At 37.5% G+C, this 144,179-nt stretch overlaps 1 non-coding gene across 1 annotated transcript; it reads left to right on the top strand.

The window, feature by feature from the left end:
- Positions 1-141,763: 141,763 nt before the first annotated feature.
- On the top strand, positions 141,764-141,870 carry LOC136234408 (small nucleolar RNA R71). Its single transcript, XR_010691292.1, has one exon. It is a non-coding gene; the product is annotated as a small nucleolar RNA R71 (small nucleolar RNA).
- Positions 141,871-144,179: the final 2,309 nt, after the last annotated feature.

The following is a 144,179-nucleotide window of genomic DNA, read 5'->3' as shown; positions in this document are numbered from 1 at the left end:
AACTGATTGGTTGCATGTATGATTTTGTTGTGGGTGGTGCTGCTGAGATAGGTTTGCAATATATCTTCCACTTGGATTGTTATTTGAATGATTATGTGTATGTATATGAACATAGAACTCATTGATTTAGGAAACTAGCCTGATTTTGAGTATACATATATATATTGTTATGTGGGTTTGAACTGAACGATTACATATATGTATGATGTTGTGGGTGATGATGAAATGATTGGTATGAACTGATTGGTTAGATTGACTGATTAGACATACTCTAAAGCTTTGAATGTTCATTGTGATTGGCAATACTCTTACACCTATGAATTATACTGATAGAAGTGATTGAGTATGTGTATGTGTATGTGTATGAAACATGTTTATGTTTGATGTTCTGTTGATGTTTATGTTTGAGGTTCTGTATGAGTATGTGTACGATTGTTCATTTGGGCATGTAGCTTATTAATAATGCATCAAGTATTAGAGGGACATTGTAAAAGGGTCATTGAACATGTATGAAGCATGTATTAAAGGGTAAATTTACGCTAATTGCATGTACTGATATGGCTTGCAAATGATAAGATATCACCATTCTCTTTTTTATTTGAACATGACCTACGATGATAAGTAAGGAATAAGTTGTATGCTTGTTATAGCATGTTCACTTAAATATACATGTCTGCTTGAATAAGTTGTCTACTTGTTATAGCATGTTAGGCATACTCCTAAATCTCCATTACTATGTATCATGTCACTTGGCTTGTTATGCTTATGGAAAAGTGTTTAAAATGGTGATGAAGTTGTATGATTCTAACAACACAAGTTTATGACTAAGCTTGTGGTGACAGTATCATACACTTCATCACCATGCTAACTTCATCATGAACTGTACAATCCAAGTGGCAGGTACATAGTGGTGGCTTTATGATGCTATGAGAACAAGTTTTAGACATGCATGAATAAGTTGTCTATTTGTTATAACATGTTAGGCATACTCTTAAAGCTGAAAATGTTATGAAACCATTCAGGATGGTGATGAGATAAGTTTACAATATACCTTCCACTTGGCTTGTTATCTGATTGAAACCATTCAAGATGTTGATGGGTTTTCGACGCTATCAGCATAAGTTATGAACGTGATATTATGTTTAGGAAGGTAGTTGATCATGCATACTATTAAAGCTGAAAATGATGAACTTGCCTGATTCTTTTCTATTTTAACATGAGTTATGCTGATGAGACATATGTTTCATGTCAATTTAGCATGTTATGTGTTATGTGTCTATGTATGAAGCATGTTGGCTTGTTTTATGTTCTGTTTATGAAGTAACTGATTCAGGAATAGACATATGTTTCATATCAATTTAGCATGTTATGTGTTAGGAAGTAGAACTGATTCAATTTAATAGACATAAACGAATAAGTTGACTACTTTGTTATAGCATGTTATGATCCACTTGAATATACATATATATGTCTACTTGAATAAGTTGTCTACTTTGTATTGCCTATCAAAAAAGGATAGCGTGCAAGGGGGGCATTATGATATGACGTGCGAATAGCGTACATGGGGGGGGGCGTGATGCGCGAATAGAAAGGAGATTTTGATGCTAAAGAAACACTAGAGCTGGATGGATGGAGTGGAGTACTAGAGGGGCATGGAGCCAACATTGAAGATCAGATTGATTACCAAGTACATTTGTAATCAGTAATCATTATGTTCTTCAAGAATGGCTCTATGCCCATCCAGTAGTCCACACCATCCAGCTCAGTGTTTCTTTGGCATCCAAATCTCCTTTCTTCAAGAATGTGTAGATGGTAAACAAGGATATCGGGATGATGGGGAACCATTAGAGTTAAATGGCGTCGAATACTGGAGCGGCATGGAGCCAACATTGAAGATCAGATTGATTACCAAGTACATTTGTAATCAGTAATCATTCTGTTCTTCAAGATTGACTCTATGCCCATCCAGTAGTCCACACCATCTAACTCAATGGTTTCCCAGCATCCAAATTTCCTTGCTATCCGCACATCACGCCCCCCTTGTACACTATTCGCACGTCACATCATAATACCCCTCTTGCTTGCTATTTGCACATCATATATCCACTGCATGCTCTTCAGTCCATCTCCTGGCAGTTGCTACGTAACCTTCCCTGTTGCTGATGTATCGTTCAGCAATTCGCTCTTGGCCAGGAAATGGCCCCTCAATGAAGAGCTCTACCAGCAGTCCATAAATATTCCACAGCAGTTATAAAATGCATAGATAAATTAAATTAGACCCCAAACATGAGTAGATAAACTAGACCCCAAACATGAATAGATAAATTTACGGGTAAAAAATACATAGATGCACATCTTACCGTGGCAATATTATGGGCAGGGCGATCACGTAGCTGGGGCATAGAAACATGCCCCAAGGGACCGATATTAGGATGGTAAATTTTGGTCCTGAATATGACATGCGAACAATAATAATATCATGAGTGTATTTACAAAGATATAAACTGATTTATGTGTGTTAACAAGTTTATGCATGTTCTTACAACTGGAGGTGTGGAGGGGAAATCGATAGGAAATTCCATGTCGACTATGAATACACCTCCTTCATAAGGGGTGTTTAGAGGGCCATTCATCACGATAGTCCATTGCCGCCGGTCAGGACCATATATATTGACAAGCCACACGGGTGCCTCATATCGGAGTTGGTCAATCTGAAACTCAACATTACGATAGAGGTTCCTTACAAGTCTATCCATGCTCGAAATAACAAACTGTAAGTATAGTGTTAGGTTGCCCTGGGTGACTATTGAGAATTGGTAAACGCTTCATATTTATAATGTGGGTGGGGAAGTGAAGGGTCTCAGAATGGAGAAAAGGTAAAAGGAAATTAATTAGGTCTATTTGTATACGGTATGTAATTAATGAGCATCATCAATTGGTTTTGCAAATATCAAGACTTTGGGGATTCTAGGAGATGATGACTTAGATATGCTTCAGTTCAAGTAGGATTTGGCTTTCCAATCAACACCACCACGCCTCTGACTATATATACAGATTTGGAGATGTACATTAATTGCTTATTTTTTTTACCTTACATTCATTCAGTTATTTGTGTAGTTCAAATATAAACAGATTATGAGCATTAGTCTCCAGTAAAATTAAAATCATTGATATACAGAAATTCTTGTTCATTTGATAATTATTGTTCATTTCCAGAATCATTCGAAGAAGAAGGCAAGGAGTGACATTTACGTTTAAAAAAATATCATCTAAATAATAATAAAAAGACATTAAATTTAAAGAATCTGTCATCTAAAATAAATCTCTTGACATGATTGATTAAGACCTATGCCATCTGATACAAGTTACTACGACATAAATTATTATAAAAACTGTCATCGCGAATACCAATATGCCAATTTCCCATATAGCGACTTGACATTTTTAATTATTAGTATGTCATGTGATGACATTAAAAGTGACGTTAATAAATAAAAAGATGCATCATAACAATGTTCATATGACAGTACAAAACTAGGCTGATGTCATGTATAGTATCTTCAAATGACAGAACCTAACCGTCGTCTGAAGGTGCAATAGACGGCAGCGAGCCCTGTGACAGATTTATATCTCGCGGGACGACGGTTTCTAACCGTCGTTTGAAGGGGTTTTGGCGTAGTGTTTACCTTGAATTACAAAAAAAGAGCTAATCGCTAAGATGCCTAACATTTAAATTATAGCAAACAAGTATAAGGTTTATATACCTTTAGTGATCATCAAAAGGAGCAGGATGAGGATGGTAAGAATTTGAAGACTTTTCATTTTGTTTTCTTTTTTGTATTCAAATTATTTGATGAAATTTAAATAAACATATTTGCAAATACATGCATATTTATATACTCTGTTACTGTTTGCAAACATACCAAATCTGATTTTCAAAATCAATAAAATCCTGAAAAGTAATTTATTTTTGGTTAATAGCATGTATATGATATCCTAAGATATTATTTGTAAAAAGAAAATCTCCAATTGGCATATAAAATCAACAAATATCCTGAAAAGTAACTTTTTTTTTTTTGTTAATATCAATGTATATGATATCCTAAAGATGTTCTTTTTGTAAAAAGAAAGTCTCCATTTGGCACAAAAAATACAGTGTGCTGTACTTTTTTACCACTATTGTAAAAAAATGAAACTATTACCCAATATACTATCATATACTTAGCCAATTTCATTAATTTCTAGTTAAGAATTAGTCTCTCGAAAAGTTAATTAGATATGTTTTGATAAACTCAGTTTGAATATAATCTTTGTTAGGTTTAATAATTGATCAAAACACAATTGAGATGGTTCGAAAAATATCAAATTATTTAAAGTCCAGTGTTTAATTTTATGCATAATTTGAAATTTGGATTATGCCAATTAGTTTAAAAAATTAGTTTACGAAATTACATTCTACTATAATTAAGTTTAATTAAAAAGCAATATATTTGAGCCAAAATTGCATTTAATCTCTAACCGTCCAATTTTAACTTTGAGGAGGAATATTTGCAAACGAGCTCCAAACCTTATAGGGAAAAAATATATAAAGTAATAATAATAGTAGTAGTTATAATAACAATAACAAAAGATAGGTATTTTAGTTAAAATAGTATAACATGTTAATTTTCTAGATGAATTTGAGTTAATGTTTGGAAGTATAGACGTAAACAATGGAGGTAAATCATGACTACTTTCATTGGAGATCTAAAAGAGGAACAAATTTGTAATCGAATTAAAAGAGATGGAAACGAAAAAAAGGGAAGCCTAAAAATAAACAAATTATATTATCGGATTCGAAAGAGTGAATGTCAATTGCATAGATGTTGGCACTTAAGTTGCACATTCGTTGACATTAATTGTGCATAATGAGGGTAATTGAAGCTAGATATTATCATTTGAGACGAACTAATGAAATAAGTTTAAGTACACATATTAATTGAAAATTAAACAAGTATGCATATCATATTTAGTACCTGATAATTTACTTTTGGATCCACCTCAACAAAAAGATGTACTACCACCGATACCCGGTCTTAACCGGATTATTACTTGATACGACGGGGTACACTTTGTTGAAACACCTTTCTACATAATTTTGATTTGACAAAATTGTTTAAGTATAAATTAAAATACATATTCTAAACACACTAAGTTTAAATGCTTTGATTTATTCTACTAATGTGTTTGCTCAATGTTGAGTATAAATGTTATAAGTCATAAGGATTGGAAGGCCCAAGCCCAATACGGAAGCCAAGGCCCAAGTCAAACAACTCAGTACACTCGGCCAGCGTATGTCAAGACGTTGCCGTTTTGAACAAAAACGCAACTCAGCAATCGGAAGGATCTAGAAGACCTTCAGGAACAACTTCACAATGAAGCTGCTGAGTAGTCTCGACAAAGCGTACAAGACAGCAGCTGGCAAAGGAAAACTTCCAGACAAAGTGTTTCCTCTTTTGGCAAAGTTCAGACGACACAATATGCTGTCCAGTTGACTTTACCATAAAAGGAGAGACCATCTGCTGTGCTGACCGAGGAAAGAAGATACACGATTGTGATTGGCCGAGAGCTCTGTGCAAGTCAGGATGACAACGACACATAGCCGTTTCCCTCCAACGGTTATTTCGAAATTCGAAATGACCGAATGACCAGACGTCTCTATAAATAGTGCCATCACAAGCTTCACAACATACAGAACTTGATCAAGCCATTACGCTGACCAAATCTCTACAAGTTCTGCAAGCAAGAAGCAAAGCAAAATTCTTACACTACATTTTCATATCTGTGTAAAAGTCTAGAGTGATTGTAAATTGTCTAAAGTGTCTTAGCACATCTTTGTATTAGGAAAAAAACACTTATCATAGAAAGGAGAGGTTGAGTACTCGGTTTTAAGTACTCAGCGGAGAGATTAGGATTGAGTAGAAGTATAGAGGAAGGTACTCTTGTCATACTCAATTGCTGATATTGTAAAAGGTTTGAGGCTCTACCTTTAAAGAGCTCAGTAGAGGATTTGAAATCTCGGACGTGTTCCGGGGACAGGACGTAGGCTTAGAAGAAGCCGAACCTGGATAAATCTGCTGAGTGAAGTATTTCTAAACCTTTGACTCCTTATTTATATTGCTTGCTTAAACAATCAAAACTGACCAAGTCAAGAGGTCAAGTTGAGTTGTGCGCATTAAAACGTAAGAGCTCATGAATAGACTCTAAGTGCTATCTCCTGACTCAAGCTATGAAGCTGACCTAGTCACCTATTGACTAAGCCAGTATCTTGCTGTTTACTCAGCGCCGCTGTTCAAACCTTTTCTTTAGTAAAAGAAGTCTGCCTAAATTGCGAAAAAGTTTAAATAGTTCTTAACCCCCCCCCCCCCCTTGGAACTATACTTGCAACTAAATAAGGGACCTACAAGTGGTATCAGAGCTCTAAAAGCTCACTGTAAAAGGTCTAACAACCTTGAGCTGATCCCTACCATGGGCAAAAACAGCACTCGGTTTCTCCCTGGAAACCAAACAACTCAAATACTGCCTGAGGGGCTGTCCATTACTAGGCCTCCCCTATTCTTCGGGTCAAACTATACCTTCTGGAAGAATAGGATGAAAAACTTCATTCAGGCTATAAACATGAGTGCCTGGCTATCTATAGTCCAAGGGCCGTTTGTACCTGTTGAGGTTGTGGCTGGCCAAACAGTTATAAAAGCTGAGGCCAAATGGACAGAGGATGATCTTAAGAAGCTTCAAAACCATGCTTCGGCTATCAATATGCTTCACTGTGCGCTCGATGCTGCAGAATATAACAAAATCTCAGGTTGTGAGTCAGCACAAGAGATCTGGAAGAAGCTGGAAGTCACCTACGAGGGAACAAACAAAGTAAAAGAATCCAAGGTGAATCAGTAGATGAGACTGTACGAGCTGTTCGAGATGAACAATGATGAGGGCATTTCAGACATGAACGCAAGGTTCACCAACATTATTAATGAGCTCAAGAGACTTGGGAAAATCTTCACTGAGGAAGAACAAGTCAAAAAGATACTCAGAAGTCTTCCAAAAGACTGGCAAGCAAAAAAGACATCAGTTGAGGAAGCTCAGGATTTAACCACCTACAAATATGACGAACTCATCGGTTCATTGCTGACCCATGAGATATCCATGAAAAACTTTGAGGTGAAGGAAAAATCTGATGACAAGAAGCAGAAGTCACTTGTCATGAAGGCTGACTCCACTGACGGAAGTTCAACTGATGATGAGGAGATGGCCATGTTCACAAGAAAGATGAAGAGGCAAGAACGACAAATATTCTAAAAAGCCTTACAAAAAGTTTGATAAGTATAAGGCTGACTCAAGCGACGGCAAATACAGAAAGGACAGCTCAAAGCCCATTACATGCTTTGAGTGCCATCAAGCTGGCCATATTAAGTCAAACTGCCCCATGCTAAGGAAAGACAAGAAGAGTGGGAAGAAGGAAATGGTGTCTACTTGGAGTGACAGTGATGAATCTTCATCAACAGAAACTGAGGCCACCGAGTCAGCGAAGATATGCTTTATGGCTGACGAACTTGCTGAGCCATGCGTCTCTGAGCATGCTGACCCATCCATCGCATCAGATGATGAAGAGCAATCAAATGAGGTAATTTCTCTTCCCCAGCTCAGAAACGATATGGTTAATGCCCTGAGTGATCTCTATACACTTGTTAAGAAGTGTAATAAAAAGGTTAGAGCACTCAGCAGGCGCTGTGACGAAGTGGAAGAGGTCAAACTGAGTGACCTCAGATACCTTCTTCAGGACAATTCGACTCTGCATGATAACATGAAGATCATGCATGAGTATGTGTCTGAAGTCCAGTCAGTTTCAAAGAAACTGAGGAAGGATGTCACAACCATCCAGAACAAACTAAAGGTTCCTAAGAAAAATAACATTCCTCTGAGAACTCAGTACCAAGGTACTCAGCAGAGATGGAATCCCCAGCGAAAAGTCCAGTGTGACTTTTGTGGGAAATTAGGACACACTACTAAAGTGTGCTGGCACGCTCAGCACTAGGGTGCTGACAAGTTAGTAAAAAATCCTAAACAGAAGGTCAGTTGTGACTTCTGTGGAAAGAATGGCCATACTGTTCATGTATGTCGCCATAAAATAAAATATGATGCTATACCTGTTGCACCTAACAAGTCAGGACCCAAAAAGAATTGGGTACCTAAAAGTAACTAGTTACAATGCAGGTAAGCCTGAGATGTGCCGAGAAGTCAAAGATGTGGTATATTGACAGCGCATGCTCAAGGCATATGACGGGTGATGAAACTCAGTTCATCACGTTTGAACGTAAACGAGGAGGGAGTGTAAGTTTTGGAGACAACAAGAAGGGTAAGATAGTAGGCTCAGGAACCATCGGAGGTAATCCTACTATTGAATCTGTCTCCCTAGTCAGCGGACTCAAATATAACTTACTCAGCGTAGCTCAGCTATGTGACAATGGGAGAAAAGTTATATTTGATGCTACTGGATGTAAAATATACGAGGGTAAAACTAATAAGTTAATTTTAACTGCCCCTCGGATAGATAATGTCTTTATGCTAGACTTAGAGAAAAAGTTTTCAAAAACTGTGTGCTTAGTAACAAAGGAAGAAAATTCCTGGCTATGGCACATGAGACTTGGTCATGTAAGCATGGACCTCCTAACTAGCGAGAAAGCAATTGGTTGAGGGACTGCCTGAACTTAAATTTCAAAAAGATCAATTATGCCACGCTTGCCAAGCTGGAAAACAAACCAAACAATCTTTTCACAGTAAAAACATTGTCTCAACTAAACGTCCGTTAGAATTACTACACTTGGATCTCTTTGGTCCAGTCCAGCCGCTGAGTCTGGGTGGAAGAAGATTTTCCTTGGTCATTGTAGATGATTTCTCTCGGTATACGTGGGTTATCTTGCTGACCAGCAAGGATGAGACCTTTGAGACATTTTCAAATTTGGTTAGGAAAATTGAAAATGAAAAAGACCTAAAATTAGCTCATATCCGTAGTGATAACGGTGGAGAATTCAAAAACCAAAAGTTTGTTGAATTCTGTGAAGCCAGCGGCATTGACCACAATTTTTCTGCTCCTAGAACACCTCAGCAAAATGGGGTTGTAGAAAGGAAGAACAGAACTCTGGTTGAAATAGCCAGGACAATGCTGGATGAGCATAGGCTTCCAAAGTATTTTTAGGGAGAGGCTGTTAACACAACATGCTACATTCTTAATAGGGCTCTAGTTAGACCTATACTCAAGAAAACCCCCTATGAACTTTGGAAAGGACGGAAGCCCAATATTGGATACTTTCGTGCCTTTGGCTGTCGATGTTTTATTTTAAATACCAAAGATAGCTTAGCAAAGTTTGATTCAAAAGCTGATGAAGCTATCTTTCTGGGCTACTCAACAAACAGCAAAGCATACAGAGTTTTTAATAAGCGAACTCAAGTTTTAGAAGAGTCAATACATGTAGAGTTCGATGAAACTGACCCTGCAGGTAGATACCAGCCGCTGACCGAAGATGATCCAAACTCAGTAACCATCGCTGACTCAGAACCAGCTACTGAGTCATTCACGAAAAGGCTGACCAAGAGTAAGAGTGAACCTAAGATTACTTTTACTGACCCATCTACTTCTGCAGAGATTGTTGAAACAGGAACAGCACAAGACATGAATCTACCCAAAGAAATAAGGATTCCAAGAGGGCACTCCGAAAAGTGTAATCCTTGATTCTGCTGGGAATACCCTGATGACGAGAAATCAACTCAGGAAGTACCTCAGCAATGTTGCTTTCGTCTCAGTACAAGAACCGAAGAATTTCGCTGAAGCTGAGTACGATGAATTCTGGATGAACGCAATGCAAGAGGAGCTTGATCAATTTCGAAGAAATGATGTATGGGAGTTAGTGCCTCATCCAAAGAGTCAAAAGACCATCGGAACAAGATGGGTCTTCAGGAACAAGATGGACGAACCAGGAAACGTACTCAGGAACAAAGCAAGGCTTGTAGCTCAGGGCTACAGTCAGCAAGAAGGTATAGACTACGGTGAGACCTTTGCCCTAGTGGCAAGGCTAGAGGCAATTAGAATATTATGTGCATATGCATCTTACATGAATTTTAAATTATTCCAAATGGATGTCAAAAGTGCATTTCTTAATGGAGTTATAAACGAGGAGGTTTATGTAAATCAACCTCCAGGTTTTGAGGACCCTAAGTTCCCAAACCATGTTTACAAACTCAAAAAGGCTCTGTACGGCCTCAAGCAAGCACCACGTGCTTGGTACGAGAGGCTGACCAGTTTCCTGCTGACTAGAAATTACGTCAGGGGGAAAGCTGATACAACCTTATTCATTAAGAAAAAGGGTAAAGATACCCTACTGGCCCAAATTTACGTTGATGATATAATATTTGGTGCAACTAACGAATCAATGTGCAAGGAGTTTAGCAAAAAAATGCATACTGAGTTTGAAATGTCTATGATGGGAGAACTTAACTTCTTCCTCGGTCTTCAAATTAAACAAGGAAAGAATGGCATCTTCATCAGTCAAGCCAAATATGCCAAGGAGATCTTAAAGAAATATGACTTGGAAAATTGCAAGCCAATATCCACTCCTATGGGCACTGACACTGTCCTCTGCGCTGATGAGAATGGTAAGTCAGTAGACAGCAAGTTATATCGAGGTATGATAGGCTCTCTACTTTACTTAACAGCCAGTAGACCGGACATTCAGTTTTCAGTATGCTACTGTGCTAGATATCAATCTAACCCTAAGGAATCTCATTACATTGCTGTAAAAAGAATCCTTAGATATTTGCAAAGCTCAGTGAACGCAGGTTTGTGGTATCCAAATACTCATGATTTTACACTTATCGGATACACTGACGCTGACTATGGACGAGATAAGCTGGAACGTAAAAGCACCTCTGGAGGATGCCACTTCTTAGGAAGCTGTCTTGTATCCTGGTTCAGCAAAAAGCAGGCGTCAGTAGCCTTGTCCACCACTGAAGCTGAGTACATTGCTGCTGGTCATTGTGTTGCTCAAGTCCTATGGATCAAGCAACAACTTGAAGATTATGGTGTTCAAACGAAGACAATTGAGGTCAAATGTGACAACAAAAGTGCAATTGATCTGTCCAAGAACCCAATTCAACACAGCAGAATGAAGCATGTCAGCATCAGACATCACTTCATTAGAGACCATGTACTCAAGGGTGAGATCAAGCTGACCTTTGTCCCAACGGACGAACAGCTTGCGGATATCTTCACGAAGCCACTGGCTCGTGAGCAGTTCAGCATACTGAGAGAAACAATTGGTATGTTTAATCCTCTTTAGTGAATTCCTGTGCTAAATGAATATGAATGCTGAGTGAATTACATACTGAATGATTTATTGTTTGCTGAGTTACTCATCGGAACTGTCTGAATATACAATAACTGAGTAAAACTTGCATACTGAGTAAATTAGTTTAGAACTTGAACTTAAAATCATCCTTAAATACTGCACTGACCACTCAGAATATCAAACGCTTGACATTCTAAATACTGAGTGATTAATCCGTTAGCATAAATGCAAAGCACGCGTATAGCCTAGGATGACGTATTCACCGTAATGTGTCATAAATGCCAGGATCGTTGTCGGTACATGATCCCAAGGCAAAACTGACACATGGATTCGATTAAGATCCACACCGTTCAATTCGTCTATAAATTATGGGTATTTCCCCATCTTTTACTCTTTACGCTTAATCAATTCTTAAGGCAAAGAAATCACTTAGAACTTCTTTTCTCTCAAAATCCTCTAACTCCTCCATCTTCGAAGAATGACTAAGTTATCTTTCAAAGTCTCCGGTGCCGGCCACCAAAAGTCTAGCTCCGATGAACCTTCACAAAACCCTTCTACACCGAGCAAGGGTAAAACTGGCCAAACTTCTGGCAAAGAGAAAGCTGTTAAGATCAGGACCTACTCCAAGGTCTTCGACAATATATCTGAATGGAAGGTAGAACCCTCCAGATGGGTTTCGGAGCACTTTGTACAGAACGAACAGCCATTTGCCGAATGGATAGCAAAGAACGAATGGACTGGGCTGTTCTCGGTCAGGGATGAGACCTATCCTGACCTAGTAAGAGAATTTTACCACAACCTCAAGGTTGCCAGTGACTCCGCCGACTACCTAAGCACTGAAGTAAAAGGAAAAACTATCTTCATCAACCCTCTGTACATAGGAAATCTCCTCCAGCTCAAAACTGAGGGAGTAAGGCTGAGGAAGTCAGGAGATCAGGACAAAACCGACTACGTCCATACCTTCTGCAAACCTGAGGGTCACTCAGGAGAGATCTCAGCATCTTCAATGGGACAGCACCAGAAGATGGCTCACTACCTGCTGAGCTACTTCATTTACCCAAAGATCAACTGCACTACATCAGCAACCAACTTTGAACAGTGCTTCATATGGCACATGCTGACATACACCCCCATCAACATGCCGGTTTTCTTAGTTGCTGGGTTCCTACGCAGCACGGGTACAATGAGGTTGGGATCAATCATCACCAGGATCCTCATCGACCACAAGATTGACCTCGAAGGTGAGGAATCTTTCAGAGGAACCGAAATCACAGCTGCCTCGCTGAGGGCACTTAAATTTGGACAACCCTTGAAGAAGGGAAAAGTTGCTGCTACTGGTCAAACTGACCAAGCTGAGGAATCCACTGATGTGCCTCAGAAAGGGCGACGATCTAAGGCCCCAGCTTCTCGCAAGAGAAAGTCTGCTGAGACTCCTTCACCAAATGTTGAGTCTCCTGCAAAGAGGCAGAGGTCAGCTGGAAAGTCAGCTGAAAAGAGAACCAGGCAAGATGAGCCTGGAACTGAGGAAGCTGCTGAACTACCTCAGAAAAAGCAAAAGACTTCAACACTGGCACCTCTGGACATTATACCAACCGACTTTATTGTACCGAGTGATTCTCATTTCACTCAATGCCAGGATACTGATGCTGAGGAAATTGAGGTCCAGTTAGATGACCACTTCATCTCCCAAGTTGAGGAAGAACTTGATGGAGACAGCACTGCTGAAGAAGAAGCTGAAGCCAGCGGTCAGGATGATGCTGAGGAGTCTGAAGAGTATGACAGCGAAATCGAGGTTGAAAATGCTAACACTGGGTTAGAATGTGGAGCTGTGCAAACTGACACTGAGTTAGCTGCTGGAGTTAAGCAAGTTGAGCAAGTTGAGCATGCTGACCAGACCCATACTGAGCACAAGGAACCTTCTCCTACTCACTCAGAAGAACCTGCTCATCATACCACTCCACCGCGTAGAAGGCGAAAGCTGGTTAAGGCCAGTGAGAAAATGGTCAGTGAACCTCCTGTGCAATCACCATCTATTCCTGAACTTGTCCTCTCCAAGACAACAAAGGATCCTTCTACCATCAAATTAAAATTTTTCAAACGGCCCTCAACTTCCTCTACTACAACGCCGTTGGAAAAACAAGCCTCTGTTTCTTCTCAACAGGAACATGCCGAGCTTACCACTTCCACCACTTCAACAAATCAGGTTAAACCAAGCACTGTCCATGCTGTTTCCTCAAGCATGGTGCTGACTCCTCATCCTTCTGCCGTCAGCACAGACAGTGTTCGGGTTATGACTTCCATCACCAACCTCTCTGCTGATCAATCAACCTTACCTCCAACTCAAGTGCAGATTGAGCTAAGTCATCCAGTCACTGACCAGGGTACTCCTTTCACTCCACTTTCTTCTAGTCATACTGATGTACATCGGGATGCCACTGAGTCCGGCAAAAAGCTCATTGACTCAGTACAAGCACTCATCCACGATCTTCAACACTCCGCTTCGCCTGCTGCTGGATCTTCAATTCCTGAGACAACTCAGCTCTCCCAGGTCACTCTACTTCTCAACGAAGTCAAGGGACTCAAGGATCTGCTGAATGTAGTCTTGTCATTCCAAGCCCAGCAAGCTAAGCAGGATTCACTTGCCAAGTTGGCAGAGATACAGCTGTCAACAATTCAACATCTGAACTCTCTCCATCAGCAAGTTCAGAAGTTATCTGCTGTGAACACTGACTACGCCACTTCCTCAGAACTCAAGATGCTTTTTGCTCAGCTTCATACTGAGCAACTTAAGACAAATGAGCAAATGGTGTCCTATAGTCAGTGCTCAGTCGAGCAAATCGGTGAGGCCATTAGGCTCCTTAACCTCAACAAACAAGAGATGGATACTGACGCGTTGAAACAGAATGAGTTGCTATCTCTCGCACAACAATCCTTCAATCACATCCGTCATAATAATATCCAGCGTCATCATTATGACTCAGCTCTCTTGAAAACTTTCCACCAAGTCTTTGCTGGCCTCTCTGAAGCTCTCATTTGGCAAGCCAAAGCTCAAGCTTTCAGTGTAAATATGCTCAGTGCTGCTGATCTTCATATACCAGTAGAAGTATCAGCTGATGGAGTTGCCATTTTTGATGGCGTAAACGAAAGTGCTGACAAACTAAAAGAGCTTTCACAAGAACTTTCTCGTGCTGTCTTAACCGATGCGTTCAAGCTCCCTGAAGTTGACAAAACGGGGGAGAAAGCGCAAGCTGCCAGAGCTCAGCATGAGCGCCGTCAGTACGAGCGAAGTCAGTCACAGGGCAAGAAAAAGAAATAGATAGGCTAGGTCTTAACATTTGTAATCTATGTGTTATGTTTATTTCTTTTGCTGTGTAACTGCTGACTTCTTTCAATTTATATATCATACTTACTTTTCTTATTCAAATACTGAGTTATGATATATGCTAATAAGTACTGAGTTATTATGTATCTTTATTTATATCATCTTTGTTTAACACTTATAATATTTGACTAAATGATATGCTGATAACATGTTTGACATGAACCTATACACTTATGAAATATTCTGATAAGAACTCATTAAGCAACAAATTACTCAGCGTGCTTTATATGTCTAAAAACTTCCGCCTAACACTGAGTAAATAGAATATGTGATATAGCTGACCTATATCTGAAAACTGACCTTAGACTTACTCATTTAAATCCTTAAATGTCTTAAGAAAAACTAAGTCAGTAGCTCAACCCTTACGGGGGAGTTTGCTTAATTATACTAGGTCAACTATCATGGGGGAGCTCATACTGAGTTCCTTGCTGAACAGTTTTGCCAACATCAAAATGGGGGAGTTTCTTGAAACACCTTTCTACATAATTTTGATTTGACAAAATTGTTTAAGTATAAATTAAAATACATATTCTAAACACACTAAGTTTAAATGCTTTGATTTATTCTACTAATGTGTTTGCTCAATGTTGAGTATAAATGTTATAAGTCATAAGGATTGGAAGGCCCAAGCCCAATACGGAAGCCAAGGCCCAAGTCAAACAACTCAGTACACTCGGCCAGCGTATGTCAAGACGTTTCCGTTTTGAACAAAAACGCAACTCAGCAATCGAAAGGATCTAGAAGACCTTCAGGAACAACTTCACAATGAAGCTGCTGAGTAGTCTCGACAAAGCGTACAAGACAGCAGCTGGCAAAGGAAAACTTCCAGACAAAGTGTTTCCTCTTTTGGCAAAGTTCAGATGACACAGTATGCTGTCCAGTTGACTTTACCATAAAAGGAGAGACCATCTGCTGTGCTGACCGAGGATAGAAGATACACGATTGTGATTGGCCGAGAGCTCTGTGCAAGTCAGGATGACAACGACACATAGCCGTTTCCCTCCAACAGTTATTTCGAAATTCGAAATGACCGAATGACCAGACGTCTCTATAAATAGTGCCATCACAAGCTTCACAACATACAGAACTTGATCAAGCCATTACGCTGACCAAATCTCTACAAGTTCTGCAAGCAAGAAGCAAAGCAAAATTCTTACACTACATTTTCATATCTGTGTAAAAGTCTAGAGTGATTGTAAATCGTCTAAAGTGTCTTAGCACATCTTTGTATTAGGACAAAAACACTTATCATTTCTAGAGATAGAAAGGAGAGGCTGAGTACTCGGTTTTAAGTACTCAGCGGAGAGATTAGGATTGAGTAGAAGTATAGAGGAAGGTACTCTTGTCATACTCAATTGCTGATATTGTAAAAGGTTTGAGGCTCTACCTTTAAAGAGCTCAGTAGAGGATTTCAAATCTCGGACGTGTTCCGGGGACAGGACGTAGGCTTAGAAGAAGCCGAACCTGGATAAATCTGCTGAGTGAAGTATTTCTAAACCTTTGACTTCTTATTTATATTGCTTGCTTAAACAATCAAAACTGACCAAGTCAAGAGGTCAAGTTGAGTTGTGCGCATTAAAACGTAAGAGCTCAGGAATAGACTCTAAGTGCTATCTCCTGACTCAAGCTATGAAGCTGACCTAGTCACTTGTTGACTAAGCCAGTATCTTGCTGTTTACTCAGCGCCGCTGTTCAAACCTTTTCTTTAGTAAAAGAAGTCTGCCTAAATTGCGAAAAAGTTTAAATAGTTCCTAACCCCCCCCCCCTTGGAACTATACTTGCAACTAAATAAGGGACCTACACACTTGCCCCTACGTAGCCGCGTCTAGTAGAGTTTAAGCACACGTACACATATCTTACACTTATAATATTCTCACCCATTCACCACACTCTATCATTTACTACCACACCTCTATTGGACACACATCATCACATCACGTTACGTTACGCCATGTCACATTACGTCACGTTATGTTTCTCTACTTTACGTTATGTTATGTTATTCTAAGTTATGTTACGTTAAGGATTTATAGATTGAGCTTACAATCTGAAGGATTTATAGATTGAACTTACAGTGCTATTGATAACACTGGAGAAACTTCTTGATCGGATCCCGTCCCTGTGAGGCGCCGCTGGGATCGGCCGGGGACACTCCGATGCCAAAGTCAGTAGAATATATGGAGAGTAAATCGTATTGACAAAGCTTAGAGAATGTAAAAGTAAGTGTACCTTGATAGCCTAGAAAGGTAGGCTATATATAGTTGAGGAATTCGTAACCCCTAGGTAACTAGAAAGCCTCCATTAATGCTCATTTAATGGCGGTTACAAGTTACTCTTAATTTGGCGGTTTGAGACTATTAATGATTCATTTAATAATCATTTATGGTCGAGACGGCGGCCAGCCGTTATCTAGGTAAATGGAGAGATTCGCCTAAGAGATCCGCCAGCGGATCTCTTAGAGCTGATCTAGGGTGATCCGCCAGACGGCTTCCTTTGCTACGTGGCATATCTTAAGGTAATTATCTCTTTTGGTCCTCATGATAATATCCTAATGTTATCAGAAGCCCCCCCAAAATGCCTTTAAAGTCCTTTAGGGCTTTTGGACTTCTGCGCGCCGTTTTATGCTTCCGCATTTAATGTGCACTCTGTTCAACGTCCTTTGATGGCCGACACGTGTAATAGCACACTGCCCTAGAAACGTTCAAAAACCATCTTCATCTTTCGGAGTTTCTCTTTCTTTCTCATTTTCCATCTCCTCCCGTTTTCGAAGCCTTTCCTCAGAAACTTCAAAGATCCTACTCAGGCTTCTGCATTTCCATGTAAGTGCTTTTTATTTTACTCTGAATGTTTAGAAGTTCATCTTCATCCTCTGGGTCAACTTTCGAACTCTTTAATTCGACGTCTTCCCCTAAGATTGAAGTAGATTTTAGTTGGACCACATCCTCGTCGGAAAACTCCCAATCTTCTGTTGGCGAGATTAATTCTAGTCCAACTGAGTTCAATAACTCGACGCGTAACCCTTACCAGACTCGTTCCACCGGAAACCCTTCTTTCTTTTCCGGTTTTACTCCGGCCGGTGCCCGTAACCGGTTTCTGGGTTTAATGGCTTCTTCTTCTGTTCCTGTTAGAAAAAAGAATCCTCGAGCGGAGTCTACTTCGTCTCGTATGAGTGCCGCGGATTTGGCGAGTCTATCGGATTGCTTTCCGTGGATCAAAAATTATGAAACCCAACTCCCAGCTTCTCATCAACGCCCCTCCAATCCGCCGAAGGGCTTCTTTACTATATTTTGTAGTCATATTGAGAGAGGGTTTCGCCTTCCTCTTCCCCAGATGTTGGCGGATATCCTCTCGTATTTTGACATCGCCGTCAGCCAGCTACACCCTAACGGCTGGCTTGACATGGCGTTAGATTGTTATCTTGCGTCAAATTTAGGCGTAGCGTATAATGGCCGAATCTTTAGAGCCTTTCACAAACCCTCCAAGAGGAAGTCGGAGTCTTATCTTACATTCGCCAAATTTGGTGTCTATTCGCACTTTTACGACAAAATGTCCAACGTTCATAGCTGGGATGAGAGTTTCTTCTACGTGAAGATAAAGGAGGATGAACCGTTAGGTTTTCCTTCCGTCTGGAACTCTCGTCCGCTATATATGGCGGGTGACATGCGAATCTTAACACACAGTGATGAAGAGGTGGCGGATCTCATGAAGCAGATTAAGGCGGATGCATGGACGTATGCGGATGCCTTAGCCTTCATGATGAGTGACATTCCTCTGATCCGCCGAGTGGAGGATCAATTCATTTATTAAAAAATTACTCAGTTTGATCAAGGTACCTTGCATATTTCAGGAGCTTTAATTATTCTGGTATCTTCTTTGGCAGGGGTGTGTCTAAGGCAAATCGTGCTCTTGCAGAGACGCGCAGGATGTTTCAAGAAGAGGAAGCCCGCAAGAAGAGTCAGGCGGCTAACCCTCAACCTGATACGGGCAAACGCCCTATGGAGATGGCTGTCGATCCGCCGCTGAAGAAGAGGCGGCCCAATACTATTGGGAGTACCAAGATAATGGCGGACGCGATTAAATCCGCCAAACCTACTGAGAAAGTGGTTCAGGTAATTCGTCTCTTGATTTTGTTTCCTGCTCATCTGATTTTAAAGCGGCGTATGGTTTTTCCTGTTTGCGCAGATGGCGAAGCCTGATATCGGTGGATATTGGTCCGCCAAGTTTGGGGTTCAAGGGACTTTTGAGAATGAATCTCTCTTGAATGACCTGGACGAAGCTTTAGGACAGGTGGGAGAAGTACAAAAGGATTACGACCAAATCCCCGGATCGATCCATGTCCATAAGGGAAAGTCGGAGCTTCTTTCGGTGAGTATTAAAAGAATATGATGATTTGTTTCGTTCTTGGACTAAATCCTTTTGTTTTCCTCAGCTGTATGCCCGCTTGCGCACTTTGGAGAATGGAGTCCTTCAGAATGTGGCGGATAGGGCGACTATTGAAAAGTTAGAGAAAGAGATAGCGAATGCCAATTCCACTATTGCCACCGCCAATGCGAACCTAGCTTCCGCCACAGCTGCTTTAGTTCTCCGAGACGGGGAGATACAAAACCTGAAGGCAAAGATAGCTTCTGATACTAAAAGCCATGAAGATGCTCTCGGGGAAGCAGAATACACGGCGGGCGAACATACATTCTTTTATGGAGAGATGCTTATGGCGTACTTCTCTTTAGCCCATCCTAAAATTGATTTCACAGATCCTGAGTTCGCCGTCCCCGAACCGGAATATGTGGCAAGGTTCAAGAAGATGCCCAATGCCAAGGAGTACCTTCGCAACTATGTGCGAAAATGGATGAAGGGAACCTTGCCGGATGTCAAACCTTCTACCACAGTTGTGGTGGATGACCTCCAGGAGATGCCGTCCAAAGCTGATTCTGAACAAAAAGGGGATAAGGAAGTATCTCTTGAAGGCGGATCCCTGACTGTGGAGAAGAAGGACCCTCAAGCGAGCGTCGGGGGCGAAGGAAGCACAAAAGAAGATGCTCCTATTATCATTTAGTTAGCAATTTTTGTAAAAACTTTTCAAGTATAATTCCAAACATTGCTATGTATAAACATTATTTTACTTTTACACTTGCGCAGGACAGTGTTTTAAATGTGAGTATGTTTAGGATTTTTGTTTGAAGTAGGTGGCCAGCCATACTTCATTGTCTGAACCTTTGTGAAGGTTTGAAGCTGTTCTATTCCTTCTTTAGAGGAAGTAAAGCTGCCCAGGGGTTCAATTTGCTACCTATTTTTGAGGTGAAATGACCCGCCCATAGGACTTGTGAATTCCTTTTTGAAAAGGATAAGAGAGTGTAAAGACCTTGCGTCTAAGGATCGTTTTAACTCTTATTGGAGATTGGGATCCGCCCATACGATTGATCCTCTTATGTGCTTTAAGATAGCGATATATTGCGAATGTGGAGGGCGTTGGGTGCCTCCCCTTCTTTTTAAGACTGGAATATTGATATTGCAACAGTAAACCATAAAAAGAACATGAATAATAAAACCAACGATATTTATTAAGGGGATGAACACCTTATTACAGCGGACATGTCTTTATAGATGAGCCTCATCAAAACCTTTAACAAGAAAAACCCCATGGGAAAAAGCTTGTTAAAGGAAAAAGAGTACTCAAGACCATACTTTATTTTCTAACAAAGTATTTGCGGAGATTTTGGAGGTTCCACGTGCGTGGCAGCGTGTTGCCCTCCGTATCTTGTATTTTGAATGTGGCTGGTCCCACCTTTTCCACTATCTGGTATGGACCTATCCAATTGATCCCGAACTTGCCTTTGCCTTCTCGAGATTGGACTTTATCAGCCTTGCGAAGCACAAGATCTCCCATCTTTAGATCCACAATCTTGGCATTTTTATCATGATAGGATGCAATCCGCTGTTTATATGCCGCCATGCGTATATAGGATTGATTCCTGCGATCCTCGACCTGATCCAGACGTTCCCTCAGTCGTTTATCGTTGTCTTCTTCACAATAAAAGGCCACTCGATCATTGGGGACTTGTATTTCCACGGGGATTACGGCTTCCACTCCATGAGAAAGGGCGAACGGCGTTTCTCCCGTAGCGGTTCTTGGGGTTGTGCGATAAGCCCATAAAACACTTGTAAGTTGATCCGCCCATCTTTTGTCATGTTCTCCCAACCTCTTTTTTATCCCCTTTACAATCGTCCGATTGGTTACTTCGGTCATTCCATTGGACTGAGGATAATAAACGGAGGAGAATCTGTTCATGATGCCCAATCCCTCACAAAAAGCCTTGAATTTACCACAGTTAAACTGTGTCCCGTTGTCAGTGATGATGGTGTGTGGAATGCCATATCTTCCCACGATGTTGTCTTTGACAAACTCTACTATCTGCTCTGCTGTAATGGAGGAAACAGCCTCGGCTTCTACCCATTTGGTGAAATGGTCCACCGCTACTATTACATACTTCTTTTGCCGGCGAGTTGGAGGAAATGGTCCAACGATGTCTATTCCCCAAAGGGCGAACGGACGGCCTTCAATGATTGGCCTTTGAATGTGCTTAGTAGTGTGTGACTCATTTGCGTGAATCTGGCAACTGTGACAAGATTCTACTAAACTCTGGGCATCTAACTCAGCTGTGGGCCAGTAGAAACCTGCTATCCTTGATTTCTTCAAGATCGCGGCGGATGCCTCATGTGACCCGCAAGACCCCTCATGTAGCTCTTTGAGGATCTGTTGCCCTTCTTCTGGTAGAATGCATTTCATCCAAGGATGACTAAAAGACCTTCTATAAAGATCATTATTGATCAAGGAGAAGTAAGCCGATCTCCTGACAATCTTCCTCGCTTCTTCCTTGTCTTCAGGTAATGTTCCATTCAGTAGGTACTGGCGAATGACTGTCCTCCAATCATCCTCCATTTTGTGAGTACGGACACTTCTTCAGCAGCAAATGCTGGAGCCATTTTTACTTCGAAGGGACAATCTGGATCCGCCCAGCTTACTTCACTAGAAGCCATTTTGGCCAATTGATCAGCCTCTGTATTGGATTCCCTTGGTATGTGAACCAATTCCCACCTAGTTTCTTTAGCTTCAAGGTTATCCAGAATCTTTTTGACTTCTGCTACATACTTGGCCAGAACCTCGTCCTTCACCTCGTAATTCTTGATTACTTGGTTGACCATTAGTTTAGAATCGCTGTAGATCACGATCTGCTCCGGGGTGATTTCTTGAAGTAGACGTAAGCCCAATATCAGAGCTTCGTACTCAGCAGCATTATTAGTAGCATGGAAATTTAACTTTGCTGCGTATCGCAGTCTTATGTAGTGGGGACCTTTGATCACAACTCCCACACCAGCTCCATCTGCAGAGGAAGCTCCATTTGTATACATTGACCATTCTTCTAACGGAGGCTTGGGATGAGATATCCCCTCGTCAGTGAATTCATTCACGAAGTCCGCCAGGACCTGACTTTTTAAAGATGACCTGCTCTCATATCTTACATCAAATTCACCCAAGCGAATCGCCCATTCCATCAACCTTCCCGAAGTGTCCGGCTTCTGCAATACCTTTCTCATCGGTATATGGGTTCGAACTATCACGGTATGCGCCTGAAAGTATGGCCTAAGGCGGATTGCCGTGGTCACGACAGCCAGTGCCATTTTGTCTAACTTCGAATATCTGGTTTCAGCATCTTTCAAAACTATGCTCACGTAATAAATGGGGAATTGTTGGCCATCTTCTTCTCGCACCATGACTGTGCATACGGCTTTATCCGTAACTGACACATACATGTATAGATCCTCCCCCTTCATAGGTCGACTCATCATGGGTGGCTCTGTAAGGAACCGCTTGATTCCTTCGAATGCATTTTGGCAATCTTCATTCCACTCAAACGCCTTTTGTCCCTTGATAACTTCGAAAAAAGGCTGACATCTACGAGCTGAGCAAGAGATAAACCTGCCCAAGGCTATGATACGCCCATTGAGGCGTTGTACTTCTCTGATATTCCGAGGAGGTTGCATTTCTAGGACTACTTTGACTTTGTCAGGATTTGGGCTAATTCCTCTTTCACTAATCATGAATCCTAGAAATTTGCCATATGTTGCCCCGAAAGTACATTTCTCTGGATTTAGCTTGATGTTGTGATGGCGAAGTATGTCTAGTACCTCCTTTACATCCTCTGCATGCTTTTCCGCAGTTGCGCTTTTAATGATCATATCATCTACATAGACAGAATAATTATCATTCTTACTGTTCGAGAATATCTTGTTCATCATCCTCTGATAGGTAGCACCTGCGTTCTTGAGCCCGAAGGGCATAACTTTAAAACAATAAGTAGCTTGATGTGTCACGAACGAGGTCTTAATTCTATCTGAGGGCTCCATAGGGATTTGATGATAACTTGATTTCACGTCAGTAAAGGAATACATTGCATGACCGGCAGTTCCATCTATAAGCATGTCTATGCATGGCAAAGGATAGTTATCATTGGGGCAAGCTTTATTAAGATCTGTGAAGTCAATGCACATGCGGTAGGATCCGCCAGCTTTCTTGACTAGCACGACGTTTGCCAACCACTGAATGTAAAGTACTTCCTCAATGACATCCGCCTTCTGGAGCTTAACAATTTCCTCCTCTATCACTTTTTGTCTTTCTGGACCATGATTCCTCCGCTTCTGGGCCACAGGAACTGCATCTTTATCAATGTTGAGTTTGTGGGTGATTACGTCCGGACTGATTCCAGGCAGAATTTCATCCTTCCATGCGAAGACATCTTCGGCCTCACAGAGTACCTTGGAGATTGCATCTCTGATATTGCCCTGTAGTCCTTTAGCTATCCGTACCTGCTTTTCTTCTGCCATCAGGTACATTTCGGTTTCGCCTAAGGCCATTGTGACACGCTCTTCTTCGTCTTCCTCCTTAGATTGAGGGCGAATCATTAAGAAAGCCGAATATGTCTCTTGGGCTACTTTTTGACAACCTCTAACCATCACGCCCCCCTTGACCGTGGGGATGTAAAGCGTTAAATGGTGAATAGAGATAAGAGCTGCAGCTTCGGAGATGAAAGGTCGCCCGAGGATAATATTGTAGGCTAATTGTCCATCCAAGACCGAAAACTCCAAATCTCCTCTCCAAACTTGATCATCATCAGTAAGCTCGCAATTCAAAGTAACTTGGCCTTTCGTCTGGATGGTATGACCTGTCACTCCCAAAATGTCCACCACAGTTGGTTCTACCTGGACAGGATCAATCTTGAGTTTGGCGAATGCTCCTCGGGTAATGACATTACATGAACTTCCTGTATCAATCATTACCCTCTTCATCTCCCAACCCTCAACCATCATAGTGACGACCAATGCGTCCGCATGGGGTGGAATTTCAGGACCTACGTCTGAGAAAGGGTGATTTAGTGATGTCTTGTCAAGGGTGGTCGTCTTCGCCTTTTTCAACGTTGGCTGATAGCCAGGCCCACCTGCTATGACGTTGATGGTACCCTTTCCTTTCTTCTTTGGGTCCTCTTTGGATTTGTCATCTTCCTTTCCTTACGTTTGGATGAACTGATCCAATTTTCCTCTCTCAATGAGTCGCTCAATTTCTCGAGCCAACTCCCAGCAAGCATCCGTATCATGACCATTCTTCCTGTGATACTTACAATAATTTTTAGGATTCTTTCCTTTGTTGGTGTACTCCCCCCCTTTTGGCTCGGGGTATGAAATGCTCCGTTTGTGCTGGCTATTCTCGATCCACATAAGAACTTCACTTTTAGAAGCATTGAGAGGTGTGAAGGAGGTGACAAACGTTGATTTGTTCCTAGAATCCCTTCGTTTGTTTCGAGAAGAAGAATCTTGACGTTTGTCTCTGTCCCGGTCCCGAGGGCGGGACTCGCCTCTATCCTTCTTTGGCGATGATGGGGTACCTCGGCGAATATCATCAACCTCTATAAAGTCTTTACAGCGCTCCATCAACTCTGCCATGCTGGTGGGCTTTTTATGAATGAGGTCTTCTTGCAAACTTTTACAAGTAGTGTTTCTTACAAAGCACTCCACAGCTACGGAGATATCTACATCAACGATTTGTATACACAACTGGTTGAAAGTGTCCACATAATCTCGAAGTGGTTCATTCGCCTTCTGTTTTAGCTCAAAAAGCTTTCCAGATTTCAACACTGCAGGGATGCAGCCAACAAAATTTGCACAAAATTCCCTGCTTAATTGATCGAAGCTATTTATAGAGCCTGGAGGTAGAGATTGGAACCATAAATAGGCTGGATCTCCCAAAGTGGTGACAAACATCTTGCAAAGTACAGGTTCGGTGGCTCGATTGAGTCTGGCCAAGATTCTATATTTTCAAACATGAGCCTCCGGATTGTCTTTGCCTGTGTAAATTGCAAGATTAGGGATTTTAAACGCCCTTTCAGTTTCCTCTGCTTCGATCCAGGCCGCAAAAGGCGAATCTCTATTGGCGAATGGATTATGCCTAACATTTTCCTCATTCATTTGGAGCACTAGGGCCCTTACTCTATCATCAAAATTCTTCGGATCCGCCCTGGGATGATCTCTTCGTGGAGATCTGCTTGGAGAGGAAGAAGAACTTGATTCTGACGATGAATCCGATGGCGAATGTCTGCCTCGTCCGCCTCCCCTTTTTCCTCCGTCGCCTCCCCCTCCACTTCCTCTATTTGGAGGAATTGGACCGTTTCCTCCTTACTGGCCTTCTGGCAGAGTGTGTCCAACAGTTCCCGAAGATGGATGGGGTGGTGGTCCACCTATATGAGACGTTTTTTCCGGTCTCTTGCTCCTTCTACGACCAGTAGATGGAGCAGATCTGCCATGGCGTGGAGATTTTGTTCGCTTTGGCGAAGGAGATCTTGCCTGCTTATCCTTGTTCTTTTTACGCTTTTTACGAATGGGCTCTTTAAATCCGCCATGGGATGAATTCGTCCGCGGGCGCCTGGGTACATTCGGCCCATCATGATTAAACCTTGGAACTTCTGATCCGCCAGGAGGGACCGTATTGTTCCCGTGGCTTCCTTCACCAGGAAACAGCTCCCTGATAACTGGTCGCGCTCCACCCGATGCCGTGGTAGTTATCGTAGAGTCAACGTTGTGAGCTTGAAGGAATGAAGAGCTACGAGCGCCAGGTCCCAGACCGAAGTTTAACGGAGGTAGAGATAAGACAACTGATGTAGGTACCGTACTACTATGAGGAGGAATAGTCATGAACGCCCGAAGGCGGTTTCCAATTTCAAGCCCATATCGCGCCTCGATATCCTGAGCACACATATCAAGGAAGGATGTCGTGGGCATATTTCCATCAATATTCATCGTAGGGGCGATTGTGCTTGTGCATCCAACACTAGATGGTGTAATTATTGGCGATTCGATCCCTGAGGAGGGATTTTGTATTTCATCATTCATGATGTTTCAATGTGAACGAAAAATCCTTTATTTGGTCAAGGATTCCACGTTCACCGCACCAATTGATAACACTGGAGAAACTTCTTGATCGGATCCCGTCCCTGTGAGGCACCGCTGGGATCGGCCGGGGACACTCCGATGCCAAAGTCAGTAGAATATATGGAGAGTAAATCGTATTGACAAAGCTTAGAGAATGTAAAAGTAAGTGTACCTTGATAGCCTAGAAAGGTAGGCTATATATAGTTGAGGAATTCGTAACCCCTAGATAACTAGAAAGCCTCCATTAATGCTCATTTAATGGCGGTTACAAGTTACTCTTAATTTGGCGGTTTGAGACTATTAATGATTCATTTAATAATCATTTATGGTCGAGACGGCGGCCAGCCGTTATCTAGGTAAATGGAGAGATTTGCCTAAGAGATCCGCCAGCGGATCTCTTAGAGCTGATCTAGGGTGATCCGCCAGACGGCTTCCTTTGCTACGTGGCATATCTTAAGGTAATTATCTCTTTTGGTCCTCATGATAATATCCTAATGTTATCAGCTATAGATTTACAACTTGAGCTTGTAATCCTAAGGATTTATAGATTGAGCTCAATCCTAAGGATTTTATAAATAAAGATTATACTTAGTGTGTTACATTAAGGATTGTAAGCTCAACAATTGTTTATAAATAAATTAAAGCTTAAAAAACAAAAAAGCTAAGGATTTACAAGTTGAGCTTACAATCCTAAGGATTTATAGATTGAGCTTACAATCATAAGGATTTACAAATTTAGCTTATAATCCTAAGAATTTGTAGACTTAGATTATAATCCTAAAGATTTATAGATTAAGCTTACAATCCTATAAGGATTTATAAATTGATCTTATATTTTTTACGTTACGTTACAAATTTTAAGCTCAGTGATTGTTTATGAATAAATGAAAGCTTAAAGAAATAGAAAAACCTAAGGATTTACAAATTGAGCTTATAATCCTTATTTGCATTATTAGGTTACGTTACGTTACGTTGCGTTACGTTATGTTAGTGTGAGGATATAAATCAATTGCATGGAGGAAGTAGTATTTAATACAACATCTAAATGGATGACACTATATATTTATTATTGTCATTAATGTGACATCAGTATATATGAATTCTAGAGATTGTCTATAAATAAATGAAAGCTTAAGGATTTACAAATTGATCTTCTAATCCTAAGGATTTATAAATTGAGCTTACAATTCTAAAAATTTATAAATTTAGCTTACAATTCTAAGGATTTATAAATTGAGCATATATTTATTACTTTACGTTACGTTAGGGATTGTAAGCTCAATGATTGTTTATAAATAAAGGAAAGCTTAGAGAAATAAAAAAAACCTAAGGATTTACAAATTGAGCTTACAATCTTAAGGATTTATAAATTGATCTTACAATACTAAGGAATTTATTAGTTGAGCTTATATTTATTAACGTCACGTTAAGTTATGTAACATTATTACAACAGGTAACGTTAAGTTATGTTACGTCACATTAAGTTACGTTACGTTATATCACATTAAGTTATGTTACTTACGTCACATTAAGTTACGTAACGTAACATTATCTAAACATATAAGATTTACGTAGAGTTCAAATGTTTTACGTACGACTCGATTTTTCGCAATGTTAATGATTTTTTTTTTTATAAATACAACTTTACGTTAATTAAGTCCAACTTTACATAAATTATCTCTAATGATGTGATTTTGATTTTGTAACATAATAACTTTACGTAAATTGAGCTTATATTATTATGTTACGTTACGTTATGTCACGTTACGTCATGTGAAGTAGTACCTTATGTTATGTTATGTTAGATTACGTTATGTTACGTAAGATTTACGTTACGTCACATTACGTCATGTCGAGTTACGTTACCTTACATTACGTTGCGTTACGTTGCGTTACGTTACGTTACGTTACGTTGCGTTACGTTACGTTGCGTTACGTTACGTTACGTTACGTTACGTTACGTTACGTTACGTTACGTTACGTTACGTTACGTTACGTTACGTTACGTTACGTTACGTTACGTTACGTTACGTCACGTCACTTTATGTTACGTTATGTTATGTTATGTTACTATTAGTACAGACTTTTTTGACCCTCGTGATGAAATTATAGTTGTCTTTGCTCAGCATTTTGCAGGTGGGCCCCACGTCTCGTCGTATGGGACCACGATTTGGAACACGATGAGAAAAGCTAGAAACGACTCCTTATCTCAGTAGTTTGAAAATGTGAAAAAATTGAGCAAAGAAAACATACCGATTTCAGACTCTCGTGAATTCAAAACACAAGCTCTTGATATATATCTTTTTTTATTAGCATGTTCATAATTTACATCATTTTTTTATGTTATTATTATTATTAGTTTTAGTTTACCTAATCTCATTACACTTATTATTACTTAGTTTTAAGTTAAAACAAGAAAATCAGTAAAAGAAAAAAGTATGGAAGAAAGAGAGGAGGGGACTTGAAAAGATAAAAGGCAGAGACAAGAGATGGAGGTAATAAATAGGGGGACAACAACATTCATTAGAAGACCAAAATCTCAAAAAAAAAAAGGTAAGAGATAGGGGTGTGGAAAAAAGAGGGTATGATTTGTGAAGATAATAAACAAAAAAATAGATGAAATTAAAATAGGGGTTGGACTAATAAAAGAAAATAGTTGTAGGACTTAAGGGGGCAGATCTAGAGGAGAAGAAAATGGAAAAGCAGGAGAGAGGCCTGAGAAAGAAAAAAAAGGAGCTGAGGAAGAAAAAAGAAATAAGAGAAAGAGATAGAGTGTTGATGTTTAGGAGAGGAAATTAGGAAAAAAAGAAAAAAGAGTTGAATGAAAAAAGAAAAAGAAAAATGGAGATAGCCCCCTAAATAAATAATATTGTATTTGATTGTTATAAATAATATTGTACATTTTCAATGTCAAGTTTTTCATTTTCCCAATGAATAATCATTTATTAAGAGAAATAAATTTAATGCATATAACATTAATTAACCGGATACAAAATTACTTAAAAGAAAACGTCTTCTTATGCAAAATAAAAACATCCGAAGAAAAAATTTATTTCTTGAAAGTTTTAATAAATCTTGAGGAAAGAGAAAACGTTTTAAAAGCATTATATTCTAAGTTAGAACTGATATATCATCAGGTAACACACATTTTAATATTAAATTACAACTTAAATTGTGGACCATTGGATTTTGATCCAACGGCTATTAAATACTCCCCATAGATGGAGATAATTTAACATACTCCATTAAGAAGGCCTATATATATATATATATATATATATATATATATATATATATATATATATATATATATATATATATAACAACTTAGCCGAATTTCCCTTTCTTCTTCTTCATCCTTAACTTGCAAATTGGAAGGGCTTTACATTTTCAATTTCTGCGAACTCGAAAGAAAATTGAATCTCCCTTCCAAGTGTTTCTATTCGATTTCAATAGTAAAAAATGGCTAAAAGGTATTATCTACTGTGTTTATGCGGTTTTCACTTGGTTTTAAGGTTATCTGTTCACGTTTTTTCTGTTTCTACGAGTTTGGTTTAGGGTTTAGACTTTTGATATGTTTTTTTGTTAGTTTATAGCTACATTTTGCGAAATGAAACATAGAATTTGTTCAAAATGGTAGTTAAGAGTTCATTTTGCAGGGAAAACTACTTCATGGATATGATTTTGTTTCGTGGTTTTTGCAAACTGCGAAGCAAAATCTTCGCAGTTAGCCAAAAAACGCGAAGCCAAATCATATCTGCGAAGTAGTTTTCCCTTTGCAGAAACTCAAAACCGCGAAGCTATAAGTAATTTGCGAATTCGAAGTTTTGTCCTCCTTCGCAGTTTTGAGAATCTGCGAAGGGACACTTGATTTGCTTCGCGATTTTAGCAACTATGAAGCAAACAAGGAACTGCGAAGTGGTTTTATTTCAATATTTGACTAATTTTATGTACTTTTTGTAGAAGGTTGATCAATCTAAGGCTGATTCCAAGAAGAGGAAGAGGGAATCATGTGAGAATAACACCAAAGGCATCACTTTCAAGTATCTCTATAGCTTTAATATAAAAGAATCAATTACAGTGAGGGTGATGCTAAGGTGATGACGAAAGTGAAGTATAGATTATCAACACAACAATTGGACTTCTTAAAGCGGTCATGCTTTGGGTATTTGTTGGACATGGATGTGTACGTTATTTAGTCCTTTATACCATGGGGTCCTTACGAGACATATTGTTCCATAAAATCCAAAACATAGAGAGATGTGGTTCAACTTATGGTCTATGTAAGCAACTTGAGAAACCCGATCAAGTGGAACCCTCAAAGGTAGAACTTTTTGTAGCAACTCGGAAAAGAAAGGAAGGTCATCAATACAAAGATGATGGCAATTCAACCGCGGATAAACTTGTAAGTCAATGATGTAATTAAGACATTTGGTAAATTGAAACAATACTCAAAATATCAAAGATGTGAAATATATACTTTTTCTAACTTTTCCAGAAAAAGGGCTATTGATTTGCTGATAAGAATACTTTTAAGCAATGATAAGAATGATCTTTAACTATATACTTTATTAAATTTGCATTTGGATGATAAATTTATCAATCTGACCATAGTTTATGCCCACTTACATAAACTACACATAATCAATTTTATAGGTTAAATTAACAGCAATAAACATAAGTGAACATTGAGCTTTTCTTGTTAGTCATTTTGTTTAGGAAGTGAAAAGCTCTTTTAAGGGATCTTTCCCTAAAAGCATACTGATTGCTGTATTAAAGATCGAGCTTCCTTACCTAAACAACAACATCAAACTTGTCATGTTTATATTACTTGTCAGCTTTCTGTATTATTTTAATTCAGATTAGTAATTATGATTAGAAATCTGGTGCTAAGTTTAAGATAATTTTTTTATGAGAGAAAACCGACTAAGGTGGTTTGGCCATGTGAGACGTAGAGCGCTTGATGCGCCGGTTAGGAGAACCAAAGAGTGGCAAAGGGATGTAGTGGTGAGCGGTAGGGGAAGACCTAAGCAAACTTGGAGGAGGGTGATCGAGAGTGATATGAGTTTACTGGGAATTGAGGAAAATATGGTAGTGGATAGGACGGAGTGGAGGGAGCGAATTTGTGTCGCTGACACGACTTGATTTCACGGTTTTATAGGATGGTTCATGTTAGCCGATCCCGAATCATTTCGGGACTAAGGCTCTGTTGTTGTTGTTGTTTTATGTTATTTGGAGATCTCAATTTTCTTACTGTGATAGCATAGTTTAGCAAATTTAAGAGCATTTGTAAATAAGTACATGTTCTTAAAGTATAAAATATATGATTGGATACTTTACTTTTAATTTCCATTATAGGTTAATAATGATTTGAGTCATTGAGGTCTATATTATTGATTGATGTTTGAAGATTCGGTTTACTGGTTTGAGTCATTCTTTGAGTTCAGTTTTTTGGATTATTTCATTCAATAATAATTTTTATTGTTTAGGCATGGCTTGAAGAAAAGTTGTTAACTGGAGGAGAAAAAACCGAGGCAATTGAGGAAATACTTGGTGAAGCATCATCTCATGGTCGTTCATGGCTTGTTGGTAGGATAGGCCACATCAAGAAAAGAAAAGAGACCCCTGAATCTTCAGGTTCTATGAGTAAGAAAAACATTTCTGATGAGACAATCGATCAAATAAAAACTGTAGTTAGAGATGAAATGAGGAATGAAGTTAGAGAGGAGATGAGGAATGAAGTGAGAGAGGAGATGAGGAATGAACTAAAGAGTGAAGTTAGAGATGAAATGAAAAAGGTCATGGAAGCTCAAGTTGCCACTATTATACAAAGGTTGGCCCAGATGAATCCAACATTGAACCTAAATTTGGATGGAGTTGTTGATTCTCCCAGTACCATTGACTCTTTTCCTTCAAATGCTTGTTGATGAAGGAAAAATGCTTTATTTATGCTTATGGTTATTAGAAACTTATTTTACTATTGAGTTGTAATGTTAGGTACTTTTAATTGACAGTTTCCTTTTTTTTGTAAACGAATGCTATTTTGACATCTATTTGAATGACTGTTGCCTTTTGGATTATTAAGCGTTGTGCTATAGATTGTAAGTTGTTGCGTTTGATAATAAGATGTATTGCATTAATATCAAACATCGTTGCATTTTTCAATTGAAAATTGTTGCTAAAGAATAAAAAAATGTTACTTTAGGATAAAACATCGTTGCATTTATAAAACTAAAAAGTGTTGCTAAAAGTTATAATGTTGCATATATATAACAACTTAGCCGAATTTCCCTTTCTTCTTCTTCATCGTTAACTTGCAAATTGGAAGGGCTTTACATTTTCAATTTCTACGAACTCGAAAGAAAATTGAATCTCCCTTCCAAGTGTTTCTATTCGATTTCAATAGTAAAAAATGGCTAAAAGGTATTATCTATTGTGTTTATGCGGTTTTCACTTGGTTTTAAGGTTATCTGTTCACGTTTTTTCTGTTTCTACGAGTTTGGTTTAGGGTTTAGACTTTTGATATGTTTTTTTGTTAGTTTATAGCTACATTTTGCGAAATGAAACATAGAATTTGTTCAAAATGGTAGTTAAGAGTTCATTTTCCAGGGAAAACTACTTCATGGATATGATTTTGTTTCGTGGTTTTTGCAAACTGCGAAGCAAAATCTTCGCAGTTAGCCAAAAAACGCGAAGCCAAATCATATCTGCGAAGTAGTTTTCCCTTTGCAGAAACTCAAAACCGCGAAGCTATAAGTAATTTGCGAATTCGTAGTTTTGTCCTCCTTCGCAGTTTTGAGAATCTGCGAACGGACACTTGATTTGCTTCGCGATTTTAGCAACTATGAAGCAAACAAGGAACTGCGAAGTGGTTTTATTTCAATATTTGACTAATTTTATGTACTTTTTGTAGAAGGTTGATCAATCTAAGGCTGATTCCAAGAAGAGGAAGAGGGCATCATGTGAGAATAACACCAAAGGCATCACTTTCAAGTATCTCTATAGCTTTAATATAAAAGAATCAATTACAGTGAGGGTGATGCTAAGGTGATGACGAAAGTGAAGTATAGATTATCAACACAACAATTGGACTTCTTAAAGCGGTCATGCTTTGGGTATTTGTTGGACATGGATGTGTACGTTATTTAGTCCTTTATACCATGGGGTCCTTACGAGACATATTGTTCCATAAAATCCAAAACATAGAGAGATGTGGTTCAACTTAATAGGATTGAACTAAAATTTGACGATCTTGAATTCGGACTCATCATCGGGTCAGATTTAGTGATCTGGCACCAATTGTGAAGTGCTTGAGTGGTTACAAGAAGGAACAGACTGAAAAATCTATACTTCGGAGGTAGCCCGAGCTTAACTCACAAACAAATATGCGAGACCTTCGAAGGCAGAGATTAGAGTAAAGAAGAAAATGGTGATGTGGTCTCCATGGCTATGTTGTACGTTATACATAGGCTTCTATTCACAACCAATCCAAATCATTTGGTTGATTCTAATATCATCGACCTCACCGGTTTTCCCAAGTTATTTGAGGGCCTGTTTTTTATTACTTAATTTCAATAACAATCAGTTCAGTTCAGTCCAGTTCAATTCACTTCAGTAGCAATCAGTTTAGTTCAGTTCAGTTCAATTCAGTCCAGTTCACTTCATCATTCAGTTTCAGCATTCAATTTTAGTATTTAGTAATTTATCATTATTTATTATAATTATAAGTATTTATATATAATTCATTATCATTATTATTATTATTATTATTATTATTATTATTATTATTATTATTATTTATCTATAATTTATCATTATTTTTTTTTGAAGGAATAATTTATCATTATTATTATTATTTATCTATAATTTATCATTATTTTGTTATTATTTATTTATAGTTTATCATTAGCTATAAATTAGATAAAAGTAAAGAAATGATAGTTTATTAAAATATATATCATTTAATAAAATAAAATAAAATAAAATTAGAGTATGCATCCATGTTTGAAAATTAGGAATTGCATCCATATTATGAATTATTTCTCAAATTTCAATTTATCAATGTTAGGGATATAATTGCACCATTTTAGACGTTAGGGGTAAAAATTACTCCAGACCCAAAACGTTATGGGTATTTTTGCACCTTAACTTTTAATTTTAATAAAAAGTTTAGAGTTTGTATTCATATGAAAATTTCTATTTAATTTTCTACCCCTCCTTCTTTTGCTTACATGGCTGAGTTGAGAGCCGCTATATTCGCAATTGAACTTGCTTGGGAGAAAAATTGGCATCAGCTCTGGGTTGAGTCATACTCCATGTACGTAGTTAATCTGCTTCGACTTCGTTCCATGGATGTTCCTTGGAGTATTCGACAAGAATGGTTGCATTGTCTCGACATTTGTTCTAGGATGAACATTATTTTTACACACATCTTTAGGGAATGAAATCGCGTTGCTGATGCTTTGGCAAAATTTGGAGTCTCTTCCTCAGTGATCAATTGGTGGCCTTCAGCTCCTGCTTTTTGTCACAAGTTTATCAATGATGACATCTGTAATTTTTTTCATTTGCGTTTTCTTGACATTTCCTACACTTTTCTATTTCCCCCTTCTTCTTGTTTGTTCTCCTTCCCCTTCTCTTGTTCAAACATTCACCTTTTCTTTTATTAATATATTGCGGGTTTGACAGTTCTTGGACCATGGGTGCTCTCCCTGCTCAAGGTCTGTCTCGTCCCAATTTCAATAAAAAAAATGTAAATTTGTGTTTGTATATATAATTTGTATTTTTAATTTAAATTAGACTCATTTTTATTTAATTTTATAGGTTTTTATCGAGCCAAGATTTTATCAAGCCGAGCTTTTATTTGATATTAAATTTAGTTTTATCTTTAATAATATATTTATTTATTATTAATAGTAATATTATTATTAGAACCATGATTATAATTATTATAAGCTTATTAATGTCCAATATTATCATTAAAATTATTTTAAAATCTAATATATTATCATTATTGTTAAGTTCAGTAGCATTAAGTTAAGTTCACTAGCATTCAGTTAATTCAGTTCAGTTCAGTTTAATATTCAGTAGCATTCAGTTCAGTTTTTTTTCAGTGATAAAGAACAAAGCCTAACATCAACATAACTCATTCTAAGAGAGTTCATAGGAGGAATGCCATTATTATTAATGCACCAAAGTAAGTTTTTAACCTTCGGTGTAACTGTAAGCCTCCACAACATCTTCCACGTACTACTAGAATTAATGGGATAATCTCCATAGAGAAGCCGATAACAACTTTTAACCGAATAATCCCCATGATGTTCAGGGAGCAAAGGACTGCTCAAAATATTAGCTTGGTCCTCTACATTAAAAATATCCCAGATCACCTCTTCATCCCAACGTCTTTCATCAACTTTGAACAATGAAGAAACAACCATATCTGCATTCTCCAAAGGCAAGACAGTCGAAGGTTTGCCAAGATGCCCATTAACAATCCAAGGGTCATGCCCAATTTGAACATAATCACCACACCCCGCCCTTTTCCTACAACCTCTTCCCCGGATATCCTGAGCCCCTAGAATACCACTTAATACAAAACTAGGATTACTTCCAATTGTAGCATGAAGAAACTCAATATTCCTACAGTACTTGTCTTGAAAAATATACGCAACCATAGAAGTTGGGTTCAAAATAAAACAACAGCCTTGTTTTCCAAGCATAGCTAGATTAAAATTTCGAAGACGCTTAAAACCCAACCCACCAGCCTCTCCCAACACATCCAACGAATACCCGATCCATCATTACACCACCAAAAAGTGTTAAACATCCTTTCCAACTCCCGATAAAAACCCACAACAACAATAACAAAGCCTTAGTCCTAAAATGATCTGGGGTCGGCTAACATGAACCATCATACGAAACCGTGAAATCAAGTCGTGTCAGCGACACAAATTCTCTCCCTCCACTCTGTCCTATCCACTACCATATTTTCCTCAATCCCCAATAAACTCATATCACTCTCGATCACCCTCTTCTAAGTTTGCTTAGGTCTTCCCTTACCTCTCACCACTATATCCCTTTGCCACTCTTCAGTCCTCCTAACCGGCGCATCAAACGCTCTTCGTCTTACATGGCCAAACCTCCTTAGTCGGTTTTCCTTTATTTTATTATCAATAGATGTAACCCCTACTTTTGTCCTAATTATTTCATTACTCACCCTATCCTTTCTCGTATGACCACACATCCATTTCAACGCATCTCCACCACCGACATCTTATGAATGTGACAGTATTTCACCGCCCAACACTCTGTACCATATAACAATGTTGGTTTAATTGTCGTGCGGTAGAATTTTTCCTTCAATCTATTAGGCATGCCGATGTCATAAAGGAAACCCATAGCACTCTTCCACTTCGACCAACCAGATTTAATCCTATGAGCAACATCTCTATCTACTTCTCCATCCGTTTGGATAATAGACCCTAAATACAAGAAGCAATCCGAGGCCTGGACAACTCTCCCATCTAGGGTGATCGTCCCTACATCCCTACTTCTATCGCCGCTAAACTTACACTCCAAATATTATGTCTTACTTCGGCTCAACTTAAAGCCTATAGATTCCAAAGTTTGTCTCCATAGTTCCAACTTCCTCTCCCCGCCTTCTTTCATCTCATCATCCAACACAATATCATCTGCAAACAATATGCACCATGGTATACCATCTTGAAGTGAACTCGTTAGTTCATCCATAGCGATGACAAAAAGAAATGGGCTAAGTGTGGAACCTTGATGCACTCCAATCGTAATAGAGAACTCTTTAGTCTTCCCAACACTGGTACGTACACTCGCGCATGCTTCCTCATACATGTCCTTTATGATGTCAATATATTTCTGTGAAATTCCTTTCCTTATTAATGCCCACCAAAGCACTTCCATTGGTACCTTATCATATGCCTTCTCAAAGTCAATGAAAACCATATGCAAGTCTTTCTTCTTATTTCGATAGTGCTCCATTAATTGTCTCATTATATGGGTGGCTTCCATAGTTCATCTTCCCGACATAAAGCCAAACTGATTTTTTGAGATCTTTACCGTCCTACTTAGCCTTTGTTCGATCGCTCGCTCCCAAATTTTCATAGTGTGACTCATTGATAAGACGAAAATATACCTAAAATAACATGCATAAATGTATTAAATTTCATGTAAAAAAATATATTAATTATATTATTTTGTAAAGGTTTTACGTTGGTATTTGTTACTTATGTGCAAGGTGTTAAATTATTTGGAAAAATCCAAATAGGAGCTAAAGTGGAGCAAAAATGAGTAAGAAATCAAGTTTTCAGTGAAAGACGGGTACGAGATTCAGAAGTCGTGTTAGAGATTTTCAGCAAACAATAAGGAAGAGACTACAAGTCTCTGTCGTGACCAAGATTTTGATAATCTCGATCGCGACACGCATCCATCAAGCCAGCAATGCGAGATTTCGTCCATTCCTTCCTCTTCCCTAAGTCGCGACAGAGATTCTTGAAATCTCTATAGGAACAACACGTGTTTTAGGCACATTTTACATGTTTTATTTTCCAAATGATGCATCCTTTCATCCGGATAAAGGCAACTCTTCACCAATGAACACGTGTCTTCAACATACCTCTTAAACAATTATAAATAGATGAAGAAATTCAGAATTCAATGTTGTTCTAGTTCACAATTTTGTTACACAAACTTGTTATAAAGTTACAAGTTGTGTAAATAGTTAGAGATACAATAAGTAGATTTTATAGTTTACATTAGAGTTTCATTCAGCGAGAGGAACCAGTGTAGGAGGCGCCCCAGGGTCTGACAAACCTACGAAGTTTAGGAAAAGATTGACAACCCGGAACTCAATTAGTTAAAATGATGTCTAAGCTTCTTCTTCTCTGTTAACTTGTGACGTTTCAAATCAAACTAATGATTTATCTTTTCAATACAATTCTTTCTTTACTGTTGTTATTTTAAGTCTGATCTAGCGATATTCTTAAAGTAATTTATTTGGTGTTTTCATAAAAACCTTTTTAAACAAATCTTATATTTTCCATGAAGACTGTTGAACACTTAAGCAAATTTGGATTTATATTTGGTCATTGCGAGAGATCGATTAATCGGATATAAACACTGAATTTGATTAAGGTTTTCAGTCTTAGGCCGAAAGGAAAGATTGACTACAGTTCAAAGCCTATTAAATTGAATTAACTGATAAATTATTACATCTTAATAATCAGATCAAAGTTATAAATTGTTTTCTTGCTTAGTGTAAATAAGCCTTGAATACTACTTTAATCTAAACATAATTTCTATAAATTATAATCTAAACTATTGGCAAAATTAGAATCAAAATCCATACCCATTTAAACCATTTAACGATTTTCTGTAAACCTCGAGAAAATGAATTTAATCAAAACAATAATTTTCAATCAAATTATCAGACGTTCTCTGTGGGATCGATATCTTTTTATTACTACAAGCGAAGCCGTGCACTTGTGGAATTCGCCCAACAATCATTAATTTGATTCCTCGATAGTTGGCACAATCTTGGACATCGCCTTTGTTCTTATACAAAGGGATTAGGATAATTTTCCTCCATTAATGGCATAATTAGGGAGAGATTGTAATACTGTTTTAACAAGAATCTTCTTACCTGCCCTTGAAAGAGTCTTTGAGCGCCACGCTTGTATTTTCTTCCACGCACGATCACGGATAAACTTCAAAACCTCTGTTTTATTCCTCCCTACTATGGAAGGCAGCCCCAGATATATCGCTTGATCTGATGTCTCCATAACCTCAAGGGAAGTACAAATTCCTCTTTAACATTGTCATCCATATCTCTGCTTAATTGAATGGCTGATTTTTTATAATTAACCGTCTGGCCAAAAGCGCATTCGCATTCCAGAAGCACTTCCTTAACAACTTCACATTCTTTGACCTTGGCTCTGAAAGAAAGATAACAATCATCCGTTAAAAAAAGATGACTAATTAAAGGAGCACCAGTAGCCACTCGACAACCATGCCATAAACCAGCCACTTCCTTCTTCCTAATCAAAGCACTCAATCCCTCGGCACACATAATAAAAATATATGGAGAGAGTGGATCTCCTGTCTGAATACCCCGATGAGGAGTAATAGGGCCCAACTCATGTCCTTCAACATTAATATCGTAATTGACAAAGGTAATACAATATATAATCCTCTCAATCCAATCCTGGCAAAAACCGAATCTCATAAGCATAGAATGAATAAAACTCCACTCCAACCGGTTGTAAGCCTTGCTCATATCTATCTTCAAAGCAGTAACACCATTCAACCTTTGCAATTTCCTTCTTAAGTAATGAGTTGCTTCAAAAGTAATCAAATATTGTCTGTTATTAATTGTCACGGAATGAAAGCACTTTGGTATTCGGAGATCAAGCCATCAAGAAGGGGCTTCAATCTATATGCTAACACCTTAGCCACAACTTTATAGGCCACCATTACGGAGTGAAATGGGCCTAAAATACATTATTCGTTATTCGTTCTGGTTGGTCCTTTTTGGGAATAAGGACAATATTCATATCATTCAAACCTTGAGGAAGGAAACCATTAGCAAAAAAACTCCCTACAAATTCTGACCACATCAACCCCAACTAAAGACCAAAAAGTTTGGAAGAAAGTGGGATTCATACCGTTGGGCCAGGCGCCTTATCACAATGCATACTAAAGACTGTTGCCTTTGGTCCCTTGTGTTATGAGAGTAAGTTCCTAAGGGGGGTGGGTTAAAGGAACTATTTAAAATTTTAAGTATTTAGGCTGACTTGTTCTGACTTGTGAAATATATTTTACCACAAAGTATAATAGCACAAAGACACTGAGTGCAGTCAGAGGCAGCTTTAGTTGGTCAGCAACTAAAGTTGTTTCTGATGTTGATTTAGGAGATAACACTTAGAAGTCTATTCCTAAACACAACACTAGATCTAGCAACTCAGCAGGCTCAAGTTAAATGATTTCACATGAAAGATAGAAGCAAGCAAATATATGAGATAATGGATAGAAAATACTACTCAGCAGTTTTATCCTGGTTCGGCCTCCTGCCTACATCCAGTCCCCGGAATTCCTTTTTCGAGCTATAATCCACTACTTAGCTCTTTTAGGTAAAACACAAACCCTTTACAATAGTCAGTGAGCAGTTACAGTAAAGCTGCGCTTAGGCTCACTCATCACTGCTATCCTTAAACACTATAAGATTGAGCTTCATGATGAGGAAGTCGTTGAAGGACAAGAGATCACTGCTCAGTCTCTTCAAACCCTAGCACATATCTGAAGGAAAATAGACAAGCCTAGGAATAGCAGAATAATAAAATTTTATCTATTTTATCTATTTCCCTTTTCCAAGATCTGTTAATTGTTATTTGATATAAAGAGGGATAGAAAGTAATACCTTTACTGATGAACTATCTACCGTTGCAAACAAAGTGCCCACAACTTGTTATTATCAACTCGTGAACCACGAACGTTTGATTCAACACAAAACAAAAGATAATCAGTAATCAACCTTCAATGAATAGTAATCGCAATGATTGCCTCTAACAGAAATCAATACGAGATCAAAGAGAGAGAGTAAGAAATTAAAGTAATTAGCCGAGACGACGACGGAACGATTCCTTTCTCTCCTGAATAGGGTTGGTCGAAATCTGGGGTTAGGGGGTCTATTTATAGACTCCTCAAAACCCTAATCCCAGTTGTGTTAGGAATTTAATTAATTGGAATCTTATTCTAAATAGGATTCCTAATTAGATAATTAAATAAACACTTTAATATTATCTAAACAATAACTAATTATATTTAGATAATTATTATTAATCAAATTAATAATCAATTAATGTTAGGGATAATTAATTAGAGTTCCAATCACATAAAAACTTCTAATTAATATTATCAGATAATCTTTTTAATTTAATCCATAATTATAATCAAATTATAATTATTAATCAAATTAATTTATCCCCTAATATATATATATATAAATTTCGGCCCATATTGTGTGTCTTTACTAATTACATTTTCGTCCTCCGATTCCAAGTCCCATATGCGACCCATTAGGTTCTTTATTGCCACTAGCCGTATATATCCTTTGAAATTATTCATCACGATTAATTCCAACATGTATATAACGGAATACCATCGCGAGCTGTTACTAGCAGAACCTATGATATTCCCCCAGAGCAATTAAGAAGTCAGGTTGATAACTGACGTTAACCTTTCTGTATTAGGTACAGTATAATACGATCCTTCATCAACTATATCCTATCGGTCAATTCCTTATAACCATGGAATGTGTCAACGTTACATATAACGAAGAGTCCGGTTTTACTTATACAAGTTGAATTTACTCTGAAAAGATAAGTTAAGTGAAATGTTCATTTCTACTCTTAACTGTATCACCTTGCAAGGATTTCAGTCAATTCACCACAAGCGGCCATTTGGATATATCTCCCACTTATCGGGAGTGACGAATGCTCAATCTGACATTAACCATTCTGCAATCACTTTGCGTGATACCCAACCCTGCTCTCACACACCCTAGGCTCTCACCTATTGGATCGTGCTCGCACAGAATCAAAGTACCAGACTCCATAATCCAGAATTACTAATTAACGAATGTTTGAGTCTGAGGATTAGTTATACCTACTAACACCAATGAGATGAACAGTTGACACATTAGATAAATCAATCCATTCTGTTATCTCAAGTCGGGTCCCAATCCTAATGAACTCCTTCACCGGATCCATGTAACTGTCTAGATATCCGAATATCTAAAGCTTGTGAGATCAGCTTTCTATCTCGATAGAAAACACTGTTATATGCAAGTCTCAACAGTAATATGCCAACCCTTATAACATATTACTTGACTTGGGTTTACTTTAAGTTTATTGGTCTATTACAAAGTACAGTCTCACTTCATGCTTGTATGAACACTTTATAACTACTTAAATAAACTTAGGGTTACTTTCTTTATGAAAGATTATTACCGTTATATATAGTTACATTTTAATGCTATATATCTAATTAAACAAATGATCAAATAAACAATTTATTCATTAATATTAATATCCCAAAACAATTGTCTTTAGGACACTAAACTCCAACATTCTCCCACTTGGACTAAAGCCAATTGTTCATGAAACTAATACCAGAAGAACTAAGATGTCTATCGTGAGCTCTTTGTGGTAATGGCTTGGTCAACGGATCTGCAACGTTGTCCTCAGTGGGCACCTTTTCTATTCTCACATCTCCTCTTGCTATGATCTCCCTAATGAGATGATATCGCTTGAGATAATGTTTGGATGCATTATGAGACCGTGGTTCCTTTGCTTGTGCAATGGCTCCATTCTTATCACAGTACAGAGTAATGGGATTCACAATGTCAGGCACCACTCCTAGTTCTGTTATGAACTTCCTAATCCAAACAGCCTCCTTTGCCGCTTCTGCAGCTGTGATGTACTCTGATTCAGTTAACGAGAAAGCAACGCTTCCTTGCTTGGAACTCTTCCAACTAACTGAACCTCCATTCAGGATGAACTGGTATCCTGATTGGGATCTATAATCATTTTCATCAGTCAGATGACTAGCATCTGAATATCCTTCAATTTTCAATTCTCCTTGTCCATATATGAGGAACATGTCTTTAGTTCTTCTAAGATACTTAAGAATGTTCTTGACAGCAATCCAGTGATCAAATCCTGGATTCCCTTGATATCGGCTCGTCATACTCAATGCGAACACCACATCAGGTCTAGTGCAAAGCATAGCATACATAATCAAACCAACCGCGCTGGAGTAAGGAATTACAGCCATGCGATTCTTGTCACTGTCCGTTTTAGGACATTGACCATTAGATAACTTGACACCATGGACCATTGGTAAGTTACCTCTTTTCGATTCATGCATGTCGAAACGCTTTAGGACTTTGTCAATATATGTAGACTGGGATAGTCCGAGCAGTCTCTTTGATCTATCCCGATAGATCTTAATCCCTAAGATGTAGGCTGCTTCTCCCAAGTCTTTCATGGAGAAATTACTCGATAACCAAACTTTTATTGTTTGCAATATTGCAACATCGTTTCCCATAAGTAATACATCATCAACATATAGTACTAAGAAAACGAATGAGCTCCCACTTGTCTTCTTGTAAACACAAGCCTCTTTTGAGTTTTGTTCGAAACCAAATTGTTTTATGGTTTCATCAAATCGTTTGTTCCAGCTTCTAGATGCTTGCTTGAGTCCATAAATGGACCTTTGAAGTTTGCAAACCTTGGTTGCATTCTTCGACGTGAAACCTTCAGGTTGCATCATGTATACATCCTCAAGTAGGTTTCCATTTAGGAAAGCTGTTTTCACATCCATTTGCCAAATCGCATAATCAAAATGAGCGGCAATTGCAAGCAATATTCTGATGGATTTGAACATGGCTACTGGAGAGAAAGTCTCGTCATAGTCAATACCTTGCCTTTGACGATATCCTTTCGCTACTAACCTTTCCATCCATGTCTGTCTTCTTCTTGAAGATCCATCTGCACCCAATGGGTTTTATCCTTTCGGGTGGATCAACCAAGGTCCACACTTGGTTAGTATACATGGAGTCCATTTCAGAATTCATGGCTTCAAGCCATGCTTTAGATTTTGGACTAGTAAGAGCTTCTTCGCAGGTTTCGGGTTCATCGTCTAACACGGGAACCAGTTCGTCATCTCCCACTAGAAAACCATATCTAACTGGGAGTTCACGAATTCTTTGAGACCTACGAGTGGGATATGACACTTGTGTTTCATCTAGTGAAACGGGTTCGGGTTCAACTTCTTCCGTGTTTTCAACATGTGATTCCTCTTGAACTTCCTCAAGTTCAATCACGCTTTCATTCTGTGTTTCTTCCAGAAACTCTTTCTCTAGAAACACTGCGTGTTTGGATACTATTACCTTTTGGTCATCTGGACGATAAAAGTAATATCCCATAGTTTCCTTTAGGTATCCAATGAAGAAACACTTGTCAGATTTGGGATCTAATTTATCTAACACAATACGTTTGACGTATGCTGAACATCCCCATATTCTCATGAAAGAGAAGATGGGTTTTCTACCAACGAACAGTTCGAATGGTGTGGAACTGGCAGATTTGGTTGGAACTCGGTTTAAGGTAAATATGGCAGTTTCTAAGGCATAGCCCCAGAATGATTTTGGAAGAGAAGTGGTGCTCATCATGGATCGTACCATATCTAGTAAGGTGCGATTTCTCCTTTCTGATACACCATTGTGTTGTGGTGTATAAGGAGGTGTCCATTGTGAGCATATTCCACATTCATTTAGATAACTCATAAATTCTTCAGAAAGATATTCTCCACCTCGATCAGATCGAAGTATTTTGATAGTCTTTCCTGTTTGATTCTCAACTTCATTCTTGAAGCATTTGAATTTCTCAAAAGCTTCTGACTTGTGCTTCATCAAATAGATGTAACCATATCTGGTACGATCATCTATGAAGCTAATGAAGTATCTGAATCCTCCTCTTGCTTGGACTGACATAGGACCACATACATCTGAATGTATTAATCCTAGAGTGTCTGATACACGCTGACCTTTATTGCTAAAGGGTGTCTTTGTCATTTTTTTCCTTTTAAACATAACTCACACATTCCCATCGATTCACAATCAATTGAGTCTATAAGCCCATCTTGATGTAGCTTAAGCATGCGTCTCTGGTTTATATGGCCTAAACGACAATGCCACAAGTAAGTTGAGTTATCTAATCTAGGTCTTTTGGTATCAATTGTGAAAGCAGAAACTTTATCATTCAAAACATAAATCCCATTCAATGATATTCCTAAAAAATAGAAAACTTTGTTTCTATAAAATTCACAATTATTGTTCTTAATTGAAACATGAAAGCCATCTTCTACTAGACAGTTAATAGAAATAATGTTACGAGACATATCCGGAACATACAAACAGTTCCTTAACACTACTACAAGTCCTGATGGTAGATGTAGATCATAGTTTCCAATTGCGAGTGCGGCAACCCTTGCACCATTTCCAACTCGCAAGTTTATGTCTCCTTTCTTCAATTCTCTAGTCTGTTTTAGTTCCTGCATATTCATACAAATATGAGATCCACATCCTGTATCTAATACCCAAGATTCAGACTGCGAAATTGAGTTAATTTCAATATAGAACATACCAGAAGTTGCAGCACCGTCCATTCCCTTCTTGAGAGAAGCTAGGTACTCCTTGCAATTTCTCCTCCAATGCCCATCTTTACCACATAAGTGGCATTCCCCTTTAGGCTTCTTGACTTGCTTTCTTTTGGCCTGGGCTGACATGCCTCCCTTGTTCTTCTTGGGATATTTAGGATTGGGAAAATTCCCCTTCCTCTTCTTTGATCCCTCAATCACAAGAGCGGGTACCACCTTATCTTTCTTCAGGTTGGGCTCAACAGTCTTGAGCATATTGGCGAGCTCTTCAAGAGAGGTGTGTAAGTCATTCATTTGATAGTTCATGGTGAACTGTGAATAACTATCTGGGAGGGATTGAAGAAGCAAGTCTACACTTAGTTCGTGATCCATCACAAAGCCAATACTTGAAAGTTTGGTGATATAGCCAATCATCTTGACACAATGTGTCATACCAGATGTGCCCTCTTGCATCCTGCAGCGAAACAACATTTTTGATATCTCAAAACGTCGCACCGAGTTTGTTTCCCAAACAACTCCTTCAAGTGCATGACAATAGAATAGGCATCCATTTCCTCATGTTGCCTTTGCAGATCTGGTGTCATCGATGCAAGTATGATACACCCGGCGTGTTCATCATCGGATTTATGCTTCTGATAGGCATCAATCTCTTCAATGGGTGCATCATCGGCCGGAAGAACGTGTATCAATGTATCTAGTACATACCCTATCTTTTCGAACTTCAAAATAATTTTGAGGTTACGAAACCAGTCGGCGAAGTTTGAACCATTCAACTTGTTATCGGTAAGGATATTTCTTAGATCGGTTTTTGACATGATTGTTTTTAAAGTACGATTTAAAATTAACCTGAGAGTGAGAAAAGTGACGGATGTTATTCATTTGTTTAATTCATTTACAATTTAAATACGCTGGAATTTTATGTTTTAAATTTCTCCCACTATTTTACCAAATTAATAACCCTCTATATTAATTCGAATGATATTCACAATTCCTTTAGTGAGCTAGAATCCTAACTCCTAAAATTTCACCTTGAGTTTACTCAACAAGCTAGTTTCATTCATTAGGTAGATTCATGTAATCAATCACATCAAACATGTGATTTCTAGGTTGTTGGGTTACTAACTACATTAGTAACTGATCTGTGTCGTCTATCAATCCCAACCATATTGCCCATTAGGTTAGAACAACATGAGTTTACCCATCCAATTATTCTATCCTAATTTAAGCATTACCCCATATTCGTGAAAAGCGATTTTTCAATAATTCAGGTGTTACCATAAGAGCCCGAGCATGAGTTTACTCAACAACCCAAAGGCCCCCAGTACTGTAGGCTGAATTATAATATTAGGGAGGGGCAACTGATTTTAATAACTTGCTTATTTACTTAACTTTTGATTAGTGAGGGATTTTATTTAAGTCTCATAATCTAACTTAGTCTTGGTTTGCTTTAGCACATATCAAACATTCATACATTCAACATTGACAATTATGGACATATCTCTAAGTTTATTCCGTTGAGCCAGAAACGGAATAAAGGGTCACCCTAGGGAAATACTAACTATTACATATTTCTCTTTGGGTCCTCCGTCTTCTCCTTGGCGCCTTGAATTACAACAATATTCAATTTCAAAGAAACTTCAATTTACTTGAAGGGATTTGGATGAGAAGAGAAATACAATAGAGAGTAAGAGAAGGCAGGACACGCAGGTCCTATTTAAATACCAAAAGACTAAATAACTATTAAAGAGGGTCTAATATGTCCATAATGCCAAACATGCATAGACTCAATTAAATTAAATTTAATTGGTTGATTACACAAACTATTTATGTAATATTTAAGTTAATCAAATTAACAACTTAAATTAATTTTCATCCAATTTCAATTATGCATATCCTAATTAATTCGAATAATTCATTTAAAACTTTGAATTACTTATATCAAATATTTAGGTAAAACAAACTTTTAAATAAATTGATTTTGATAATCAAAACAAATTATTATATTCTGAAACATGTACATATATATATATATAAAACCCAGGCATGCTTTTAATTTTTTTTTTAAACGGTACCCTTCGGGCCGGGCCGATTTAATCGGCCCGCCCTCCGTAACAGCTGCTGCCTTGCGGCAGCAGCAAGTCGCAGGGGAACCGCTGCTATTACAGCAGCGGTGCCCCCACTGTTGGTTATTGCGCAAGGCAGCAACCAACCCCGACAACCGCTCGGGGTTGCTGCATCGCGGTAGCGACTCCGAACGGCTGTTCGTATTTTTTTATATTTTAAATATAAATATATATATAATTGTTCTAAAACAGTTTCAAAACAATTTTTAGAATATTAAAACAGTTTTATCTTTTAGATTTAATAAAACAAAACGTTTTAATTATCTAACTATAAAACTTTTAGGTTTTGTTTAAAATGATTATCATCCGAAATAATCAGGAACTATGCATAATCAGTTTTAATTAACACGTAATCAAAACTTATTTATCGTTAGGTTAATTGAACTAATCGATTAATTAATTTAACCTAACAATAAATCTATTCAATTTGATTGAAAAACTCTTTTATTAACATATATGAAATAACAGATTAACATAGGCTCTGATACCAATGAAGGAAAATAGACAAGCCTAGGCATAGCGGAATAATAAAATTTTATCTATTTTATCTATTTCCCTTTTCCAAGATCTGTTAATTGTTATTTCATATAAAGAGGGATAGAAAGTAATACCTTTACTGATGAACTATCTACCGTTGCAAACGAAGTGCCCACAACTTGTTATTATCAACTCGTGAACCACGAACGTTTGATTCAACACAAAACAAAAGATAATCAGTAATCAACCTTCAATGAATAGCAATCGCAATGATTGCCTCTAACAGAAATCGATACGAGATCAAAGAGAGAGTAAGAAATTAAAGTAATTAGCCGAGACGACGACGGAACGATTCCTTGCTCTCCTGAATAGGGTTGGCCGAAATCTGGGGTTAGGGAGTCTATTTATAGACTCCTCAAAACCCTAATCCCAGTTGTGTTAGGAATTTAATTAATTGGAATCTTATTCTAAATATGATTCCTAATTAGATAATTAAATAAACACTTTAATATTATCTAAACAATAACTAATTATATTTAGATAATTAGTATTAATCAAATTAATAATCAATTAATGTTAGGGATAGTTAATTAGAGTTCCAATCACATAAAAACTTCTAATTAATATTATCAGATAATCTTTTTAATTTAATCCATAATTATAATCAAATTATAATTATTAATCAAATTAATTTATCCCCTAATATATATATATAAATTTCGGCCCATATAGTGTGTCTTTACTAATTACATTTTCGTCCTCCGATTCCAAGTCCCATATGCGACCCATTAGGTTCTTTATTGCCACTAGCCATATATATCCTTTGAAATTATTCATCACGATTAATTCCAACATGTATATAACAGAATACCGTCGCGAGCTGTTACTAGCAGAACCTATGATATTCCCCCAGAGCAATTAAGAAGTCAGGGTGATAACTGACGTTAACCTTTCTGTATTAGGTACAGTATAATACGATCCTTCATCAACTATATCATGTCGGTCAATTCCTTATAACCATGGAATGTGTCAACGTTACATATAACGAAGAGTCCGGTTTTACTTGTACAAGTTGAATTTACTCTGAAAAGATAAGTTAAGTGAAATGTTCATTTCTACTCTTAACTGTATCACCTTGCAAGGATTTCAGTCAATTCACCACAAGCGGCCATTTGGATATATCTCCCACTTATCGGGAGTGACGAATGCTCAATCTGACATTAACCATTCTGCAATCACTTTGCGTGATACCCAACCCTGCTCTCACACACCCTAGGCTCTCACCTATTGGATCGTGCTCGCACAGAATCAAAGTACCAGACTCCATAATCCAGAATTACTAATTAACGAATGTTTGAGTCTGAGGATTAGTTATACCTACTAACACCAATGAGATGAACAGTTGACACATTAGATAAATCAATCCATTCTGTTATCTCAAGTTGGGTCCCAATCCTAATGAACTCCTTCACCGGATCCATGTAACTGTCTAGATATTCGAATATCTAAAGCTTGTGAGATCAGCTTTCTGTCTCGACAGAAAACACTGTTACATGCAAGTCTCAACAGTAATATGCCAACCCTTATAACATATTACTTGACTTGGGTTTACTTTAAGTTTATTGGTCTATTACAAAGTACAGTCTCACTTCATGCTTGTATGAACATTTTATAACTACTTAAATAAACTTAGGGTTACTTTCTTTATGAAAGATTATTGCCGTTATATATAGTTACATTTTACTGCTATATATCTGATTAAACAAGTGAACAAATAAACAATTTATTCATTAATATTAATATCCCAAAACAATTGTCTTTAGGACACTAAACTCCAACAATATCAGAGTGCAAGAAGTAACCAAGAAGTCATTGAGACTACTAAGCCCAACAAGGGAAGAAAACAAAAGGCTGATGAGCCTAAATCTCCTCAAACCTCTAAATCCCCAAAAAAGAACGTAACTCAAAAGGTCAGAGTTTCACAGTATACATCCAAACCTAAGCTTGCTGAGGAGCAGAAGAAGAGAGCTGGCTCTGAGCTTCTAGAGGAAGATTAGCCTCTAAAGAAGAAAACAACCATTAAGCTCAAGCCCTTAAATGCACCTCCTCTGGCCATCGCCATTCATGAGGATGCTCACTTCCTCAAGCAGCAAACCACAGCTATTGAGGTTACACCTCTCACCTCCACTACTCCATCTGATGTTGCTCCTACTGTCTTCTCAGTCCCAACCTCATCTGAGCCACCACATGAACAACAGGTCTCACCCGCTCATAATCAGGAGGAACCAACTCAGACTACTATCACTCCTCCTCAATCACCAACACCATACCTGTGTGACTTCTCCTAAACCTAAGTCAAACCATCCTAAGAAGCACAAACGGTTCAAGAAGAAGAGCAGAAAGTTAAAGGCCAGCTTTGCCGACGGAGCAAATTCTGAAGATGATCTTGATCTTAATCTTGCCTCCATCAATATCACCTTCCCTCTCTTCAATGCAGAAGTCCATTTGACTGATGACTCAGTCAAGGAAAAACAAGCCTTTGTTCCTGCCTCAAAGGAACAAGCCTCATCTGAACCCAACATGGGAATTCCTGATGCCTCTACCTCTGCTCCAAAATCTCCATCCTCTGAGCACGCACCCATCAACTCAACTACTCCTACTTCTGATGCTACTCAAACTGAAAATCAACTTCCAGAACAAGATGAGAGAATGGTCGCTGAGACGAGCATGAGTCTTGACCAAACTGCTCCCATATCACGTACTGACCAACTACAAGCTCCTTCTATGTCCTTCATTCAAGCTACTGATGAAGGAAAGAAGCTGCTTCAAGCTGCACTGGTTCTAGTTACTGATATGGCAAAGTCTCATGCCTCCACCTCCTCTTCAAACCATCCAAATATTGAGCACACTCCTGTCAGCGAGATGATGCAGCTGCTGAATGAACTTGCCAACATTAAAAACCTTCTAAACTCTATTGCTGAATTGATCTCTCAGCAACGCTACTCGGCGTTTGTTGATCGAATGATGACACTCCAGCTCATGATGATCCAGCACATGGATCTTCTTAAGGCCAAGATTCGAGCTATTCCTACCACTACTCCATCCGCTGATACATCTGAACGACTTGACTCTCACTTCTAGTAGATGAGTACTGAGTTCTCCATGGTCCAGCAGACCATAACTTCTTCAACTGTGTCTGCTGTGGATCAGATCTCTGAAGCCATCCGGCTTCTCACTATAAACCGAACTGCTATAGAGACAGTTGATCAGAAGACCTCTTCCATCTTTCACCACACTAAGGAAACTTATCGGCACATCCATAACTTATCCCAACAGAATCGAGTTTTGGATAATGCTCTGCTGAGCATTCACCAGCAGTACACTTCCGCTCTCGCGGACTCAATGTCTTAGCACTCCAAATCCTTCCAATTCTTGATCAGCTGCTTAAATGCTACTGGTGCTGTGCCTCCCACTCAAATTGAAACTGGTAGGTCCATTTTCACCGGACTTTCAAATAGCTCCACCAAGCTCAAGGACTATACTGGCCAACTTCAATCACGTGGTGTGGATGGCTATGGACAACCTTTTCCCTCTACCTCTAAACCCAGCTCTAATGCTGACAAAAAGGGGAGAAAGATAAAGCCAATGAAGAACACAAGCCTAAACAACACAAACATACTTCTTCCTCATCTGTCTCCAAAGCTCAAGTAGACTCTAATAAACAACAGCAACCCAAGCAATAACATCAAGTATCTAAAAAATCAAATACTATTCAAGTCAACATCAAGAAGTAGATAGATTTCTTAGATAGCTAGATAGCTCCTTTGAACTTCTAAATTGTTTTTTGTTTAATTTTTTGCTTGCTGATATGCTTACTTGTACCTACTGAGTTATTTATCGAACGTATGTTTTTCTCTATTTTGGTGATTGTGCTCTTTAACTCATAGCTTCTATCTGATCACTTTACTTGTCTATCATCTATACACTTAAAAGCTATATAACTAATTACTCAACACTCAACTTAAGAACATATCGAAATTTATTCCAAGTATGACTCTCTGAGTACTTAAACGCAGTAACCCTGAAAACTCAGAGCCATTCTCATAGCTCCGATACTTGAATACTTCTAAGTAATAGAACAATAATGAATCTATATCTTCATACAAGTATCAAGACTGTGTAAAAACAATATGTTCTTCATCTGACTTGCTTCTGACCAAGAACTCAATTTTGCTATTATACCTTAAACTGTCTAAAAGCAAAATCAAGTCAGTAGGTCAACCCTTGTGGGGGAGAACTCAGAAGAAAAGTAAGGTCAGCTATTATGGAGGAGCTTTGTGTTGTGTTCTTTGTTCAATATTTTTGCCAACATCAAAATGGGGGAGTTTGTTGAAACACAATTTTCACACTAATTTTGATATGACAAATATATATAAATTAGAATTAAAATCCCTAGATAAAATTCTCAACACAGTAAATTTAAAGCTTTGATTTTTTATATACTAATGTGTTTGTTGAGTGTTTGGATGAATTAAATGATAAGTGTAAAAGAAAGAAATATAAAGCCCAAAGCCTATTAGTTAAGTCAAGGCCCAAGAAAGTAAAGAAGAAAGTCAAATGGATCAATGGCTTGTGGATCAACTCAGCCCAGCAGGAGGAAGGATCCAGAAAAGAGCCACTGCCTTCTTCACGAAGCTGATGACCTCGAAGACCAAAGAAGGAAGCAGACAAGGCATAAGTTGACTTCCTTACTTGCAGACAAAGGCTAACTAATTGAGGAAAGATTCAGACGTAACAAACAAGTTGTCGCTGCGCTGTCCTGGAATCTTTGCTAAAAATGGATAGACAATCTGAGGCATTCTGAGTAAAGCACTGAAGCACTGCTGAATAAGAAACAGAACGATAGAGAAGACATCGTTGTGATTGGCCGTGGCAGTGGCTACTGAGGATGAAAGGGACAACAGAGCCGTTTCCCTCCAACAGTTATTTTGAAATTCAAAATGACTGATGCCTTGAAGTGTCACTATAAAAGGGATGTCATTTGCTTCATTGGAGCTTTATCTTTACATACGCGAAAGCTATGAGCAAATTCATTCCTGAAGTTCCAGCCAAAGCAAAGCAATATTACACAAACTCTTATTCTTCTGTGTAATCAATGGAATAGATCCTTCAAGTGTTCTTTGTTTAGAACAAAATATTATCAATCACTAAATTTAGTTAGGAGACTCTGAGTTGCTCGGTATTCAACAATCAAAGTTGAATAGTGCTGAGTGTAGGTATATAGAGGACGATACTCTGTAACTGCTCACTGAATATTGTAAAGGGTTTGTGCTCTACCTAAATGAGCTCAGTAGTGGATTAAAGCTCGGAAAAGGAATTCCGGGGACTAGATGTAGGCAGGAGACCGAACCAGGATAAAACTGCTCAGTAGTATCTTCTATCCCTTATCTCCTATATCTGCTTGCTTTTATATTTGTTGAGAAATCGTTTAACTTAAGCCTGTTGAGTTGCTAGATCTAGTGCTGTGTTCAGGAATAGACTTTTAAGTGTTATCTCCTAAATCTACATCAGAATCAACTTTAGTTGCTGATCAACTAAAGCTGCCTCTGACCGCACTCAGAATCTTTATGCTATTTAACTTTGTGAGAAAATATATTTCACAAGTAAGAACAAGTCAAGCTAAATACAAAAAATTTTAAATAGTTCCTTAAACCTGATGTGCGTGGCGCCTAGGTAGAGCTTTTCTTTAACAACGAAATGTGTATTATGAGTGCGTTACGTCTATGGATGTGATCTTTCTAAATGCTCTATCTTTACTAGACGTCACTACTTAGGGGCAAGTGTACCCCGTCGTATCAAGTAATAATCCGGTTAAGACCGGGTATCGAATCCACGGGATTTATAACTGCAAGTATTAAACGACTCGGTTTTATACGTTATTTAAGCGGTGAATACTTTGAGGTTGATATGGGGACCAACTACAAACTACTCCTAACTACGGGTGAGGCGAATTTATATAACGAAACTCTATGAAATGATGTGGATGCGATAAGTTATAAATATGACAAATAACGACTTCTAGTGTTTATACGGTTGATGGTTTGTTCTTGCAATGATGACTACGTGTAGTGTGACCGACCCGTGAGGTACTTAGACTACGTGGTTCCTAGTCAAGGCGTGTCTAATGCTAGGGACCAGAAATTAGGGCCCGTAAGTTCCGTGGCTTGTCAATTCCTACGGTTTCCGGAGCGTCACTTCCGGTAGGGCAACACCTATATGAATCCCTAAAGATAGCCCGAATGGCGTCGGAAATCGCGTTCTCCTACACAATAATCAATTACGAGTATCAAAACAAGCAACAAACATCAGCACATATATAGAAAAAGAGATTATGAATCATAAATTATAAATATGGAGAATGTAAATATGAATTACAACCAAGCCTAGTACATAGGATGAGTACAAGCTAATTAGCAAGTGTAAAGGGAAGATTCCACCCTCGGAACTAGCTAACCGGACTCAAAGCCATCTCTTAGGACTTGGAGGTGGAGCTTTCGAGCTTGGTGAACGGAGGAAGAACGGAACTTTAACGGGATGCCGAAATCAACGAACAAGCTCTCAAGATGAAAGAGTCTAGCTACACAAAGCCTAAAACAAAATCTAAAATGACAAGAGTTTGCCTATGCTATAAGTAATATATCAAGTGTATGTAAATGAGTGCTAGTCACTCTTATTTATACATATCAAGCTAAGGGTAAATTTGTAATTTCACAAGGTGCAAGCATGGAGGAACATGATTTTGTGCAGAAATCCCATGATACGCCTCGCGTATGATGGTATACGCCCTGCGTGTTTGCCCATTCCGTCAGAAATCTCCTACATGTGGACCAAATCCAGATCTTGTTGTCTCAACCACGCCCCGCGTAGACTGGGATGCGCCTCGCGTGGTTGAGTCTCTGACTTTTTATTGCTTGAATTGGTCCTTTTACGCCGCGCGTAGCTGAAGCACGCCCCGTGTAAATGAGTCTCTGAGCTTTTTGTATTGAGGAACTTCCCTACACGCCCCGCGTGTAAGGTGGTACGTCCCGCGTATTGATAGTTGACTCGGGGAGACTATGCAGTCTGACTTTCAGGATTAGGCTAATCATTTCTGACACATGTTCCACGCCTCGCGTAGGGTGGTATACGCCTCGCGTATGCTGAGTAGATCCCACGTGGTGTCTATGGATAGGGCAATTATTTCTGACTTGGTGTTTCACGCCCCGCGTAAGGAATGAGACGCCCCACGTATTATGGTGGATTTTCACTCCTTGTTCGTACCTGAAATACAATTCTCGAGAGTCGAGTTAGCTTGACGTTTTATTTTCTAAATTAATAAAAAACAAGGGAAAATTAACCGAAAGTATGGAATTTATTTTTATTTTGTTATTTTATTAAAACACTCTATTTTTGTAATTAAACTTATTTATTTAGTCCCAAATTAGACCGTAAATCACGCTAAAAGATAGGGACGAAACGCCCCTATCAAACTCCTCCCCCCCTTAGGAACTTATTCTCATAACACAAGGGACCAACACTTTTGACGTAAGAAATAAAAAGAAAAGAAGGAACTTGTCTGATGACAAAACAAACAAAATTTGTCAAATGACATGACAAACCAAATTTCTCAAAGGACAAGACAAAAAAAAAAATTAACAGTTATGTGGTAATTCTGCCTTTTTTCCCCATTTTATGTGATGGTTTACATCAATGACTCAACAAGTTTCTGGCAAACTTAAAGAGATTCAAGTGATGTAGAAAGAATAAAATAATCATGAACTAGATTTAGGATTCTTAAGGATGAAATATAAGATGAAATGACGTTAATTCAAATTTGATCTGATATAATACAAGATAAATGGGCCTCAATGGTTTACAATGTTAATCATCCATAATTTTTTATGTATGTTGTTGTATTATTCTACATGTCAATGTTAATCATCCATAATTTTTTATTAATAAAAACTCTATTTGATTTATTAACTTTACTTTTTTGTTCCTTGCTTTATTTTTAGATTCTTAATCGGTGGGAGTTCTACCTGTTGGTCCCGTGTAACATGACAAGATTAGTTCCAAGGGGGGTAGGAACTATTCAAAAATTTTGTCCGTTAAGGCTGACTTCGTTTCTTTAAGAAAAGGTTTACACAGCAGTGCTGAGTAGTTTAAGACACAAGCTTAGTCAACTGGTAACTAAGTTTGTTTCTTTTCTTGAGTCAGGAGATAACACTTGAGTCTATTCCTGAACTCAGCTTCTCAATGCACTTAACTCAGCGTAAGTTCGTTACTTGGTCAGTTTTATAGCAAGCAATATATAAAGGAGTTAAGGGTTAGAAATATGTTACTCAGCAGACATATCCTGGTTTGGCCTCTCCGCCTACGTCCAGTCCCCGGAACTCGTTCCGAGCTTTTTGAATCCTCTACTGAGCTCTTTAAAGGTAGAGCACGAAACCTTTTACAACAGAAGCTGAGTATACAAGAGTACCTTCCTCTATTCCTCTACTCACTCCTATTACTACCGCTGAGTACTATAACCGAGTACTCAGCTTCTCCTTTCTATACTTCTAGAAATGATAAGTTTTTCTCCTAAACAACAATTGCTAAGACACTTTAGATGAATAAAATCACTCTAGACTTTTACACAAGATTGGAATTGGTGTAAGACAGAACTTCAAGTATCAATTTGGTCAGCGTTTCGACTTAATTGAAGATCTGCATGGAATGAAGCAATTGAGAGGCCTATTTATAGTGACACTTCAAGCACCGGTGATTTCGAAATTCGAAATAACCATTGGAGGCAAACGGCTTCCTGTCGCTTTCACTCAGTACGTGCTCAGTGTCCTTGGCCAATCAGATTCTAGTATCTTCTATCTTCGGCAGTGCTCAGCAGCTTTTCGACAGATGGAACAGAATGTTTCCATATTTATAGTAAAGTCTTCCAGACAGCTTTACCCAAAGTAGAAATACTTTGTCTTCAAGTTTGTTCTGTTCTGCCGCTGACCTGACTACCTTGTCGCTCAACTCAGCAGCTTCGTCTTGAAGCCATTTAGATGAAGGCTTCTCGATCCTTCTTCATGCTGGGCTGGCGTTTTACTTAGAACGACTGCGTTTTGTTTTCCTGGGCCGTGAGGTCTTGATCTGTAGACTTGAGCTTGACTTTCTCTTGTGGGCCTTTAGGCTTTTTATCTTAATGTCTTATAAATCAAATAACTCAACATTGAATAAACACATTAGTATGAATAAATCAAAGTATTTAAATTTAATGTGTTAGAATATTTTTCACATAAATAATTTTGTCAAATCAAAATCGTGTGGAAAGGTGTTTCAACAAAATCCCCCATTTTGATGTTGGCAAAAATATTTAGTAAGGAACTCAGTGTTGAGCTCCCCCATGATGATTGACCTATTCTTAACTTCTTAGGATTCTCCCCCGTAAGAGTTGAGCTACTGACTTAGTTTTACTTTAAACATTTTAAGGTTTAATCAAGTAAGTCTAAGGTCAGTTTTCAGACTTAGGTCAGCTCATGGAACATATTCTTTTTACTCAGTTAAGTTATGTGGAAGATTGAGTTTAGATATCAAAGTACGCTGAGTATATCTTTGTTCAATGAGTTTTAGTTAAGAAGACATATAAAAGAGGTCAACGTTTAGATCAACACAACAGACAATCATAAAGCAATGTGAACAAATAACACAGTTGATTTAATGAAGATACGTTAGTATTTAGCACAAAACATAAGTAAGCATCACATAAGATTAGTCAATTTGAATGATAGATGCATAAGTTTAGATTGATGGTCAGCGAGACAAAATACGTCAGATAATAACAGAAGTACAAGTCAAGATCTTAACAAATCTAGCCAAACTATTTCTTTCTGTTGACTTGGGCAATATTATCTTTGCCTTTTCCCTTGGCGTGTTTTTGTTGCTGCTGACTACCAGATGCTTCTCATGTGTGCTGAGTTCTATTCTCCCCCGTTTTGCCAGCATCGGGCGGAGGAGGAATGAAGGTGTCGTTGAGAGCAGCACGAGTTAACCACACGGAATATGCCTTAAGCTTTTTCGTGCTTTCATTGAGACCATCAAAAATCGGAACACCATCATCCAAGACAGAACTGGGAATCCTGACCGAGGCACTGAGCATACTCAGAATATATTCTTGACACTTTCCAACCTAGGTGATAGTATCAGTTAGCATGGCATAAGCTTGATGAAACATCTTAAGCAAAGCCGAATCGTAATACTGACGTTGAGCATTCGTGTGACGCGCATGTTTGAAGATGGATTGGGAGTATTGCACAAGCTCATTTGTCTTGAGTTGGTCAGTTTCCATCTCTTCCTTACTCAAGTTGAGTAGATGGACAACCTCACTAATTTGCTCAATGGAGCATTGGGAGGTGGAAGAGAGTTGCTCGTTGGTTCTGGCTTGTTCAGAATGAAGCTGGGTAAAAAGGTGATGAACCTCAGCAGAGGTTGCATACATTGAGTTCGCAGTTGACAGGTTTTGAAGTTGACCCTGGAGAGAGTTCATGTGATTTACCATAGTCAGCTGGAGTTCAGCCAGCTTTACTAATGATTCCTGCTTGGGCTGTTGAGACTGGAGAGATGTCATAACACTCAGAAGATCCTTAAGACCTTTGATTTCGGTGAGAAGTTGAGTGACCCCGTTTTGCCAGCATCGGGCGGAGGAGGAATGAAGGTGTCGTTGAGAGCAGCACGAGTTAACCACACGGAATATGCCTTAAGCTTTTTCGTGCTTTCATTGAGACCATCAAAAATCGGAACACCATCATCCAAGACAGAACCGGGAATCCTGACCGAGGCACTGAGCATACTCAGAATATATTCTTGACACTTTCCAACCTAGGTGATAGTATCAGTTAGCATGGCATAAGCTTGATGAAATATCTTAAGCAAAGCCGAATCATAATACAGACGTTGAGCATTCGTGTGACGCGCATGTTTGAAGATGGATTGGGAGTATTGCACAAGCTCATTTGTCTTGAGTTGGTCAGTTTCCATCTCTTCCTTACTCAAGTTGAGTAGATGGACAACCTCACTAATTTGCTCAATGGAGCATTGGGAGGTGGAAGAGAGTTGCTCGTTGGTTCTGGCTTGTTCAGAATGAAGCTGGGTAAAGAGGTGATGAACCTCAGCAGAGGTTGCATACATTGAGTTCGCAGTTGACAGGTTTTGAAGTTGACCCTGGAGAGAGTTCATGTGATTTACCATAGTCAGCTGGAGTTCAGCCAGCTTTACTAATGATTCCTGCTTGGGCTGTTGAGACTGGAGAGATGTCATAACACTCAGAAGATCCTTAAGACCTTTGATTTCGGTGAGAAGTTGAGTGACAGAGGAAAGTTGAGTTTGCTCAACATAAACTGACCCAGCGGCTTCGACATTGGATTGATGAAGGTCCTGGAGTAAGATTTGAGCTGAGTCAATGATTCTTCGACCAGACTCAGTGGCGTGCAGGTAAGTGTAGGATCCATCAATGGTTGGCCCAGATGCCGGAATATGAGTAGCACCAGATGGAGGAGGTGTTTGGTGCTGTTCATTATTTGAAGTGCCAGCATGGTCAGTGGCTGGACTTTTATTTTGACTACCAGTAGGAATTGACTGGTTGATATTCTGCACTTGAGTATGTGGAAGAGGTTAATCGGCAGAGTCATTTAACTGCTCAGAGTCAGGCTGAAGCTGACTAGTTTGAGGAGGTTGAGGAGTTTCAGAACTGACCTGAGCAGGTGTTTCCTTTGCTATATCAGTATGTTGAGGAGTAGGAACTTCGAGCACTTGCTCGGTATGAACTTGACTTTGCGTAGCAGTTGAGTCGGCATGTTCCTTAGGTTGAGAAACAGAGGCTTGCTTTTGCTGGTGCTCTCTTGGAGAAAACTCAGTAGGATTAGAGAAGAATTTGAATTGCATGTCAAAGAGATCAGTGATGGGATCCCGTAGAGGTGAGTCATCTAGAAGGTCAATAACTGGGGATTTATGAGCCTTTTTCTTAAGTCTCCTTAATTTCTTAGTCTTTGGAGGAGAGGGATCAGCTTGAGTAGAGTCAAGAGATTCAGAAGGTGAATTTACCCCTAGGTCAGTATGATCCTTTGCTGTTGGCTCAGCTTGTTCTTCAACCAGCTCGGTGTTAGTTGTCTCATGTTGCTCAACATCTGCTGTCTCCTCAGCATCAACCTGACCCCCGAGATTACCCAATTCTTCTTCATCTTGGTCAGTGGGGGTTTTCTCAAGATCAATGCCTTGACTTCTCATAAAATGTGAGTCTTCAGAGATGACGACGTCAAGTGGGGATGCATCAATAGGACTCAACCCAGAAGAGATCTTCTTCTTCTTTCTCAAAGGCTGCTCAGGAGTGTCCTCTTTTTCTTCTTCCTTAGGCTCAGCTTGCCTTTCGAGGTTTTCTGCTGACTTGGGCCCAACCTGGCCTTGTTCAATTTGAGGCTTTGTTCCTTTGGTCACAAACCGAATCTTTTTCGGGGCAGCATCAGCGTCTTTGGAAGAGGTTTGAACAACTTTCCTCTTTCTGTCTTGCTTATTAGCTTGAGCTTTCCTTACTTTCTTTCCTTCTCTAGTCAGCATCCCCTCTGTTTCATTAACAGCGGCCCCTTTTCCTTTCTTAGGTACAATGGGTTGGTCGTAGACCAAGCCGAACAATGCAACTGCAGTAATCTCAGTCCCCCAGACATTAATTTCCTCAACCAAGCTCACCTGATAGTCTTTGAGGATTTTGGTGATAAGTGAGCCTAACCTAAGGGTTCCAGTACTTCGTTGAAAACCACCGATGAGAAAAACAAGCATGTTGATCGGCTGGTAGGTCATCATGTTCCAAATGAAGCACTGCTCGAAGTTAGACGCTGAAGACGTGGAGTTGACCTTTGGAAAGATGAAGTTGGTCAGTATGTAGTGTGCCATTTTCTGACGCTGACCCATGGAAGTACTAGCGATTTCCCCTGAATGACCGACGAGTTTGCAAAACTCAGTGGGATATTTAATTTTACCGTGGTCATTTGTTGTTCTGAGTTTAGCTCCTTCGGTTTTCAGCTTGAGCAGTTTGGCAAGGTAAGGAGGGTTGATAAAGATGTTTTTCCCTTTGACCTTGGTGACCATATAGTCACTGTTATCATCAGCAGCTCTCAGGTTAGCGTAGAATTCCTTCACCAACTCTGGGTAAGTGGCTTCTCGAATAGAGAATAGCTCGGTCTAGCCATTCTTAGAAATCCACTCGCAGAAGGGTTGCTCAGCTTCAACAAATCCCTTCAAGAACCATCGGGAGTGGTCAACCTTGTATCCTCTTACACTCTCGTAGACCGGTGTGTAGGTTCTCTCTATTGTTTTCTTCCCCTTGTCCTTCTGTTTCTTTGACGATGTAGCTTGGTCAGCCTGAGGTTTCTTGCTTGGGGTAATGACCTTAGAGTGGTCATGCTGACCTTGTTCTTGAGACTTGGTGGGAGCCTTGCTATATTCCTGCTAAGCAGGAGATGGAGGGTTTTCATCGGAGCGGTTATCATCGTAACCGGCACCGGAGATATTCTGAGAATCGTTAGACATGATTCTTAGAGATTTTTGAGAGGTTTGGGATTTTTAGAGAGATATAATTTGATTGCCAGAATTTCTAAGTGTAAAGAGGTAGAAGTGGGAATTCACCCGCTATTTATAGGGGTGTCGAGTTGATCTGAAGCGTTGAGGTGGCAGTTTGACCTCGAGATAATCAACCGACAATGATTCTGGCATTTATGACACAATCGGCGCATATTTTTTCTAATTATTGCGCTTACGTCATCCTAGGTGGCTATTTAATGCGTGTGCTAGTATTAATTCTACAATGGATCTTTTACTCAGCTTTAAGAATGACATACGTTTGGTATTCTGGGTAGTCAGTTTTACGTAGAATAATTATTCGTGTGCTTAGTAACTCAGCTTAAGATAATTACTAAGTGTGTACATTTACTCAGCATGGGGGATTTCATATCATGTTATACTCAGCATGCAATAGTTACTGATTTAGCACGAATCACTCAGCATGGCAATCACTCAACGTTTAATTTAAGTATAGAATGTTATTGAAGAGGATTAAACATACCGATAGCTTCTCTAAGTATGTTGAATTGCTCACGAGCCAGTGGCTTGGTGAAGATATCAGCAAGCTGCTCATCCGTTGGGACATAGGTCAGCTTGATCTCTCCCTTGAGTACATGGTCTCTGATGAAGTGATGCCTTATGCTGACATGCTTCATCATGCTGTGCTGGATTGGGTTCTTTGATAGGTCAATGGCACTTTTGTTGTCACATTTGACTTCAATTGTTTTAGTCTGAACACCATAATCTTCCAGCTATTGCTTAATCCAGAGGACTTGAGCAACACAGCTTCCAGTGGCAATGTACTCAGCTTCAGTGGTTGACAGGGCTACTGACGACTGCTTCTTACTGAACCAAGACACAAAACAGCTTCCAAGGAAATGACATCCTCCTGGGGTGATTTTTCGTTCAAGCTTGTCTTGTCCGTAGTCAGTATCAGTGTATCCAATGAGTGTGAAATCATAAGTATTGGGATACCATAAACCTGCATCCACTGAGCCTTGCAAATATCTAAGGATTCTTTTTACAGCTATGTAATGAGATTCCTTAGGGTTAGATTGATATCTAGCACAATAACATACTGAGAACTGAATGTCCGGCCTACTAGCAGTTAAGTAGAGTAGAGAGCCAATTATACCTCGGTATAGTTTGATGTCTACTGACTTACCATTTTCGTCAGCGCAGAGGACAGTGTCAGTGCCCATTGGAGTAGATATTGACTTACAGTTCTCAAGTTTATACTTCTTCAATATCTCCTTAGCATACTTGGTTTGACTGATGAAGATGCCATTTTTCCCTTGTTTGATTTGAAGTCCAAGGAAGAAGTTGAGTTCTCCCATCATTGACATTTCAAACTCAGTCTGCATCTGCTTACTAAATTCCTTGCACATGGACTCATTAGTGGCACAAAAAATAATGTCATCAACATATATCTGAGCCAGTAGGGTATCTTTACCCTTCCTCTTAATGAATAAGGTTGTATCGGCTTTACCTCTGACATAATTTCTAGTCAGCAGGAAACTGGTCAGCCTCTCATACCAAGCACGTGGTGCTTGCTTGAGACCATACAGAGCCGTTTTGAGCTTATAAACGTGGTTTGGGAACTTGGGATCCTCAAACCCTGGAGGCTGATTAACATAGACTTCCTCGTTTATAACTCCATTAAGGAATGCACTCTTAACATCCATTTGAAATAACTTAAAGTTCATGTAACTAGCGTATGCACATAAGATTCATATAGCGTCTAGCCTTGCCACTGGGGCAAAGGTCTCATCATAGTCAATACCTTCTTGCTGACTGTAGCCCTGAGCTACAAGTCTTGCTTTGTTCCTGACTACGTTCCCTTGTTCATCTAGCTTGTTGCGGAAGACCCATCTTATTCCTATGGTCTTCTGGCTTCTTGGGTTTGGCACTAAGTCCCATACTTCATTTCTTCTGAACTGATCAAGTTCTTCTTGCATTGCACCCATCCAGAACTCATCGTGCTCAGCTTCAGAGAAGTTCTTTGGTTCCAAAACTGAGACGAATGCTACATTGCTGAGGTATCTCCTGAGTTGATTTCTGGTCATCGGGGTGTTTTCAGCAGCATCAAGAATAGCACTCTCTGAGTGTCCTCTTGGTATTCTGATCTCCTTTGGTAGAGTGATGTCTTGAGCTGGTTGTGTTTCAACAATCTCTGCAGGTATAGATTGGTCAGTGAAGACAATTTGGGTTTCGCTTTTACCTTTGGTCAGCCCTTGAGGTAGTGACTCAGCGGCTGTTTCTTGGTCAGCAGGTGCTGAGTATGGATCATCCTCAGTCAGCTGCTTGTCTTTTCCTGCAAGGTTAGTTTCATCGAACTCAACGTGTACAGACTCTTTTAAGACCTGAGTTAGTTTATTGAAAACTCTATATGCTTTGCTGTTTGTTGAGTAGCCTAAAAAGATAGCTTCATCAGCTTTTGAATCAAACTTAACAAGGTTGTCTTTAGTATTTAGAATGAAACATTTACAGCCAAAGGCATGAAAGTATCCAATGTTGGGTTTCATCCTTTCCAAAGTTCGTAGGGAGTCTTCTTTAATATGGGTCTGACTAGAGCCCAATTAAGTATGTAGCAAGCTGTGTTGATAGCTTCTCCCCAAAAGTACTTTGGAAGCCTATTCTCACTCAGCATTGTCCTGGCTATTTCGACCAAGGTTCTATTTTTCCTCTCAACTACCCCATTCTGTTGAGGCGTTCTAGGAGCAGAAAAGTTATGGTCAATGCCGCTGGCTTCACAGAATTCAACAAACTATTGATTTTTGAATTCTCCACCATTATCACTTCGGATGTGAGCTAACTTTAGGTATTTATCATTTTCAAGTTTTCTTACTAATGTTGAAAACGTCTCAAAGGTTTCATCCTTGCTACTCAGCAAGATGATCCAAGTGTACCGAGAAAAGTCATCTACAATGACCAAGGAAAATCTCCTACCACCCAAGCTCAGCGGCTGGACTGGTCCGAAGAGATCCAAGTGTAGCAACTCGAGTGGACGCTTGGTTGAGACAATGTTTTTACTGTGAAAAGATTTTTTAGTTTGTTTTCCATACTGACAAGCATTGCATAATTGATCCTTTTCGTACTTAAGTTCTGGCAATCCCTCAACTAATTGCTTTCTTGCCAATTTGGCCAGGAGGTCCATGCTTACATGACCAAGTCTCTTGTGCCATAGCCAGGAATTTTCTTCCTTTGACACTAAGCATACATTTTTTGAGAATTTCTTTTCCAAATTCAGCATAAAGACATTATCAACACGAGGGGCAGTTAAAATTAATTCATTTGTTTTTCCCTCGAGTATTTTACATCCAGTGTTATCAAATATAACTTTTCTGCCGTTGTCACATAGCTGAGCTACGCTCAGTAAGTTATATTTAAGTCCACTGACTAGGGAGACTGACTCAATAGTAGGATTACCACCAACGGTTCCTGACCCTACTATCTTACCCTTTTTGTTGTCTCCGAAACTTACGCTTCCACCTCGTTTACGCACAAGTGTGATGAACTGAGTTTCATCACCAGTCATATGCCTTGAGCATGCGCTGTCAATGTACCACATTTTTGACTTCTCAGCACACCTCAGGCTTACCTGCAATATAGCTAGTTATCTTTAGGTACCCAAGTCTTTTTGGGTCCTTGTTTGTTAGGCTCAGTAGGTGAAACATTATATTTAATCTTATGACAACACACTTGGATAGTGTGCCCATTTTTCCCACAGAAGTCACAGCTGACCTTCCGTTGGGGATATCTCACTGGCTGGTCAGCACCCCAATGCTGAGCATGCCAGCACACCTTTGTGGTGTGTCCTTTCTTCCCACAGAAGTCACACTGGACATTCCGCTGAGGATTCCATCTCTGCTGACTAGTACTTCGGTACTGAGTGTTTAGAGGAATATTTCTTTTATTCGGAACCTTGAATTGATTCTAAATAGATGTGATGTCCTTTCTCAGTTTCCTAGAATCTGATTGGACCTCAGAGACAAACTTGTGCATAGTTTCTACGTTGCTATGCAAAGTTGAGTTGTCTTGGAGAAGATTTCGAAGGTCACTGAGTTTGACCTCTTCAATCTCGTCACATCGCCTGCTGAGTGCTCTAACCTTATTGTTACACTTTTTGATAAGTGTGTAGAGGTCACTCAGGGCATTTATCATTTCATTTATGAGAAGGGGTAGTGATACTACCTCAGTTGAGTGTGCCTCATCGTCAGATGCAATGGAGGGGTCAGCATGCTCAAAAACACAGGGCTCAGTAAGCTCATCAGCCATGAAGCAAATCTTTACTGACTCAGTGGCATCAGCTTCTGATGATGATGACTCATCACTGTCACTCCAGGTTGCCACCATTGCCTTCTTGCTGTTCTTCTTTTCCTTCCTCAAGGTAGGACAGCTTGATTTGATATGGCCATGACATTCAAAGCATGTGATGGGATTTGAGCTGTCCTTCTTGTACTTGCTGTCGCTAGACTCAGCTTTGTACTTGTCAAACTTCTTGTAAGGCTTCTTGGAATATTTATCATTCTTTCTGAACAGCCTTTTCATTTTTCTAGTGAACATGGCCATTTCTTCATCATCTGTTGAGCTCCCATCAGTGGAGTCAGCTTTCATGACAAGAGACTTTTGCTTCTTGTCCTCAGACTTCTCCTTCACCTCAAAGTTCTTCATTGAGATCTCATGGGTCAGCAGAGATCAAATGAGTTCATCATACTTGTAGGTGGTCAAGTCTTGAGCTTCCTCAACATCAGTTTTCTTGGCTTGCCAGCTTTTGGGAAGACTCCTCAGTATCTTCTTGACTTGCTCTTCCTCAGTAAAGATCTTGCCAAGTATTTTGAGCTCGTTGATTATGTTTGTGAATATTGAGTTCATTTCAGAGATTCCTTCATCATCATTCATTTCAAACGCTCATACAACCTCATGTGCTGGTTCACCTTGGACTCCTTAACTTTGTTGGTTCCTTCATAGGTGACCTCCAGTTTCTTCCAGATTTCTTGTGTTGACTCACAACCTGAAATTTTGTTGTACTCTACAGCATCTAAAGCACAGTGAAGCATGTTTATAGCCGAAGCATGATTTTGTAGCTTCTTGAGGTCATCTTCTGTCCACTTAGTCTCAACTTTAACAACCGTTTGGCCGTCAATAGTTTCAACAGGAACAAATGGGCCTTGGACTATAGAAAGCCATGCACTCATATTTGTTGCATGAATGAAGTTTTTCATTCTGTTCTTCCAAAAGGTGTAGTTAGACCCGAAGAACAGAGGAGGCCGAGTAATGGACAGTCCCTCAGGAAGAATCTGAGTTGTCTGATTTCCTAGGAGGAAACGAGTGCTGTTCTCAGCCATTGTGGGGATCAGCTCAAGATAGTTATATCTTGCTCAGTAAGCTTTTAAGCTCTGATACCACTTGTTGGTCCCGTGTAACATGACAAGATTAGTTCTAAGGGGGGGGGATAGGAACTATTCAAAATTTTTGTCCGTTAAGGCTGACTTCTTTTCTTTAAGAAAAGGTTTAGACAGCAGTGCTGAGTAGTTTAAGACACAAGCTTAGTCAACTGGTAACTAAGTTTGTTTCTTTTCTTGAGTCAGGAGATAGCACTTGAGTCTATTCCTGAAGTCAGCTTCTTAATGCACTTAACTCAGCATAAGTTCGTTACTTGGTCAGTTTTATAGCAAGCAATATATAAAGGTGTTAAGGGTTAGAAATATGTTACTCAGCAGACATATCCTGGTTCGGCCTCTATGCCTACGTCCAGTCCCCGGAACTCGTTCCGAGCTTTTTGAATCCTCTACTAAGCTCTTTAAAGGTAGAGAACGACGCCTTTTACAACAGAAGCTGAGTATACAAGAGTACCTTCCTCTATTCCTCTACTCACTCCTATTACTACCGCTGAGTACTATAACCGAGTACTCAACTTCTCCTTTCTATACTTCTAGAAATGATAAGTGTTTGTCCTAAACAACAATTGCTAAGACACTTTAGATGAATAAAATCACTCTAGACTTTTACACAAGATTGGAATTGGTGTAAGACAGAACTTCAAGTATCAATTTGGTCAGCGTTTCGACTTAATTGAAGATCTGCATGGAATGAAGCAATTGAGAGGCCTATTTATAGTGACACTTCAAGCACCGGTGATTTCGAAATTCGAAATAACCGTTGGAGGCAAACGGTTTCCTGTCGCTTTCACTCAGTACGTGCTCAGTGTCCTTGGCCAATCAGATTCTTGTATCTTCTGTCTTCGGCAGTGCTCAGCAGCTTTTCGACAGATGGAACAGAATGTTTCCATATTTATAGTAAAGTCTTCCAGACAGCTTCCTGCGTCTTCTGAGCTTTACCCAAAGTAGAAATAATTTGTCTTCAAGTTTGTTCTGTTCTGCCGCTGACCTGACTACCTTGTCGCTCAACTCAGCAGCTTCGTCTTGAAGCCATTTAGATGAAGGCTTCTCGATCCTTCTTCATGCTGGGCTGGCGTTTTACTTAGAAAGACTGCGTTTTGTTTTCCTGGGCCGTGAGGTCTTGATCTGTAGACTTGGGCTTGACTTTCTCTTGTGGGCCTTTAGGCTTTTTATCTTAATGTCTTATAAATCAAATAACTCAACATTGAACAAACACATTAGTGTGAATAAATCAAAGTATTTAAATTTAATGTGTTAGAATATTTTTCACATAAATAATTTTGTCAAATCAAAATCGTGTGGAAAGGTGTTTCAACACTACCATTTGAAGAATGCATAGTATTAGGCCACAATGGTAGAACAGGTAAAACGCGACTAGACTCAAGCTCCATTAACAACTTCATGTAGAAAATTCAAAGCTGAAAATGGTTCCTTTATCTCTCATCTTCTTCTTGCAGAACAAATTCTAACCAAAACCTATGATTTTCAATGTAACATTTACTTTCTTTTTTGGTAAATTAGTTTGGAAGGAAAAATCTTAATTTTGTACTGATATTCTGCTTGATAATATCGAAATAATAAATTTATAGTAGAAGAAAAAATTCATCTTAAAATTGATTAGATAATATATGACTTTGATTAAGGGCTAACCATAATGTAGCGATTCATCTTGAAATCAAGTGAAGCAACATAATTGTTGTTTTATGTGTAGATTATAAAGAACACTATGATAAAGTGGTAGCAACAAATATAAGTGAAGAACAATTAAAGCATGAAACACCGTTTCACAATTAAAGCATGAAACACCGTTTCTCAAAGGCCAATACTTGCTCACACCATCATCAATGTTTGATGACAAAATAGTGTGATTAGTACTAAAAAAAATCCAAGAGGTGTTATTATTGTTTGAATAAAAATATAATTGAAGTGAACTCATAACTTGATCCATTGACGTGAGATTTCTAGGAAAAGTTACTTCATTTCCAACACCCAAATTCCAAATACGCATTCAATTATTATAAAACATTATCATTTCCATTTGAGGATGTATCGGTTGGGTACGAGGAGTTAACTTTTGGTGTTCAATTATTTTCTCTTGCTTATTTTTACTTCGATGTCATCTTACTCACTCTTTCTATCAATTAATAAAAGCAATTCCAACAACTTTAAATTTTTTTTATCCAAAAATCAAAATTACTAATTATTTATTATTTTAAAAATATATATTTTTATATTTTGTGCATCGCACATGATTTTAACTAGTAAGCATAATAGAAAAAACCATTTCAATTTTATAAATCTATCTATTATCTATTATCTATTAATATATTAAAAGTTGGATACTAAAATTGATGTTGTGGCTGAATTTTAGAGCTTTTGCTGATGTGGCATTTTCTTAGAATATTTCTTTTATTTTTATTTATGATTCAATCGTTTTGTAGGTGTTTGTTAAAGAAACCAACTCTGCTTATTTCCATCTTCTTCCTTCATCTTCGCCCTCTCTCAATCGATGTGCCAATTTCTCAACTGCTTGGAATGCCACGTTTTGTAACTGATTCTTATTTTTATCTTTTCTCACTCTAAACCCTCTCATCTCCACTCTCAAACTACTGTCTTCCTTATTCTGACTTCTCTATGTTTGTAGAAAATCGATTACTGTCTTCTTTTTTGTGTTACGCGGTTTCCTCTTCCTCTATTTGTTTATATCCATCTTTCAACGGTGAGTATACTTTTGATATGTCCATATACGATATCTCTGAGTCTTTATTGGATTGACACTTTTCTTTTTCACTTTTTTTTTTTGTCAATCTAGGTTAATTTTAACCAAATATTAATTTTGTCCCATTACTTTTCCTCTCTAATAATTTTGTCTCATTACTTTTACTCTACACATGTGGATCATCAAGGGTGCTTTTTTCAGGTATTACTGATATTGTTTAGAGGATTTTATTACCTTCACCTTTAGAATAGCTTAATTTTTCAATATCGATTTTCTAATTCCCAATAGCTTAAGTTTTCGTTGGTGGCTTATATTTATCATCTGTAATATGTAGAGCACACAATTTGTTTGCTCTTTTCTCTTTCTCCTTTCAGGTTTGCAAGCTTCAGATTTTATTTCTAATCTCCAAGTTTGTTTGGTTAATAGGTAATGGTTTTTCTTCTTCTTTTACTGTTTTAACTATATGTGTTATTTGCCCTTTTTTGTGGTTTTGAGTCTTCAATATATTTTTCCTATCTTGCAATTTCCTCTGTATGTGAGCCTGTGGCTTATGCGGTGTTCTTTTCTCTATAACGATAATCTGCTTATTTTTACCTACAGTTGAATCCTTTATGGTTACAGTCTTCTCTCCAATGGTTATGGTCTTTGCAGTTTGCAGCATTTCAAAAGGTGCACATTCTTACTGGGTTCTAGCTTTTATGGTTTTTTTTACAAAATGTTAAAATAATAATGGTAACAAAATTTTAAAATAATAATGGTAACAAAATTCTTACTGGGTTCTAGCTTTTATGGTTTTTTTTACAAAATTTTAAAATAATAATAGCCAAGCTCTGATACCAATCTGATGGGAAAAACGGACTAACAACGGTAGCAACAATAATGCGGAATTAACCTTCGTTATTAATCCTTTCCCGACTTGAATGAATCTATGAGGAAACACAAACAAAGCAATAACGGTAGTAAAATGGCAGCCACACAGACACAAAGAACAAGCACGATTTTTACGTGGAAAACTACCTTAATGCAAGGAGTAAAAACCACGGGGACCGTAGTCCGCTTAAACCTTCCACTATATCAAATAATAATGGGCAATACACAAGTTCATCCCTAGATAACACTAAAGGCATACACAATCAACATACAATCTTGGAATTTTTCCTCAAGAAGTATGGAATCAATCACAACACAAAAGAAAGGAAGAACCTCAAAGAAGTCACAAATCTGTCTACAATCTGCCCCTGGTACGAACTGGTCTTTCAAGCCTCTGATCGACGATTGCTTCAATGAAAACAAGCGAACAGGTGTTAGGAAGCTCCTGTCCAAATTTCAGCGGTTCTATCTCCAGCTATGGGCAATTTCGTGTGGCTGGGCGGAATGGAAGAAGAATGGATTTTCACTTTCTCCTTTCTTTGTGGTGGCCGAAAATTAGGTTAATAAAACTCTCTTAAACTTACCCTTATATACTCATAGGGTTAAAGCATGGACCTAACCCTAATTGGGCTCCTCATGGGTCAGAAAAGCCCAACACTTTTATGGTTTTTTTTTACAAAATTTTAAAATAATAATGGTAACAAAATTCTTTCTTGGAAGATTTTAGACATTTTGTGACACATGATAAATGATGCATTTGCTCAATCCATTTTACAGTCGTAAGAAAGCAGTTCTATTCATTCCCCAAGAAAACTCAATTATTCGTTGGATACTTTTATCTCTTCATCTCCCTCTTTGGTTTTTTGTTTGCATTCTTTGTCGGTTAATTTTCTTTTTAAAAAAACCTTTTCTGTTGTAAATGCAGGGGATACATTTTGCCTTCATTTTGTCATTTCTGCTTATTCCTTTAGTCCCTATCTCTGAAGCACGGACACGTGATAGACATAACGTATCGCGTGTCGGATACGTATCCGATACGGATACGGCCGAAAACGCCTGGGATACGGTGTTGGGGTCGTTTCCGTAATATCGAAAAGTTGGACACGCGTGTCCCAGGAAAAAAAATGTCGATTCTTCAAATTTGAAAAAACAGAGGTTCAACTTCAATCATCGATCGTTATTTGAAATAGATTTGGAGAGCAGGAATATGCAAAGATTTTGTTATATGTGTGTCCAGAGAAATTAAGATCAGAGGTAACCCAAAAGACATAGTCTGTGAGAGCAGTTACAAATTCATCAATCTTATCAGAAAAATAGAGTGAAAATATTTGTATTTATTTGGGGCACAGAGTTTTATAATTTCGTTTATATGTATTTATTTAGTTATATTACAAAAAATCATATATAAAAATATATTCTTAATATTTATAAATGTGTCCCAATATTTTTAATATTTACACGTTTCCCCCACGTATCCGTGTCCTGTGTTTTATAGAAATGACGTTTCCCGTATCCGTGTCCGTGTCGGATACCGTATCCGTATCCGTGTCCGGGCAACATATAGGGACTCTCTATTACTATCCTCTTAATTAGTTGTACAAACCTTTTCTTTTCCTTTCAGATTCAAACTATTATAGTTGTACAAATTGTCCTTGCGTACACCCATTGATCCAGACATCTAACTCTTTGCTAATAAGGACCGAAGAATTAGGAAAAAAAATGCGAAAGAAAATAATGCCTATCTATGTTCATTTTAAGTTATTACTAATGGAATTCCGATGCAGAAGAAAAGAATATGCTTATCTATGTTCTTAATGTTGGCTTTGTGGTCTATAGGATGATTATGTTATGCAGGTTTGGAGTCAAGTTGAATATGATGCCAACTTGTGGAGTGAAGCCTTGAACAAGCAACTTGGAACCCATGTGTTTTAATAGAATCATTCTGCCACTTTTCCTTTAAAATTAATGTAAATTCATTTCCTTTATACTTCTATGCCATAATAATGAAAAGATGATAAAAGAAAGGTAGTATGTGAAGCAGGGTGTTCAAACTTGGGTTGGGTGGGTTATAGTATAATTTTAACCCAACCCATGTAAGGAATTTTTTTTAAGATGGGTTGGGTTATAGTGAGTTATGATGGGTTGTTTGAATTTTTTAAGTGGGTTAGATGGGTTGGGTTATAGTGGGTTGGATGAGTTATTATATATTTATCATGAATTATATATAACAATTCAACTCTATATTTTTTATTGAGTTGATTTTTTTTTTTTATAAGCTGCTGAGTTATTTTTTAATTAGGCCAATATTTAGGGATGTGCATCGGTGTAAAACCGAACCGAACCGAAAAAACCGAATACCGAAATGATCAAAATAATTGACACCGACATCGAACCGAATAATAGATAAAACCGAAATAGAACCGAACCAAAATATTCGGTTCGGTTCGGTTTAAACCGAACAAACCGAATTAAGTTAAAAAAAAAACAAAAAAAAAACTACTACATTTTCTCATTAAATTTATCTCAACAACAAATAAAATGATTACATAAAAAAAACCATCTATCATGTAGAGAAATAAATATGAGAAGCAGAAGGTAGCAAACTCAGCATAGTATACCAGATTGTGAATGTTTTCTAATGTGTTGAACCTTTAAATGACAAATAACTGAGGATAGTGACCAATTCAAATGCAGTAACAAAAACATTGACATTGAAATCTAATTTGATAACCTAACATAAAATATGTGTAATTCGATGCGGTTCGGTTTTTTTATATTTTTTTGTCAAACCGAACCGAACCAAATACTGAAATATATTTAAAATTAAAACCGATACCGAACCAAAATGTCAAAAAAACCGAACCGAAAAACCGAATTCATGCGGTTCGGTTCGGTATGTGGTTTAAACCGAACCGATGCACACCCCTACCAACATTGTTTTTTTATCCATTTAAAATTTTAAACATATTTTTTTTAGTGGAGTACATGAATCGCCAGAATCGGTGTACTCGCTCGATTCACTATCGATTTGGTAGGGGTGTTCAACGGTAGGTTCGGTCTGAAAACCGAACCAAACCGAAATAACTGAAATATTATAAAAAAACTTAGAAAACTATTAATCATCTTGTTATAATTCTCAATCTATTTAGAATTTATTTTGGTCGGTTCGGTTATTTCGGTGATTTTATCATAAATACCGAACTGACCGAAATTACCGAAATATTATATATATTAGAACCAAAACCAAATCAAATAGACCGAAAAACCGAATTTCATCGGTTCGATCGGTTATTTCGGTCCAGTTCGATTTTTGAACACCCTACGATTTGGGCGTCATGTCCGATTCAAGTACGCATTTTTTCCTTTTTAGATTTTTTTTTTTTGTTTTCTCAATTGTCCGGTTTTACAATTTTTATTTTTTTAATTTAAAAAATATCATATTAATAACCATATTTTTTTAAAATTTAAATGAGACAAATAAAAGACAAAGTGAGAATATAAAGAATTATATGGGTTGAGTGGGTTAGACGGGTTATTAAGATGGGTTATGATAAACCATCAAATATAAGTTTTATAACCCATTCAACCCATCTAACCCATTGTAACCCACTTAACCTATCTTACATGGATTGGATGGGTTCAAATTTGGTGGGTTATAATAACCCAACCAATTTTAAACACCCCTAATGTGAAGTTCTCGGATGCATGACTACAAGTGCAAATAAGAAACATTTTACTAATTTGGAAGAACTAAAGATCTACCATTTTTAAATTGCGAAAAATATATCAGTTGATAGTTTATTCTCTAAGCTCCGAACTCCTAAACCACATCCATCTAATAATATATATTCAAGAAATCGTTCATTTTGTGAGGAAACATTTTGCCACTAAATACTACTTTTTCGCCACAAAAGACGTTAGTGGCGAACTCAAAGTTCGTCCTCAGTTTGCCATCCTATAGGCGCCACAATAGGTGTTTATGGCGAATTTCAGTTTCGCCATAGTTGAGTATTATATTGTGGAGAAACATATGTCACCACTTATATCATTTATTTCCCCACAGATAAATATTTCATTAGGTTTAATATTTAGTTTTGTGGGATACAAATTCGCCACAAAAAGTGATAGTTTGTGGGAAAACAGTATATCACCACTGATAAGTGACATTATGTGACTAAACTTTCGCCACAATTGATATATATATTATGGAGAATATAGATTTCACCATTAATGAATGACATTATGTGACAAAACATTTACCACAAATTGATATATATTATGGGGAATACATATTTCGCCACTAATGAATGCCATTATATGACAAAACATTCATCACAATTGATATATATATATATATATATATATATATATATATATATATATATATATATATATATATATATATATAATTTGCTACTGATGAGCTATATTGTGTGACAATAAATTTGCCACATTTGAATTGTAATTTATATAGAATATTATGTATCACATTTGATGATAAGAAAATCCTCACAAATAAACTATATTATGTGTAAAAATATGAAACCTTAACATAATTAATAACAATAAAAGTTTATAAATTAAACAATAATAATAATAAAAATTACATTATTAATTAACATAAAGTTCAAATTGTACTAATAATGATAAAAAAAATCTAACAACTTTACAAATTCACCCCTGCAAAAAAGATTGCAAATAATACATCAAATTTAGAGCTTTGAAACCTTCAGAATGGACTTTTCTCAAATCAAATGGCACATACTATTATGCTTTGAATGCTTTGGAAACAATTAAAAGACCATGCAAAAGATATAAATAGCAATTAGTGACGGACGTTAGTAATTTATCATTCCTAATTTGTAAAGGGATAAGGTGTAAAAATGCCCCTAATGTTTACAACCATGGGCAATTTTATCCTTACGTTTAAAATGATGCAATTTTACTCCTAAAGTTGACAACCAAATGTTACCCCTAACGTTAGGGGTAAAATTGCACAATTTTAAACATTAGAGACAAATAATATGTATTTAGAGATATAATTAAACATTCCCCACCACTAACATAATAGCCACCAAGAAGTATGTTTTTAACAATTGTACAAAAATGAACTCGGTGTTTCAAATTCAACCTTGTAAGAAAATTATAAAACAAATTCTATTCCAATGGTTAATTTTGCATTATTCATATAATTCACTGGCTTCAATTTACTCACATAAGATAAATTTTCACATCTTAGTAGTTCCAGTTCCAAAATCAAAAGTGAAATTAACAGAATACAGCATGTCTGGATCATAATAAATCATGTAAAGAAAGATTAACAAAGACAACTAACCAGATTTCATATCCACTCTTTCAACTCTACCATAACGTCCGAAAAAGTCGTTCAAGTTTGACAGGCATCATACTCGAAGTTCCCGCAGTAAATAGGCCTCATGCTGCCTGGAAGATAAAATGCAGATTCAAATAAACTTAAAATTGTGATTTGATCTTCAAAGCCTATCAGAATAATTAAAATACATTAAATCAGACTGCATAAATATATTGCGTTAAACCAGATGATAAAATGAAAGACAATTTACAGTTACGAGTCAGCTGAACATCCAAAATGTTTTATCATTTTTTCTTTGCTCACCATAATTCTAGATGTTGTTCTTTTAGCAATCATTGATTAAGTCTTCATATACAGCAGAGTACAATTTCAGTGATAAGCAATACATATAAAATTATTGTTGTGTGTTTGATTGAGTTGATTGGGCAGAATAAATAAGATATATCCAGTTTATTCAAACTCACAAGCTTTAAAGAAAATTAACCTTTATACATCATTTACATACAGTCTCCATTCGTATTTAACTCAGAAAAACATCTGAATATACTTGACTGACTCCATTCACCAGATTCACTACTATCCACCCCCTTCTTCTCCTTCTTCCAGTTGCTGCTATTCAAACGCCCTCTTCTTCTTCCCCTGCTGCTGTTCAATCACTTTTTCTTCTTCGGAATCAGATAAGATAATCTCATGAAACTCGTGATGAAGTGCTATCTAGGCACAGGAATGATAAGATTTACCAACTCAATTAACCAAGTTACTTTAGTTAATTTTCTGTTACTGTAATAGGAATCATTTACCGTTTTCAATTTTAGTTTGTTAGAGAGATAGTACAGCTGTCAACATTCTGTTATAACTGTTTCCAGCTGTTATCTTTCTGTCACTTGCAGTTAGCAGTATAAAAGCTAACCTGCCTTTCTTTTCTTTGTATCGATTGGTATTGTAAATTGATTCTATCAATGGATTCAATTTTTCTCTTCATCTGATCTTTCTCTAGATGGTATCAGAGCACTCTGTTTTCCGCATTTTTGATCAATGGTGAATAAGAGAAATCGGAGGAACAATCGATTTGAGATACTTGAAGAAGACGAAGCAAATTTCTATCAAGTTAACAACGATTCCAATCAGATCAACCAAGAAGATAGTACTCAAAATCTCCATCAAGAAGAACACAGAAACTCAGATCTGGAAACAAATCGTTCTTCTGAAGAAGAAACAATGGCAGATTTAGATGCAGAATTGATGAACATAAGAAAATCAGATCATCCTGGCTTAACACTAGTAAGTGCTCCATTAACCCCTATTAATTACCTCTCTTGGATTCGAGCTGTGAAAATTGGATTACAAGCCAAGGATAAGATAGATTTTGTTCTTCGTGATGATTTAGAACCTTCAATTACAGATGTAGTAATGCATAAGAAATGGAGAACTTGTGATAAAATGGTACTATCTTGGTTGCTAGGATCAATTTCTAAAGAACTTTCAGATTCTTTCTTATATGTTAAATCAGCCAGGGAATTATGGCTTGAATTAGAGCAACGATTTGGTGAGTCCAATGGACCACTGATTTATCAGGTTAAGAAGGAACTTGCTAATCTTGTTCAAGGTGATTTAACAATTTGTGTATATTTCACAAAAATGAAGAAATTGTGGGAGGATTTATCAGATCTGAATCCTATACCAGTTTGTAACTGTACAGTTACAAAGAAAGTGGTGGATATGGTAGAAGCAGATCATCTGATGCAGTTTCTGATGGGACTTGGTGATGAATATGAGCAAGCCAGGAATCAAATCTTACTGATGGAGCCTCTACCTTCAGTAAACAAGGCATACTCAATTGTACAAAAGATGGAGAAGCAACAGCAAAATGTGAAGATTGGCCATAGTTTTGAGAAGCTGGAAATAGCTAATGCTGTGACCTCTTTCAAGACTGAAGGTGCAGTCACAAATAAGGAAGATATGTTTTGCTCTCATTGCAAGAAACCTGGTCATCTGAAGGATACATGCTTTAAGCTGAAAGGGTATCCGGATTGGTTCAAACTCAAAAAGAGAGTTAACAAGAAGGGAGGAGGATCTCAGTATGCTAACTCGGCACAAGAAACAGGAAGTGTAAGCGAAGGTCTTGAAATAGATCATGCAGCTTTATTTTCTCAGCTCATTCAGAAGGAGTTTCAAAAGTTCAACCTTCAACAAACTGCATCCACACATTCAAATGATATTGCTTGTTTCTCAGGATTTGCAGGTAATACTATAACCAAACAACTGAAATGTGGTAGTGCAGATGTATGGATAATAGATTCAGGTGCCACATCACATATGTGTGCACATCTTAATTGTTTTATACAGATTCATACTCTATCTGAACCACAAGTTGTTTCATTGCCTGATGGAAGCCTTAAAGAGATTACACAAAAAGGAACTATACAGTTCAGTGACATTTTTTCACTAAAGAATGTCCTATCTGTACCCACATTCAAGTACAATTTGTTATCTGTGGGTCAATTATTGAAAGAAGAGAACATAGGTATCCAATTTTCACACGGTTACTGTGTATTAAAGGCCCTGAAGACTAATAAGGTACTAGCAATTGGGTTCATGCAGGAAGGGCTGTACCTGCTGACAAGGAACTCTTTTCAACCAGAGGTTCTACAAAATATATTGCAGAATAAAGGTCTCACTTTAAATAAGGCTTTTTCTGTTCATTCTCCTAATAGTAGTCAAGATATCAATGTTCTTTGGCATTATAGATTGGGACATGTGTCCTGGAAAAAGTTAAAACATGTAACAGCTGTTAATTGTAGTGAAGTTCATACCCCTTGTGAGATTTGTCCTTTGGCCAAGCAACACAGACTTGTATTTCCCCAGAGCACTACTGTGTCAAATAAAATTTTTGAACTCTTACATGTGGATATTTGGGGTCCTTATCATCTTTTATCTACAAATAAGTCAAAATATGTGCTTACTCTAGTTGATGATTATTCTAGAGCATTTTGGACTATTTTGTTACCTTCTAAAGCTGCAGTCTGTGATATGTTGAAGCAATTTATTCTCTTAATAAGGACCCAGTTTCATATGGAGATTCAAACAATTCGAAGTGACAATGGCACTGAATTCACTAATGGTGCTTGTCAATCCATGTTTGCTGATTTTGGTATTCAACACCAAAAATCATGTGTTTATACACCCCAGCAAAACGGGGTTGTAGAGAGGAAGCATAAACATCTACTTGAAGTGACTAGGGCTCTTTTGTTCCAGTCAGGGGTGCCACATAAGTATTGGGGTGAAGCTCTTTTAACAGCAACACACATTATCAACTTATTACCTGTAGAGCCATTACAATGGGATACACCTTTTGAAAGGTTATATGGTAGAAAGCCAGATTACACACATCTGAAGGTATTTGGTTGTTTGTGTTATGTCACTAATACACAACCACACAAAGATAAACTGGAAGCCAGGGCATACAAAGGGGTTTTTCTGGGATATAGTCCAGGACAGAAGGGTTATTTGGTTCTTAACTGCACTACAGGTCAGATTGGAGTTAGTAAAGATGTCATATTTCATGAGCATCTTTATCCTTATAAGCAATCTACAAACTCAAACCCTTCACATAACATCAGTATACCTTGTATACCTGCTTCATTTGATTCTGCTGAATGTGATTACTTCATACCTTCAGATAATACTACATCACCACTTGATGGCTTATCTTCATTACAAACTGATCACATTACCTCTACACCTGAACTCAATTCTACAGCCACAACAACAACCATATCTGTTCCGTCTCCACAAATAGAGACAACCACAACCGCGACCCCAATTTCTAGGCCTAAAAGAGCAACTAAAAAGCCTGGTTGGTTGACAGATTTTGTAGGCAATATTCTGCCTGTATCCAAGATGCCTGATGTACTTCTTGCTACATTACCAACATATTCAGTACAACATCAGGCATTCCTTGCTAATATCATGACAGATGAACATGAGCCAAAGAATTATGCACAGGCTGTATTGAATCCTAAATGGCAAGAGGCCATGACACAAGAACTACAAGCTCTGGAATCTAATGGGACATGGATTCTTACCACATTACCACCACAAAAACAAGCCATCACATCCAAATGGGTCTTTAAGATTAAAAGGAACTCAGATGGGACTGTAGATAGGTACAAGGCTCGTTTAGTAGCCCGTGGCTATAATCAGGTTTATGGATTAGACTATACAGAGTCTTACTCTCCTGTTGCCAAAGTAGTCACAGTCCGAGTATTTTTGACCATTGCAGCTGCACGAGGATGGGCAGTGCACCAAATCGATATCAATAACGCTTATTTGCACGGGTTCATAGAAGAAGACCTCTACATGAGACCACCTGAGGGTTACAAAAAGGCCTTACCAAACCAGGTCTGCAAATTGGTTAAATCCATTTATGGGTTAAAACAAGCCGGGCGGATGTGGAACAAAGAAATGTCTGCAAAATTACAACAATTTGGGTTTATACGCTCTACTCATGATCACTGTTTTTATACAAAAGAGCATGAAGGTCAGTTTACAGCCCTAGTACTCTATGTAGATGATCTTTTGATAACAGGAACTTCTAAAGCTGACATTATTGCCTTAAAAGAGTTTCTACATAGCAAATTCACTATTAAAGATCTTGGCTATGTGAAGTACTTTTTGGGAATAGAGGTAGCCAGATCCGAGAATGGCATGGTACTCTCACAAGTGAAATATATCAAAGATATTCTGAAGGATGCACAACTAGATGAAGCTAGCACAGTCCCTTCTCCTTTACCATCAGGTTTTCAACCTAAGGCCCTTACTCAAGCCTTAACAAAACCAGACGTCTACAGAAGACTGATTGGGCGATTGCTATACTTGGGTTTTACACATCCTGACATTTGTTTTCCCACACAACAACTCAGTCAGTTCATGACAGAGCCCCAACAACATCATCTTAATGCTGCTTTACATATACTTAGATTCCTCAAGGGAACACTATACAGGGGCATCTATTACCCAGTTCAGGATAATCTGAGGCTACGAGGTTACTGTGATTCAGACTGGGGGGTTTGTAAAGTTACTAGGCATTCTATTACAGGCTACTGCATTTTTCTTGGGAATTCTATGGTATCCTGGAAGAGTAAAAAACAGTCCACAGTCAGCCGCTCATCAGCAGAAGCCGAATATCGCAGTATGGCCACAACAACTTGTGAATTGAAATGGATAACATTTCTGCTTGGTAACTTTAACATTCCTGTGTTTCAGCCTATTCCTTTATACTGCGACAATACTTCAGCTATTGCCATTGCAGCTAATCCCATCGACCATGAGAAAACGAAGCATTTTGACATTGATATTCACTTTGTCAGAGATTATGTGGAAGAAGGTTTCATCAGTACACCACATATATCTACAACGCATCAATTAGCAGATCTTTTTACAAAAGTGATGACTGGATCTCAGTTAGAACAATTTATGTCCAAGCTTGGCATTGTTTGCACAAACACTACAAGCTTGAGGGGGGAATGATAAGATTTACCAACTCAATTAACCAAGTTACTTTAGTTAATTTTCTGTTACTGTAATAGGAATCATTTACAGTTTTCAATTTTAGTTTGTTAGAGAGATAGTACAGCTGTCAACATTCTGTTATAACTGTTTCCAGCTGTTATCTTTCTGTCACTTGCAGTTAGCAGTATAAAAGCTAACCTGCCTTTCTTTTCTTTGTATCGATTGGTATTGTAAATTGATTCTATCAATGGATTCCGTTTTTCTCTTCATCTGATCTTTCTCTAGAAGGAAGGAGACGATGGAAGACCGAGGAAAAGACCCGAGCAGGCGGAGGAGGCCCTGGGCAACGGTCTCTCTACTTTCCGATTTTGAAGAGAGAAAGGAGGAAGGAAATATAGGAGAAGGAATAGAGAGAGAGTCGACCGGAAACGGGACAGCCATGGAAAGCGGTTGGGCTTTGGCTTGGTGAGGAGGCAGGGAAAAGAAGAAAAATGAGGAAGAAGGGAGAAGGTCGGCTGATACAAATGAGTAAAAACCCTAAAATCCAAAATTTATACCCCTATTTCCGAATTGACCCTTCTATTTTGTCCATTTCAATTAACCCCCATTAGTTATAGTTTGTTTCAACTGAGTCCCTCTGAAATACATATTGCCTCCTCCAATTTGTTTAATTTCTTATTTTTATCCCCGTATGTTTTTATTTCTTTTAATTAATCCCTTTTCAAAATTTTAATCTAACTCCAAAGCATTTTAATTCGTTTTAATTAGATCCTCCATTTTACAATTTAGTCCAATCATCATTTATTTCATCAATCTAATCCTTCTCACGAAATGCATATTTTATCAAGTTTAATATTAATTTTATTTTGTAAATTCACGTGTACATAATCCGTTTAATTCGTCAATCAGAAAATATAAATTAATCAGTTAAAGTCTTAACGTGCCGCTTCACATATTTTTATATGTGTATGAATTCTTTAATATGATAATATTTACTAATTTTTTATTTATTTATTAGATTGCTCAGTTCAAGGCTCTTTAGACACCTTTTAGGTGAATAATCTCCTAGTTAAAGTTTTCTCCGTACACTAGGACTCGAACTCGAGATCTCTACTTCAAGAGACTTGAGATTCTTAACCACTTAAGTCAAACTTAATTGATATTTACTAATTATTTAAGTTTATAATAATAACAAAGTGTAAAAAAATGAAGTAAACGCTCGTACTTTAAATAAAAATTATTAATTAAGATAAGTATCTTCGGTGGGAACTTTTTAAACCCCCCACTAATATTTTATATTTTGTGGAGAATTTTGATTTTCGCCACTAATGTATTATATTTTTAGTGGCGAATATCTAATTCCCCATAAATATTTACAATTTTGTGGCGAAATTTTAGATTCCCCACAAATATGTTAAAATTTGTGGCGAAATTTTGAACTCCCCGGAAATATGTCTTATTTTGTGACGAACTGATGAATCCCCACAAATTTATTATTTTTAGTGGTGAAAACTATTTCCCACAATTTTTTCCCCACAAAAAATCATCTTTCTTATATATATAACTTTATTTTTATGATAACTAACTGAGTTGCGTTTTCAAGGATTTAAATCCTTGAGTTTGGGAACGTTGAATCAGTGGATCGATTATGATTGCATGGGTGGTTTTTGCAATTTCTATATTCTATATGCAGTCATGTTATTGTTATATACCATTATCCAAAGGTATCATCTAGCTCCCTTCATTTCTTTATATAAGTCATTTTAAAGTATTTCGCATAAATTAAGAAGTATAATTAAAAAAATATTCTCTCATATAATGTTTGGTGAATAAGTTTTGGAATATTAAAAAGTATATTGAACAAGATAAGAATTTAATGTTTGAATTAAAAAACTGAACTAAAAACTCTAGGATGACTTATTTTAAAGAAAAAACTCATTTACTAGAATGATTTATATAAGAAAATGGGGAGAATAATCTATTAACCAATTCAATTAATTGCCTTCATGCGTAGTTGAATAACTATTGGTTTGGTAGTATTAATATGTATTGAGATTTAAAGAAAATGACAAACTAGGTAAGAATATAATCAATATGGTCTAATATTATTTGGATGTTGTGAAATGGACTTGGAATTGGAATTTCAACGCACACTAACGCATCTATATGCTGGCCAAATAATTTAATGACATGTGGTATACAAATTAAATTGTGTAATTAATTAAGTTTTAACTATATATTTCTTTTAAAAAAACTATACAAATTCTAAAATATAAATTATACACTTTAAAACATAAATATAAACTCTAAATTATAAATTTTAGATTCTATATGGTGTCATTGAATTATTGACTTTGTGTACCATGTCATTTATTTGTCCCGCGTTCAAAGTATATGATAGCTAAAAGTATAAATTAAATTCGATGATTATTGATTTATAGTTCAACATATAAATTCATAAATGTGTAGATTAAAAGTCTAAAAAGGAAAATGAATTATATAATTTAAGACGGATTAAAATAAATGTGTCCTATCTTTTTAGATAAGAGAAATATTATAATGTTAAAATTATTTTATAAATTTTATTAATTAAAAATATGCAATCCGTGCAAAGCACGGAGTTTCTGCTAGTTATCTATTATTTATATAAAATATGGAACTAAAATGACACATGGCAAAACTATAAAGCTTTAAATTGGCTGATGTGTCCAAATGTGGAGAGTTTCGATAATGTGTAATTTTGTAAATATTTAGGTTTATTCTATTTTCTATTTTCATACTACTTCTTCACGTAGTTTGTAGGGTGAGATAATCTATCTTACAGTTTAAATTCAAAATTTAAATTTAAATTGATATCCTCACTCCTCAATATCTGCACTATTTTTTCAGAAAATCGATTACACCAGATAAACCATAACTTTTTTTTCTCTTATTTTCTCTTACCAGATATGAAGAACGACATTGTGAAATGGTATGAATTCTGAATTTTTGGATCGATATATGTGTATTTGCATTCCAGGAAATAATTCTTTTTTTTTTATGGGTGACTTTTCTGCAGTCTTTTTTGCGATGGCCATTAAATTATTAGATACAAATGTGTAGAATGGAAAGGATAGTACTTATATTCACATGTTTAGCTCTTTCCATTAGATTGATTCAGCTCTACTTCTTTTCCTACTATTTTATATTCTTCTAATTAGCTAATTATCTGCTTCTCGCTGTTCTTACGGTTTCTGCTCTGTTTTGGGGTTCATGTTGTCCCTCTATGTAATTATGGTTCATTTTGATTTACTGTAATAATTTCAATTAGTTTCTCCTAATCTTAAGCTTATCTGTTCTCTGACAGAAACAACTGATTGAAAATTGGAGGTAAACTCAATATAACATCAAGTTAGATTGGCCATTAAAATAGGAGATGGAACACTCTAATTTGATAGAAAACAACTTATATAACAACTTATATATTCAACCTACGCTAAGGTAAAACCCTACATTGAAGTTTAATGGCAGTAATGCATAAAAATAGTATTTTGTCATTATATCATTATTTCAATATTATTTCTTGATTTCTCAATTTCATTTCATTGGGAAAGGGTTGAATTGATTTTGGTAGACATCAAGGATAAGAGAGAAATTTGAGTGTGTCTAAAATGCACCAAGACCATGGGGACGGATAAAATTTGGGTGGATATGAACACACAAGTCAGTGGTACCAGTCAGAGCTTCTAGCAGTATTGCTAAGAGAAATACTTTTTTTATTGGTTCGCTGCAATGTTTCCCATTAACTTAACTTTTTGGGTTGAATGGTTTTTTTACGTTGTTTTTCCACCTAAATGTTTAATTCCCCACATCTGTAGTTTGTTGCGGCACCTTTGGATGACAATTATTTAATTGTTATAAGTTACACTAAATCTTATCACTTATGAATAAGTTATAAGTTAAGTTGAAGGAAAAATTATCTTTAATTCACTAGAGAATATATATTGATTCTCGGGTTAAGGTGCAAAAATACCCCTAACGTTTTTGGCCAGGAGCAATTTTACCCCTAACGTCTAAAATGGTTCAATTTTATCCCTAACGTTTATAGCCAAGAGCAATTTTATCCCTAACGTTGATAAATTTGGTCAATTTCAGAAATAATTCATCAAGCTGTCTTCTCGGTCATGAATCTTATCATCTACACGTACGTCATTTTATCAGTAACAAATCATAAACATATGTTGGGATGTGAAAAAAAATATACTGTCTTTTGTACGAATTACACAAAAAAATTCAAAAAATTCACCGAATTTATAAATATTAATCTTCAATTCTATTATTAAATTATAAAAAACATGAAATTCTTTTTTTAGAATGAATTGATATGCAATTTGTGCAAAATAATGAATAAAAATATCCGTGTTTTATAATAGTGTCTAAAATTGACCCAAATTACCAACGTTAGGGGTAAAATTGCGCTTGCCTACAAACGTTAGGGGCAAAATTGCACCATTTTAGATGTTAGGGGTAAAATTGCTCCTGACCCAAAACGTTAGGGGTATTTTTGTACCTTAACCCTTGATTCTCCATGAGTTTAGAACCAATGTTATTCATACCATTTGAATTGTCTAATTTTTGGAATATTTGGACTATAACATTTTATGTAATTTTATATAAAAGAATATATTAACATTTTATGTAATTTATACAAAAATGAATAGGCATAACACCTATTTGGATCCCTAAACTAAGGTTTCAAAGTCAATTAGGACCATAAACTATCAAAATCATCAATTGAATCCTCATTTTAAACAAAAATCTTCAATTGAGGCCTCATCGAAAACCATTCAGTTGAACAGTTTCATACCTTCTTTCCCAAACCCATTTTGAACCAACACAAAGATTATTACAGTCTATATCAAATAGTTAGTTTCCAATTTTAAAATAGGATAGAGACTCAATTGATGATTTTTGCTTTGTTCAGGGACCTAATTGATGATCTTGATAGTTTAGGGTCCTCATGGATTTTGAAGCTTTAGTTTAGGGTCCTAATTGATTTTGAAGCTTTAGTTTAGGATCCTAATTGATTTTGAAGCTTTAGTTTAGGGTGCTAACGGGTATAATGCCAAATGAATATATGAAACATATTTGTTTACTTTTTCCATTAAATTAATAAATTGTAATATGTAGAGCAAATGCAAAATAGAATAGTAAATGTCAATGTTAATTTAAAAAACACTTTTATGATGGAAATTTAAATTAATTGATTATAAGTAAAGTTTTAATATTTATAGGTTTAAAGATGCAAAAAAAAAATTTAAGGAATAATTCATTTTATTATGTGAAAGACTATAAATCATTAGATTTAAATAAAATTTCAATTATTTTATTTAATAAAAAATCTTTATATCCTATACATCGTATGAGTTTTCGACTAAAAACTCTAATTTTTAACTCTAATTTTTAATCACATTATCTTTTTTTATTCTGTTTTTATGTTTTTATGGATTAAGGATCAATTTTGGCCCTTTAAGTTTGTTAGCAGGATCAATTCAATTCAATATTAAGTTTGTGTATCAATTTATCGAATAATTTTAGGGTACTTCTGGAGTAATACTCCATACCAATTAATACATGACACATGTATATATATTTTTTTCTTCCACCAATTATGCTCATGTAGTATGATTAAAAACAAATTTGATTGGTCGGAAGAACTACTTCCGGAGTACTGTAAAATTTCTCAAATTTATCCCTTCAACTTAGTATATAAGGTTGAATCAATCTAAAAATGACATGTGCCAGTACAAGATTGGATATCAATTTAGCCCTTCAACTTGGTATTGAGGGTTGAATAAATCCATTTTAAATGGTTGGGATAAATCTGCGCCTTTTAGAAAATGTTAAGAGTAATTTTCAATCTTATCTCTAAATTATAATATTTTTAAAATGGTATAAGGGTCAAATTTAACCTTAACGTTCCAAGCGAAGTACAGATTTAACTGGGAGAAAATCTGTTGTTCCCATTTCGGTGTCCCATTCCATGTCCCTCTCACAAAAAGTGGTCCCTTTTAATCATGTGGGTCCCCTTGACTCATAAAATATATTATTTTAATTAAATGGACCACTTTTTGTGAGAGGGACATGGAAGGGGACACCGAAATGGGGACAGCAGATTTTCTCCCGATTTAACTCTAACATATGAAATTGTGTAAATTTAACCCTAATGTTTTGAAGCAAGATCAATTTTAGCGGTGTGTTATCAAGAAATTGAAAAGAATGGTTTGATTGTTTTTTAACTGTCACGGACCTTCCAAATAAGTTTGTCGATAAATTGAAGCAGTTTCATACATTTTTTGTTGGCTTTTTTAACTATATTAATAACAAAATAAATATTTTACGCAGTTTGAAAAAAATATATTATTAACTTATATGTAGCGGATTTAGTTTTTAGCATTATAACAAATTTTTTGTAATTTTGTTAGTAATATATTGATAACAACCCAAATTATTCTTGAATAAGGAATAAGGGAAAATAAATAGAAATAATGGCAATTAATAGCTATTAAAGGGGAATAAAGAATTGACTGTTCGAATACCTCAACTCTGAGGGTTTCAATGCTAAATACTGGGATTAATGGAGAATTGATAGCAATCAAAGATGAGTAATGACACAACTCTTCACATGCTTCCCCATTAATGCTGAAGGTTACAGAAACCTATATAAATACCCCACCTTCCTAGGATCAAATGTACACTTACTGATTCTCTACTTTTGTGCTTACAGTTTATTCTCAGAAATATTACTGACTTTGGCATCGGAGTGTCCCCGGCCGATCCCAACGGCGCCTCACAGGGAAGTGCTCCGATCAAGGTTTTTTTCCCCGAGTTATCAATTGGTGCGGTGATCGTGGATCTCTAACAAATAGAAGATCACAAAATCTTGATTGTATAGAGTTTCACAAAGAACAAAATAATGGAGTCAATGGAATAGAAATCTCAATCTCAAACTTTGGCTCAATCAATACATCAAATCTATCCAAAGATAGGCTTCTCTATAGATTGGTGGGAAAGAGTTTTCTACATTAAATCTGGAGTTTTATGATAAATAAGATAAGTTTCCTACCCTTTCTTATTCCATTTTTAATTAAAGAAAATTGAAATTTCTTACCTTTATCAAGTGCTATGAATATCGTTACATGTTATTATGATAAATCTAATAAACTATGAAAGATGAAGTCATGGACACAAATCTTTCATTAAATCTTGCATGCTTACTATGCCCTCATATTTTTATGCATGACAAGTGTAATATGATATTATCATTGAATTAGTACAAAACGTATGTATAAGACCCGTAACCTTGGGATTTACAAAAAAAAATCCATCCATTCAATGTGATTTTGTCATTTGATATTAAAATATCATAAAAGGGCTCATGTAATTACAAATGATTTAGATCTGGTCGGTCTTTTGGATGAACATGCATATAACTATTAGAAGAAATTACAAAAAATCATATTTGGTTTTTCCTTGTACAATTCACCATCTATATATGGCTTTTCTCCTATATAGTACTTTTAATATCAGAAATTCATATTTTTGAATATTGTTTTGTCAAACAGTTATTTCATTCCATTTTTTACAAGGATGTGTCTATTCATATAAAAACTGTTTATTTGACATTGTTAGAATTTCTGTTACCAACACAAGAGACTTAAAAATATTGAGTCTATTTGTAATTATCCTGTAATTGTCCCTAACTATTAAGGCCATTATGGGCTGATGAATTACCAAATTTGATAAACAAAACTTTCATGTCCTGAGCTAACTACAAAATAGTGCAAGTGTCGGTTTCGGATCAGAACATTAATTTATGCAAAATTCTTAGGATATACATGAGAATTTCTTAAAGATTGGAGGATTGTATGTGAAGGTAGGTGAGAGTGGATCTAGAGTAATTTTCCTTACACTCTAAATTGGAGGAGAATCATGGTACATGTATTTTTCTTCCAAAATTACCCTTTCTCTTTTATTTTATTCGTACAAATGAAATGATATAAGAGTAATTTTATATATAACTATATTATTAAATCATCACTTACCTTTCTTTAATTACACCTCATTCAAATGAGCCTTTAATGATCTCTGAATGCCATTAATGTATGGATGCACAATATTAATTGCAAGTAAATAGCAACTATGTAAGATATCTTACCCAATATAGTATGTCATAACTTTTATGACGTTTAAAATAAATATGCTATCTTGGATATTAATGCACATTGAAATACAAAAGGACATTATTCTTAAACCATTCTCATTATGGTTATTTATTAAGAATTCATTATGATATTCATGTGCAGTAGCAATCTTTATGGTTATGTCCGTTATACGTGATATTATTATTAAAACAAGCACAATTAAAATTCTATTATGAATTTGTTTGACATATAATATTTACTCGGTTTTATCCTTTGACTAAGTTCATTCTAGAGTCAGGGACCAACGTAAAGGAATTACTAAATTTATTCCAAGATGAACTAAGAATTCCATAAAGAGACATTGCATCGTACATGATATTTTCCAACAAAGGTCAATGCAAATAGTCTTTCACTATGAAGTCAATTCCATGGATCAAGCCATTGATCCCAAAGGTAAGTGAATATAGCTTTTATGCCTTACCACAATCTTTTAATAATGGACAGGGTATGCCCCACTTCTGGAGTTCTTTCAGTGCTAACCCACAGGTATAAGGGAATTGCTAATAATGCAACCAGTGCCAAACACTAGCATGAAAAATAAAGCTCAATCCAGAGAAGTGTATATTCAGAGTCACTTCAGAAAAATTCCTTGACTATGTCATTAGCAAAAAAGGAGTTAGAGCAAATCCAGATAAAGTAAAAAGCCCTGCGAGGAAAAAGGTGAAAAGAGCGCCTAAATAAAAGCCATGCGAGGAAAAAGGTGAAAAGAGCGCCTAAATGAAAGCCCCACTATGGGTGAGAAAGATCCAGAGGTTGAACGGGTGGATCATCCTACTAGAAATATTGTCAATAAGCATATCAAGGTATAAAACAATTCCTAGCAGAACCACCCTTGATGAGCAGACCAATCTGAAGGGGAGACCTGCATTTGTATCAATCTGTCATGGATAAAGCTATGTGCACCGTGGTTATTCAAGAAGAAAAAGGTCAGCAGTTCTCCATCTATTATGTTAGCAAAATGTTGAAGGATGCGGAGGCAAGATATTCGAAGCTAGATAAAACGGCTTCCACGGTTGTGACAACATCCATCCGCGTTAAACCATAGCTCCAAGCATAACCTCAACATGATCGAGATCAAGATCAAGAGCCGGCTTCACCATCACGATTCCACATTGAACACACGGATGATGAGATTGAAAAATGAGGGCATACCGCTCTATATAGACAAGAGAACAATTCAGAAAGATACGCCATCCAGTTAATAGGAATTCGCCATTCACAACGCGGATCATGGGGTACGAGGCGGAAAAAACGATTAAAGCTTCCAACTTGCCACAATATAAAAGAAAAGAATCAATATAAGCGGGACATTACATATCCCGAACCCAAAGGAGGGGAGCATATAACCGTTGGAAGAAACGCCAAAGCGTACTACAGGTTGGCCACCACACTGAAGCTTGCTGGGAGCTGGCAAACTAGATAGCTTTGTCCAGAATAACAAATAACAAGATGGCAAGCAGAAGACAGATCCCAAAAATAAATTCAAAAGTGTCATTAATGTCATAGCAGATGGACCAGTGTATCAGCCACCCGTGGAAAAAGCAAAAATATCCGCTCTGGATAAAACATCCCTCCATTGCTCCTTTTGCAGAAACAGGTCTAGTAATCTCTCCACACGTAGATGCATTGGTAGTAACAATGGCGATTCAAGGATAGGAGATAAAATGAAGCAAGTAAAGACACGGGCAGTTCTCGTAATGTCATCACCAAAGGTGCATTCGCTAAACTAAAGGTTGATCCGATCCAAATAGAAACAACCATTGTTGACATCGTTGGAGTGACGGGTCACACTATCCAGACCAAGGGCCAGAGGTTGCAGCCCTAATTTCCATCCGTCGTCTGACAATGTACATTCCCACCAGCAAAGGAGGAGTAATGATTAGCGGGAACCAAAAGGTGGCTAAAGAGACTTATACTCGGCGTCACTATCAATCCGCCCACAATCCAAAGAGGACGAAGGTGAGAAATATTAACTTGTCACTACAGCTTTGGGCGACAGAGAAACGCTCCTTATTGCTGATGGAAAACGGGTGCGGATCACCAAAGGATTAAAACTTGAGATCAAATAGGATGTTAAAAAAGTTCTCATTGAGTCTGAAAGCGCTATTGTGTTTGTCACTTAAACTTTTCATTATAATTTGTTCATAACAATTAATAAATTGATCATAATTATAATTTAATTAAATGGGTTATCAAAACACAACAATTATGTTGTTATCAAATTAAAAACTGTATTTTTTTGCTCTAATTTTACTGTTGTTCGATCCCTAATTTCCAAGGGATTCTATTTTTGGACTAATATAAGCAACTATAAATAAGTTCACGAAAATGGTTGATCTTTTATATATATGATTGAAAAAGCTTGGGAAAAATAAATAATAAGAAAATTTATATAAAAATTAATATTTTAAAAAATTATGTATAACTATGTCAAGTAATAATTTTAATTATGCCAAACTAAGTAAATTATTATTTTTAATATATTTTAAAATTAATGTTTATAAGGTTTGTGATTTATGAATTGAGGTCTAGAATTTTTTAATTAGGATATAAAACCATACTTAAAAGTGACATTTATAATTAAGTTTGATATGATTTAATTGTATATTATATGTATTTATGATTTTTATATAAAAATTCCAAAAGATTACTATAGGGCTTAACGTTAACGGTATATGGTGGGTTTTTTTTAAATGGAGTTTTAAAAAAAAATATAATTAATATTGTTTAAGGATAATTTTTTAAACATGAATTTTTTATATCTCTACTTTTTTTTTTGAACAATTATATATTTCTACTTAAAATTTCCATAGTATGCAATAACAATGTACATAAAATAAGTGAATATGAAAAAATTGAAAAATTAAATCAATAAAATAATGTTGACCTATAATGAAAGGCAGACTAAATAAAAACATGTACTGTCTTTTTAGAATAGGAGAGAAACATTATAATTTTATTGAATGTAATATATTTAATTGAAAAAATTAACTAAGAAAATATGAAAACCGTGCATTGCACGGGCCTATTTCTAGTAATAATAATAATAATAATAATAATGACAATAATAATCAGAATTTATGCTTCATATAATTATTATAAATATAAAATATGGTTTTTCTAATAAAAGAATAAAACACATATTAATAATGTCCACATAGAAAAATACAATTGCAAAATCCAGAAACAACATAGTAGCCGCTAGAACCACCATATTTAGCCAAGCACAAATCAATGGAAGCCTTCTCTGTAGATTTATGGATACGTTCAACTCTTACGCAAAGCTTCGTTGGGGTTGCTTCTTCAATGCTCCTTTCATTCACTAAAATAAAAATATTTTATGTAGCGCAATAAAGAAAGAAAAAACATAAAACAAGTAGTAGAAAATAATTACTAATAACTAGGGATGGATTTCCGATCAACTCTCTTCCCTGTGGGGGCGTCGTTAGGTTTGACGGGGGGAAGCTCCGATGCCAAAGTTAGTATGGTAAAAGGAGAATAAACTATATTGACAAAGGTAGGGTTTAAGGAAGAGAGTGAATGTGTAACTCAATAGCTAGGGGTGCAAGCTATTTATAGTCATTTGATCGTAACTCCCAGTAACCAGAAAGTCTCTATTAATGCCTCATTAATGGCGGTTACGGATCTCTCTTAACTGTGGCCGTTAGCTCATTAACGGTTCATTAATTGTCTTTATTGGGAATCGGCTCGGGCGGGCGGATCGAGACGCGTAGGCGGATCTCGCGTAGGTTTAACTACAGATAGCGTGTGGCAGAATCTAGGAGATCCGCCACATAGATGACTTGCTTGATACGCCACTACTTCCCCGACGTTCCCAATACGCCGTCGTTTTGGTAAATATCCACTTTGATCCCATGGATAATATCTTGATGTTATCAGAAGCCCCCCCTAAGTTTCGTTGAAGTCCTTTAGGGCTTTTGAGCTTCTTCGCACACCGTCATTATGAACTGCATTTATGGTCACTCTGTTCCAGGCCATTCATTAGGTGACAGGTGTCATAGGCGCGCTGCTCGAGGGAAGAACGAACATCTTCTTCCATCTCCCTCTTCTCTTTCCAATTCATTTGCGTCTTCCTTTTTCACTCTGCTTCGACTTTTTCAAGAGCTTTTTCCGGAGTCCAGAATCTTCAAAGCCTCTAACTCTCATGTAAGTGAATCTTTTCGCTTTGTTTTCTGGATGTTTATGAGTTCTTCTTCTGAGTCTACCCTCGAACTCTTTAATTTGACCACTTCCTCTGAAACAATAATTAGCTGGACTTCCTCTTCCGAGAGTTCTAATTCTTCTGAGAGTACTGCTAGTTGCGACCTAACCGAGTTGCGCAACTCGGTGAGTAGTAGCCATCGAACTCATTTAGTTAGGACTCATAACTTTCCCATCGCCGCGACCCATATTGTTCCGGCGATAGATTCTAGGAGATTTTCCGGAATGGAGGCTTCTCCTTCAACTCCGTTTAGGAAAATGCTGCCTAGGGTGGAGTCTACTTCGTCCCGTATGAGTGCTTCGTATCTAGCCAATTTGGCGGATCGTTACCCTTGGATCAAGGATTATGAGACTGAGTTGGCGGCTGCTCATCAGAGACCCGCCTGTCCGCCCGTTAGGTACTTGTCCGTTTATAGCTGTCATGTGGAGAGGGGATTCCGTCTTCCTCTTCCCAAAATGATGGCGGATATCCTGGAGTATTTTGGGATGTCTGCCAGCTGCATCCAAATGGCTGGTTAGATTTGGCCTTGGATTGTTATTTGGCTTCGAACCTAGGGGTAGTCTGTAACCCTCGAGTCTTCCGGTCTCTTCACAAACCAACGAAACGAAAGGCCGAGTCTTTTTACACTTTTGCTAAATTCAAGACTTATTCGCCCTTCTGCGGTAAGATGTCAAATGTCCATCTCTGGGACGAAAGATTTTTCTTTGTAAAGATAAAAGAGGGCGAACCTCTGGGATTTCCGTCGGTTTGGAATGCCAAACCTCTGCACATGGCTGGAGACTTGCGCATATTGACGGACAACGATGAGAAAGTGGCGGATCTAATGAAAAGCATCAAGGCGGATGCTTGGACATGCGCTGACGCCTTGGAATTTATGATGAATGACATCCCCTTGATCCGCCGGGAAGGGGACAAGATTACTTACGTGAAGTTTACATAGCTAGATGAATGTAACCTTGTTTCTTCCTTGAACTTTGATTATTTTATTGTTCCCTTGTCATGGGTTTGTCTGAGGCTAGTCGTGCCCTTGTAGAGATGCGTAAGAGGCAAAAGGAGCTAGAGGCCTAGAAGGATACGCAGGTGGCAGATCCCCAGAAGAGTGCTGGAAAGCGTCCTGCTGAAGAAGTCGCAGATCTTCCCCTGCAGAAGAAGAAGAAATCCACAGCTTCTGGTGGAGGAAAGTTGATGGCGGATGCCATGAGAGCTGAGAAGCCTATAGTGGAGAAGGAACATGTATGCTTGCCTTAACATCTCTCCTTTCCCTGCCATGAATCTTAGTTTTGACCTTTTAATTCTTGTACATGTGGTGAAGCCTGACTTAGGTGGATACTGGCTTGCCAAGTATGGCGATAAAGGGTCTGTGAGGAACGAGTCCGTTATCAACGATCTCGATGAGGCCCTTGGTCAACTTAGAGAAGTACAAGTGAGCCAGGATAAGTTCTCCGGGATATCCCATGCCAAGATGAGTAAAAGGGATCTCCTTCTGGTAAATTTTTCTTTTGTTTTTCACATTTTTGGATGAAAGAGTGATCTCTCTTGAGGAGATTTTGGTTTTTAATTCCTCCTTTGTTTTGATAGGCCTACACGCATGTACGTGCTATGGAGACGGATCTACTCCAAGGGGTGGCGGACAAGGCGACCATAAACAGGCTAGAGAAAGAGGTCGCCGTTGCCAACGCGAATGCTGCTTCCGTCGTTGCTCTTAATGAGAGTAAGGATGCTGAGATCCTTAGATTGAAGGAGAAGATAGATGTGGATACTGAAGATCACAAGGCTGCCTTATCGAATGCGAAGATCCTGGCAGGGGAACGAGCTTACTATTATAGTGAGTGGATCATGGCGTATGTCAAGCTTGCTCATCCCGAGATCGATTTTGTGGATCCTAAGTACGTGGTCCCTGACGTGGAGGATTGTCTTAAGTATCGCCAAATCCCGAACGTTAAGGACTTCATCCGCGATCATATTCGCAAAGTGATGAATGGATCCTCCGAAGAGAGCAAACCCCTTGTTGATCTCGAACCAGAGGACCTTGATAAAGTATCCCAGAAGGCGGGTGATAAGAGTAATGAGCTGATAACTGATTGTACTGTTCCTCAGGAAGGAACCATTTCTGTAGAGAATGAGGTCCCTCTAGAGGGCACATCTGGTGAGAAAGATGCTAATGAGGATGCTCCTATAGATGTTTAGTTTTTGTAAACTAAGTACAATTTTTATTTGAATCCTTGTTATAACCATTTATCTTTACTTTACGCTTTATATCTTTCAGCAAGTAAATCCATAGGTTTTAGGATTGGTTTTGTTGGTTCGAGGTAGGTGGCCAACCATACCCCGGGATGTGAGCCTTTGTGAAGGCTTGGAGCTTTTATTCCTATAGAGGAAGTTAAGATGCCTTAGGCGATCGATTGGCTTCCTATCTTTGAGGTGAATCGATCCGCCACTAGGACTTCGGACGGATCCCGCACAAATTTCAATGAAGGAGTCAGGCGACATGCTCCCTTCGCCATGCACGGTTGGTGCATCAGGGTCAACGCGACCAGCGTTCGTAGTGACATTAGTTGATGGTGTTATGGATGGTGTTTCTATTCCTGTGGAGGGATTAGACCCTCCGCTTGTCATGTTTAAAATGTGAACGAAATCCTTATTAGGTTAGGATTCCACGTTCACCGCACCAATTGATAACTAGGGATGGATTTCCGATCAACTCTCTTCCTTGTGGGGGCGTCGTTGGGTTCGACGGGGGGAAGCTCCGATGCCAAAGTTAGTATGGTAAAAGGAGAATAAACTATATTGACAAAGGTAGGGTTTAAGGAAGAGAGTGAATGTGTACCTCAATAGCTAGGGGTGCAAGCTATTTATAGTCATGTGATCGTAACTCCCAGTAACCAGAAAGTCTCCATTAATGCCTCATTAATGGCGGTTACGGATCTCTCTTAACTGTGGCCGTTAGCTCATTAACGGTTCATTAATTGTCTTTATTGGGAATCGGCTCGGGCGGGCGGATCGAGACGCGTAGGCGGATCTTGCGTAGGTTTAACTACAGATAGCGTGTGGCGGAATCTAGGAGATCCGCCACATAGATGACTTGCTTGATACGCCACTGCTTCCCGGCGTTCCCAATACGCCGCCGTTTTGGTAAATATCCACTTTGATCCCATGAATAATATCTTGATGTTATCAATTACTAATGGATTTTTAAAAATTGGTAAATAAACCTTACATTGATTTTTATTATTTTTAGCATATATGTGGTGTTTTTTGGAAAATGACCAACCAAAAATTGAATAAATATTAAATAATAATAATAATAATAGATGAAAATTACAATTAGAATATCAAAACAAACCATCAATTTTGCCTTGAATTTTTTTTTGATGAATTTTTTTGCCTTGAATTAAAAAAAAAAACTAATCGCTAAGATGCCTAGCATTTGAATTATAGCAAACAAGTATAAGGTTTATATACCTTTAGTGATCATCAAAAGGAGCAGGATGAGGATGGTAAGAATTTGAAGACTCTTCATTTCGTTTTCTTTTTGGTATTCAAATTATTTGATGAAATTTAAATTAACATATTCTAATACATGCATATTTATATACTCTGTTACTGTTTGCAAACATACCAAATCTGATTTTCAATATCAATAAAATCCTGAAAATTAATTTATTTTTGGTTAATATCATGTATATGATATCCGAAGATATTATTTTGTAAAAAAAAATCTCCAATTGGCATATAAAATCAACAATATCCTGAAAAGTAACTTTTTTTTTTTTGTTAATATCAATGTATATGATATCCTAAAGATATTCTCTTGTAAAAAGAAAGTCTCAATTTGGCACAAAAAATACAGTGTGTTGTACTTTTTTTACCACTGTTGTAAAAAAAATGAAACTATTACTCAGTGTACTATCATATACTTAGCTAATTTCATTAATTTCTAGTTAAGAATTAGTCTCTGGAAAAGTTAATTAGATATGTTTTGATAAACTCAGTTTGGATATAATCTTTGTTAGGTTTAATAATCGATCAAAACACAATTGAGATGGTTCGAAAAATATCAAATTATTTAAAGTCTAGTGTTTAATTTTATGCATAATTTGAAATTTGGATTATGCCAATTAGTTTAAAAAATTAGTTTACGAAATTACATTCTACTATAATTAAAAGGGTAATTAATTTATTAGTCCCTATATTTTAACAAAACACACTGTTTAGTCCCTGTATTTTAAAAAACACACGGTAAGGTCCCTAACCTTTTTCTTGGTGAACTGTTTAGTCATTCCGTCTGTTTGTTAGATTTTTTTCCGTTTATGAATTCGGAAATGACTAAATTACCCTTTACTATTTATCAGTCAAAAGCAATTCACACATCTATGTCTCTCTCACAACTCGCGCTCACCAAAAAAAATGGAGAAAGGATTGAATCCCTAACCCATAATCGAATCACTCATGCTTACTCTTCCTGTTCGAATTGAAGGTGGAAATCCTCTCACTCTCGATGGTGAGTTTAATTTCCTCCATATTCTCAACTCATGTTAGGGACTAAACAGTTCACCGAGAAAAACGTTAGGAACTAAACTGTTCATCGAGAAACAGGTTAGGGACCTTACCGTGTGTTTTTGAAAATACAGGGACTAAACAGTGTGTTTTGTTAAAATACAGGGACTAATAAATTAATTACCCTAATTAAAATTGCATTTAATCTCTAACCGTCCAATCTTAACTTTGAGGAGGAATATTTGCAAACGAGCTCCAAACCTTATAGGGAAAAAATATATAAAGTAATAATAATAGTAGTAGTTATAATAACAATAACAAAAGATAGGTATTTTAGTTAAAATAGTATAACATGTTAATTATCTAGATGAATTTGAGTTAATATTTGGAAGCATAGACGTAAACAATGGAAGTAAATCATGACTACTTTCATTGGAGATCTAAAAAAGGAACAAATTTATAATTGAATTAAAAGAGATGGAAACGAAAAAAGGGAAGCCTAAAAATAAACAAATTATATTATCGGATTCGAAAGAGTGAATGTCAATTGCATAGATGTTGGCACTTTGAAGTTGCACATTCGTTGATATTAATTATGCATAATGAGGGTAATTGAAGCTAGATATTATCATTTGAGACGAACTAATGAAATAAATTTAAGTAAACTTATTAATTGAAAATTAAACAAGTATGCATATCATATTTAAATATCTAAAAAAACAAAATTAAAATTTAGTACCTGATAATTTACTTTTGGATCCACACTCAACAAAAAGATGCACTATCACCATTTGCTTTTGATTTTATTCTATCCTTTCATTGTTTGCCTTTTTATTTACCTAATTTCTTAATTAAAAGTGGAGGAGGAGACGGGGCTATCAGACATCCCAACCAAGTTAGCACCCCCATGGAACCCTTTATCCGAGCTCAATTCATATATAAATGGAGAACAAAATACAAAGTGTGAAAACAGAAAGATTATGAAAAATGATACGTCAAACGGCATAAAAAATTTTCTCTCACTAAACCGTCAGAAGAACTCGGATAGGAGTCCCACCAGGAAGCCGTAGTGCTAATCCGAACCAAGTTAGCGAGTGCATCCCCGACCATGTTGCCTTCATGGTAGACATGCGAAACTACGAGATGCATTAATATTGTGAAAGTGAGAAAACTTCGCCAATTTTCAAAGTTTTGCCATGGAAATTTCCCTTTGCGCGACCTGAGCAATGAGACAACGTATGTTAAGTCGCTTCCCAGCCAAACTGACATCCAACCTTTGGAATGGGCTAATTTAACCACGTGCAAAGCAGCCTATAGTTCCGCTAAGTGTGCGAAACTAAATGACGAGGGAAAAGCAAAGGATCCGACAATGCAGCTTCCTAAAGACCCCATCTGCAACCTCCCGAGCATGAAGTGGCTGATGCATCTATGTTTACTTTGATCCAATCCCGAGGTGGGGCTTCCCAACAGACCGTTAGTATCCTCAAGGCATGATGTAGACATGACTGTAGCCTTAGAGTTTCCAAGATTCCCAATTCAATGTTCGAGTTCCATTCCGTACCCTTCTACGGATGATTAGCTCTCTGAATCTATGACCACAAAAGACGGAGCGAGCAGCGAATGTAATGAGGTAGTCTTCTGAAATACTAAACAAGATAGGAGATAGTCTTACCCTATAAGAGCATGAGAAGTAGCCATTAGTGCCAGAATTAGTCATAATTGAGATCCGAAAGATGCTAGAATGCTTAGTATCCAATCCCGAAAAGGAAGAGAGAACCCAAAGGCCTCAAGCACTTCAAGTAGAAAAGCCCAGTCCAGTTGTATCGAAAGCCTTTGTGATGTCTATTTTCAAGGCCATATAACCGCTAAGACAAATTTTTTATTGAGCATGTTAACTCCATCAGAAGCCACTACGATGCATTGGTGGATATTCCATAAAAAGACATGAAATTATTCTACAGATGTATGTTAATTTAAGTTTTATATATCTTTTACATTATCTATTAAAACACTTTTATCAATTAATGCAGCCTTAATTAAGTATAATTTACAAAATTGATACAAGGGATTATGGATGACCTAAGCTAGAAATTAGTAATCAGCCTATTGGATAATAAGAGATTTTCCCCCTTTTTTTATTTCTATTAAATTTATCTATCTATCAACAATTCATTTAATTTTCAGTTGGTGTTATGGGAGATTGTCATTACTTTTGGTGCAGCAGGGAATGACTTGCTCATAAACTCTAAAGTATATAGTTTAATTCTATCTAAAGTGAATGAATGCTGATTCTTTATCTTATTTCATATAAGCATTTTAAACATGGTTGATGAAAAGTTAGATATATTTGATTTCTTTTATTAAAGAAAATTGACGTGTACAAATATAGTCTAATTTTCCATGACATCAATTAATCACATCAATCTACATTACAAATTATCAATCACATTGAAGTTCTTTTATTAATATTTAATTTCCGAATAATATGGTGTTAATTATTTAATTAGTTTATCTTTACAATTAATTAAATCTTTTATATATATATATATATATATATATATATATATAATGGAATATGGTTTGGACTTTTTGCTCCATCCCCAATTTATAATAAAAAAATGGAATATAGCTTCGAATTTCCATTCCACACCTAATAATAATAAATAATTACTTTTTTATTAATCATTTTTTAATAGTGGCATCAATAAAATCAAATGAGTAAGAAGTTCTTAATGAAAAATTGAAGTGTTTTTTTCATAATTTATACTATTAAAAATTGAACAATCAAATGCTGTAGGATTTTATATCATCCACACTCAATATTTTTTTTTGAAGTAAATATTTTACATATTCATAAGGTTTTAATATGTAAAATTTTAAATATTTACACAATTGTTACGAAATTAAAGAATGAGAGCTTTTACTTACCGTGTATTTTTCTTATATTTTCTTTTTTTATTAAAATTAAAATAAGTAATATTACGCTAATCATACTCCATCACTCCCTCAATCTCTCAACTGTCCATCCCTGCTAACCCATCTCTCTTCCTCTCTCTATACGTATCTTTATCATCTTTATCTGCACTTCCCTCGACTTGATCTATTCACGAGGTGAACACTATCTTCTTCATCTGCTAATATATTAATTTTATAGGATATTCCAAGCATTTTTATAATCATTATTTTGGGCATACTTGCTCTGCCATGGCCAACAAAGGCATCAACAAAGTATTTAAAATTAAACTTTTAAATAATTAATGACAATAAGAGCATTTTTTAGTTTTTTTTTCAATTATATTTATATATTGACAAAACAAAAATCCCAAAATCAAATTGAAACGGTGTAAAATGAATTTAAATATCAATTTAGTTCATAAACTGTGATATTAGTAAAAAATGTTAAATTCCACCATATTATTTATTATTTCGATTTAGGAAGTTGTTTTTTTTCGGGGTTATGTTTTGCTGATATGTAATTATATTTTTTTTAAATAAAAATGTCTTTAGTTATAACCAGAACTTAACTGTGTAATTATAATACTTTGTTTTGTAAATAAAGCAGATCACATATCTTTATTTGTAAACTTTTAAACCACATACTTTTGTTTATAAATAAATCACGTGCATTGCACGGGTACAAAGCTAGTATATCTATAAAAGCTGGAACAAAATACACACTTGACAGAATTATAGAGCATATGCTTACGTGTCAAAGCATGAGAGCTTTTACTTACTTTGTATTTTTCTTATATTTTTCTTTTTTTATTAAAATTAAAATAAGTAATATTACTCTATGATTAGAGTATCTTTATCATCTTTATCTGCACTTCCCTCGACTTGATCTATTCACGAGGTGAACACTATCTTCTTCATCTGCTAATATATTAATTTTATAGGATATTCCAACCATTTTTATAATCATTATTTTGGGCACACTTGCTCTGCCATGGCCAACAAAGGCATCATCAGAGGTTTGGACTGCTTCTTCCTGTGCTTACTCACCAGCCATTGCATAGGTGCCTTGCCTTACAATATAAAAGGGCGGCCCGGTGCACTACGCGTCCCCGCTGAGCGAGGGTCCGGGGAGGGGTCCCACCACAAGGGTGTACTGGGGGCAAGCCTTCCCCTGCCAATTTATTTAGCAAGAGGCTGCTCCTAAGACTCGAACCCGTGACCTCTTGGTCACACGACAATAACGTTTACCATTGCGCCAATGGAACAACAACAACAGGGAACAACAACACGTGACTATATGAAACTCTATAACTAGAGGCAGTAACCAGTAGGCATATATCATTAATTATCCAAATATATTAAAGCACTGAGGTTTGATAAAGAAAAAATAAAAATAAAGCACTAAGGTCAGTAGAAAACAACACATTCTAGGGTAAGTTAAGTAGAAAGGAAATTACCTGCTTAAGTAGATAAAGATGGACTCTAAATCAATTGTAGCGTATATCCATATGCTATATATTTTTAGGTTGTGCAAATGTTGAGAAACTATTGGATATGATATTAATGAGGTCATTTACATGTAAACACTTGCATACTACTGCCTTTGTCCAATGATATATTCTGATTGGGTATCTTCAATTGATGTTATCTATGAGTGGAAAATGCTGGCAGGAAGAAGCTAAGGCTTTTATTATGATTGTTATGTTTAATATGATTATGAGAATTATTTTGCTTTACTTTAGCAACAAATGTTTTTTTCTAGAAAATGTTGGGTTAAAATTTAAATTTTAACCATTTTATTTTTAATTTTCCATGTCATTTAGTGAATCATCTTATAAGGCATAATGCCAATTTTCATTTTATATTGTTGTTTATAGTTTTTCCATTAAATTAGTTCAAATGTGTTGATATGTGAAGTTGTTTAAGCTAGCTCTGCTATTGCTACTCAGTTCTAATCAGTGTTCTGTCAATTTTTTTTGCGGTTCATCTATTCCCCAAAATAGAGGTTGTGAAAGGATGATACTTAATATTAATTTCCTTTTTCTTTTTGCCCCATCAAAACTGTCAGAGCTGGTTCAGGAGTTTCGAATGAAGAAATCGTAGGTCTTGCTCTTTTTTAATATTGGAATTGTCTTTGCCCATAATTATAAGATTATTGGAAGAGGATAACAAATTACTACAATACTTACAGAAATGGGGACGGGCCTGAGGTGACTGAGGAGCAGGCTTCTAGCCAATGGTTCAGAATGAGTAGGGAAGTTTCAGTATTTAATGGAGGGTACATTTCGCTTACTTCATCATACCACAGCGGCCATGACGAAGCACAAATAATTCGTATGGCATGTGAATTATACACTAAGAGAAGTAAGCAGAATTCAAAATTTCGTTACCTTCACTGTTGGGAAATCCTAAAAACCCAACAGAAGTGGATTGATTTTGCAAAAAAAGACGGTGATGTTGGTTCTTCAAAGAGAACGAAGAAGAATACATCGGGAGCATACACTTCATCTGGCTCACCTCAATGTGAAAGTGAAGGTATATCTGTCACTGAAGAACATCCAATAGGACAAAAGGCGGCTAAAAAGGCCGCAAGAGGTAAAAAAAATGCATTTAGTGGAACTGATCCGATACAAGCAGTTGCAAGCCGAGTAGAGAGACAAGCATCGTTTGTCAAATACAACCGTTTATTGGAGATACGAGAAAAAAGGGCGGCCGAACAAGTTCGCATAGATGATGAACAAGTTCGCCTTAAAGATTTTGAAACTATTCGAGTGGATACATCTACCATGGACGGAACCGATTTGGAAAATCACCTTATGGTTTGCGAATATATTAAAACTAAGTATGGACTTAAATAAGATTTGTGTTATGGCCTTAGTTTTTTTTTTATCTTTTTATCTAAATTCTGTATTATGTAATTTTTATCTTTTTATCTAAATTATGTAATTTTTATCTTTTTATCTAAATTATGTATTATGTAATATTTATTTTTTTATCTAAATTCCGTATTTGGTACATACTTATTAAATAAATTAATCAAATAATTAAAATTTATTTTTTTCCGAATAACATAGTAAAATTTATTTTTTATTTAATTATTAATGATTATTGAATATATATTGAATATTATTAATAAATACAAAGATTTGAATTAAAATTGAAGAAATTAAAATGTTATGACGTGTGGGACCCATAAAAATAATGTAAAAGTATCTAACCACTAGAGGAGTTTTTGTAAGGAAAGTGTTTTATTATGGAGGGTGTTTTGTAATAGTATTATTTGATGATGTGGAGGGTGTTTGAGCACCCAACCACTAGAGATGCTCTTAGAGCTGGTTCATGAGTTTCGAATGAAGAAATCTTAGGTCTTGCTCTTTTTTAATATTGGAAATGTCTTTGCCCATAATTATAAGAGCAAATAATTTATTAGTCCTACTTTTTTTTAGGCTTAATGCTTTTCCAGCCCCCTTAACTTGTCCAAGTTGGTCATTTTACCCCTCCAACTCATCGAATGTCCTATTTACCCCCTTAACTCCATAAAAATGGTATTTCTCACCCCCTTAACTTGTCCAAATTTGTCATTTTACCCATTCTCAACTTATCGAATATCCTATTTACCCCCTCCATAAAGTGGTATTTCTCACCACTTATGATCGTATTTACCCTCTTAACTCTATAAAAATGGTATCCCCTTTATAGTAGTAAAAAAAGTTGAAAAGAGAAAGAACGAATAAAAAATACAAATAACAAGAACATTAATATAAACAAGTTAAATACATTATATGTAGGGATAATGTACCAAAATAGGCCTATGATTTTTGGGGAAGTATCAATTTAGGTTCCACTTACAAAATAGCATATATATAGGTTTAACGTTTAAAAAAAGTTATCAATTTAGGCTTCGATAACGGATTGTAAGAGGGTGAAAAATACCACTTTTATGGAGTTAAGGGGGTAAATAGAATATTCTATGAGTTGGAGGGATAAATGGACAAGTTGAGGGGGGTGAGAAATACCAATTTTATGAAGTTAAGGGGGGTAAATATGACATTTAATGAGTTGATGGGGTAAAATGAACAATTTGGACAAGTTGAGGGGGTCGGGGAAGCATTAGGCCTTTTTTTTTATGTAACATATTGTTTAGTTCTCATATTTTAAGAAACACACTAAAAAGTCCTTTTTTTTTGTTAATATTAACCATTTGGTCCTTTTGTCTATTTGTTATTTTCTGTCTATTTATGTCAAATATAACGGTTAAAAATCTAAAGAAAATAGATAGAAGAACCAAAGAGTTAATATTGATAAAACATAAGGACCTTATAATGTATTTTTCAAAATAAATGGACTAAACAGTGTGTTAGGTAAAAATAATTATTTATCCTAATTATAATTAAAAAAAGAAAATTATAATAAAAACAAGTTGATTAATTGATTAAGACAATATCATGTTACGTATGGTGACACTTATGGTTGTGTTGCTACAAATCTGGTAAGGTGTTGCTATATATAGCAACACACACGTAAAACCAACATTTTTTTTTGTCTAAAGCCTTGCCTAATTAGTCTAGGCCAGCACTTTTACAGCAAAGCCAACATTTAATGGGTAAGATCTTAAGTGTATAGTTTCCTCTTGTCATGTCCAAGGTGCGGTTAATTGTGAGCTCAAGCTAGAGTAGTATACGTCAAAATGTTTAGGCTGGTGAGACATCACCATTGCTTGGAAAGGAACGGTGACTCGAATAGAATGGGTCGCAGATTTAATGGACTTTCTCAAACCTGTTACGAATCTATTCATGTGATTAAAAAAATATTATATTATGAATTAAATTTATTTGTTTTTTTCATTTCTGTCAAATGCACGAGATTTGAGTGTTTTCTTCTTTTCACTTCTACACTTGTTGAGTCACAAGTATTGCTTCAATATATTTTGAAATCTTTACTTGCTATTGTGTTTGTCACTTAAACTTTTCATTATAATTTGTTCATAACAATTAATAAATTGATCATAATTATAATTTAATTAAATGGGTTATCAAAACACAACAATTATGTTGTTATCAAATTAAAAACTGTATTTTTTTTTGCTCTAATTTTACTGTTCGATCCCTAATTTCCAAGGGATTCTATTTTTGGACTAATATAAGCAACTATAAATAAGTTCACGAAAATGGTTGATCTTTTATATATATGATTGAAAAAGCTTGGGAAAAATAAATAATAAGAAAATTTATATAGAAATTAATCTTTTAAAAATTATGTATATTTTTTTTTGCATAAAAGATTGGGACGCGATCAAGTGGCTAGACGTCTTGCCAAAACGGGCAAGTTGATCCGCCGTCTGATTGCCCTCTCGATAGATATGAGTGATTCTGCAATTCATATTCGAGAATCTAGATAAACACTGAAGCCAGTCTTGTCTAATTTTCCAGGGAGCCATGGTAATCCTTCTGTTTAGCATATCCACCGCATATGCAGAATCCTATTCGATCCAAAGATTGTGCCACCCCCGTTCCCAGGAAGATTCTACTGCAAAAATAATGGCAGACAGCTCGGCAATGTGCGCATAGGAACTAGAGAGGTTAATAGCATAGCAGCCAATAACAAAACCACGAGAATTTCTGAAAATCCCACCAGCTCCGGCGATACCCGGCGCACCATCTGCCGCGCCGTCGGTATTAACTTTAATCCAGCCCGACGGTGGCGGGCACCAGCGAACAATGATAGGGTCCGGCGGAGGCCTAGCACGGCTCGGCAAATTGACAATCCATTTTGGTTCCTGAATGTAAAAGTGAAGCCGATTCTGAAGGAATTGGAGTGAAGGGAGATCATTTTCAAAAATAGCCATATTCATGATATACCAAATGTACCAGACAGCAGTTATAGAAGCCAAATTCCACCATTTTCTCATAGAAATATGTAAACGGACAGCTCTAATCTCCCGAAAAAGATTCCCAAAGGTCAGCATACTACTACGGTGTATGCCAAAAACAGAGAAGACAACATTCCATAGACTATTCGACACGAGACACGTGACGAAAAGATGATCAATTGATTCAATATGGCATTTACACAATTCACATCTCGAAGCAAGTGAAAAACCATATACCTATAAATTGGTTTGCACGGCAATTTTCCTATGAATCACTAACCAGAAGGTGACAGACCGCCTAGGCGGCACAAAGGCATTCCAAAGGAATTTGTTCCACTCAACTGGAGTGTTGTTACAGAAGGAGCTATAAAAACCTTTAGCAGTATACATACCTGACATAGCCGGCTTCCATACACAAGTATCGATTCCATCCCGACTGCCAGAAACCCTCTGAATGTTCAATTGGACAAGATCAGGAAGTCGATGCAAATTAGTCCAGGATTCATCAGCGCGAAAGGAGTGAAACGGGTCATAAAGCTTGCGCTGTATATTTGCCGGGATGCTGAGCTGATTTGCAACCGTCGGTGAAATCCAAGAGTCCGTCCAGAAATTCAGTTCAGAGTTGTCTCCAAACCACCAAGTCACTTCCAAACTAATCTGATCATAAATTGGTCGAACAGAGGTCCAAACCGATGAATTTGAAATATAGCGCTTAGGCATACCAGATTGATAAAGGAAACGATTTCGCAGCAACCATTTTTTTGAATCAAATCCCAGCTGAACTTACCAAGAAGAGAATTGTTGAACAGTCCAATATCCTTGATACCTAGCCCCCCAAATTCATACAATTGACAGCACTTCTTCCATTTGACAGTAAGTAGCTTTCTCTGATCCTTGTCCCCAGTCCAAAGGAAGTTTCTGAGCGCTTTATCAATCTTAGTGGTGAGAGAGGATGGTTAGATTTAGCCTTGGATTGTTATTTGGCTTCGAACCTAGGGGTAGTCTGTAACCCTCGAGTCTTCCGATCTCTTCACAAACCAACGAAATGAAAGGCCGGGTCTTTTTACACTTTTGCTAAATTCAAGACTTATTCGCCCTTCTGCGGTAAGATGTCAAATGTCCATCTCTGGGACGAAAGATTTTTCTTTGTAAAGATAAAAGAGGGCGAACCTCTGGGATTTCCGTCGGTTTGGAATGCCAAACCTCTGCACATGGCTGGAGACTTGCACATATTGACGGACAACGATGAGAATGTGGCGGATCTCATGAAAAGCATCAAGGCGGATGCTTGGACATACGCTGACGCCTTGGAATTTATGATGAATGATATCCCCTTGATCCGCCGGGAAGGGGACAAGATTACTTATGTGAAGTTTACACAGCTAGATGAAGGTAACCTTGTTTCTTCCTTGAACTTTGATTATTTTATTGTTCCCTTGTCAGGGGTTTGTCTGAGGCCAGTCGCGCCCTTGTAGAGATGCGTAAGAGGCAAAAGGAGCTGGAGGCCCAGAAGGATACGCAGGTGGTGGATCCCCAGAAGAGTGCTGGAAAGCATCCTGCTGAAGAAGTCGCGGATCTTCCCCTGCAGAAGAAGAAGAAATCCACAGCTTCTGGTGGAGGAAAGTTGATGGCGGATGCCATGAGAGCTGAGAAGCCTATAGTGGAGAAGGAACAGGTATGCTTGCCTTAACATCTCTCCTTTCCCTGACATGAATCTTAGTTTTGACCTTTTAATTCTTGTACAGGTGGTGAAGCCTGACTTAGGTGGATATTGGCTTGCCAAGTATGGCGATAAAGGGTCTGTGAGGAACGAGTCCGTTATCAACGATCTCAATGAGGCCCTTGGTCAACTTGAAGAAGTACATGTGAGCCAGGATAAGTTCTCCGGGACAGCCCATGCCAAGATGAGTAAAAGGGATCTCCTTCTGGTAAATTTTTCTTTTGTTTTTCACATTTTTGGATGAAAGAGTGATCTCTCTTGAGGAGATTTTGGTTTTTACTTCCTCCTTTGTTTTGATAGGCCTACACGCATATACGTGTTATAGAGGCGGATCTACTCCAAGGGGTGGCGGACAATGCGACCATAAAAAGGCTAGAGAAAGAGGTCGATGTTGCCAATGCGAATGCTGCTTCCGTCGTTGCTCTTAATGAGAGTAAGGATGCTGAGATCCTTAGATTGAAGGAGAAGATAGATGCGGATGCTGAAGATCACAAGGCTGCCTTATCGAATGCGGAGATCCTGGTAGGGGAACGAGCTTACTATTATGGCGAGTGGATCATGGCGTATGTCAAGCTTGCTCATCCCGATATCGATTTTGTCGATCCTGAGTACGTGGTCCCTGACGTGGAGGATTGTCTTAAGTATCACAAAATCCCGAACGTCAAGGACTTCATCCGCGATCATATTCGCAAACTGATGAATGGATCCGCCGAAGAGAGCAAACCCCTTGTTGATCTCGAACTAGAGGACCTTGATGAAGTATCCCAGAAGGAGGGTGATAAGAGTAATGAGCTGATAACTGATTGTACTGTTCCTTAGGAAGGAACCATTTCTGTAGAGAATGAGGTCCCTCTAGAGGGCGCATCTGGTGAAAAAGATGCTAAGGAGGATGCTCCTATAGATGTTTAGTTTTTGTAAACTAAGTACAATTTTTATTTGAATCCTTGTTATAACCATTTATCTTTACTTTACGCTTTATATCTTTCAGCAAGTAAATCCATAGGTTTTAGGATTGGTTTTGTTGGTTCGAGGTAGGTGGCCAGCCATACCCCGGGATGTGAGCCTTTGTTAAGTCTTGGAGCTTTTATTCCTTTAGAGGAAGTTAAGCTGCCTTAGGCGATCGATTGGCTTCCTATCTTTGAGGTGAATCGATCCGCTACTAGGACTTCGGACTCTTCTTTGGAAAGAGTGTGTGAGAGTGTAAAGATCTCACGTTTGAGAAATGTTTTAACTGTATCCCTGACGGGGATCAATTTGTTTCCTATCTTTGAGGTAGATTGATCCGTCGCTGAGATTGTTCTCCTATCTTTGAGGAGAAAGTAGTTATGCCATGATAACATTATCCTACTTGTGGGAATGCATTTGTTGCCTCCCCCTTTTTTTTTTGAATCTGGAATATTTATAGTACTGCAGGAAAAGTACTCAAAGAAATAATTCGCAAGATGAAAATTTCCTTTTATTAAATGGCGATGCGCCTTATTACAACGGATTGGTCTTATGCGTGAGCCTCGTTAAAACCTTTAATAAGAAAAACCTCATGGGATAAAAACTTTACTAAAGGAAAAAGATTACTCAAGACCTTGGTTACATTTTACTTTCTGGCGAAATATTTGCGGAGGTTCTGAATGTTCCACGTCCATGGCAATGTATTTCCCTCCGCATCTTGTATCTTGAAAGTGGCAGGTCCAATTTTGGTGACAATTTATATGGCCCCGTCTAGGTGATCCCCAACTTTCCTTTACCTTCCAAAGATTGAATTTTGTCCGCCTTGAGGAGTACGAGATCTCCTGGATTTATGTCCATGAGTTTGGCGTGTTTGTTGTGATAGGCTGTGATCCTTTGTTTGTAGGCGGCCATCCGTATATACGCCTTCTCCCTTCTTGTTTCCAATTGGTCAAGACTCTCCCTTAACCTTTGGTCGTTCCTATCTTCACAGTAGAATAAAACTCTGTCACTAAGGACCTGAATCTCAACGGGAATTACTGCTTCCACTCCGTAGGTGAGGGCGAACGGTGATTCGCCAGTCGCAGTTCGAGGTGTGGTTCTGTATGCCCATAGAACATTCATGAGGTGATCCGCCCACTTTTTGTTATGCTCTCATAGTCTCATTTTTATGCCTTTGACAATCGTTCGATTTGTTACCTCAGTCATCCCATTAGATTGGGGGTAGTAAATAGAGGCGAACCTGTTTTGAATGCCTTGGCTTTCGTAGAATGTTCTGAACTCTCCGCAATTGAACTGAGTCCCATTGTCGGTAATAATCGTGTGGGGAACTCCAAATCTTCCAACTATGTTGTCTCTGACAAACTCGACCATTCGCTCTGCACTTATGGAAGAGACTGCTTCGGCCTCAACCCACTTCGTAAAGTGGTCTACAGCTACTACAACATATTTCCTCTATCTTTTGGTAGGAGGAAAGGGACCAACAATGTCAATTCCCCAAACTGCAAAGGGTCGTCCTTCGATGATGGGCCTTTGAAGATTCTTAGCCGTGTGAGAGTCATTTGCATGAACCTGGCAATTGTGACAGGTTTCTACCAACCTCTGAGCCTCAAGTTCCGCCGTGGGCCAATAAAACCCTGCCAGTCTAGACTTTTTTAGAATGGAGGCGGACGCTTCATGGGCTCCGCAGGCACCCTCGTGTAGCTCCTTGAGGATCTGTTGTCCCTCTTCTGTCGTGACACACTTCAACCAGGGATGTTGATAGGGGTCAAAAACCCCTATCTTTGGGTACGGTTTTAGGACGGTTTTTAGGGTTATTTGGCTAATAAGCGAGCAATTCTCGCATTTAAATGCTTTTGTGTGAGTTAGTTAGGAATTCAGAACATTCTATTTACTTTTCGTTGCTTAGGCTCGTTTTGTAATCAATTTAGGCAAATAAGGCCGAAATAGCATGCGTATTAGAATTTCGTTATCTTTTGAAGCTAATTGGTTCGTCAAAAGTCGTACCAAACGAAGCGTTTGCTCAAAATAAGCGATTGACGGATCAATTTGGCTTTTGGACTAATGTTTTCCGGAGTTTTTATGTGTGTGAAGGTGTGAAGTCGGACAAAAAAAGGTCGCGGAACTCATCGAGCTTGGATCGAGCGCGCTTCGGGCGAAAACTCTCGGCGAGCAGGGCCCCACGGGCCATTTCTGCTCGCCGAGTAGGCCGCGAGAGGCCTGCTCGGCGAGCAGGAGCCTGCTCGGCGAGTAGGGTGCCAGGCGCCCGCTCGGCGAGCAGGGTGCCAGGCGCCTGCTCGGCGAGCAGGGTGCCAGGCGCCTGCTCGGCGAGCAGGGTGCCAGGCGCCTGCTCGGCGAGCAGGAGCCTGCTCGCCGAGCAGCCTTTCCTGCTCGGCGAGCAGCCCTGCGGGAATTGGTCAAAAAGACCAATTCCGCCCCCACGAAGCCACGTTCGGCCCCACGTCTTCCTACACCAACTAGGACACGAAAATAGGTCAAAACGAGGCCCAAGACGCGTCTATAAATAGGAATTTTCAATTGTAAATTAAATATCTTTTACTTTTGTAATTAGCTTAGCTTCCACCTTGAGAAATCCTCTCCACCTCCTCCATATCCTTCAAACCTCCATTGAAGATACCTTCGAAGCTCCGTTCACCGAGGATTACTCAAGCTCCATCCTTAAATCCTAGAAAGACGCATGCATTGGTAGACAGGTTCCCTGAAAGGGATTTTTCTTCTTTTATATTCTGTCTAGCCTCTGATACATGCTATGAATTCTAGGTTTATTGTAACTTCGTGACAATACATTCATCTTTGATATATAATATAGCTTTTGTTCATTCAATTGTTTTGATGTTTTAATCTTTGTCTCACGCTTTGTCTGATTGGTTTAACTCATTCGATAATCCCAAAATTAGGTTGGCACATATTGCGAGCTGAATCTGACCTAGTCAGTGCCTATAGGATTGACGACCCTATAGAAGATTAAGCCCAAATTACTGAGCCTTAGAGCTAGTTTCGGCCTTACAAGGGAATCACGAACTAGGGACTTTAGGAGGATAGGTCGGGTTAATCGCCTTGGACACAAGCGACTTAGTTTCAATTCAATTGCTTAAACATTCTATCATTGTTATCATCGTATCCCTTCATGCTCATTCAGTTAATTGCTTTGGTAAAAGATCAATTAGGGGTAGAGTAACTTAGTTAGGGTTAGAATAACTTAGTTAGAATTAGATAACTTAGCTAGGATTAGCATAATTCAGCCTAGGAGTAGATTAATTAAACAAACCAAACTCAAAACCCCCTAAGCCTAGATAACATCCGAGATCGAGTAGCTTGATACTTGCAGAAATAAATCCTGTGGACGATAACCTGGACTTAAACCAGAAATTTATTACTTGATAACGACGGGGTACACTTATCCCTCAGATCGGGTTCTTCGCGGAATCCGCATCAAGTTTTTGGCGCCGTTGCCAGGGAATAGTAGATTAATTCTATAAATACCCGACAACCGCCAATCATCAAGCTTTTGGTACCGTTACCGGGGATTTATTTCGTCTACAATATCGAACCAAAGGTCGATTTGTTAGTTTAGGCATTCCTTGTGAATATCCTTTGTTTATATCGTTTATACTTGTTTATATATAATTCTTTATAACTTCTATATTTGTTCATATCTTTTGTATTTGTTCTATATACTTTTACTTATCAACTTTTGTGCTAGAACTTCACTTTTTCTTAGCATTCTCTGATCAATGAATTGGCAAGAAAGAGTCGAGTGGCAAGCTCAAAAGTTTACTATCCCATCAAGACAATACATTCATGCCCTGGAGAATGAGGCTCCCAATCCCTCCATGGCCAACTTAAATGAGAAAATGGATATCTTGATGATGAAACTGAGCCTCAACACCAATGAAAGTGTAAGTTTTGTGGGTAATCACCAAAGGTATAATTCTAACCCCAATTCTTACAGCTTTTATGGTAGTGATTGGAGGAGACCTCAACACTCAAATCTGTCCTACGGGAACCCTAACATGTTGAGGCCTCCAAATAGGTTTGTTAATGAGCACAGGGAAAACGAATTGGGAATGTTCCCTTACGAACAAGCAAGTCAAGTTCCTCCACAACCCTCTAGCTCACGAGATGAGGTGCTGTCCCTTTTGAAAGGAATATCAGCCCGACTTACAATCAACGAGGAGGTTTGCAAGGACTTGAGCAACCAACTGGCTCAAATAAAGCAAGAGATGCAAAAGCAATCCCGAGATGCTCTCCCAAGCATAAAGAAAAACACAGAAATCCCACAAAGGGAATCAGCTCAAGCCATCTCTTTGAGGAATGACAAAAAGGTAGAACCAAGTCCACTATCATATGCATCACTCGAGGTAAGTGAAGAACCGGAAGCGGTAAGCAACCCCGGTTCAAAATCTGAAATTCTAAATCATGTGATAGAAATAAACGATCAAATCGAAGCTTGTGTATATCAACTACCTTTTCCTCAAAAGTTCGAAAAGTTTGGATTTACTCCTTGTTCAGAAGTTTTCATTCTCTTCAACCTACCAAGAGAATCCAAAAGGGAGCAAACCAAACTTTTTCATAATATGTTTAAATTCGGCCTCCTACTTTCATTAAACTTATTTGAGGCTCTTAATCCGTTTTGTAGGTACGGGTTATTTGTTAAGGAGTTCGAGTTCCTAACGCGAGTAGAAGCTTACACCTAGGAAGGAACTCCATGTCGAGCTAACCGACTATAAAGTAGCGCTTCTTGGGAGGCAACCCAAGTTTGGATTAAACTTTTTCTAGGTTTTTTTTTCTTTTTAATTCAATTATAGATTTCTGTTTTAACTTTGGTTAGTAAGTTGTCTTCTCCACCCTAACTTTTTGCACATGCGCTTGATGGTTTTAGATGCAATGTTGGAACTTATTGCATGTTTTAAGTGTGAGGATGAGGGGTAGACAAACTTACAAAAATTTGTATAATTTTTAAATTTTTGTTGCGTCGTGTCTAGTTTAGTTTAGCGTTTTTGGGTTTTGTTTATGTTTTTGCAATGTTAGGACCTAAAACCGTGAACCTCCTTCGAATCTAAACTTCGTTATTTGTCTTTGAGGGATGAGAAACGAATCTAAAATTGCATGACAACTAGTTTAGGTGTAGGACACAACTCTTATATCTGTAAAAGCATGAGCTAAGGTTTGCATTTAGACCCTACTTTTGAAGAAATGCTAAAATCATTACTTAGGTAGATAACTTAAGAATTGAAGGCATGTGACATTAAACTTGAGTTTGGGGAGAACTAGTAAACACAAAATTGAAACCCAAAGAATTGTGAGTTGAATTTGAGCCTAAGAGCGAACATCAAAAAGCTCTTTTTCTTGACATTTTTGTGTGAATGCTTTGACTTGTGGAAGATTACAGATTTTGCACCTAATACTGTGTTGAACCTACATGCAATGATTTGAGATGATAAACGATGAATCAGCCTCATTATAATTAACCCTTTTTCTTTACCTTATTTTTTCTTTTTCATCCACTCTAGGAAGCCCCTTTTGAGCCGACATTTTTGTAGTTTGTAGATTTTTTTCTTTCGTTCTAACCCGTTTTTGCACCACAACTTGGTTCGCTACTTAACCTTTGTTTTTGCAAAGCTCGAATTGAGCCTTTGTTTTCCTCTAGCGCTCTATCTTTGTTTATGGCATTTCAGTAGCAAGCCAAAAGGCTGAAAAGTGAATGAGCATCACTACCCCAAAAAGAAAAAAAAAAGGGGAAAAAGAAAGAGAAAAACAGAAAAAGAAAAAGAAAAGAAAAGAGACGAACAAAAGGGAAAAACTTCATTCCCCAGTTCCTAAAAATAAAAAACGTCTCAAGAAAACATCCCAAAAGAAAAAAAATATATAATAAGGGATGAATAAAAAGCTCAGTCACTTCGTATTTGCTAAAGCCATTTTAACTTTGTTTTTGTAGCGCTAGAACTTTTAACCCTTGTTGTACCTTTAACCCTCTAACCGCATTACAACCCCAATTAGAGGCTGTTTTTGATATCATCGGAGTCATATAGCATAGTAGAGGAACTCGGATGAACGTGCAAAATCAACGTAATCCTAAGCAAGAACATAAGCCGAGAGTAAACACTTTAGCCACCAAAATTGTGTGAATGAGTGAACTACCTATGGTGAGGTGTTTTACTCAGCGATCCCCTTAAGCTCGTTTAATTGAACACGTGTCCTTTTGCTTAAAACTATGACCTGTGATAATTGAAATGCGGCTTTTGGATATCGTGTCTCTACTTTGTATTTCCGAATGCATGTAATTACAGATGCTCGAAATTGTGTCAAGCACCTAGTCAAACTGGGAAGTTTTCTAGCTTGCTTGTGATGGCGGGTTTAGTTTTTTTTAGTTTACTTGGGGACAAGTAAAGTTTTAAGTGCGAGGAGGTTTGATAGTGGTCAAAAACCCCTATCTTTGGGTACGGTTTTAGGACGGTTTTTAGGGTTATTTGGCTAATAAGCGAGCAATTCTCGCATTTAAATGCTTTTGTGTGAGTTAGTTAGGAATTGAGAACATTCTATTTACTTTTCGTCGTTTAGGCCGAAATAGCATGCGTATTAGAATTCCGTTATCTTTTGAAGCTAATTGGTCTGTCAAAAGTCGCACCAAACGAAGCGTTTGCTCAAAATAAGCGATTGACGGATCAATTTGGCTTTTGGACTAATGTTTTCCGGAGTTTTTATGCGTGTGCAGGTGTGAAGTCGGACAAAAAAAGGTCGCGGAACTCATCGAGCTTGGATCGAGCGCGCTTCGGGCGAAAATGCTCGGCAAGTAGGGCCCCACGGGCCATTTCTGCTCGCCGAGCAGGCTATGCCTGCTCGCCGAGCAGGCCCCTGGTGGCCTGCTCGTCGAGCAGGGCGCCAGGCGCCTGCTCGGCGAGCAGGGGGCTGCTCGGCGAGAGCAGCCTTTCCTGCTCGGCGAGCAGCCCTGCGGGAATTGGTCAAAAAGACCAATTCCGCCCCCACGAAGCCACGTTCGGCCCCACGTCTTCCTACACCAACTAGGACACGAAAATAGGTCAAAATGAGGCCCGAGACGCGTCTATAAATAGGAATTTTCAATTGTAAATTAAATATATTTTACTTTTGTAATTAGCTTAGCTTCCACCTTGAGAAATCCTCTCCACCTCCTCCATATCCTTCAAACCTCCATTGAAGATACCTTCGAAGCTCCGTTCACCGAGGATTACTCAAGCTCCATCCTTAAATCCTAGAAAGACGCATGCATTGGTAGACAGGTTCCCTGAAAGGGATTTTTCTTCTTTTATATTCTGTCTAGCCTCTGATACATGCTATGAATTCTAGGTTTATTGTAACTTCATCACAATACATTCATCTTTGATATATAATATAGCTTTTGTTCATTCAATTGTTTTGATGTTTTAATCTTTGTCTCACGCTTTGTCTGATTGGTTTAACTCATTCGATAATCCCAAAATTAGGTTGGCACATATTGCGAGCTGAATCTGACCTAGTCAGTGCCTATAGGATTGACGACCCTATAGAAGATTAAGCCCAAATTACTGAGCCTTAGAGCTAGTTTCGGCCTTACAAGGGAATCACGAACTAGGGACTTTAGGAGGATAGGTCGGGTTAATCGCCTTGGACACAAGCGACTTAGTTTCAATTCAATTGCTTAAACATTCTATCATTGTTATCATCGTATCCCTTCATGCTCATTCAGTTAATTGCTTTGGTAAAAGATCAATTAGGGGTAGAGTAACTTAGTTAGGGTTAGAATAACTTAGTTAGAATTAGATAACTTAGCTAGGATTAGCATAATTCAGCCTAGGAGTAGATTAATTAAACAAACCAAACTCAAAACCCCCTAAGCCTAGATAACATCCGAGATCGAGTAGCTTGATACTTGCAGAAATAAATCCTGTGGATGATAACCTGGACTTAAACCAGAAATTTATTACTTGATAACGACGGGGTACACTTATCCCTTAGATCGGGTTCTTCGCGGAATCCGCATCAGATGTCCAAAAGATTTTCTGTATAGGCAATCATTTATTAAGGAGAAATAAGCGACTTTTCTTACCGTCCGCCGAGCTTCTTCTTTGTCTTGAGGCAAAGTTCCATCTGCAAGATACTGGCGGATAGGTGATCTCCAATCATCTTCAACTGATGTTAAAAGAGATACAGTTTCAGAGACAAATGCTGGCGCCATTTTGACTTCGAACGGGCATTGCAGGTCCGCCTATTGTTCTTTGCTAAAAGCCAGTTTAGCGAGATGGTCAGCTTCTACGTTTAATCCCCGAGGCACATGGACTAGCTCCCACTTAGTTTCCTTGTTCTCAAGGTAGCTCAGCAGCGTTTTGACCTCTTCTACATACTTGGCCAAGATGTCATCTTTCACTTCAAAGTTTTTGATTACCTGATTGACCATGAGCTTAGAGTCACTATAGATCATGATCCGCTCGGGTCTAATCTCCTTCAACAGACGTAGCCCCAATATTAAGGCCTCATACTCCGCTGCATTGTTCGTTGCGGGAAAGTCTAACTTCACTGCATAATGTAGTTTTATGTAACGCGGCCCTTTGATCACAATGCCTATCCCTGCATCCTCAATAGAAGAAGCCCTATCTGTGTACATCGTCCATTCTTCAACTTTAGACTTGGGGAGATTCACTCCTTCTTCAGTGAATTCATTCACAAAGTCTGCCAAGACTTGGCTTTTAAGAGCAGATCTACCTTCATAACGGACATCAAACTCACCTAGGCGGATTGCCCATTCCATCAATCTCCCCGAAGTTTCTGGCTTTTGCAGCACCTTTCTCATGGGTATACTGGTGCGGACAATGACCGTATGAGCCTGGAAATAAGGTCTAAGGCGAATCGAAGTGGTGACAATGGCCAGTGCCATCTTATCCAATTTCGAATATCGTGTTTCGGCGTCTTTTAGAACTTTGCTCACATAATAGATCGGATACTGCTAGCCGTCTTCTTCCTTTATTATGACAGTACTAACTACTTTATCTGTGACAGAGACATACATGTAAAGATTCTCACCTTTTAATGGTTTGCTCATCAAGGGAGGTTCTGTGAGGAAGCGTTTGATTCCTTCGAAAGCTTGCTTACACTCTTCATTCCACTCGAATGCTTTCTATTTTTTGATCACCTCATAGAAGGGTAGGCATCTACGAGCTGAGCATGAAATGAACCTGCCCAAGGCTATAATACGCCCGTTGAGATGCTGCACCTCTCTAACATTTTGTGGCGTCTTCATATCCAGAACAACTTGAATCTTGTCTGGATTTGGACTCACCCCTTTCTGGCTAATCATGAATCCCAGGAATTTTCCATAGGCCGCCCTAAAGGTGCATTTCTCTGGATTCAATTTAATATTGTGCTGTCGTAGGAGCCCCAGGACTTCCCTTATGTCATCTGCATGTTTCTCCATGATAGGGGTATTTTACCCCTATCTTTTAGCGTGATTTACGGTTTAATTTTAGAAGAAATAAATAAGTTTAATTACAAAAAAAAGAATGTTTTTAATAAAATAGCGAAATAAGAATAAAGTCTGTGCTTCTAGCTAATTTCCCTCGTTTTTGATTAGTTTAGGAAATAAAAACGTCAAGCTAACTCAGCTCTCAAGATTTGTATTTCAGGTACGAGCAAGGAGTGAAAATCTACTCGAATACGCGGGGCGTATCATCCTATACGCGGGGCGTAAAACATGGTGTCAGGAATAATTGCCTTATCCGCAGACACCACGTAGAACTGACTCAGCATACGCGGGGCGTATGACACCTTATGCGAGGCGTATGACATATGTCGGAAATGATTGGCCTAATCCTGAAAGTCAGACTGCACTGTCTCCTTGAGTCAACTCTTTTACGCGGGGCGTACTTCAACTACGCACGGCCTAAAAGCTCCAATTCAAGCAATAACACTTCAGAGACTCAAATACGCGGGGCGTACTTTAGCTACGCAGGGCGTGTTTGAGACAACAAGACACGGAATTGGTCCACATGCAGGAGATTTCTGACGGAATGGGCATATACACGGGGCGTGCCTCACCTTATGCGGGGCGTATCATGGGATTTCTGCACCAAATAATGTTGCTCCATACTTGTACCTTATGAAGTTACAATTCTACCCCTAGCTTGATGTATAAATAAGAGTGACTAGCACTCATTTAGACACCTGACCTGACCTTACCTTACCTTGAACATAGCTACATTTTGCTTCTTCTAGATAGTTGTTGTATAGTTTTGGTTTTGGATTCAGTTTATGTAATAAAACTCTCCCACCTCGAGAGCTTGTTCGGTTATTCCGGCGTTCCATCAACGTTCCGCCCCGTCATTCATCACCAAGCTCGAGAGTTCCACCTCCAAGTCCTAAGAGACGGCCTTGAGTACGGTTGGCTAGTTCCGAGGGCCGATTCTTCCCTCTTCACTTGCTAATTAGCTTGCACTCTTCCTATGTACTAGGCTTGGTTGTATTCCTCATTTATGCTTTCCACATTTATAATATATGATTTGCAATTTCCGTTTCTATATACGTGTTGATGTTTATTACTTGTTTTGATACTCGTAATTGACTATTGTGTAGGGGAACGCGATTTCCGATGCCATTCGGGCAATCTTTAGGGATTCATATAGGTGTTGCCCTACCGGAAGTGACGCTCTGGAAACCGTAGGAATTGACACACCACGGAACTTACGGGCCCTAGTTTCTGATCCCCAGCATTAGACACGCCTTGACTAGGAACCACGTAGTCTAAGTACTTCACGGGTCGGTCGAACTACACGCAGTCGTCTTTGCAAAAGTAAATTGTCAATCGAATATATTCGGAGTCATTGCCTTTTATATTTATAACTTATCGTCGCCCATATCATTCCGTGGAGTTTTCCGTTACATAAACCTGTGTCGCCAATAGTTTAGGAGTAGTTTGTAGTTGTGTCGCACACCAATCCCAAAGTATACGCCGCTTAGATAACGTATAAAACCGAGTCGTCTAATACTTGCAGTTATAAATCCCGTGGATTCGATACCCGGTCTTAACCGGATTATTACTTGATACGACGGGGTACACTTGCCCCTAAGTAGTCGTAGCGTCTAGTAGAGTTAAGAGTAATTTATAAAGATCATATCCATAGATTTAGAATCCGCACTCACAATATATACATTTCATCGTGAAAACTCTACCACTAGGCGTCGCGCTATCAAGTTTTTGGCGCCGTTGTCGGGGATTTATAATATCTTGCAATATTAGACAAAAACGTTTTATTGTTAGTTTAAGCATTTGTAAAAATTATTTTCTCTTTTTGTGAATAATTTATTTCGTTCTATGTTGTTACTAATGATTTGTTTCAGGGTATGATGCTTCATAGTCGTCATCGGTGGGACGACCGCATGGATAACGAATGCCCACACTCAACCTCGCAATTCGATGTGGTAAACTCTTTGCTCAAAGATATTCATGAAGGATTATCTAACACTGAGACATATTTCAGGGAAATAGGAAATCTATGGGCCAGATTGAAGTCTCCTCGTGATTCCACCGCGGACGAATCAAGTCGAGAGTCCAATTCTGTCACGTCTGTGTCTAAATTTCTAGAATTTATATCTTGATATTAGTATATGTCATAATTATTATGATCTTTCTATTTCACGCCCGATGCCGATTGAGGTCGTCTAGGGTCGGGTGTGACAAATTCAGTTTGTCAAAATGGGAAGCTCGAGTTAATCGGGTTTTCTCAAAAGGATTCCCCAAAGAATAAAAGTCGTCTCAGTTGTGCGGAAACGGACATCGATGAGCCGGTTGTATGCGGACCCATGGAAATAAATCTAAAGCTAGAAGAGTCGGAGGTTCCTTCTATCTCGGAACATTTCGCTCCTTTTGAACTACCAAAGGAGTCAAATAGGGAGCAAACTAAACTCTTCGATAATTTCTGTACATATAGTTTTTGGTTTTTGTCAAATTCTTTTGAAGCGAACAATCCGTTTTGCAGGTACAGGTTGTCTATTCAAGAATTTGAATTCCTAACACGAATGGAAGCATACACCTAGGAGGAAGTTCAAAGTCGAGCTACTTCGACTCAAAACGTAGCACCGGTTTGAGTTTTTCGAACCACTTGTTTATATATATTATAAACGTTTTTCAACGTATTTTTATTTTTGTTTATCTCTACTTCTAGTATTTTTACGTATGCCATTGTTAGTTTCCTCCATCTCATCATCTTCCCTTTCAGCTATCATTTTATTTTTACCCTCATTTTATTTTCTTTTGTATCCTCTTGCATATATAAAAATAAGAAAAACAAATCCCATATTAATCCAAAACATTTTTTGAGCTACGCGGGAAGTACAACCCCATGCGCCCCGCGTAGTTGTGTGTCTACCCATTTTACTCAATAAAAGACACACTACGCGAGATGTATCCTCTGCCACGCCCCGCGTACCCATCGTGAGTAAAACCTTTTCGAAATAAGCGCCACGTGGGAGGACACGCGGGACGCGTCCCAGGGCACTCCTCGCGTATCCTCGGGGAGTTGTGAATTACAACTCCCCATGGCAACTCCCTTTCCCTCAAACTTCCCATCACTCATCTTCCCCATACACCTTTTCCACTTCCACACTCCACCTTCCTTTCCATCCAATCAACTTCCACCTTTTCAAATTCAAACTCCCTCCACAATAAATTTTAACTACCTCCTTAATTACAATTTAAATAATAAATAAAAATATTAAGCAATTAATAATTAAACATACAAATCATAAAAACTCATTAAAAACTCATAAAACTTAAAATTAAAAATAAAAAAACTGATCAAAAACCGAAAAAAATCCTTCCACCTCCCCCTCTTACGCGGGGCGTATCTCCATATACGCCTCGCGTCCTAGCCCGTTTTTCCACCAAAAAGGGGCAGGAGGTGCGATACGCGAGGCGTGCCCTCTTTCACGTCCCGCGTACCACACCAATTCTTGAGAAAAATAAGCTCAGGGGGAGGGATACGCGGGGCGTGGCCCCTTTCCGCCTCGCGTACCCCTCTGGGAATCCGAGCCTTGCTTGGATTTCCCACTTTTCCCCTATTTAAACCCCTCTTCTCCCTCTCTTTCTCACTCACACAACCTACCTACACTCTCTACCCCTCATCCACTCCTCTCCTATCTTTCACCACCATGGTTAGGCGAAAACATACCGCCGACATGCGTCCCCCACGGTCCACTAGGGCCCGTTCTTCCCGTTCCGCACAAAATCAACAACCATTACCCGAACGGGAGGGGACACCACCACTTACCCGCCTACACCGGGCTCCTTTTCATCTCCTAACCGAGGGGGAGGCCTGTTGGTGTGCCCTAGTTCTTAGGCATTGGTTCATGTATATTGTATTATGCTTTTTTTATTATTCTTGCATAGATACACTATTTGTGTTACATTAATAAAGGCATTAATCTAGTTCATTTATATCTTGTGCTATAATATGAATAGAGAATCCATTGATTGATAATCGTAAAACCATATCCCAAGTCCATTCTATCATGGGAATGATTAGGACCACGGACTTGTATATTCGACAACTGTATGGTAGTAATTGATGTTGAAACACCTTTCCACAAGATTTTGATTTGACAAAATTAATTAAGTGAAAGTAAATATTCTACAACACACTAAGTTTAAATGCTTTGATTTAGTGTTACTAATGTGTTTGTTCAATGTTGAGTTTATAATTTATCATAAGACATAAAGATCATAAGGCTCAAGCCCTATATGGAAATCAAGGCCCAAGTCAAACAAGCCAAAGACCACTCAGCCCGCGTATCTCCAAAACGTCGCCGTTGAAGTGATGAAACGCATGCTGAGTAAAGAAGGATCGAGAAGATCCACGTAGACAACTTCGGTATGAAGCTGCTGAGCTGTCTCGACAAAACGTGCAAGACAGCTGCTGACCATAAGACAGCTTCCAGAAAAAGTATTTCCCCATTTAGTAAAGTTCAGAAGACACAACAAGCTGTCTGGTTGACGTTACCCAAAATGGTGGAACATACTGACACACTGACCGAAGAACAGAAGACGCTGGAATCTGATTGGCTAAAGAGAACTGCTGGCAGACTCAGTGAAAGCGACTTGTAGCTGTTTAGCTCTCTATAAATAGAGCATTCAGAATCCACATTCTTCAGAGAACTTTGAGCAAAAGCCGTTACGCTGACCAAACGTATATAAAAGTTCTCCATCAAAAGCAAAGAAAAATTCTTACACTACAAAGTCTATTCATTTGTGTAAAAGTCTAGAGTGATTGTTTTTCAATCATCTAAGGTGTTCTAGCAATTGTTGTTTAGGACAAAATCTTTATCATTTCTAGAAGTAGAAAGGAGAGGCTGAGTACTCGGTTTTAAGTACTCAGCGGAGAGATTAGGATTGAGTAGAAGTATAGAGGAAGGTACTCTTGTCATACTCAATTGCTGATATTGTAAAAGGTTTGAGGCTCTACCTTTAAAGAACTCAGTAGAGGATTTGAAATCTCGGAAGTGTTCCGGGGACAGGACGTAGGCTTAGAAGAAGCCGAACCTGGATAAATCTGCTGAGTGAAGTTTTCTTAAACCTTAACTCCTTATATTGCTTGCTTAAAACAAACTAAAACTGACCAAGTAAAAGAGGTCAAGCTGAGTTGTGCTCTACAAACGAGCAGGTTCAGGAATAGACTCTAAGTGCTATTTCCTGACCTAAGCAACGAAGCTGTCCTAGTCACTAGTTGACTAAGCCAGTGTCTTGCTGAGTGTTAAGTGCCGCTGTTTTATAAACTTTTCTTAAAGAAAAGAAATCTGCCCAAATTATTTTAAAAAGGTAAAATAGTTCCTAACCCCCCCCTTGGAACTATATTTGCAACCTTACAAGGGACCAACAATTGATACTAGCCATAGCACTTGATAAGTCAGTTGTGAATATGGGTACATGTTGTATACATGTGACTGGATCGATCCGTCCGAGAAAACTACATGGTGGTTGTGTCATTAGTTTTCTTAAGTAGGTCTCTAACTATCTTCAGACCAGATTTCATTATAATATCAATATGGTATCCGGTTCACTTTGACATACGCCTAACAGGTCTGTAACAGGATGCTAAATACGGGTATGATTGGGTGAACATGTGAACATGTTGGTATTGATATTGAAGTGATGGAATTACCACTCATGTAATAGTGAGATGATATCACAGGCCACTTGATAAGTGAGATTGATAAGTGTGTGGCCACACCCTGATAAGTAGTTTACTTATCTGTTTCATCAATCTACTTTAGATCAAGAAATATCATAAACATCAGAGAGGATGACAGCCGCTATGCCTCTAGTTTATAATATCGATATCAAATGGTAAAAGAAGTTAAGAGATAACTACAGGGTCTCTGCATCTTTAGACTGCTGAAACTCTGTCTTGGTTAGGGGCAGTAATGGTTTGCTAGAACCCACTTACTGTCTGTGGGCCGTGAGCCCACTGCTAGCTAAGGACAGTCCCATAGGATCGTGCACATTGAACATCTGAGTTAGAACTTATAGAACGGTACACTGGAGGGATGTGATTAATTAATTGGTTGCCAGTAAAATGTCAAGGTAATTAATTGGTGGTTAATTAATTGGTTAATTGATACTTTGTATCAATGTAATTGATTAATAGATTTAGGCGTTGAGTATTTAATTGGTTAATTAGTTTACGAGATATAATTAATTAATTTGTAAATTAATGAAATTGCATTCGTGAATAATTAATCAAACTAATACGTCAATTTATTAATTAGCGTTGTTTATTTAATTGGGGTAATTAAATTTAATCTAATCATAACTAATTGCATAGAATAAATACTATTGGTATTTATTTAAGTGATTATGTTAGGATTAGATTAGTTTTGTAATTAACCAATTAACCCTAAACCAATTAGGTCTAGGAATAACTACACTATATATAATAAAAGCCTAAAACCTAAAACTATTAATTAACATATGCATTCGGCGGCCATACAGGAAATCACAATTGATTTCGCCAGAAGCATAGGCTTTTAACAAAAGTGGATTTTGTTTGGCAAATTACCTCTTCTCTCCAGTTTTTCTCCGTTCTTCGGCTAGCACCGGTTCTGACTCAATGCTGTTCGTGCACCTGACTACGAAGATATTACTACCTTGTGGATTCTTCAGCCGTCTCTAGAAGTGACAGTCCGGGTATGTTTATATCCTTAAACGGATCAAAAGTTTTTATTCAATCAATGGTTAACGGACAAAGATCAAACTAAAAGGGATTAGAAATAAATTTTAAACCGCAATTCCGCTGCGCAACAGTTGATTAACTGTCTATAATCCCTAACAAGGCCGAGCACTACCAAACACTTTTCGCCGCCCACTTTATGGAACTCCCATACATTGAGCGGAACACTCTTGACCGTTTCGGCCTTGGCGGGGCTTTCGTGGAGCGCCTCCGTGCCCTCTCTTGGTACGACCACTTTTTTGCATGGCACCACGTTTACCCCTCCTTAGTTTTGGAGTTCTACACCACCCTCACCTCTAACAACGTCCCCGGTGCCGCCCTCTTCAATTTTCGCCTTCACAACCACCCCTTCACTATTGATACCCAATGGCTCCGCAATCACTTCACCAAACAAGCGGAAGATGGTATCTCCCATTGGCCCGAGGATGTTTCCGCTCGTGATTTTTGGACCTCCATCACCGGGTCCGAGGATTATGATGTCTCCAACCTCCGCCCCTCTCTCATTCGTGATCCAATCCTCCAACTCCTCCACTGCTTCATCTCCGTCTACTTTTCGGGGAAGTCGAAATCCACCAAGGTCAACAAGGACGAACTTTTGGCACTCTATTGTTGTGTCAACAACCGTGCCTATGACCTCTCCTATCTTGTGGCCGTCCAACTCCACCACATTTCCACCCGAAAGCGAGGCAAGATCGGGTTGGGCCATCTAGTCACTCTTTTCGCCACTTCCGCTCTTGGTGAGGCTACCCTTGCTCGCCTCCCAAGCCTTTTGCCTCGGCCCATGGAGAAAAATGCCTTCAAATCCCTTAAGCGCTCCACCTCGGGCCCTAGTGAAACCTTGGGGCGGCTCGCTCTCACGATGAGGAAGGTTCAGATTCGGATATGGGCCTCAATTTCAGTCCTCCGCCTAACCATGACTTCAATGCCATCTATGCTCGGTTGGATATCTTAGAGGATAACCAACACCGGGACCGGGTTCATTATGACTCCCAATTCGCCACCCTCAACACCCGCTTAGACTCCATCGAAGCACAATAACGGGAGGATCGGGTTCATCTCGATGCTCGATTCGACGCCCTCACCAACTCCTTCGCCTCCTACTTTAACGTCCATGGCAATCCGCCTCCCCCACAATCATAGTTCCCATTTCTTTTCTTTTCATGTTTTCTTTATGTATTTCCTTTTTGATGTTGTTTTTATTATTTCCTATGTTGTTTTGATGTTTTTAATGTACGATGCTGTTTTTAATTATAATCGTTAAGTTCCGTTTGTGTTTTGTGCTTTCGTTATTTTCGTTTTTTATTGTTTAGAATAACACCACGCAGGACGTACCCCTTGGTACGCCCCGCGTACCCACCATTTTTATGCTTCAAAAAGTCCAGAAACTCAAACATGTGGGGCGCCCTGTTCATGCGCCCCGCGTATTTGAGTCTCTGACCCCAAACGCAATAAAAATGCTACCCTATACGGGGTGCCCCCTGGGCACGCCTCGCGTAGGGCCCCTGACCACTACGGGTCTTCTTTTCCTTTCCTTACTTTCTTTTTGTTTTTGTTTTAACCTCTTTTTGCGACGCCCTTGGAATAGGCATCATTTTAAATAACGCGGAGGGCCGTGCAACCCCGCACTTAACGTTTGTTTTGCACTAACAAAAACAAAAATAAAAATAAAATAAATACAAAAATAATTAAACTACTTTATTGAATCTTTCAAATTTTTCCCAACACGTTATCCCTCCGTCGGAAATTAATTAAAAGTTCCGTTATTTGTCATCAAAAATAAGAGACGTCGACACAAGGGGATGACCTAATTAAGGAATTTTTAGTCTTGGTTTTGAAATTAGGGAATTTGTGCAAAAGCTTAGGTTAGTACTAAACTAAGGCATTGAGGCTTAACCCAAATGTTATCTCCATAATAAACTTTAAAAAGGCAATAAAAACGGGATAGTTGAGAATTTAGCGAAGACTTGATAGTACACAATTTAAACCCAAATCTTTGTGAGGTATTTTTGAGCCTAAAAGAGTTCGTACGAGAACTCTAATTCTTTCACAATTTTTCGAGAGCTTTGACTTCACCTGACTCATAGAATTTGCATCCAATACCGGGTTAAGTACACTTATTCTTGGTAAAAAGGCAATAGATGATAAATCGAACCCACTTAGGCTAATTTTTCTTAATTTATTTTTCCTCGTTTTCATTGAACATTAGGAAACCCCTTCGAGCCTATTAACCAACTTTTTTTTATATATACCCTTTTAACATTTAACCCTTTTTCCGCTTGTTCGAATACCGACAAAACCAATTTGCACCTAAATCACTCGGAAAAAGTCACGGCCTTGGCAAATGAGCACCATAAGCTTTCAAAATTTTGTTTTTGTGCCTCTATCAAAACAAAGGATACGATAAAAATAAAAAGGCATTCTCAAGCTCCACCCGAGCAATTTTGAAGTATATTTTGTAAAAATCGCCAAGGCCAAAATAAACAAAAAAACACGGTGCAAACACAAAACGGTATTTTCGAACTCGAGTTTCTTTAAACTAACCACTAAAGAAGCCACCCACGTTACAACCCCCCTCCGGGTTCATTTTTAATGTTTCCTAACCATATTTTAGGAGGAAAAACCCGGATGAAAATGCAAATTCAACATGATCTCGAGTAAGTGCAAAGAAGAGTGCTAAAACACCGACCCACCTAAAATTGAGCGTAAGAGCGAAATCCCTTGGTGAGGTATTATCGGGTTCTCAAAAGATAATCAACCCCCGTTAATATTGTCTATTAAATCTTGATCATGGAGGTTTCAAACAAGTTTCGTACTCAATTGTTTGCGTAGGTACTTACCGAAACCTTTGCACAAAACCATAACTTTGAAATCACGCACTTGGCAAAACCAACCTTCGGTTTGTTTCTTAACTTTCTCAATCCCTTGTCTTTCGATTTCTTTTACTTGAGGACAAGTAAAACTTTAAAGTCCGAGGAGGTTTGATAGGGGTATTTTACCCTTATCTTTTAGCGTGATTTACAGTTTAATTTTAGAAGAAATAACTAAGTTTAATTACAAAAAAAGAGTGTTTTTAATAAAATAGCGAAATAAGAATAAAGTCTGTGCTTCTAGCTAATTTCCCTCGTTTTTTATTAGTTTAGGAAATAAAAACGTCAAGCTAACTCGGCTCTCAAGATTTGTATTTCAGGTACGAGCAAGGAGTGAAAATCTACTCGAATACGCGGGGCGTATCATCCTATACGCAGGGCGTAAAACATGGTGTCAGGAATAATTGCCTTATCCGCAGACACCACGTAGAACTGACTCAGCATACGCGGGGCGTATGACACCTTACGCGAGGCGTATGACATATGTCGGAAATGATTGGCCTAATCCTGAAAGTCAGACTGCACTGTCTCTTTGAGTCAACTCTTTTACGCGGGGCGTACTTCAACTACGCACGGCGTAAAATCTCCAATTCAAGCAATAAAACTTCAGAGACTCAAACACGCGGGGCATACTTTAGCTACGCAGGGCGTGTTTGAGACAACAAGACACGGAATTGGTCCACATGCAAGAGATTTCTGACGGAATGGGCATATACGCGGGGCGTGCCTCACCTTACGCGGGGCGTATCATGAGATTTCTGCACCAAATAATGTTGCTCCATACTTGTACCTTATGAAGTTACAATTCTACCCCTAGCTTGATGTATAAATAAGAGTGACTAGCACTCATTTAGACACCTGGCCTGACCTTACCTTACCTTGAACATAGCTACATTTTGCTTCTTCTAGATAGTTGTTGTATAGTTTTGGTTTTGGATTCAGTTTATGTAATAAAACTCTCCCACCTCGAGAGCTTGTTCGGTTATTCCGACGTTCCATCAACGTTCCGCCCCGTCATTCATCACCAAGCTCGAGAGTTCCACCTTCAAGTCCTAAGAGACGGCCTTGAGTTCGGTTGGCTAGTTCCGAGGGCCGATTCTTCCCTCTTCGCTTGCTAATTAGCTTGCACTCTTCCTATGTACTAGGCTTGGTTGTATTTGTTGAGCGATTTCCGCAAGTGCACGGTTTCGCTTGTAGTAATAAAAATATCGATCCCACAGGGATACGTTTTTTAACGAAAAAACTTATTTTTGAATTTATTAATTTTGAACTTGTTAGATTTATTATTAATTGTAAATGAAAAGTGAAATTTGTCTAATTGAATTTAGGAAAAATAATTGTTTAATTGAGTTTATGAACTTTGAATACTTGAAAAATGCTGGAATAAGATTTTATATTTAGAATAAATCGATTGTTAGAAAGATCTTCTGATTTAAGGATGAATTTTACAAAACAGGAACATTTAGAACTTTTTAGAAAAACAATGAATGTATTCATTTGCATTAAGCAAAGAAAACAACTTAAACTTTGTATCAATTATGATGATGAAATAAATGACGGAACCTCTAATTAATTGGCTTTGAACGTGACAAAACCCTTTCGGGATAGTTGCCCTTACTCAAATTAAAACTCTTTCGAGATGATAATTTGCCTAAGTGTTCAACAAAGTTTCCTTGTAATGATTTTGAATTCAACTGCGTATTAATGAAAACACCAGCTTCACTTATATTGGATTGGTTACCATAAGTGCTGCATAACGATTTGTCGAATAGAACGGACTTTATTAGATGAAATATAAATTGATACAAGTTTACAGAGAACATGGAGCATCGAGTTCTTCGAGGGCGTGCAAGTGAACGGCTTGATCGATTCCTTTCCTTGGGTTTCCTTAGAGGTTGTCAGGCTCAGGGGCGAACACTCTACTCAATCTTCTCGCTGTAACTTCGTAATAGGGATTCGGTCGGCCACTACCATGATGCAAACTAAAACTGGAACAATGTCTAAACGCTACTGAGTTGTAATTAAACTATAAACAATATGTGTACCTCATCTTGTTTTGTACAGAATCTAATTTCTAACTCTCGAAATGTTTTTACTTAGAACTTAGACATAAGTTCTACGCTCTGATTCTATATCTATATTATAACATTTCATTGCATTTTTTCTCAACATCAACTCTTTATTTATAGATGTTGAAGGGTTGTGTTTGAAGTGATGTATCCGTTGGTTAAGAGTCGTGTCCGTTGTGAAAGGACGTCTTTATCCACTTGAACGAACGCGTTTCTTGGATTTCATCATGTGTTAAATGCTTTTGGAAAATTTTCTGCACTTACCGAGGATAGGAATCCTCGGCTGTGAATGACGTAGCAGTAAGTTGAACATTGGACGAAGGGGAGAAATGGCTAAACCACGCGCGTCGCGGCCGCGGGTTGGGGATTCACTATCGCGGCACGGTGAGTTTTCTCACTTCTTTGCTTTCGTTCGTGTCCTCGACTTGGTGCTTTCGATTTACGTCGTCTTTGACTCCTTTTGTAGGGGTTTTCTTCTGTTTTTGATCCTTTTTCGTTCCTATTTGGATTTTACCAAATATTTAGGTACCTTGCAAAAAAGAAAGATATTCGAGAGTAAAAGTAATCTAAACAGATATAAACAACATAAATTTGTAATAAAAATGATGTAAATATTAATGATATTTTAGGTATATTTTGGGCTTAACAAATCTCCACACTTAATCTTTTGCTAGTCCCAAGCAAAATTTCACTGAATTTATTCCTTAACTAATCTCTTTATGAAAATAAAACATATATCTTTGTTTTTACCTTTTAAATTAGTTAAGCCGAAAAGACTAACTTCGCATGGCAAATTTATACGCAAAATATCAAACTAACTTAGTATAAATACGATATATCATTCGTCTTGTATTTCAATGTTTAAATTGAAGTATTCGGGACGATGTAAGCACGCATGTTATTGAGTCTTTCATCTCAAGGCATTTCAAAGCACCAAATTTCCTTTCCCAAACTTGAATTATTATATATGAGTATTAAGTTTAATTTATTTGCTTAGTTACGCCCATGATAAGGGTGGTCTCGATCGTAACTTTATATGCATTTGTTTGTGTTCGCTTAAGAGGTACCGACCATGCCATGGGTGGACGCAATCGTTACTTTAAACTTTAAACACGCTTAATTTTTTCTTATTTAAACGTTCCTTCCATACCTCGATTGTGATAAGGGTTGTCGCAACAGTGGCCAAAAGTACGCTTTACTTTTTTATTTCTTCCCTTTCATACCTCGACTGTGATAAGGTTGGTCTCAATCGTGACCAAAAGTTAAGAATACGATTATGAATTATAAATTGTAAATTGGGAAAAAGAAAATTAGCACATTCATCCTATATTGACTTAAAATTCAACATGTATTATGGCTATAGTTTCCTTAAAAACTTCAATTGGTGTTAATGTAAGACAAAATCAAAACCGAGCTAAAAATTGTTAGTTCAATTTAATGCCTATAAACCTAATTGAAAATTTAAAATAAGATTTATTGTATCATGAATTTCATGATATGAAATATAGATTGAAAATAAAGAATTTATTACTTAAATACATTCACTCGAGACAATTTTTACTTAAAATCGTGTCGAAGATTTGTGAAAAATATTTTGAAAAATATTACCCGTATAGAAATATTTATTTCTATCGATAATGATAACCTAAAAATAATCATAAAAGAAATTTAACTTATGTTTATTTGATAAATGTAAAAATGATATTTCATAAAAAATGTTAAGTTTTTTTCATTTTTAAAAGTGTTGCAAAATACGTTGCATTTGTATTTTTGAAAACAAACAAGTGTTGCATGCATTCATTCATTCATTTGCATACATTCGCTCATTCATTCGTTTGTATAAAAATGATATATGTATATAGCTCCTCCCACACTTAAATTGGACCATGTCCTCATTGGTGCAAAATGGAGATAAAACATTAAAGATTAAACAGACGGAAAGAAATGAAAGATATAGCAAAGAAAACATGCATCATAAAATTAAAACTGAAATTGTACGAAACATAAGAAATAAAAATGTACGAAACTGAAATGAAAACAAGATAAGATAAAAATAAAAGATAAAACCTAAGCATGCGGCGGGGAATCCGGAGGTGTTGGTGAAGTTTCCACATTTTGGCGACGGAAAAATGAAAGCATCCGATGCCGAGTCGATCTTTGCGCACGCCTCAAAGTATTGAGGTTGTCATTCATCACCATGTTGGTCTCCACCAAATCATCAATTCTTAAATTCATTTGTCGATTATTGGCATTGATTTGGTTCAAAATTCTTCTTAAATCCACCGGATCATTATCTTGAGATGCTTGGGCTTGTAGTGCATCTTCCGCTCCTTCCTCCTTCCTCCTTCCTCGGTACCTACATTATGAGAACTAGAGACACCTCCACCCATAGTGCAACGAAGATGTGCAATACGGGTAGCATAAGAAATAAAAACAGGAGGAGCCGCAGAAACCAACAAATGAGCCCGCTCAAGAGCCGCAATGTCCAAAACCGGAACATATCCATGGTAGGTGGACATATCAAAAGTTGCTAATTCATCCCGTGCTCCCAAAACAATAGCGGTGATTAAATTACCGAGAGGGACTTGAGTGGTGTGAGCCCTCGAAGCACGATACAAATTGTCAAATATCATTCCAATGCTATCAACCCTTAAACCCTTGAACAAACAATCCCAAACAAACAAATCCCGGACTTGAATTTTTGAACTCTCAACACGACCAAAAAGTGAAAAACTCAAATACTTGTGAAAGAAGAACACACAATTGTCCTTAATCAACTTGCTTGAAGTGTTTTTAGAGTCAAAAGAGGTTTGATCGGAAAGAGTTTGCCAAAAAGAGTTATTGTCAAAATCCCGAGGCTTATCATAAAAATCACTAGTAGGGAAACCAAACATATTTCCCATAGCCTCATAATCTATGGTATAGGTAGTACCATTATTCCGAAAAGAAATTTCTGTCCTCTTTTTGTTCAACTTCAAAGTAACCAAAAACTCAACCACATACTCTTGAATTTGGGGAAAACACATAGAAGCAAAAGTTTCCCACCCCAAAGTCTCAATAAAAGCATCAATTTGAGTAGTGAAGTTCAACTTCCTTACCGAATCAAAATCAAGAAACTGCATGTCCACGAACTTACGATTGGCATGTGAAAAATGCTTGAAACGTCCAACTTCTTGCTCGAAATGAATGTCGAAATAAGCCCCGCAACTAATACGAAGGCGATTAGCCTCAGTGACAGCCGGCTTGTGTCCAACATGCTTTGCTCTAGGCATGGTTATGGTGTTTAGGGTGTAGAGAAAAAAATGAAAAGAGAGAAAAGCTTGAGGTTGAAGATGAAGTAGAAGGTTTGTATGGAGACTTGAATTTGAAAGGTTTAGGTGATTGAAAAGGGTAATGAATAAATTGGGAAGAGTAAAAGTAAGATATTGGGAAGAGGTTAGAGTAGGGGAGTGGTTAAAATTGGAGGTGATGTAAGGTTTGTGTAAGTAATAGGTATATATAGGGTTGAATAGGAAGATTAATAGGTAGAGTAGGAATAGGAATAGGAATAGGTAGAATTGGAATAGGAAAAAGGTTGTAAAATAGGCAAAAAAAATCCGGACTTAGGAGTGCATCATCGTCGCGTGTCGCGACCGAGGACGGTCATCCGCGGCCGTGAATCGCGTTGTGCAGCGAATTTTTTTCCTGAATTTTAGAGGGATTTTGCTGAAGTTACCGAGGACGCGCATCCGCGGCCGCGGATCACCTCGTGGCTACCCAAATTCTGCGTATTAACTCCATTTCGTGCAATTTCTTGATAAATTCTATCCTGAACTCCTTGAAAATGTTATCTGTACTTAAAAACATAAATGTAAAACATTAAATGATAAGGAAAACCAAAGGTTTATCCTTATTAATTGGAAAAATAAATGAAAATGCTTTAATTAATGAATGTTAAATTAAGAATAGGAAAAGTTTGGAACTCAAATTAATTGAAGCATTTATGATCATTTATTAATGTAAGTTAAATGAATCTTTATTTAAGGAATTTGAACTTAGTTATTAACATTTAATTAGTAATGAATGCTTTAAAGTTTTATTTAATAGATTCATAAGTGTAGAATAATGAGTTTCCATATAAGCAAAAGAGATATAATGCAAAAGAGAAAGTTTTATTGATTTAGCAATATATACAAGATATTTACAAACAAAATAATCAAAGCTATGCTAGAAATTCGTCCCTTTCAATCAGGATTTTCTTAGCCCTATAGCGGTCTATTTTCATCTGCACGAAGGCTTGACGTTCTGATGTAGAAAGAAAATTTGGGCCTGATCGAAAAACTCGTTTTACTAGACCTTCATATTCTAAAAATTCATAGTCTAGCATCGAGAAAGATTCAGCATCACTCCAAGGAACAGAAATACTTCCCTTGGTCCCTAGTATTATTCCACATATGATATTACCGAACTCAACCTTCTTAGCCTTAGATCTAGACGCGGCAACAAGACCCTCCATCAAAATCTTTGAAGAATCAACCACGTTGCCTTGAAATATATCGCCAAGTACATAAAGGTCAGTTTCTTGGACGACACTACTGAACGTGCGACCGAACAGACTGTGACTCAGAAATTTATGCAAATATAGCATAGAGTTGGAATAAAAAGACTTATTATAGGCAAGTTTAGGGTTGAAAGGCCAGATGCCGGTGAGCATTCGCCAAATATCAGTGGATGTCATGTCTCTTCCATGATGACGTTTGGTAGTATCCTTCAAGGGAAAACCAAACCAAGCATGCAATTCAGGATATCCAAAAGTGAAAGTTTTGCCATCCCGACGAAAACTAAGACGCACCCGACGTTTGTTAACAAAACGAACCGTACAGAAGAACTCTAATATCCAGTCTCCAATTATAGGAAACTTCATATCAACAAATCTGGTCTATCCTAAACGTTCCATGTAGCGACTCATATCATCTTTAATTCCCAACTGATCGTTAAGAAAGTCATCCATGTATAGCATTCCTACAAAGAATGTGTATCGAAGCTTCAAGAAGCGCCTTCCCTCATCATGATTGAAGATAGGAAAGTTACATCCATAACGCTCGGATATATCAATACGTTTATTGCGTGAAGCAACCACTTTCTTAGGATGAGTGTTTGTGGAAGTCATGGTGTTTGGAATGAGTAAGGAAGAAAGGTTCTGAACTTAATTTCTGGGTAGAGGAAATTGGAAGAAAATCAGAGAATTGTTCTGACAGAGATGAAAAAGAAAGTGACAGAAAACTGAACCTCTAGAACCTATTTATAAAATCCTAGGATGAAAAAGAGGTGTTGTTTTGAAATGAAAAGGCATGAAATCAGACCTCTTAAAAATGAATAAACTCAATTTTTCGTGTCTGAAGAGTTGTGTCTGCTGGAGATGAAGAACACAGGTCTGATTTCTGCAGAAATTCAGCGTGTCGCGACCGAGGATTCTGACCCGCGGTCGCGACACGCTGATTTCCTTGCGGAAATCAGGCGTCAAAAACCCCTAATCTCTGATCCTCGACCGAGAATCCCTATCCTCGGTAAGTTCAGAAATTTTTCCTGTCTAATTGAAATCTATTGAAGTCAGAATTCTCAACTGAGAATCCCAAATCCTCTGTAAGTCCAGAAATTTTCCTAGCTAACCAGATTTACCCAAATTCTCAACTGAGAATTCTAAATTCTCTATAAGTTCAGAAAATTTCTCACCTTCTTAAGAATTCTAAATATATGAATTCTCAACTGAGAATTCCAAATTCTCAACTGAGAATCACAAAATTTCTTCTAATTCACATTAAATTCCTAAAAATTAATTAAAATCATGACTTGAATATATATTTTTTATATATCTAAATTTCTAACATAAAATGATATAATCAAAAACAAAAAATAAAAATAAATAAATAAATAAATAACTATGTGTAGAAAAACGAAATGATTTATATGTCAGGAAATCTTGTTACAAAATTAGTTCCTATTTCGGAAATATTTTCGTAATAAATTTTACATCGATTACCATTAACTTTGAAACGATTACCGTTGGTTTTCTCAAGTTCTAAAGAACCATAGTCGAATGTTTTGACGACTAAATACGGTCCGGTCCATCTGGACTTAAGTTTTCCTGGAAATATACGAAGCCGTGAATTAAATAACAGCACCTTATCTCCAACATTAAAGTGTTTGACTTTGATCTTGGCATCGTGCCATTTTTTCACTTTTTCTTTATAAATCCTCGCATTCTCATACGATAGATGTCGTAACTCATCTAACTCATTTAAATTGAGCAAACGTTTCTTGCCTGCTTGTTGTAAATCGAAATTAAGTTTTCTAATAGCCCAATAGGCTTTATGTTCTAATTCTACTGGTAAATGACATGCTTTTCCATACACTAAACGATATGGAGTCATTCCTATTGGTGACTTAAATGCAGTACGGTATGCCCATAGCGCATTATTGAGTTTTTGTGACCAATCTTTTCTTGATGACGAAACAGTTTTCTCTAGAATCCATTTGAGTTCTCTATTTGAGATCTCCGCCTGACCATTAGACTGAGGATGGTATGGCGTTGACACGCGGTGGCGTACTCCATACCTTTTCATAAGCATATCAAAATTTCGATTTATGAAATGGGTACCGCCATCGCTAACAACGAATCTAGGACAACCAAATCTACAAAATATATCGTCAAGAAAATTAACAACTACTTTAGAATCATTCGTAAGGGTTGCAATTGCTTCAACCCACTTCGAAACATAATCAACGGCTACTAATATGTAAGTTTTACCATTGGAAGGCGGAAAAGGTCCCATGAAATCAATTCCCCACATGTCGAAGATTTCAACTTCCAATATGTTTTTGAGGGGCATCTCATCTTTCCTTCCTAAATTTCCCGTTCTTTGGCATTTATCACAACGAGTAATAAATGAACCAACGTTTTTAAACATTGTAGGCCAAAAGAAACCACATTCCAATATTTTAGCTATCGTTTTATTAACTCCATTATGTCCTCCATATGAGCTGGAATGACATTCCGTTATTATAGATTCATATCCATTTTCTCCAACACATCTCCTAATTATCCCGTCACCACATGATTTGAATAGAAAGGGATCTTCCTAAAAATACTGTTTAATATCGAAGAAAAATTTCCTCCTTTGTTGGGAAGATAATCCTTCCGGAACAATATCGGTTGCAAGATAATTAGCAAAATCTGCATACCATGGTGACATGATACTTTCTACTTGATAGAGATGTTCATCGGGGAAATCATCTCGTATACCGACAGTTTCACCTATAGGACCGTTTTCATCTTCTAGTCTTGATAGATGATCGGCGACAAGGTTTTCTACTCCCTTTTTGTCTTTAATTTCTATATCAAATTCTTGTAACAACAAAACCCATCTAATCAGACGCGGTTTTGCATCTTTCTTAGCAAACAGGTAACGTAAAGCTGCGTGATCTGTATAAATAATAACTTTAGATCCTAGCAAGTATGACCTAAACTTATCACATGAAATACTACGGCTAACATCTCTTTTTCTGTTGTTGTGTAATTTAACTGTGCACCGGACAATGTGTGACTTGCATAATAAATAACATGTAATCTTTTATCCTTCCTTTGACCTAAAACACATCCTACGGCTAGGTCACTTGCATCACACATGATTTCAAAAGGCAAATCCCAATCGGGTTTAGCAATTATGGGTGCACTAACTAAAGCTGTTTTCAATGTCTCGAAAGCTTTAATACAATCTTCATTAAAATCGAAGGTTGAATCATTCATAAGCAAATTAGTAAGTGGTTTGGAAATCACAGAAAAGTTTTTTATAAATCGTCTGTAAAAACCTGCATGTCCTAGAAATGATCTTACTCCCTTGACAGTTGTTGGTGGGGGTAATTTTTCTATTACTGAAGTTTTTGCTCTATCTACTTCTAATCCTTTTTCAGATATTTTATGCCCTAAAACAATTCCTTCGTCAACCATGAAATGACATTTTTCCCAATTTAATACTAAATTCGTTTCTTCGCATCTAGAAAGAACTTTATCTAAGTTTTTTAAACATGCATCAAAAGAATCTCCATAAACTGAAAAATCATCCATAAATACTTCCATGATATCTTCGATGAAATCATTAAAAATTGCAGTCATACAACGTTGAAAAGTTACTGGTGCATTACATAGACCAAAAGGCGTTCTTCTATATGCAAATGTTCCATAAGGACATGTGAAGGTTGTTTTATCTTGGTCATCCGGGTAAATATATATTTGAAAGAATCCGGAATAACCATCAAAAAAACAATAAAATGCATGACCGGCTATCCTTTCGATCATTTGATCGATGAAAGGTAAAGGAAAATGATCTTTCCTAGTTGCCTTATTTAGGTTCCTATAATCTATACAAACCCTCCAACCAGTGGTGGTTCTCGTAGGTATTAATTCACCTTCATCATTCCTTACTATAGTTATGCCTCCCTTTTTGGGTACACAATGGATTGGACTAACCCATTCACTATCCGAAATAGGATAAATGATTCCATTGTCTAAAAGTTTAGTAATCTCATTTTTGACTACTTCTTTCATGTTCGGATTTAAACGTCTTTGTCTATCCGCTTTAGGTGGCTTATCTTCTTCTAAGTGAATCCTATGCATTACAATACTAGGATTAATTCCTTTTAAATCTGAAATTTGCCATCCCACACTTCCTATTCTATTTCTAACAACTTCTTTCAATTTTTCTTCTTGATTTTCTGTTAATTTGTTAGAGATGATTATAGGTAGAGTATCACTTCCGCCTAGGAAAGCGTATCTCAGATGGTTTGGTAATTCTTTAAGTTCTAATTTAGGTGGAACTACTACTGAAGGCGGAACTGGTCCATCTTCTCGAATCAAAGGCTCTGGGTCCTTATCTTCTAATTCTTCACCCATTATAGGTTCTATTATTTCTTCTCTTTGAACAATGTCATTAACACATTCTTCAATTAAATCAAGTTTCATACAAGCGAAATCCTCCATAGGATATTTCATTGATTGATTCATATCGAACTCGATCTTATCGTCACCTATTCGTAAAACTACTTTTCCTTCCGACACATCAACTAGAGCACGTCCCGTGTTCATGAATGGTCTACCAAAGATTAGCGGACAATTAGCATCATAAGCAAAATCTAAGATAACAAAATCAGTAGGAAAAATAAATTTGTCAACTTTCACCAAAACGTCTTCAATTATACCATATGGTCTTTTAGTGGATTGATCCGCTAATTGCAAAACCATATTGGTACGTTTGATGTCTTCTTCTAAACCTAATTTTTCAAAAATAGACAATGGCATCAAGTTTATACTAGCTCCTAAATCACAAAGACAACTTGGGAATTCCATATTTCCCAATTTACACGAAATGGTAAAGCATCCGGGATCTTTGAGTTTAGTAGGTAATTTGCTTGATACTATCGAACTACAATCTTCAGTAAGTGAAATGGATGAAATTCCTTCCCAACTAATCTTTTTTGAAATTAAATCTTTCAAGAATTTTCCATAGTTAGGAATTTGCGTAATTGCATCCATGAATGTTAAATTTATATGCAAATTTTTAAGCTTATCTAAAAATGATAAAAGTTGTTTATCATGGTCCTTATTTCGGACCCTGTGTGGAAAAGGTGGTTTTGGTACAAAAGGTTTCGTACTAGAGTCAATTGGTGTATCTTTTTGTTTTAACGTATCTTCTTTGGATTTTGGTAAATCATTTCCAGGTAAAGTTGAATTTCTGGGCATTTCCGGACCTAAATAGTTTTTTCCTGAACGAAGAGTGATAGCCTTAACATGCTCTTTCGGATTTTCTTCCGTTTGGCTGGGAAGACTTCCCTCTTTGCGGGATGGAATTGATTTAGCAAGTTGTCCAATTTGAACCTCCAAATTATGGATGCTAGATGATTGGTTTTTGATAAGCTGATCGAATTTACTTTCGATCCGTTTAAAACCATCGTCTTGATTACTTACCTTTCCATTCATAGCATCTATAAATTTGTCGATTTTTGAAGATAAAGTGCTAATCGTATCTCTTGTTTGATTTTGATAATTATTTACACGATATTGATTAGCATTTTCATTATTATTACTATTATTATCTTTCCAGTTAAAGTTAGGATGATTTCTCCATCCAGGATTATAAGTATTAGAATAAGGATTAGTAGTTTGGTTTTGTCCTTGGACAAAATTTACCTGTTCTATCTCACTCATACCTTCGTAATCAATGTCTCTCTGGATTGGATCATTAGGATCGCATAGTGCCATAAACTTATCAATTTTGTGCGATAAGGCAGAAAATTGGGCTTGTAACATTGCTACTGGATCAAGATTCATTATACCTTTAACCGATGATGTACCTGAGGATGATGGTTTCGCCGTTGGTATATGTCCACGCTCTGCGGGCCACATACTGCTGTTGATTGCCATTTCCTCCAAAAGTTCTCTTGCTTGGGCGGACGTCTTCTTCATAAATAAACCTCCAGACATAGCATCTAATGAACCTCTAGTTGTAGGATTTAATCCATTATAGAATGTCTGCATTAAAAGTGCATCTGGCAGTTGGTGGTGTGGGCATAAACGTTGAAGTTCTTTAAAACGTTTCCAAGCTTCATAAAGAGTTTCATTATCATTTTGTGTAAAAGATGTCAATTCTTTGATGACTCTTGCGGTTTTTGCTAAGGGAAACTATTTTGATAAAAACGCTTGGGCTAATTGGTCCCAAGTTTCAAATGTTGCAGCAGGCATAGAAGTTAACCAAATTTTTGCCTTATCCTTCAAAGTGAAAGGAAAGAGGCGAAGTTTGATTGCTTCGGCTGTTACATCAGTAATTTTAAAAGTATCACAAATTTCTAAGAAATTTGTCAAATGTGCATTAGGGTTTTCGTTAGGTAGTCCATAAAACGTTATGTTGTTTTGCAATATATTAAGCAAAGCAGGCTTAATTTCAAATTGATTTGCGTTTATACGGGGTCTAACTACACTATTAGTTACACCGGCCATTCCTGGCCTAGCATAATCCATAAGTGTCGGTGGATCGGCCATATTTTCTGGCTGGATTTTTTTGGTTTCTAAGGGTGTTTTGTCTTTGTTTTTCTTGTTTTTCTTGTTTTTCTTAAGTGTTCTTTCAATTTCTGGATCAAAAGGGTCTGGTGGCGTGCCCGAATTTCGTGAACTGCGCATGAACTTCAAATGGTTACACGAGCCAAACTACCTTCAAAACAAAATTGAAAACAAATATGTTATATAAACTGAAAAATAAATAAAATATAAAAATTGTATAAAAATAATGTGTAAACCTAGATTCGAAAATAAAATACGAAAAATAAAAATTTTGTCAAAAATTTTGGCGTATCCCCGGCAACGGCGCCAAAAACTTGTTGAGCGATTTCCGCAAGTGCACGGTTTCGCTTGTAGTAATAAAAATATCGATCCCATAGGGATACGTTTTTTAACGAAAAAACTTATTTTTGAATTTATTAATTTCGAACTTGTTAGATTTATTATTAATTGTAAATGAAAAGTGAAATTTGTCTAATTGAATTTAGGAAAAATAATTGTTTAATTGAGTTTATGAACTTTGAATACTTGAAAAATGCTGGAATAAGATTTTATATTTAGAATAAATCGATTGTTAGAAAGATCTTCTGATTTAAGGATGAATTTTACAAAACAGGAACATTTAGAACTTTTTAGAAAAACAATGAATGTATTCATTTGCATTAAGCAAAGAAAACAACTTAAACTTTGTATCAATTATGATGATGAAATAAATGACGGAACCTCTAATTAATTGGCTTTGAACGCGACAAAACCCTTTCGGGATAGTTGCCCTTACTCAAATTAAAACTCTTTCGAGATGATAATTTGCCTAAGTGTTCAACAAAGTTTCCTTGTAATGATTTTGAATTCAACTGCGTATTAATGAAAACACCAGCCTCACTTATATTGGATTGGTTACCATAAGTGCTGCATAACGATTTGTCGAATAGAACGGACTTTATTAGATGAAATATAAATTGATACAAGTTTATAGAGAACATGGAGCATCGAGTTCTTCGAGGGCGTGCAAGTGAACGGCTTGATCGGTTCCTTTCCTTGGGTTTCCTTAGAGGTTGTCAGGCTCAGGGGCGAACACTCTACTCAATCTTCTCGCTGTAACTTCGTAATAGGGATTCGGTCGGCCACTACCATGATGCAAACTAAAACTGGAACAATGTTTAAACGCTACTGAGTTGTAATTAAACTATAAACAATATGTGTACCTCATCTTGTTTTGTACAGAATCTAATTTCTAACTCTCGAAATGTTTTTACTTAGAACTTAGACATAAGTTCTACGCTCTGATTCTATATCTATATTATAACATTTCATTGCATTTTTTCTCAACATCAACTCTTTATTTATAGATGTTGAAGGGTTGTGTTTGAAGTGATGTATCCGTTGGTTAAGAGTCGTGTCCGTTGTGAAAGGACGTCTTTATCCACTTGAACGAACGCGTTTCTTGGATTTCAGCATGTGTTAAATGCTTTTGGCAAATTTTCTGCACTTACCGAGGATAGGAATCCTCGACCGTGAATGACGTAGCAGTAAGTTGAACGTTGGACGAAGGGGAGAAATGGCTAAACCACGCGCATCGCGGCCGCGGGTTGGGGATTCACTGTCGCGGCACGATGAGTTTTCTCACTTCTTTGCTTTCGTTCGTGTCCTCGACTTGGTGCTTTCGATTTACGTCGTCTTTGACTCCTTTTGTAGGGTTTTTCTTCTGTTTTTGATCCTTTTTCGTTCCTATTTGGATTTTACCAAATATTTAGGTACCTTGCAAAAAAGAAAGATATTCGAGAGTAAAAGTAATCTAAACAGATATAAACAACATAAATTTGTAATAAAAATGATGTAAATATTAATGATATTTTAGGTATATTTTGGGCTTAACAGTATTCCTCATTTATGCTTTCCACATTTATAATATATGA

This window comes from Euphorbia lathyris, chromosome 6, assembly GCF_963576675.1.
Source record: "Euphorbia lathyris chromosome 6, ddEupLath1.1, whole genome shotgun sequence".
In the NCBI taxonomy this organism is placed as follows: Eukaryota; Viridiplantae; Streptophyta; class Magnoliopsida; order Malpighiales; family Euphorbiaceae; genus Euphorbia; species Euphorbia lathyris.
Note: the sequence above shows the minus strand (reverse complement) of the source record. Positions and strands in the feature narration are given on the sequence as shown.